General features: G+C 41.7%; 1 protein-coding gene across 1 annotated transcript; it reads right to left on the bottom strand.

Annotated features, from left to right (window-relative positions):
* Positions 1 to 13,615: 13,615 nt before the first annotated feature.
* On the bottom strand, positions 13,616 to 131,188 carry fam214b (family with sequence similarity 214 member B). Its single transcript, XM_033031155.1, is given in 10 exon segments — positions 13,616 to 15,221; positions 18,210 to 18,406; positions 34,234 to 34,302; positions 39,982 to 40,113; positions 40,115 to 40,141; positions 42,308 to 42,407; positions 44,963 to 45,021; positions 48,702 to 49,744; positions 85,827 to 85,971; positions 131,039 to 131,188. Coding segments are annotated over 9 exon segments (1,788 nt in total). The 5' UTR covers positions 85,834 to 85,971; positions 131,039 to 131,188; the 3' UTR covers positions 13,616 to 15,067.
* Between the last annotated feature and the right edge of the window lie 2,921 nt (positions 131,189 to 134,109).

Raw genomic sequence — 134,109 nt, 5'->3', positions numbered from 1 at the left:
AATGAGCATCTTGTTCCCTATTGATTTTCTATGGACATAACAAAAAAGCTGTGATCGTGAACAGTCAAAAGCCCATAACTTTCTTAAAAATTAAGAGAACTGAATGAAATTTTCAGTTATCATAGATTGAAGCATTCTGAAACAAATATAAAATAATCTTACTTGGATGACCTGAAATTAAAGCATATAATTAGTTAGTTACCTAATTGTAGCTAATTTCAGACTTCAATTACTAGATCTAAACATCTATCCATTTCTTAATAAATGATTAACATTTTTAAATAGCCTAAATGTCCAAATAATATTCACAAATAATTCACAATAAAACATGATTTTTAAATCTCATTTACATTAATTTATAGACCAAATGGAAGGAATTTAGTGTTCAATTGCTGTAAATAAATGTCCATTTAAATCAGCTTTCCAGTGGGATCCTGTGGAACGCGCTGGTTTAGAACGTTCACATTGCGGTAGATTTGTGCCCTCAAATGCCCAGAAAAATACTGCGGGATATAATGGGCCCAAAATGAGCTACTCGCAATATTAAACTTTGTATAAAGGGATCTTTAGAAGCCCTTTTTAATGTAAAAATATACAACCTACCTTCTACTATTTGCTTTATGAGACCCTGCGGTTGCTGGCGGTCGCGGGTTTAGAGATTGATTTTTAAACTACTATAACTATTATACGAGGCCTTTAAAACTAATAATAGCCTTTGCGACGGGGTCTTCCAGCGATTTTTCGTTAATAATTAACTAGGCTGAACATCTTCGATTTGAACAGCCTAGAGAAAATCGCGTTTTAAACCCGCCCCCTCTAAACGGCGCCAAAATCGCGCACACCCGCAACGGCAGATTTTCAACGACGCTTCAGGTACGCTTTGCAACATACCTACTAACAGGGCTCTCACTTCACTTTTTTTCCTTTTTGCCAGCCGGGTAACCTAGGCAGCTTTTTAGGTTGCCAAATGACAGTTTAGATGGTCATTTAAGACGGCTTGCATGACGCATGCGATAATGTGCTCAGATGAAGTGCGTAGTTACCATTCGGAATTATGCTCAATGAAGCATTCACATATTTTATTTCTGCTTCAAATAAAGTCACAAATTAAACATATTCACCAGTCTAGACATGATATATACAGTATATCAACTCTTTTTACACATTGCAATTGATGCAATCTATATTACTAAAACTAAGATCTTGACCACTTTATGTTTCATGATTTCTGAAAGAACGCCGCCACTTACGGCAGTCATTTTTGGCCACCTCGCTCAGAGTCCCCCTCCGCCGGATTGGACCAGAGGATTTTTCCCATAGATGAAAAATCAGAGAGTTATTAATGTTTAAAAAATATTCACCCTTCTCTCTGCTGCCCCCCGCTGGCGGCAGGAGGGAAGGAATATAAAGCCCGGAAGTGTCGTGCCTCACTCAGTCTCTGCGCGATGGAGGAAGCGAGAGGTCACGGCTCTCTGAGCTGCGAATAACACTGAACGCACGTCTACTCGACAGTGAGTCCCTTCGATGTGGTTGTAAAACGTTTGCCAAATAGTTTGTCTTGGCTTTTAAAAAAATGTTTTCAGAAAATATATTGGTTGTAAAGTGTTTGCCAAATTGTTTGTCTTGGCTTTTAAAATGGTTGCAACTGTTTTTGGATGGATAGAGTGTGAATAAACATTTTATTAGATCAGGACTGTGTTTAATTGTAAAATTGGCGCTCATTCCATGACTTCCGCTTAGTGGCAAGATGGCGCCGATGACGTCATGTCCGGTTAGCGGAAAGATGGCGCTGAGTGCGTTATTTCCAGTTCGTGGCAAGATGGCGCTGACTGCACAAGGCACAGTGAAGTTGTCGTTGTATAATTCAAGAGAGCTTACTGCTTTGTCTATGGTGAGTGTGTTTGTTGGACGTTATTTAAAGCACATTTTTGCTTCAACAGCAGCCTCTACAGGAGGCTTTAAACGTTTGAATCATTCGGTTTACACACTATGTTTACCACGTTCTGAAGTTACTTGGCATTTTAGCATTGGTTGTGAGTCTGTGTATGTGTGAGAGTGTGTGTCTGAGAGTGTGTGTGTATAGGGTGGTTGCACGTAAGGTCACCGGGTCAAAGGGCTTGACGCACGCAGCCGCTCAATCCATCTGGAGGACATCGCAGCTTCCGGTATATGTCGTTAATACATGAAACGCGTACATTCCTACCTGTTAAAACTGCCAAAATAGTGAATTTTTGCGCTGTAAATAATTGTTGAAGTTGGGATAACCGTGAGAGCCATCTATCCTACTTCAGAATTCCAAAAGTGAAGAGAAATGAAGGTAAAGAGAAACGAGCTGAAGGGACAACAACAGCTAAAGTGCTTGGCGAACATTGGCCGTGCAGATATCGAGATTGAAAATATTGGGAATTATCGCCTTTGCTCACTGCATTTCATCAACTGTAAGGCATTATTTGTGTTTTTTCTTGATTCCTTTCGTATCTAAAAAGTTTCAGAAGTGATAAATCTGCCTGTAAAATTTTAAAATCGCCCATGGTTTTGAAGTGGGTTTTTACATGCAAAAAGAAAACGCTTCTGAAACTAAATTTATCATTTAAAAAATCTCCAGACTTACGAATGGTGTGTGGAAAAGTAAGTTTTCTATCATTATGCTATTGAGATGTATATTTTGGCAAATAATAAAATTTCCTGACAGCTTAAATAACCACTCCCTTTCAATAGGATATTGTCAATTTGCTGAGGTTGATTATGTCCAATTAACAGCTAACAATTATGCAATTCCTTGGCTTGCATCTGAGTAAAATGTAATTCAAAACCCACGTATGGTTTGCGATTTTATTCAAAGGCTGTTTGTAGGCAGGCTGCGCCTAGTCCGTACTGCGATGCATCGCAGGTGATGGTTACTGGCAAGTTAAGATTGAAGTATGCCAGTGTCGGTGCGCTGGCTAGCTGGAGCTTTAAAGTCTCAAAGGCTCTTTGGTGTTGTGGGAACCAGGACCATGCGTTGTCCTTGTGGGTCAGTTGTCGAAGAGGGGCAGAAAGTTGACTGAGGTTTGGAATGAATTTGCCCAGATAGTTGGCTATGCCGAGAAATCGTTGCAAACTGGTAATGTCGGTTGGGACCGGCAGTTCATTGATGGCTGTGGTCTTTAACGGATCAGGTTTTAATCCATTGCTGATGAATATGTGACCGACATAGGTGACTTCTGGAACCCTGAACTTGCATTTCAAAGGGTTGAGTTTCAGATTAATTTCTCTGGCACGGTTTAGTATTTTCTTCAGGTTGGCATCATGCTCGGCCACGTCACGGCCATATACTAAGATATCGTCAACAATGATGGCACATGGATATTCTGTAAATAGTTGATCCATTGCTCGTTGAAAGGCTTCGCTGGCAGAGTTGATACCAAATCGCATCCTTAAAAACCTGTAGCGGCCGAAAGGTGTGGCAAAAGTTGTTAGAGCAGACGATGCTCGATCCAGTGGTATTTGCCAGAAAGAGCTTTCGGCATCAAGGACTGAGAACATCGTTGCACTGCCAATTTGTGCCGCTACGTCCTCAGTGGTTCTCATTGGATAGTGCTGTCATTTAATTGCTGTATTTAAATCTTTAGGATTGATGCAGATCCGTAACCCTTTCTTGTCTTTTTTGGTGGTTACGACCATAGTGGAAACCCAGTCAGAGGGTTCGCTGACCTCAGCAATTACTCCGATGGAGATCATGCGCTTAAGTTCGGTGTGTATTCTCTCCCGCATGCCATGAGGGACGCGGTGAGGTGCGCGAACTATTGGGGTGACTGCATGATCCACAGTGATCTTGTATATCGTAGGCAGTTTCCCAAGTTTGTCGTCAAACAAGCCTTTGTAGTTGGATAGCATCTGCTGTGTTGGTTCCTCTGTCAAACAGAGTTTGTGGACAGCACACCCGAAATAAGCCAGACCTAGATCGTGGCATGCATTGATAGCAAGCAGGTTTTCTGAGTTTGGTTGGACAATGTAAAAAAACAGGTTCTTAATCTGCTCATTGACAGTGCATTTTAAGTCAGCTTTACCCAACGGGCGAAGAATCTCCCCCCCCCCCCCCCCCCCCCCCCCGTAAGCATGTAGGGTGGAAGAGTCTTTTTTCATGAGTTCAGTGGTTCTTATCTTATTGAACTCTTTGAGTGAAATTAGGTTTACTCTGGCACCAGTGTCGACTTTGGCATTCAAAGCCTTTTTGTTTATTATCATGGTCACAGCAGGATCCATCAGCTTGCCCGGGGAGCGCAGGTTTAGGGGAAAGTACGATAGAGTCGGTGTCTGTGTTATCGGAATCATTCCCGTGGGAAACATCGTCTTGTTCTTGGGAATCAGAATCAGACGGCTCTTGTTGAATCAGGTGCAGATTCATCCTTGAAGCAGTGTTCCCACGTGATCGACAACATGTAGCAAAGTGGTTGAGTTTCTTGCATTTGTGACAAACTTTCCCATGGGCTACGCAGAACTGGCGCCCCCTAGAGTGGAAATAATTACAGTTTGTTCATCTCGTGGCAGACATTTTTGGATCTTTGCGGATGCATTTAAAAACTTCTGTGGAGAATAGCTAGCTATATTAACGTTATGTTGCTGGTGAGGACTGGTGGGGTCAAAATCAGCCAGTGGGGCCACGGTTTCTGCCATTCGACATGCATGAATGGCTTGCTCTAAAGTCAGTTCAGCGTTCCGAAGCAGTTCAGCTCTTAGCTTGCGGTCGCTCATTCCTCCCACAATTTTATCACGCATGAGCTCATTAGTCAACTCACCGAAGCGGCACCGTGTACTCATGTGTCGTAGATCGCTGATAAATCGCTCAACTGGCTCACCAGCCGGTTGCTGTCGGGCGAAAAATCGTGTTCTCTCGAGTATATGGTTCGAGGGCAGGTCGCACAGTTCTCTAAACTTCTTTAGCAGAACTGTCGGATTGTCGATAGTCTCAGCTGGCACCAATACCAGACCATTAGAGTCGAGGTGTGCAGGGGCGAATTCAAAGGTATCCACACGTATCATTGCTTCCAGATCGTCGGGGTCGTTTCGATGAATGATGCGGCTATAGTGAGCATAATCTCGCTCAAACATTCGCCAGTGCTCGACTATATCAGAATCAAACACAAGCGGGCTTGAGTTTCGACAGGAGTTAGCCATGTCGTCAAAATCACTCACAATTAAAAACTGATAAACAAAATTAAAATTGCGTTAAACAGACGAAGGTTAGACCCGATTTTCTGACACCATGTGAATACCTTAGTCCCACACAGGTTGAAGCACAAGCATCTTTATTGTCTAGTTCATCATCATATAAGCAGTACATCACACATTCAGTCTCCTGCAGCTACTGGCAGACAGCAGGCGAGTTCTTACACTATAATCATACATTTAGGCGGAGTTATAATTACTAAGCATTCTGATTGGCTAACATGCAATAGCCAATCTACAAAGCTCTTAAAGATAGTGGAGTCAGGGGATATGGGGAGAAGGCAGGAACTACTGATTGTGAATGATCAGCCATGATCACAATGAATGGCAGTGCTGGCTCGAAGGGCTGAATGGCCTGCTCCTGCACCTATTGTCAAAGCAATCTTGAAGGGTATCATTTGCTTCCTTGAATCAACACGACATGACCTTCTCCATCAGTTCCTCCCACTTCAGATTTAGCAAAGTGAGGCTGCATGATGAGTGGAATGCATTTTTGATGGTTGCATAGCGGTGGTCGAGGGTTTTTGGGCCTTTAGTTGGACAGATGTACCAATAGTATTCTGGTAGTACGTTGACCTGATTGCCGTCCCAGCCTCTAAACAATCTAAACAAGGCCTAGGGCCATGACATGGTCGACATTTCATTGCGCAATATTCCAGCTCCGGGGATCAGGAAGTCGCCAGAACTGCCACATCTGAACGCCACGCCGAGTTAATTAGAGACTCCTTAATCCTTAACCTTGGCTGATCCATCCGGTTTAGTGAGAAACCCTCGGGTTGAATGGCACAATCAGTAAATTTGATGTAAATCAAATGACCTAATGGGCGATCCGTATATGTACAGGTTGGAATGTAAATCAGATCTGTACTGACTAGTGCTGGGGCTCCACAATGAGGGATCGTTGACTAGAGTGTCGAATGATAATCACCAAAGGTCAATAGGAAAACATAGTTAGGTGCTATCTGAGCAATGATTCCGAAGACCAGAAAAACTGACGGGTCAAGAAATGCGGGAAAAAAAGAGAGAAGGCAGGAACTATATTATTATATTAGTATTACAGCTCCTGATGGGGCACGGTTTTTGGCTGTCAGGAACAGCTGCTAGTGTGTGCGCACTTGCATTTGTGTCATACAGGTGGGATAAGTGATAGAAATGTTTCATGTCAGGTTGCCAGGTTCAGTGGAGAGTGATATACAGTTTATGTGAAATTACACCTGAAGGTTTTTTATTCCTTGCACGAGAGTCTATGTTTTGAAAGTGTCCGCAATGTCAATCACTCTTATGATGGGGGCTGGGAGCTGTCAGTTCTTTGTAATCCTGCAAAATATCAGAATTGTTCATTTATGCATGTGTATATTTATCTTTGAGATCATTGTTTTGTTCTAGTTTTGATTGTATTAAAATGTACGATGTTCCTTAAAGTTGGCAAACCTTTGAACTTTTAATGTTATGGATTTGTATTTTTAAATGGTACTAGACCAAGTGCAGATTCGTTGGGTCTGTTTCCCCAACGGCGTTTGCGGGGGGCTGCAGCATCACACTCACATTAACCACCCCCCAAACACACAGGTGGGGGTGAGAAGAGGGGAGGGAGGGGAGGGAGGGGAGAGGAGGAGGAAACGGGACAGATTTGGGAGGGAAAGGAGAGCGGGGTAGGGGGTGAGAGAGGGGGATGGGGAGAGAGATGTGGGGGAGGGGGGGATGGGGGGGGAGGGGGGGATGGGGAGGGAGGGGAGGAGGGAGGGAGGGGGAGAGGGGTGGGGGGAGAGAGGGGAAAGAGTGGGGAGGGAGAGTGGAGGGGGAAGGGAGGAGAGAAGTGGAAGAGTGGGGAGGGAGGGGTAGGGGGTGGTGGAAGAGGGACAGAGGGGTAGGGGGCGGGGGGAGAGAGGGAAGGGGGTGGGGTAGAGAGGGAATGGGGGTGGGGGAGAGAGGGATGGGTGGGAGAGGGAGAGGGGTGAGGAGAGGGAAACAGAAACATAGAAATTAAGTGCAGGAGTAGGCCTTCGAGCCTGCACCACCATTCAATATGATCATGGCTGATCATCCAACTCAGTATCCTGTACCTGCCTTCTATCCATACCCCCTGATCCCTTTAGCCACAAGGGCCACATCTAGCTCCCTCTTAAATATAGCCAATGAACAGGCCTCAACTACCTTCTGTGGCAGTGAATTCCAGAGATTCACCACTCTCTGTGTGAAAAATGTTTTTCTCATCTAGGTCCTAAAGGATTTCCCCCTTATCCTTAAACTGTGACCCCTTGTTCTGGACTTCCCAAACATCCGGAACAATCTTCCTGCATCTAGCCTGTCCAACCCCTTAAGAATTTTGTAAGTTTCTATAAGATCCCCCCTCAATCTTCTAAAATCTAGCGAGTACAAGCCGAGTCTATCCAGTCTTTATTCATATGAAAGTCCTGACATCCCAGGAATCATCCTGGTGAACCTTCTCTGTACTCCCTCTATGGCAACAATGTCTTTGAGCATTGGGCATTGTGACATCACACGATGGAACGTTCACCAGGTGCTGGGGCTCCTGCAAAGGCATATGTAAATGAATCCATTTCGATTGAACATATGTGAACATTGGGCATTGTGACATCACACAATGGAACGTTCACCAGGGGCTGGGGCCGGGGCTGGTTCTATGGGTGAGAAGCCAGTTTTTTTTTTTTATATTGGGGGGGGGGGGGGGGGGGGGGGGGGGGGAGAGAGAAGGATTTGATTAAAAATGTGTACATAAACACGACAAAATGTAATCAGGAGTGGATACTTAGAAAGAAAAGTGAAATCTCTACCGAAATGGAAAAGATCTCGGCGATTCTGCGTCTGGTTTCAGCGTAGCAAGGAATCAAAGGAAGAAAGGCAGCCGGACGGACGGACGCCGGCAGGCACACAGTTTTATATAATAACTAGACCAAGTGCAGACCCGTTGGGTCTGTTTCCCCAACGGCGTTTGCGGGGGGGGGGGGGGCTGCGGCATCACACTCACATTAACCACCCCCCAAACACACAGGTGGGGGGAGGGGGGGGGTGAGAAGAGGGGAGGGAGGGGAGAGGAGGAGGAGGAAACGGGACAGATTTGGGAGGGAAAGGAGTAGGGGGTGAGAGAGGGGGATGGGGTGAGAGAGGGGGATGGGGAGAGAGATGTGGGGGAGGGGGGATGGGGAGGGAGGGGGAGAGGGGTGGGCGGAGAGAGGGGAAAGAGTGGGGAGGGAGAGTGGAGGGGGAAGGGGGGAGAGGTGGAAGAGTGGGGAGGGAGGAGGAGAGGGGTAGGGGGAGTGATGGAAGAGGGACAGAGGGGTAGGAGGAAGGGGGCGGGTGGAGAGAGGGAAGGGGGTGGGGTAGAGAGGGAAGGGGTGTGGGGGAGAGGGATGGGTGGGAGATGTAGAACCCCTGAAAGACATGATTTGGAAAGATATTTGAAATCCCAAGCAATATTGCCCCATGTATGAAAGAAGAAAATGGTAAGACATGGGTGATTGAGACTTGTGCTCCAAGTGGAAGGACTGTACAAGAGCACAAGAGGACACAATAAATTAGCAGCCCTTTACCTGTCCATGATCATTGCTGATCTACCCTGGTGCCAGATTCCTTAATTCCCCAACCTTCTATATGATTATCTACCTCCACTTGGAATACTTTTGATGATCTAATCTCCACAGCTCTCTGGAGCAAAGAATTTCAGAGAATCGCCAGTCACTGTACAAAGCAATTCTGCCTGTCAGTTTTAAATGATCAGCCTGTTATCTTGAAACAGTGTCCTCTCATTCAGGTCTGTCTTTCGAGTGAAAACATCTTGACATCTACTCAATCACTCAATCTATATCTATATCCCATTGTCAAATCATCACATCTCCAGTGCAAAAAGTCTTTCCATCAGATATCTCACTAGAGATAAGAGGCCAGTGAAACAAATAATAAAGGATAAGTGATATGGAAATATTGGTCATAGATCCAATCTACTAATGTACATTGAGGGGGACCAAAGGGCTCCCATAATACTTAATAATCATGAGAAGATTTTTGGAAAGGAGCTTTGAATTCTTCCTGACAGCAACTTGGAGGATTGCCAAGACTGCATTTACTACTTCAGGAAAGGAACTGGCTGATTCAATGTGAAGGGATAACCTGGCAGGTGACATTTACAAGGTTGTAAATTTGAACAATTCATCAGGATTTGATCCACAATAATGCTTTGACTACTGTAATACACATGTAACAACCTTTGGAGGAGTTATGAGAGGGGTGATAATGTATAAATATTGAATAATTAATAATGACTGGACTCTCCCGAGATAAATGACCCAGTGGGAAGACAAAATGAGACAAATATTCCTGAGACAAATAGTCTCTGCAGATGTTGAACACAGGTGGTTGCCAGAGAAATGTAGTTTTGAAATAACTGCTTTGTCACAAGTGGCCTCTGGTGGGATGTAAACAGAATGAAAGCTGAGCTACTCAATAGTGACCAGAGGCAGGGGTCTTCACAACATAAGATAATTAAGCAGGGAGTGGGAGAAATAGCTGACCATCCACCAAAAGGCTTTGGGAATGGCTTTGCCAAAGTATAAGAAAGCCAATCAGAGAATATGTAGATTATGCCTTTGAGATGAATGGACCATCTCTCCTCTAAGGTAAAATAAATTATTCTCTGTTCTGTGTGACTTTTATTCTGCAACAGTCTTTACCAAACATGATAATACTCCATCAGGTTACACCATAATCCATTTTTGATGTTTCCAAACAAATCACAAAACATTTCCTCGCCCGACATACATGGCCATGTTGTCTAAGTGGTATGGTGGAGAGTGGAGCACCGGCATGATTGCTTTCATGACAATCTCTTGTGCAGATTGAAGCAGATCCATATGAAGGCATAAGTTGATGTGCATCATAACAAACCTCTTAAAGCACTTCATCACAATGGACCCAAGTGCCACTGGTCAATACTCATTGTGTGCCTTGCTCTTCTTGGGCACTTATATTATTCATGTCCATTTAAAGCAGGTGGGGACTTTGGACATGGTTGAAAATGTCCATGAAAACATGGGTCTTAGATTTTAAGAAAGCAGCTGAGTATACCATTTGGGCCAGGTGCTTTCAGAAGGTTCACCCTCACAAAGGATCTTCTGAAATCAGCCTCAGAGACCAAGACCACAGTGCTATCGAGGATCTGGGGGGTCATACATCATTGTTCTCCCTTTCACAGTGAGTAGTCAGCATGGAGCACAAACAGCAGTAAAACCACAGTAATGGATGTTTCTGCAGGGTTATACTACCTCAGGACCACAGATAGGACAATCCCACGGAAAATTGAAAACATTGACTTCATTTTCAAATGAACTGACATCTGATTTGTATTTGAACATAACTTTAGCTTGCCTACTGAATAATGAGCCCTATGAGCCAGATGATGGGTGGGATCCAGTGCCCTGTGTGCTCAGACTGATAGAAGGATGTGGTGGCACTTGTAATATCCACATATCTTCTCTCATATCAATGGAAAAGTTGTAACTCTTGCCAAGACTGCGCTAATTAAAAGGATAAAATAGTAACCTAAATTGCAACAGCAGATTGAACTGAAGGAAGTAACATATCCCAATTAGCACACTACTTCAAATCCATAGATGGGATAACTGAAATTTTTAGAAACTAAAATAATTGAACCCAACTTAAACCAATGGAAAAGAAAGAACGAGTAGTGGAAAAACATTGAGGGAATGGACAAGTAACGTTGCAGGTTGGGACCCTTCATCAGAAGCGTTGTCACTTTTGGCAAAATATTATATATCCACTAGTGCACTGTGGTGTCATATGTACAGTGCATTCAGAAAGTATTCAGACCTTCATTTTTTCCACATTTTGTTACGTTACAGCCTTATTTTTAAATCGATTAAATTCTTTTTTTTATCATCGATCTACACACAATACCCCAGAATGAAGAAGCGAATACAGGTGTTTAGAAATTTTTGCAAAGTAATTAGAAAGAAATAACTGAAATATCACATTTACATGAGTATTCAGACCCTTTGCTATGACACTCAAAATTGAGCTTGGGTTCACCCTGTTTCCATTGATTATCCTTGAGATGTTTCTGCAACTTGATTGGAGTCCACCAGTGGTAAATTAAATTGATTGGACATGATTTGCAAAGGCATACACCTGTCTATATAAAGGTCCCACAGTGGACGGTGCATGTCAGAGCAAAAACCAAGCTATGAAGACAAAGGAATTGTCCCTGGACCTCAGAGACAGGATTGTGTCGAGATCTGGGGAAAAGTATAAAACTATTTCTGCAGGTCCCAAAGAGCATGGTGGCATTCTTAATGGGAGAACTTTGGAACCACCAGGACGCTTCATAGAGCTGGCCACCCGGCCAAACTGATCAATCGGGGGGAGAAGGGCCTTTGTCAGGGAGGTGACCAAGAACCCTATGGTCACTCTGACAGAGCTCCAGAGTTCCTCTCTGGAGATGGGAGAACCTTCCAGAAGGACAACTATATCTGCAGCACTCCACCAATCAGGCCTTTATGGTAGAGTGGCCAGATGGAAGCCACTCCTCAGTAAAAGGAACATGACAGCCCGCTTGGAGTTTGCCAAAAGGCATGAGAAACAAGATTCTGTGGTCTAGGGAAACCAAGATTGAACTTTTTGGCCTGAATGGAGGAAACCAGGCACCGCTCATCACCTGGCCAATACCACCATACCTACGGTGAAGCATGGTGGTGGCAGCATCATGTTGTGGGGATATTATTCAGCGGCAGGAACTGGGAGACTAGTCAGGGTCGAGGGAAAGATGAACAGAGCAAAGTACAGAGAGATCCTTGATGAAAACCTGCTCCAGAGCGTTCTGGACCTCAGACTGGGGCAGACATTCACCTTCCAACAGGACGACGACCCTAAGCACACAGCCAAGACAACGTAGGAGTGGCTTTGTGACAAGTCTGTGAATGTCCTCGAGTAGCCCAGCCACTGCTCGGACTTGAACCCGATCGAACATCTCTGGAGGGACCTAAAAATAGGTGTCCATCGACACGCCCCATCCAACCTGACAGAGCTTGAGAGGATCTGCAGAGAAGAATGGGAGAAATTACCCAAATACAGGTGTGCCAAGCTTGTAGCATCATACACAAGAAGACAAGAGGCTGTAATCGCTGCCAAAGGTGCCTCAACAAAGTACTGAGTAAAGGGTCTGAATACTTACATAAATGTGATATTTCAGTTATTTCTTTTTAATTACTTCGCAAAACTTCCTAAACACCTATTTTTGCTTTTTTATTATGGGTCATTGTGGAGATTGATGATAAAAAAAATGAATGTAATCTATTTTATAATAAGGTTGTGACGCAACAAAATGTGGACAAAATGAAGGGGCCTGAATATTTTCTGAATGTGCTGTATCCTGCTCTGAACTAAATCGCATTTTTCCTAGTTTGATGTCTGGGTTGCAGGCAGGTAAATGCAGTTTGATCCTTGTGTGTTAAGGATAGAGGATTAGCCGGTTAGACAGTTAGAAATGTAAATCTTCATGCAGTATTTACATGCCTCAATTCGACAAACATAACGCATTAACCTTTGCTGTAGGAGGAACTCACCTCACCTACCTAAATCCACCAACTGCACTAATTAAAATAAATCTGTAATAACTTGTTAATTTGCTAATTAGAAATTTAGTTGGGTCAAGAGATCTATGCTTTGCAGAAAGTAAAGCACGTCTAAAATAGAGATGCAGGGAGGCCCTTTCTGTGGAAGGATTGGAAGCAATACTGGCAATTTTGCTAGGCTTTTCAGATGTCACATGAAGAGGCCGTATTACAGAAAAGGCAAAAGGATGGAAGAAAATTGAACCAGAGGATTTATCCACCATGAATATTCAGAGAATGTGAGGATTTTTAAGCATTAACTATTTTAAATGGATAATGTGTCTGATCACATTATTGTAAATAAATGAAGGCATGTCTAATTCTAACCAATTTTTCTCCCATCATCCTACAATAATATTAGCTCCTTAATGGGTCTTGGTTCCATTGATCTATTAAACTAATGGCACCAGACATGCCTTTAGTTTAAATACATTGGCTGCTTTTCAGTCCATTGCACTGAATTGAACCAAAATATTGAGGGGGGCATTGTGAGCTTTTGATACCAGCAATAAGTGTTAGAGCATGTAGTAAAACAAATTAGTATCCTTCATTTCACCACCAATACAATTTGTAGCCAGATCACAACTTACCTTCAAATAGCATCAAATTAACACACATTTCCATTTGGAATCCTTGGATTTTAACAATCTATAGAAACCCAGTTGTTGACATCATTTAACAGGCTGGAGACCGAATCTCTTGCTGTCTAGCACAATAGCATTACAATTAGCTTGCGGGGAAAATGTCATAGAATCGATAGAGACTCATAGCAACATTTTATTTGGCATGCATTTTAAAAGAACATTCAAAACCAATATTTTTACAGCAGTTTATTCCATCAAAAATACAATCTACTTCACTTAGCTTTTTGTTTCTACAACTGTTTCAACAATATGATTAGTAGGTTTAGGAGTTTGGACAACAATGATAATATTAAGAACAAAAACAAATGTATTTTTCTGAAGCGTACCTCCGAATATACCACACAGTGCATAATGCAAAATAAAACTAACATTAGGAAATATTTTAATTAACTCTTTAATCTACAGTTTGCCCATACAAAATGTTTCATTTACTCGAGAATGAAGGGTCATCTGGACATCTACTAGTCCAAGGAATTCCCCCTTCTCAAACACTTTGGCAAAAATAGTTTATTCATATTAACCGTTACCAAAATATCACAGTGCATTTGTACACAAATTGTGTGTACCAATATTTGGGTATGGATTTATGGTTGAAGCATCAAGGGGAAAGCAGCGGCTAGATTTTTCTCAGTTGATTAGGTTATTAATAAAAAAAAGTCAAGCAAATTAATATTCACTCCATTGTCTCAAGGATTTGCTAGTTGTTGGTGGAAAATTAATAGTTGCAGACGTAATGGAAGATAATTTCCACCTCTTCTCCCAACCAGACCATACATCTTTTGCTAATGCCAAATGCAAGACTTGGACATAATTAGAAAATGAAAGAGTTACAGTGCTAGAAAGAAAAATGGTTGAGACTTGCAATTCAACTATGTTTTCTCACCTTGTTACTATAATTTCAAAATGTGGGGCAAGACAAGAACTCATTAAAATCAGTTTTTGCAGCAAACTGAATTTTTGGGCAAGATATTTAAATCTATTAAAAATAAAATTAAGTTATTGGAGAAAGGAATAGGTTTTCCCCACGAACAAATCTGGAAGCAGCAGCAGCAGCAGCAGCAGCAGCAGCAATATTCACATTTCTATAAATTAGATATTGCAAAGATTTTTGCATAAGCTCTATAAATTAAAGAGTTAAATCAACCATTTACTATTTATTTATTCTCAAACTGAAAATGTCTCTTTTGTGGTCCTGATTAGTTTAAAAATCAAGAAACCCACAATTACAATAATTATTAATACAGGCAATCAAAGATATTTAAGATAAATAGATCAATGTTTCAAAGTAAAATGGAATTTTGATACTTGGGTTAAGGAATTAAATTTCCATGTACTTAGAGCAAAAATGTATATTAAATATTTCAGGCCTACATTAAAGCAAGTTTCCTGTGCTCTTTTAAATCAAAATGTACAGAATGTCACAATTGGAAACTGCACTTTAAACAAATCCTTAATATTTATGACAAAGCATGCATCTTAAACACTGAACTGAAAGGTTTTCTCCATAGTTAGAACCAGTCGCTAGATAAATAATCACTGAACTTCAATACAGATAGTTTTCAAATTAATGTGCTAAACTCGTGGTGAATATTTTGGATTTCTTGGCATTTCTGTAAATGACTTTAACTCATAAGGAATTCCAGCATCCACTTCACTTGATTTTCGGGAAAACAGCAGCCTAATATCACTGTGCAAGTAGATTTTTCCAGACTTTGAACTTTGAAACCTACGCATTCAGATAAAATATAGAATTAGGTGAATATCTGCATATTTTTTTCAAATATCATTTCTTTTTAAATAATGCAGTCATGTCAGAGTAAATTTCAAATGCAGTCTATTCTAATATCAAGTCAATCAATTTGTAATTGAATACGATTCATCACATCAGCCAAATGATCAAATTTACCTCCCCTTCCACTCCATTTGCTACGACAAAATTCCATTGATATTTTCCGCACATAATACAAATGAACATTTATAATATTTAACCCAAGACAACGAATATCAGAATCATTTCTCATCAGGCAGCCATCATAGTTGGCTCCAATCTTCACATATAATACATTTATATATTCTGTTAGAAGAAAAGAACATTATAGGCAATAGATATGGTAGAGAGTCAGATTTTTTTTCCTGAGGTGGAAATGTTAAAGACTGGAGGGTATAGCTTTAAGGTGAGAGGGACAAAGTTTAAAGGAGACGTGTCGGTGCCTGTAATGCGTTGCCAGGAGCTGTGGCCTAGAATAATTTTGGATAGGCATATGGATATGCAAGAAGTGGAGGTATATGGATCACGTGCAGGAGATTAGTTTAACATGGCATCACATTCAACACGGACATTGTGGGCTGAATGGTCTATTCCTGTGCTGTACCGTTCTATTCAAAATAATTATTAGAAGTCGGACAATAATATTTCTTCCCTCCCATGGGGATGCTCAAAACCAACTATTTGCTCTGACGATGAGACTAGCTAAATCAGTCAAGCATTTGAATTTAGGACCCTGTTGAAATTAAATTATCAAAACGTACCAATAAAAAAAGATTGAGAAGGAAACAGCCTCGCTGCACCACTAAAAAGCTATGTCAAATAATAGGATGTTTTCTGAGGGATAAGATATACATCCATTTGGAAAAGCAGGGTTGGTTGGGGATAGTCAGTATAGTTTTATGATTGGAAATTGTGTTTCACAAATCTTTGTGTTTTTTGAAGAAGCAGGAAGTTTGATGAGGCAGGGCCATACACGTAGTCTACATGGAAATCAGCAAGGCCTTTGATGAGGTTCTGCATGGTATGCTGCTCTGGGAGGTTAAATTGCATCGAATCCGGAGAGCTAGCTAACTGGATACATAATTGGATTCACAGTAAGCAGAGGGCGATTGTGGAAGGTTGTTTTTGGACAAGAGCCCTGTGACTAGCGCTGTACCTCCAGGATCGGTGCTGTGTCCAATGCTGTTGGTCATCTATATATAAACAATTTGGTTCAGAATGTACAGGGCATGATTAGTAGGTTTGCAGATGACATTAACATAAGTGGTGTCGTAGATAGTGAAGATGGTTATCAAGAATTACAGTGGGATGAAAGAAAGGAGGAGCTTCAACTGGAGCATAAGTACCAACGGTCTACTGTGATTTTTTGTGCTCCGTATTCTTTGTATTCTACGTACTCCTATGAAATTGTTCTTTCACCCTCTAATATTATTTTTTAATTTTTTTAAATTAATATATATATAGATATAGAAAAAGATGAGAGAAGCTATAATCTAATAGAGAGAAAAAGGCGAAAAAAGGAATGGACAATAACAAGATTGTGGAGATAGATCCAGGAGATGTTGAGTATAACTATTCATCCAATCCCAAACTCAGGTTTCAACCCTGATTTTGTGTTAAACCAATTCACTTTTTCAAGAATTTAATAAATGGAGACCATATTTGTGGGGGGTGCCTCAATGGGCCTGACTATGGGTGAACTGGGGTTGTGGACTGGACTTTGTGCCTTCCCTCATGGTGGGAGCCATTGTGGGGGAATGTTCTATGTGTTTAAGACTCTCATTGGTGTTATGTCTGTATTCTTTTTTTGTGTGCTGCAAAATGGCAAAAAGCATTTCACTTCAGTACACCTGGGTGTATGTGAATGTGACTAATAAAATACCTTTGACCTTTATCATTACATTTATAAGCAAAACTAACGCTAACCAAAATTAAACAGAATTTTAATGAAAAGCATATGGAGTCATGGAATCATAGAGTGGAACTAGGCCCTTCGGCCCAACTTGCCCACACTAGCCAACATATCCCAGCTGCACTAGTCCTACCTGCCTGCGTTTGGTCCATATCCCTCCAAACCAGTCCTATCCATGTACCTGCCTAAGCTTGTTCCATACACCCACCACCCTTTGTGTGAAAAGGTTACACCTCAGATTCCTATTAAATATTTTCCCCTTCACCTTAAATCGATCTGCCCTGCTCCTCGATTCACCTACTCTGGGGCAAGAGGCTGTGCAATCATCTGATCTATTCCTCTCATTATTGTATATACCCCTATAAGATAACCTCTCATCCTCCTGTGCTTCAAGGAATAGTCCCAGCCTTCTAAACACCTCTCCCTGTAGCTCAGACCCTCACAGTCCTGGCAACATCCAAAATCTTCTCTGTACTCTTTCCAGTTTGACATCTTTCCTATAATATGGTGCCCAGAACTGAATACAATACTCTATATGCGGCTTCAGCAATGTCTTATATAACTGTAACATGACCTCCAAACTTCTATACTCAATACTCTGACTGATGAAGGCCAATGTGCCAAAAGCCTTTTTGACCACCTTATCTACCTGCGACGACTCCTTCAAGGAACCATGTAACTGCACTCCAAGATCCCTTTGCTCTACAACATTCCCCATATCCCTACCATTCACTGTGTAGGTCCTCCCCATGTTAGACTTCCCAAAATGCAACCCCTCACATTTCCCAGTTTAAATTCCATCAACCATTTCTCAGCCCACTTGGCCAATCGATCCAGATCCTGCTGCAATTTTTCACAACCATCTTCGCTATCTGCAAAACCACCCACTTTTTTTAATCATCAGCAAACTTGCATAATCTTCCCATATCCATCAATCATTAGACATTTTATAACTGGTGCACTTTGATAGTCTTTTGCAATCCTTATTACATTTGCCCAAAAAGCATATGTCATTATTTTCAGATTATACATACCGTAAATGAATCAGATAACATAGTACTTTTCTTTTTACGTCTGAATTTTCCATATTTTCGCATGTTCCTGCATTTTCTTCCACTGGCACAAGAAAAATCCTGTGGCGCAGAAGCGTAATGTGGTTTGGTGGCATGTCGCTGAAGTCATATGTCACAAGAAACATTTTCACCACAGTTTTGTTTGGGTTGAATAAGGTCTGTAAGCACACAATTGTCATGGAATTAATTTAAATGTAACAACTCAAACAAAACATTTGTATGTGTTAGAATAGGCTGTGGGCCGAGGAGCTTTATTCTACAGTTTCGTGACCCAAGTCACCAAACTACATGAAATTTTCACATATTGTGTAAAAAAAAATCATATAAATCACCCCTGAAACTCGTCATGAACAAGACTTGCACATTTTTTTATTAAATTAGAGAAAAAACGGAAAATTTCAGGTAATGTTTAGTCCAATCAAAGCACGTTTAACATTGAGTTGTCTGCCAGTTGGCCAATCACGCGCTTTGCTTCAGGCTAGCAAACAAAATAGCTAAGGGTGCCTCTACAGATGCCTGTTTTACTGGAGATTCCGATTTGTTGTTCTGTGGAATATATGTCGTGGAAACTTGCAGCAGGGTAATTGAATTTAGTGAGAAAAGCATTAAAAAGGCTGAAGAATGTGCTGCTAAGTGGAAGAAAGCCTTGAAAGCAAAGTCGCTGCTGAGGTGCTGGAACACAAAGAAGACAGCCAGGAATCAACTCTAACTGAAAGGTAAGATCTAGTCTGAATTTATGAAAATCTATCTGTATGGACTTTAATTAATTTAATTGCACCCTTTTATAATGTGAATAAATTCATTCATTCATTCACTCATTCATGAAGTTGAGGGCATAAACTATATGTATCCATTACACAGTCAATTAAACATTGTCACTAATATAACCATATAACCATATAACAATTACAGCACAGAAACAGGCCATCTCGACCCTTCTAGTCCGTGCCGAACACATAATCTCCCCTAGTCCCATATAGCTGCGCTCAGACCATAACCCTCCATTCCTTTCCCATCCATATAACTATCCAATTTATTTTTAAATTATAAAAACGAACCTGCCTCCACCACCTTCACTGGAAGCTCATTCCACACAGCTACCACTCTCTGAGTAAAGAAGTTCCCCCTCATGTTACCCCTAAACTTCAGTCCCTTAATTCTCAAGTCATGTCCCCTTGTTTGAATCTTCCCTACTCTCAGTGGGAAAAGCTTTTCCACGTCAACTCTGTCTATCCCTCTCATCATTTTAAAAACCTCTATCAAGTCCCCCCTTAACCTTCTGCGCTCCAAAGAATAAAGCCCTAACTTGTTCAACCTTTCTCTGTAACTTAGTTGCTGAAACCCAGGCAACATTCTAGTAAATCTCCTCTGTACTCTCTCTATTTTGTTGACATCCTTCCTATAATTAGGCGACCAAAATTGTACACCATACTCCAGAATTGGCCTCACCAATGCCTTGTACAATTTTAACATTACATCCCAACTTCTATACTCAATGCTCTGATTTATAAAGGCCAGCACACCAAAAGCTTTCTTTACCACCCTATCTACATGAGATTCCACTTTCAGGGAACTGTGCACAGTTATTCCCAGATCCCTCTGTTCACCTACATTCTTCAATTCCCTACCATTTACCATGTACGTCCTATTTTGATTTGTCCTGCCAAGATGTAGCACCTCACACTTATCAGCATTAAACTCCATCTGCCATCTTTCAGTCCACTCTTCCAACTGGTATAAATCTCTCTGTAGACTTTGAAACTCTACTTCATTACCCGCAACCCCACCTATCTTAGTATCATCTGCATACTTAGCTAACGTCAGCTTGTTGTAGAGTAATAAGTCTTTAACAGCTTATCTCGGAGCTGCCTGCGATAAATTACCGGGAATAAGTGCTCCGACCGCGCAGCCTAGGTACCTGCGGTATAGTGAAGCCGCGGTCTCTATTAATAAGCGGCCGATTCGCGAACGCGGACCATCTCCGCGGGCGGGGTGTGGGGAGGCTGTACTTAGTGCCGTCTGTAGCGGCCGTTTCCAGGCCACGACCACGGGAGAAAAACGGAGGGTTATTGATCGCACTTTACAGGCTTCCATTGCAGTGAGAAATGGTCAGAAATGGTTGATGTTTCTGTATAAATTAATTGGTGATATGTGAACTTGAACCAGTTTTTCTATGGTAGTAACCTATTGTTATTCTCATTAACATTCTTCTTGGTTTCTTGGTCCTCCAAAATATTCCAAATGGAATTTAAACTGGAGGTGGAATTTTATTAAGATTAATTAACATTATTTATTAACAATTATCAATTAATTAATTAATTATTATTAATTAACAAAATTTATTAACATTAAGAAGTTGAAATGTTATGAATTGAAGTCCATGCAGACTTAATGACTATGAGATTTTTTTTTCTGTAGCCTCTACTTAAACTTGAAATAACTTATCAATTGTAGTAAATTACAGTGCGTCTCATTGACATTAAATAGAGGTTGACACTTTATGAATCGAAGTCCATGCAGACCTAGGTACTATGAGATGTTTCTTTCTCTAGCTATTCTGCACCCTCTGCTCCTGCACTTGAACTTGAAGTCCTATCTATGGCAGTAAATTACAGTGTAAGTCTCATTGACATTAAGAAGAGATTGACATCTTATGAATTGAAGTCCATGCAGACCTAAGTAATATGAGAGGTTTTTTTTCTGCAGCTTCTGCCCCCACTCTTCAGAGCCTGTCCACACAAAAGTGTTTTGTGTGGACATGCACTGCTTTAATGAACACTCATTTGATAATTTGCAGACTTGCCATCCCATCTACCTGGACATGCATACATGTTTAATTTCCTCATTGATATGTCGATATTGTCTTACATAATATAAAACATGAAAAGATGTAAAATATACCCTGACACATATTATCTTCTAATATTAGGAGGCAGCTGTGTATCCCGGGTTATCATGCAGAGTGCTATAGTCACTTCTGCAACACAACAACAATAAATCGAGCGACAGCGAAGTCTAGAAGGAAGAAAGGTAATGATAGGACTCAAACAACAAATCTTTTTACTTATGGTCATATGATGTTACAGGTGCACAACCTTTTATCCGAAGATCCAAATAACGAAAACCTCCGAATAACGGACATTTTTTCGGTCCTTGCAGAAAGGTCCTTGAAAACGTTCACCGAGGGCGGCCCGCAGAGGTGACAGCGGAACCTCCGGTCGGTCCTCGAAGAAAAGGGAACTAAATCCCCATTCATAAAAGAGAAGGTGAGGGTATATTGCGCGGGAGGGATAATAATTGACAATATGCTGCTGCCTGCCCGCTGAGTTAAAAAGTTCCCACGGTAGACTCACGATATCGTGAGTCTTGCGTGGGAACGTTTTAACTCAGCGGGCAGGCAGCAGCAGATTGTCGCTCCCTTCAGTTTCACCCCACCTACACCCCTCTGCTTCCCGGCCATGTGTGTGACCCCTTCACACCTCCAGCTCATTGCACCGGCGCGGGCGGTTTGCACTGTCTTCATGTCGGCGATGCCAGCAGGTCAGTGCCAGTCACCGGAGACGTCAGGACCAACGGGACACCGACCCCCAGCCCACTGCAAGCACGGAGATCCTAGAGACCCACAGCCAGCAGCAGCCCAGCCCCGTTCCAACTCCAGAGGAAAACTGCAAACTGGCCGGAGACGTCAGGACCACCAGAAGCCGTTCCCCGATGGGCCGCTACGGCGACAAGTGGCAGTTCGCCCACAGCCCGAGCTGTGCCCCCTCATCGGGACACCGACCCCCAGGCCCAATGCAAGCACGGAGATCCCAGATCAGCAACTCCAGCCCAGCCCCGCTCCAGGTACGTCTTGTTCTTGGGGTCGCGCAGCTCGGGCTGTGGGCGAACTGCCACTTGTCGCCGTAGCGGCCCATCGGGGAGCGGATTCCTCTGGAGTTGGAGGGGGAGGGGGGTATTGTGCTGTTTGATCGTCCCCTACAATCCCAGGGATCAGGGAGACAGGACGTTCACCGAGGGCGGCCCGCAGAGGTGACAGCGGAACCTCCGGTCGGTCCTCGAAGAAAGGGGAACTAAATCCCCATTCATAAAAGAGAAGGTGAGGGTACATTGCGCGGGAGAGTAGGAATCCCAAGACAAAGTTGAGTGAGCGTTCACCGAGGGTGGCCCGCAGAGGTGACAGCGGAACCTCCGGTCGGTCCTGGAAGAAAGGGGAACTAAATCCCCTTCATAAAAGAGAAGTGGAGGGTTTATTGACCGGGAGGGTATATCGCCTACCTGGAAGAAACTGGACATTTTTTCCAGGATGTCGTCTGCACACCAAAGCTCACCAAAGCTCACGTCTGGCGCTAAACATGGCACGCCAAAGCTCACGTTTGGCGCCAAACGCACATCGCCTCTGCTGCACACGGATATAAGAGAGTGAAAATGTCGCCTTAGGCCGCCTAAGGGCATGTAGCCCCGCTAGGGTGACATGAGTGCGAGAGGTGATTAAATGCTGCGGTCACATTTACAAATTCAGGAATTCATTCAACACACTGCATTTCATACAGACATTTATTCTACAAGAAAAAACTACATTAAAGACTCAAACTCGCGACCGAGGAACTGCCGGGATCAAGGCGCAAACTCGCGACCTTGCGGATATGAGCCGAGCACTCTACCACTGAGCCAGCCATTAAAATCTACGCTAAAAAATTTCCATTCCGAAGGCCGACAAATTCCGAATTACGAAAAGTGTCTGGTCCCAAGGCTTTCGGATAAAAGGTTGTGCACCTGTACTTTGAAAAATGAAAAGATATATTTGAGGATGTTGATTTATTTTACTTTTCATTCCTTTTCTGTTTTCTTTTTCCTCTTTCAATTGAGTTCAAGACGCTGAAAACCCTGAAGCAGGTGAATCACTTCAAGAAGCAGTTCCTGATGGTGAAGCAGATGAGCCGGCCCCAAAGAGACTGCTTCGATCCATGACAAGTCATAGTCAACAAACAGCAACTGTCGAGCACACTGGCCGTAGGCATGTCCTACCAGCGCATTGCATCATTTGTAAAGGTTCAAAGTACACAAAATAAATAAATTGTGGAAAAAAATGATTATATAAAGTTTTATTTTAATGAGGATCGTTTCACTGTTTATTTGGTCAAATTATTTAAACAATGAGTGAATTACTTATGATAATGGCGTGCCGGTGAATGACTGCGACAATCCACCCACCGATCCACACATACATACGCACATCCACACACACACATCCATCCATACGCACACTTCCATGCATGCAAACACACACATACATGCACACATAAATCTGCGTACACACACACATTCACACGCTGACATACATGTACACATCCAAACATACATGCACACATCCATCCACACGTACATACATACTTACATCCACAGATACACGTTTGAAAGGCATACACAGACACACACACAAACTAGAGATAAACAATGCAACACTTTTAGGGTTCTTTTAGGTCAAAGTTAATAGCCCTCATTTGCAAAGGCACCATCGGGGGGGGTCTATAACATAAATATAAGCTCATTGTAGCTTAAAATGAATATTCATTGAGTAAACATCAGAGCATTCGATTCTTGGTCAGGATGTGACATTTACATCAGAAATAAGACAGGTCTCTTACAGGTCTGGCACTGCCCCAGTCCCACTATGGCCATTACCCCCACTCTCCCCACTTTGGCAGTCAGCGGGGTTCAGTAAATGGGGAAACCTAGAGGATCTGTCCCGACCCTTTATTTAGATAGGTTCATGAGCCCTTAAAACCTGGGACATCTGCTGCAGTCTCATTTAATTTCCTATTAAAGTGACTGGAACATGCCTGCATGGCACTGCCCCGGTCCCACTATGGCCGTCACCCCCACTCTGCACACTGGCAGTCAGTGGGGTTCAGTAAAGGGAGGAACCCACAAGAACTGCCCTAATCCATTAATTAGGCTGGTTCAGGAGCAGGACCTCTGCGACAGTGTCATTAAAAAAAACACTCACAATTATATTCATCATATTATTTTTATATAACATAATTATACTTAATTATATATGATAACATTCATATTAACAGGTTATATATATATATTGGTATAATAATATATAGTTTAAATGGACTGCAACACAGAAATAGGCTGCCCATGGTGTAATACGGGCATTAGCCAATAGATGGCACTTATTTTCCCGATCTCATTTTCTAATTAGTTTAATTAATTAATGTGCAACTTTTGGCAATGACGAGTTATGACTTCCTTCTCAATTATATTTCATCTAAATCTGTGGAAAATTTCATGTAGTTTGGTGACTTGGGTCACGAAAACCTATTTCTAGACACATTTTTGATGCTCGGCCCACAGCCTAGAATGGATGGAAAGAGAAGCAACTAAGAGCACTTCACATAACCTATTATTGAACGATTAAAAACAATTACAATAGTATTCACCAGAAGTCAGAAATTATTAATTCTCAAATGGTACAAAATCTGTTAAAAAATCTATTCTTGTAACCAATTAGTGGCAGTCATGGTAGCGCAGCGGTAGAGTTGCTGCCTTACAGCAAAATGCAGTGCCGGAGACCCAGGTTCGATCCCGACTGCGGGCGCTGTCTGCACAGAGTTTGTACGTTCTCCCCATGACCTGTGTGGGTTTTCTCCGAGATCTTCGGTTTCCTCCCACATTCCAAAGACGTACAGGGTTTGTAGGTTAATTGGCTTGATAAATGTAAGAATTGTCCAGTATAAAATTATCCATGTACCTGTCTAATTGTTTCTTAAACAATGGGATAGTACCAGCCTCAAATATCTCCTCTGCCACCTTTTCCTACTTAATTCTTTTTTCTGTTTTTATCCACTCCACTCCATCAGTTTATTATAATCTAACTGTGTCAGAAGGAACAGCAGAAGCTGGTTTAAACCAAAGATAGACACAAAAATCTGGAGTAACTCAGCGGGACAGGCAGCATCTTTGGAGAGAAGGAATGGGTGATGAATTAGGAGAAAAAGGCAAATCTTTTTTTTTTTTGCCTACTTCACTTTGTAGTAAATATATTTACGATTTGTAATTTTACTTTAATTTTTTTGAAATGTAACAAATTTTAATTATTTAAAGAAAAGTTAATAGCCAATTGTGCCTGAATATTATATACATTAATAAACTTGACAAGCTGGTTAGCCCACAACCATTTGCAGACGGTGGGGTGATGAAAGAGGCGAGGCAAACTGCAGCAGCATATTAAACACAACTTTGCAACAAAAAGTTTGGCAAGGCAATTGATGATGCACTGGGGAAATGGATCAAAAACCTTTTTAGAAAGAGGTACTAAACCTAATGAAGCTGATCACACTTTTTAAAATATTGTCACATTTAACATACATGCATAGAAGGGTGTCTAGAGTTAAAAATAGGTGGTTTTGTGCAATAAGCCAGTGTTTGCAATTTTGCAATAGCCTATGAGCATCTAGGGAAATTAATGAGACTAAAACTGGCCAGTCAAGTAAAAGTATTAAAAATTCTAGTTGCATGAAAGATTAATAAAGCCACAGGTTTTAATGCTTTTAAAACTAGGATGTTCAGGGTTTAACTTTAATCCTCCAAACTGCTCTAGATTCAGGAATTGACCTCCATCTTAAAACTGAGGAGAAATTACAGAGCAAATACAGACGCCCTGGTAGCGTCTAAGTTTCTTTTGCACGGGTTGCTGAAGCAGGTGGCCACATGGCGCCGTGCTTGCATCCCGTGTCAGACCTCCAAGGTTCAGCGACATTTACGGCCGCCCGTGCAGGATTTTGCTGTGCCTGATGGCAGGTTCCTACATATTCATGTAGACGTTGTCGGACCCTTACCATGTTCGCGCGGTGCCACGCACCAGCTTACTATAGTAGACAGGTTCACTAGGTGGCCGGAGGTAATCCCGTTGTCGGATACCTCCGTGCTATCGTGTCCAACTGGATAGCTCATTTCGGGGTCCTCTCCGACATCACCACAGACCGTGGGGCTCAATTTACCTCGTCTCTGTGGTCCGGCTTAGCGCAGCAATATGGCGCCCTCCTACACCAGACGACCGCTTATCACCCGGAGGTGAATGGGTTAGTCGAGCAGTTCCATAGACACCTTAAGTCGGCGTTGAAGGCCTGGCTCACCGGCCCCGATTGGGTTGACCAGTTGCCCTGGGTCCTTCTGGGCATCAGAACTACGCCGAAGAAGGACCTCGACGCCTCCTTGGTTGTGCTAGTACCTTACGGGTACTGGGGGATTTCCTGCCTGCCACCCGTGGTCAGGAGGTTTCGGCTTCGGCGGTGCTAGCCGACCTTCACGAGCGGGTGCGCGCGTTAGTCCCTGTCCCAACCTCCACGGGTTGGCCTCTGTGCATGTGCCGGTGTCATTACAGAATTGTGAGTATGTTTTCCTTCGTAGGGATGCTCACCGCTGCAGCGGGTTTATGAGGGGCCGTAGACTGGAGTCGCCACGTTCACGTTGGACGTGGGTGGCCGGGAGGAGTTGGTCTCCGTCGGCTCCCTCAAGCCCGTGCACGTGGACGAGGACAGCCCTGTGGTTGTGGCCACACCACGGCATAGAGGTCGTCCGCCGGCCGTTCGGTTGTCTCGTGCCCCTGTGGTTTCCGGCCCTGTTTCGCTGGTCCCCGTTGTTACGCACGCCCCTTGTTCGCATTTCTCGCGTCCCTCCGGTTCTGTTCTGCCGGTCCCTGTTGTTACGCCCGTCCTGCGTTTGAGGACTACGCATTCAGGCCGAACTGTTCGGCTCCCGGTGCGTTTCCGTATCTAGTTTTCTGGGGGGGTGGGGGCCATGCAGCGGCACCTACTGGTGCGCATCAGCATCGAACCCTGCGGTCGGAAGCCGCGCGCACATGACTCTGGGAGGGTTTTCGCGCGGTTTCTGGGCTCTGCCTGCCAGTCGTTCGAGGACCACTGTTGCGGTCAGTTGTGTTGTATGAGTCGTAGTATCGGAGAATTGTGATTGTGAATAAATCCTTTTCGAAACCACCGATTGTCGTTTTGCATCCGCTAAATGTAATCGGAGCTTGAGGTTAGATGAGGTGAGATTCAAACGAGGCTTGTTTTCCTTGAAATATTTTTTTTTCCCCCAGTGGTAGGAAGGCCTGAAAGGGGAACATAGTCTTAAAATCAGAGCCACGCCATTCAGGAGGGAAACAGAGAAACAGTTCTTCTTTGAGTGGTAGAAATAAAGATACAAACAATCTTAAATGAGATGAATAGATGCTAGCCACAGGCAGTAAGGAATCTGAAGCTAAAAGAGTTAATGGACAAACGATTCACATCGGCCTTGATCTCTACCAGTGATGGGACTGTATCATTGTTCTGAGTTTATTAATCAAACCAGAACCATTTATAATAATAATAATAATCTTTATTGTCATTGTACAAGACAACAAAATTTTGTTGGAGCAGTCCTCCAGCTGCACAGGAATATGAGTATAAAAATACGTTTAAAAAAGAACTATTAAAAAATTAGACTATAAACATATAGGAGTATGGGCGGGTGTGTGAGAGAGAGGGGGGGGAATCAGTGTGGGAGGGGGATAGAGTTCAGTAGTGTCCAGCTCTATGGTAGAAGCTGTTTTTTAGTCTTGTCGTGCGGGCGCTCAGTGTCCTGTATCGTCTTCCTGAGGGCAGGGGGGTGAAGAGGCAGTGTCCAGGGTGTGTGCTGTCTCTAATGATGCCCTTGACCCTCCGGATGCAGCGGGTCCGGTAGATGTCCTCCAGAGCTGGGTGCCAGTGATCCTCTCAGCAGTCTTAATGACGCGTTGGAGAGCTTTCCTGTTCTCTGCGGTGCAGCCAGAGTACCATACTGTGATGCAGTATATGAGAACTGACTCGATAGCTGACCTGTAGAAGCTCACCAGCAGCTGTTGTGGGAGACGTGCCCTCTTCAAGCACCTCAGGAAGTGAAGCCTTTGAAGTCCTTTCTTGACCGTCGCCGTGATGTTGACGGTCCAGGTCAGGTTGTGGCTGATGTTGACCCCGAGGTACCTGATGCTCTGCACAGCCTCCACTGTCTCGCCGTTAATGGTGATGGGCTGATGGACGAAGGTCTTCGGTCTCCTCCTGAAGTCCAGGATCATCTCCTTTGTTTTTGCTGCGTTGAGGATCAGGTTGTTCTCACGGCTCCAGCTCACCAGGTTCTCTACCTCTGTCCTGTAGGCGGCCTCGTTGTTACTCGTGATCCTGCCTACCACGATGGTGTCATCTGCAAACTTTAATATGGTGTTGGCCTCGTGGGTGGGTTTGCAGTCGAGAGTGTAGAGGGAGAAGAGGAAGGGGCTCAACACACAGCCCTGTGGTGCACCGATGTTCAGGGTGATGTTGGAGGAGACCTGCCTCCCCATGCGCACAGTCTGTGGTCGGCCGGTGAGAAAGTCCAGGACCCAGCTGCTCAGGTGTGTGTTGAGGCCCAGGTGGTCCAGCTTGGTGACTAGTTTATGGGGGGGGGGGATGATGTTAAAGGCAGAGCTATAATCTATGAATAGCATCCGCACATAACTGTCCGCTGGTCAAGGTGTGTCAGGGTGGAGTGGAGGGCCAGTGACACTGCGTCCTCCGTCGACCTGTTTGCCCTATAGGCAAATTGGTGGTGGTCTAAGGAGGGGGGGGATGCTGTTCTTCAAGTGTCCCAGTACCAGGCGTTAGAAGCACTTCATCACCACCGGTGTCAGCGCCACTGGCCGATAGTCGTTGAGGGACCTGATGGCTGATTGTTTTGGCACAGGGATGATTGTGGCTGTCTTGAGGCATGTGGGGACGGAGGCCTGCAGCAGGGAGGTGTTAAACAGGTCCGTGAGCACCGCAGTCAGCTCCCCTGCGCAGTGCTTCAGAACCCGCCCTGGTACTCCGTCAGGTCCGGTGGCCTTGTTGGGGTTGATGTGCTGCAGGGTCCGTCTCACGTCGTGGGGGCTCAGAGTCAGCACCGGTGGTGAGGGTCCCTGCTGTGCCCGTATGTTGTCATTGCTGTCGGCGCAATCAAACCTGGCAAAAAAGCAGTTCAGGTCATCAGGGAGGGATGAGCTTGTGCGTGTGTGGAGCTGTTGTAGCCGGTGATGGTTCTGATGCCCTGCCACACGCGTCGAGAGTCTAAGCTGTTAAAATGCTCCTCGATACGCTTCGTGTAGCGGTGCTTTGCTTCCCCGATGCCCTTCCTCAGACTGGACCATGCTGTTCTGTAGGCCTCTGCATCACCTGAGTGGAAAGCTGCATCCCGGGCCTTCAGCAGACCAGTTACAGCGCCATTCATCCATGGCTTATGGTTGGGGAGTGTCAGTATTGTCCTCTGTGTGGTGACACTGTTCATACAGAAGGTGATGTAATCCAATACTGATGAGGTGTAGGTGTTGAGGTCTGTGTGGTTGTTGTGAGTGGCAGCCTGTTTAAAGATGTCCCAATCAGTGTACTCAAAGCAGTTCTGTAGCCTGTCCATGGCTCCTTCTGCCCAGACCACGATGGTGCGAAACTGTTGGCTTGTCCTTGCAATGAGGGGTCTGTATGCAGGTGTTAAGTACACACTGATGTGATCGGGTCGGCCAAGATGGGGGCAGGGGGATGCTTTGTAGCCCTTGGCAATGTTGCAGTAGACCTGGTCCAAGATATTGTTTCCTCTGGTCGGAAAATCAATAAACTGGTGAAATGTTGGCATTACAGTCTTCAGCTTAGCGTGATTGAAGTCTCCTGCTATTAAAAACACGCCATCTGGGTGGTTGTTTTTCAGCTGGTGGATAGCATCATGCAGACTAGCCAGTGCTAGCTTAGCGTTAGCTTGCGGTGGTATGTAAACAGCAGTGAGGAACACCACTGTAAACTCCCTTGGCAGATAAAACGGTCTGCATTTCTCTGTAATAAACTCCAAGTCCGGGGAGCAAAAAGCCTCAACAATGTCAGTGGTGGTGCACCATGAGTTACAGACATATATGCACACACCACCGCCTTTATCCTTACTGGAGTCAGCTGTTCGGTCTGCTCGATAAACAGTCCGGCTTGCTAGCTCAATAGCAGCGTCAGGAATATTCGGATTCAGCCAGGTTTCGGTGAAGAAGAAAGCACAGCTACTTATCCTGTTTGAGTGAAGCCTCAGTCTGAGTTCGTCGATCTTGTTGACAATGGACTGGGCGTTCGCTATAAACAGGCTGGGCAAGCTGGTCGGTCCGGTGAGCTCCTCAGCCTAGCGTGGATGCCGGCCCGCTTGCCCCGCTTTTTTCTTCCTCTCCCGTCTCCGTCTCCGTCTGCCCCGCTTGCTGCTTCGGCTCGTTATCCAGGCAGGCACCGCTGTGCGGAGCAGCTCCTCCGATATAGCAGATGGAGGGGGTGGAATGTAGTTTGTACTCAGAATATTCAAGATGTGCAGTCGGTTATAAGTTATGTTCGTTCCCATTTGAAAGGAAAGACTCACAGTGCAGAAAGTAAACATTAAAAAAAACACGAAAAACACTAAAAACCGGCAACTAGAGGGAGAGCTCCGAGCCGCTGCGACTGTGCGCGCCGCCATTTCACACAAAATAGTAGATGTCGTGTAATTACGCCAATATTATAAACATCTCAGTAATTCATATACAGCTATGACAATTTTGCCATTAATTAAAACAAAGTAGAGACGCAATGAACTGCAGAGGCTGTCATCTTGAGCAGACTCAAGGCAGCCAGGCAGCCAGCATCTGGGCAGCGAATGGATAGGCAATGTTTCTCATTGGGACCCTTCTTCAGACTAATTGTAGAAACCCAGAATGGGACGGGTTAGTCAGATACATGTGACAAGGGCTTGATTGGCAGATGGGTGGACAAAGGCCAGAGATGAAAACGAGACAAAAGGGCGTCAGATAAAGTGAGGAGTGAAATGTAGTCTGATGGAGGGATATAGGTGTAAGGGGATTGTGAAGGTAGGAAATATGGGGAAAGAGGGGAGAGAAAGTGAGAAAAATGGATGCACACCAAGATGGGGTTGACAGGAAAGAGAGAGTGAGAGGGAGTGATATGTTACATGTAATTGGAGAATTCAATGTTCAAACCGTTGGGTTGTAAGCTACCCAGGTGGAATACGAGGTGCAGTTCCATCAGTTTGTGTATGGTTTCACTCTGGCAATGGAGGAGGCCCAGGACAGGCCAGGCCAGTATGGCAATGGGAAGGAGTGTTAAAATGATTAGCAGCTGGGAGATCCAGCAGGCCTTAAAGTGATGTGATAGGAGCACAATTAGGCCATTTAGCCCATCAAGTCTACTCCGCCAATCAATCATGGCTGATCTCTCTCTCCTTCCTAACCCCATTCTCCTGCCTTCTCATTATCCCCGACACCTGTAACAGATCGAGCACAAGTGTTCGTCGAAAAAACATAACCAAGGAGCAACATGTACAGATGTTGGCCAGTTTTCAAGAAACTGTCCGCCCAATAAAACAAAACGTGCCAGCGCTTAATTTTGTACATACTTGCTTATATGTTTTTTGACGGGAGACTTTGGCAGTTTGGAGAAGTTTCAGAAGGTTGTTTCCTGGGACAATAGAGATTCTCAGAAGAAAAGATGGAGGAGATTGGACTTTAGTGTAATGAGAGATGCTATTGATACATAATTCTCAGGGGAATTGATAGATAGATGTTGAAAGGGCATTTCCCGTTGCAGGAATTCTCGTACAAATGGCTTTGAAAGTTAGTTGCCCATTTAAGATGAGGATTTTTTTCTTGCAGAAGTTTTAATAATCTATTGAACTCTCTAACTAAAGAGCTGTGGAAGCTGAGATATTAAGTGTAGTCAAAGCTGAGACATTTTTGAACAAAAAGGCAGCCAAGGATACCAGGGAACACGCAAGAAGGACAACTATGATGTCTTTGAATGGAGGAACACATTTGAGGGATTGAATGGTTTATTCCAGGTCTGAGTTCCTCTGTATTGTTAAGGGGAATCTTCTAAACCCATGCTTCCCATCGTGGACTCCTTTCCAAAAGTAAAAATGTGAAATTCAAATGCATGGAGTCAACCATTTTCCAAAGCTTAAATTGCTATCAGCCTTCCTACCTAGTTTCAGAAGTACTTTATTGACATGTGAATTTTTCATTTAAATGGAGTAGTGAACTGAACAGCGACCCCTAGGCTGCAGCATGTTGCGAGTTCAACTTAATTGCCATGCAAGCAAGATCTTTAAGTTTATTTCCCAATGCTACAACTATAAGTGCAAAGAATGTAACAATTTCACTTGCAGCATTTTAAGAACAAAAACCTAATCCAGAGTTGAAGTTGAGTCAACATAATAAACAATTCTTAAATTGCTAAAAGATTATTTCCAGTGCTTGATTAACACAAGGCAAAACTTCACGGCTACTTTATTCCATGCAAAAGAAAAAAAATACACTTGAGGCTAAATAATTCCTGTCATGACACCCTGCGGCACTTTACATTCAGTGAAGCAGTTCTTAAGTGTCATCTCTTTCTTAATGAAAGAAACAGGGCCAAAAGATTATGCAGAGTCAACACCTACATACAACACTTAGATAATTATTTTTGCTCCTTTTTGGTTGAGGGATGAACAATTGGCCACATCAGCTGAGGCAAACTATCCTGGATGAGTACTGCTCTAGGCCAGAACAGCAGGGCACAAATGGATCTAAACTTGAATGTTTCAAAGAACATACACTCAACCAGAACCCAACAGATGGTCAGGCCCAAACAGACTTGGTTGGGCTGCAAGACTGTGCAGAATACCATTAGCAAAGTAGAAACAAGGAACTACAGATGCTGGTTTACAAAAAAAGGCACACAGTGCTAGAGTAACTCAGCAGTCCGGCAGCATTCCTGGAAAACATGGATATTTAATCCAGCATTTTGTGTCTTGTTCCCCCCTCATTAGCACTGCACTGGAATACCAACTAAAATATTTGTACGGGAGATTTTGGAATGGGGCTTGAAAATGTCACCGGAAGCGAGACTGCAGCCAATGTGTCCAACTGCATGCAGACTTTAACATGCTGGACATTATTACCCAAGATAAAATGTAAGTTCATGTGTTGTCAACCAATTAAATTATAACAAAAATATTGATAGTACTGTAAAATGACAAATAGAAGCTTGAACATTTGCTTAAAATTATTTTGAATACTTAATACAAGAACAAGAGTGATCATTCTTGGCGAGGACCATTGATTTGTTTTTTTCAGACAATGTTCACATGGAAAATCAAGCTGGATTTGTTTATCTAGAACATGCACACTATCACAGCAGAGACCCGCACTCCTATCCAATTGCAGAGAGCAGATGACACTAATGACTGGCCAAGCTTGAAACACGATTTTAAAGGCAATAACTGGTTATTACTTTGACCCGACAATAACACAGAAAACGTAGAATTGTAAGGGATTGTAAGATAATGGAGAAAACAAAGAACTCTGGACTAACAGGGAGAGAACAGCTGGATGTGGCAGAAAAGCGCACTAGGTGGAATTGTGCAAGGAGAAACATGAATTGAAATAAAGCATTTCAAAATAAGGTGAAAGCGTGGTTATGAACCTGCAGCAAAAAATACAAATAAGCGATAGCTCAAAGTTCAAAATGTTGTGTTAAACTGAAACATAGCCTCAGTTTCATCGATTCTCCCTGAAAGCATAAATACAGCAGCGATATTTTTTAAACAAATATGGGACGTCTTCCCATCCCCTGTGTAAGCTGCTACACTTTTGTGTAGGAGTCTAAACAGTATCTGTTAATAACTGGTTTAATACTGGGAGTTTAAAAACAAATTTCACAATTGAATATCCATAACTCATCAGAAATTATTTGAAAGTAAATGCAATTAGAAATCCCAGATCCTTACTTACATCCTGGTAAACAATTGTAAAACCCCCCAAATGCATCGGTGACTCAATTTTCTAATGATTTGCAAGGATAAAAAACTGAAAGAAACTGACATAGAAAATGAAAGGTGATTTTAATTGGTGTCATATCCTTTAAAAAAAATAAAGTGCTGACAAACTTACCACTTGGATGGTTCCTGCCTTGGGGACATTGTAACCCTTCTTTCCCAAAGATTCCAGATTTATCACACCCTAAAGGATAGGAAAACAATTGTGAAAATATTATAGAAAACACCATTCCCTTTGCACCAATAAAGAATCCCCTTCGAATTTATTTTTCATCGTAAAATGTTACAACAAATCAAGCAGTTAATCAAAAACTATTTTTAGACAAGAACGAGTTACGCGGGCAGTAATCTATGCACTGGTCAATACGTTATCAATTTTTCCATGTTCTTTCGAAACATTGGAATAGAAATTGAGTAGGCCATTTGGCCCTTCGAGCCAGCACCGCCATTCAATAGACAATAGGTGCTGGAGCAGGCCATTCGGTCCTTCGAGCCAGCAGTGCCATCAATGTGATCATGGCTGATCATCCCCAATCAGTACCCCATTCCTGCCTTCTTCCCTGACTCTGCTATCTTTAAGAGCCCCATCTAGCTCTCTTGAAAGTATCCAGAGACACTTTCAGAGGCAGAGAATATCATCTCCGTTCTAAATGGCTCACCCCTTACTCTTGAACAGTGGCCCCTGGTTCTGGACTCCCCCAACATCGGGAACATGTTTCCTGCCTCTGACGTATCCAAACCCTTAATAATCTTCTATGTTTCAATAAGGACACCTCTCATCCTTCTAAACTCCAGAGTATACAAGCCCAGCCACTCCATTCTCTCAGCATATGACAGTCTCGCCAGCCCAGGAATTAACCTTGTAAACCTACACTACCTCAATAGCAAGAATGTCCTTCCTCAAATTAGGGGACCAAAACTGCACACAATACTCCAGGTGTGGTCTCACTAGGGCCCTAGACAACTGCTGAAGGACTTCTTTGCTCCTATACTCAACTCCTCTTGTTATAAAGGCCAACATGCCATTCACTTTGGTACACAAAAATGCTGGAGAAACTCAGTGGGTGCAGCAGCATCTATGGAGCGAAGGAAATAGGCAACGTTTCGGGCCGAAACCCTTCTTCAGACTGCCATTCACTTTCTTCACTGCCTGCTGTACCTGCATGCTTACTTTCATTGACTGATGAACAAGGACCCCCGGATCCCGTTGTACTTCCCCTTTTCCAACTTGACACCATTTAGATAGTAATCTGCCTTCCTGCTTTTGCTACCAAAATGGATAACCTCACATTTATCCACATTAAACTGCACCTGCCATGCATCTGCCCCCTCACCCAACCTGTCCAAGTCACCCTGCATTCTCATAGCATCCTCCCCACAGTTCACACTGTCACCCAGCTTTGTCTCATCTGCAAATTTACTAATGTTACTTTGAATCCCTTCATCTAAATCATTGATGTATATTGTAAATAGCTGCGGTCCCAGCACAGAGTTTTGCGCTAGTCACTGCCTTCCATTCTGAAAGGGACCCGTTAATCCCTACTCTGTTTCCTGTCTGCCAACCAATTTTCTATCCATGTCAACACTCTACCCCCAATATCATGTGCACTAATTTTGCCCACTAATCTCCTATGTGGGACCTTATCAAATGCTTTCTGAAAGTCCAGGTACACTACATCCACTGGCTCTCCCTTGTCCATTTTCCTAGTTACATCCTCAAAAAATTCCAGAAGATTAGTCAAGCATGATTTCCCCTTCGTAAATCCATGCTGACTCGGACCGATCCTGTTACTGCTATCCAAATGTGCCGCTATTTCATCTTTTATGATTGACTCCAGCATCTTCCCCACCACCGATATCAGGCTAACTGGTCTATAATTCTCTGTCTTCTCTTTCCCGCCTTTCTTAAAAAGTGGGATAACATTAGCTATCCTCGAATCCACAGGAACTGATCCTGAGTCTATAGAACATTGGAAAATTATCATCAATGCGTCCACAATTTCTAGAGCCACTTCCTTAAGTACCCTGGGATGCAGACCATCAGGCACTGGGGATTTATCAGCTTTCAGTCCCATCAGTCTATCCAACACCATTTCCTGCCTAATGTGGATTTCCTTCAGTTCCTCCGTCACCCCAGATCAGTACCCCATTTCTGCTTTCTCCCCATATCCCTAGATTCCGTTAGCCCTCAGAGTTGTATCTAACTCTCTTGAAAAACATCCAGTGAATTGGACTCCGCTGCTCTGTGGCAGAAAATTCCACAGATTCACAACTCTCTGTGTGAAAAGGGTTTTCCGCATCTCTGTCCCCAATAGCCTACTCCTTATTCTTAAACTGTGACATTTTTCCCGCATCTAGCCTGTCCAATTTTATATAGAAACATAGAGAATATGTGCAGGAAGAGGCCATTCGGCCCTTCGAGCCAACACCGCCATTATTGTGATCATGGCTGACCGTCCCAAATCAATAATCCGTGCCTGCCTTCTCCCCATATCCCTCGATTCCACTAGCCCCTAGAGCTCTAACTCTCTCTTAAATCCATCCAGTGATTTGGCCTCCACTGCCCTCTGTGGCAGGGGATTCCACAAATTCACAACTCTCTGGGTGAAAAAGTTTCTCACCTCAGTCTTAAGTGGCCTCCACTTTATTCTAAGACTGTGCCCCCTGGTTTTGGACTCTCCCAACATTGGGAATATTTTTCCTGCATCTAGCTTGTCCAGTCCTTTTATAATTGGATATGGTTCTATATGATTCCCCCTCATCCTTCTAAACTCCAGTGAATACAGCCTAGTCTTTTCAATCTTTCCTCATATGACAGTCCCACCATCCCAGGGATCAATCTCGTGAACCTACGCTGCACTGTCTCAATCACAAGGATGTCCTTCCTCAAATTAGGAGACCAAAACTGTACACAATACTCCAGATGTGGTCTCACCAGAGCCCTATACAACTACAGAAGAACCTCTTTACTCCTATACTGAAATCTTAACATTCCATAGGCTTTCTTTACTGCCTGCTGTACCTGCACGCCAACTTTCAGTGACCGGTGTACAAGGAGACCCAGGTCTCGCTGCACCTCCCGCTTACCTAACCCCATTGAGATAATAATTTGCCCCCTTGTTTTTGCCACCAAAGTGGATAACATCACATTTATCTATATGTTTCTATGATAGGTGGATAGGGATGACGGTGGAACACCAATGGCAGGTGTTTCTGGGAATAATTCAGAAGATGCAGGATAATTTCATTCCAAAGAGGAAGAAAGATTCTTAGGGGAGTAAAAGGCGAACGTGGCTGACAAGTGAAGTCTAGGACAGAATAAAGATTAAAGAGAAGATGTAATAACATAGCAAAGATGAGCAGGAAGCCAGAGGATTGGGAAACTTTTAAAGATTAACAAAAGGTAACTAAAAAGGTAATACAGGGAGAAAAGATGAAGTACAAAGGTAAGGTAGCCAAGAATATAAAGGAGTATAGGAAAAACTTCATTAGGTATGTGAAGAGGAAAGAAATAGTTAAGACAAATGTGGGTCCCTTGAAGACAGAAACAGGTGAATTTATTCTGGGGAACAAGGAAATGGCAGACGGGTTGAACAGGTACTTTGGTTCTGTCTTCATTAAGGAAGACACAAACAATCTCCCAGATGTACAAGGACACAGAGGACCTAGGGTGACCGAAGAACAGAAGGAAATTCACGTTAGGAAATTTTGTTGGGCAGACTCATGGGACTGAAGACAGATAAATCCCCAGGGCCTGATGGTCTGCGGTCCCAGAGTTCTCAAGGAGGTAGCTCTAGAAATCGTGGATGCATTGGTGATCATTTTTCAAAGTTCTACAGACTCTGGATCAGTTCCTGTGGACTGGAGGGTAGCTAATGTAACCCCACTTTTTAAGAAAGGAGGAAGAGAGTAAACAGGGAATTATAGACCAGTTAGCCTGACATCAGTGGTGTGGAAGATGCTGGAGTCAATTATCAAAGATGTAATAGCAGCGCATTTGGATAGCATAGATTTACGAAAGGGAAATCATGCTTGACAAATCTTCTGGAATTTTTTGACGATGTAACAAGTAAAATGGACAAGCGAGAGCCAGTGGATGTAGCATACCTGGACTTTCAGAAAGCCTTTGAAAAGGTCCCACACAGGAGATTAGTGGGCAAAATTAGAGCACATGTTATTGGGGGTCGGGTAATGCTGTTAGATAATGCTCTTAAGGCTAGCGGAATCAAGGGGTATGGGAAGATGTCAGGAACGGGGTGCTGATTGTGGATGATCAGCCATGATCACATGGAATGGCGGTGCTGGCTCGAAGGGCCGAATGGCCTACTCCGGCACCAATTGTCTATGTATTTATGTATAATATCCCCTCGGCTCTCATCCTTCTAAATTCCAGTGAAAAGCCCAGTTGATCCATTCTTTCCGAGTCGATCTGTTCTTATCGACTTATCATATTGGTAACTGGTTCAGAAATTGATATTGTGTATTTTTAAAATACATATTAAAAAATATACAAAGTTCAAAGAGTCAGACGGAGAACAGGTAATCGGGGAAAACACACAGGATTTGAGGTCTTCCTGTCCGCACTTCAGGTAAATGTTTTGACAAGCTTACTGCAGTTGTCCCTCAAAGAATTGTTTGTTGTGCCATTTATATAGTTTGATTTTCCTGAATGATGCTAGATTTGACTGCCTTAAGGCAACTGAACATAGAATTTTGCATCTCAAACGCCAAAATCAAATATGATTCCAGCTCCAGACATTTCTTCTGCTCATACAAATATAGAATGCTCACCATTTCAAGCTAATTTTAAACATGTACTTCTGCCTGCCTTATTGGACACTAATTACTTAAAGAGCTGGCATAGCATCATATCTCAGGTCAGTATATTTCTTGCAGAAACATAACACTGTGATTTGTAACCAGCCAATACAAAATTATTATGTTGGATAATTGTAATAAGGCCTCATAATTAATGAGCATTTTCCAATTAGCAAAAGGTAAAATAAGAAATTCAGGAGATTCAGGGAGCACTGATTGTTTGTTTTAAAGTGATATTAAAATACGTCTGCCAGGGAAGAGAGTCCATGCTCTTTAATAAGAAACACATGTTGTCCTTTGCATTTGAGATTTAACAAATAAACTATCAATTCATATCAAATAGCATGAAAATAATTTTAAATGTTCAATTCTGGATCATTAACTGACAGCAGAAAGACTAATATATAGAGTAATTCCCAATCTCAATTTTATGACTGAATTCCCTCAAATGTTTTAAAGACAGAAAATGCTGGAAACACAAACCCAGTCCGGCAGGAAGCTGCCATACCTGCTGAATGTTTTCAGCATATTCTGTTTTCATTTCGTTTCCAACTACATTTTTTTATTTTCAATTAATTTAAATGTAGTCGCTACCATAATTTGCAAAACATCATTGCAAAAAAATGTTTCTCAACCTACAAGCTAACAGTCTCTCAAGCAACAAGCTAATCAACAGCCATGATCACATTGAATGGCAGTGCTGGCTCGAAGGGCCGACTCCTGCACCTATTGTCTATTGATGATTTTAAAATCAGATTTAGTGATACTAATTGGGATAATGTTGCCCACTTTAACCGAAGGAGGACCCCAGCGTGCAAATTATAAGATTCTTTACGCTCCCTTTGAATGTCTGAGAAGGCCTTGATTTAACATTGCACCTAAAAAACGCTCTTTTGACATAAATGTTTTGCACTGGAATATCAGCCGAGAGCTTTTTGCTCATCTCTAGAATGGGATTACACAATATTGGAATGGAGAGCAACCAAGTCAAAGTCAACACTCAACAATAATCTTGAAAAACAATGTTCACAAGCTATTTCCTTACCAGGAATGGTGATGGGGCACTATGTTCAGAAATATTGTAGTAAGATACATCCACAGGTAGTGTTACATGCTGTGGGCAATATGATCCACTTGCCCCAAGTTCAGCTGTAAAACCTTCAATTCTTCCTGATGGTGGCAAATCTGCCATTTAACAAGGATTCCTGAAATGAAATTAAAAGGCAAACCAGCTTAACTTACGGACTCTTCTGTGTATGTTGTTGGAAACTAGAGAGGTAATTACAGGAGCCCTGGTTGAAATTTATGAGTTTAGTTTAGTTTTAGTTTAGAGATACAGCACCGAAACAGGCTCTTCGACACATCGAGTTTGCGCCAACCAGCGATCCCTGCATTTTAACACTATCCCACACACAATAGGGGCAATTTTTTTCACATTTACCAAGCCAACTAATCTATATACCTGTATGTCTTTGAGTGTGGGAGGGAAACCAAAGATCTCGGAGAAAACCCACACGGTCAAGGGGAGAACGTCCAAACTCTGTACATTACAGTACCCGTAGTCGGGATCGAATCCGGGTCTCCGGCACTGCAAGAGCTGTAAGGCAGCAACTCTACCACTGCGTCACCCTTGTCCTTAAATACAGGAAAGTATTCAACAAAGTTCCACATGGCAGGCTGCTCTGGAAGGCTAGATCGCATCGGATCCAAGGAGAGATAGCTGAATGGATAGAAAATTGGCTTCATGGAAGGAGGCAGTGGGTGATGGTGGAAGGTTGCTTCTCGGACTGGAGGCCTGTGACTAGTGGTGTGCCTCAGGGTTCGGTGCTGAGCCCGTTACTGCTTGTTACCTATATCAATGATTTGGATGAGAACGTGTATGGCAAGTTCAGCAAGTTTGCAGATGATACAAAAGTGGGTGGTATTGCAGATAGTTGTGAAAAATTGTAGCACGATCTTGATCAGTTGACTAGATGAGCTGAGGAATTGTTGATGAGATTTAATAGTGAAATGTGAGGTGTAGCATTTTGGGAAGTCTAACATGGGCAGGATCTACACAGTAAACGGTGGGGCTCGGGGGGGGGGGCTCGGGGGGGGGGGGGGAGTTTGTACGTTCTCCCCATGACCTCTAGGAGTACAGGTAATTAGTTCCTTGAAAGTGGAGTCGCAGATAGATAGGGTAGTCAAAATAGCTTTTGGCACATTGGCCATTATCAGTCAGAGTATTGAGTATAGAAGTTGGGAGGTCATGTTGCAGTTATACAAGACGTTGGTGAGGCTGCATTTAGAGTATTGTGTTCAGTTCTGGGCACCATGTTATAGGAAAGATGTTGTCAAGCTGGAAAGGGTACACAGAAGATTTACAAGGATGTTGCTAAGATTTGAGGGTCTGAGCTATAGGGAGAGGACTGGAGGGTGGGACTTTATTCCTTGGAGCACAGGAGGATGAGGGGTGATCTTTTCGAGTTGTATAAAATAATGAGAGGACGCGACCGGATAGATGCACAGTCTCTTGCCCAGAGTAGGGGAATCGAGGGCCAAAGGACATAGTCTTATGGTGAAGTGGGAAAGATATAATAGGAATCCGAGAGGTATCTTTTTCACACAAAGGGTCGTGGGTTTATGAAATGAACTGTCAAGGAGGTAGTCGAGGCAGGAACTATCGCAACATTTAAGAAATAGTTAGACATATACATGGATAGGACAGGTTTGGAGGGCTAAATGCAGGCAGGTGGTACTAGTGTAGCTACGACATGTTGTGAGCAATTTTGGCCAAAGGGCCTGTTTCCACGCTGTTTGACTATGTCTATGACTCTGTCCCTTAAATATTCTAGTTAGCATCTAAAGTTTTAGTACTGAAATAAAACAGTTTATCTGATTACCAGCACCTAACTTAAAGTCTTCCCATATTAGCTTTCAGAACACCCATTTATTTCTCAAAAAATGAAACATTACAGATGCTGCAAATCAGAAATAAACAGAAAATGCTGCTAACTCCCAGTGAGTCAGGCAGCAGCTGCGGATAGAGAAACAGTTCAGATCAGTGATCTTGCGTCAAAATGAGGAAAGGGTAAAAACAACATATTTTAAGTGGCAAAGAGAGAGAGTGGGGCTGAGATACAGAGAACAACGAGAAAGACTTGAATAAGGAACAAAGGAATTGACAGTGTGAAGTGCAAGATGGTGCGAATTTGTAGGTTGAGAGAGCATGTAGAGCCTACAGTTCCCTGAAAATGGAAACCAGAGAAAATGTAAAGAGGAGGAGATGAATGAAGTCTCAAAAACCACAAGGGAGGAAGGGAAAATATAGTGGTAATCAAAATAGGTTGCTGAATATATCCCTTTAAATTTGTAATCTTCTCTCATTGTACCTCAAAATTTCCTAGCAAGGAACGACTAATAGAAGGACTTGTGCTGCTTCTTGATGAAAACTTGTTGGATTCTCCTGCAAATGCACTCCGTAGACGTCTCCTGAAGGGCAAATATAAAAGAATATGTTGGCATTCTATGATTAATTTCAGTCAGATAATAGTCTTGTTTAAAATGTTTATATGTTCAATGTCTTAAATTCATATTCATTTACATTCATGTAAAATGGAATTAACATGATAAAACATTTATTTTCATTTCCTCACTATTGAAGTTTCTGGTTACAATCACTCTGGGTTGTCTCACTGGGTCCAGCAGACTTTAAACTGTGAATATGATAAATTGGTTTCCAAATGCTTTTGGAAACAAAGCTGAAGGGGAGCCCTTTCAGAAGATTGAAAATTCAGAAGGCTACTTGTGAATTTAACTGTGTGACCTGCTAATAAGTGAAGAAAAAAATCATTACCTTTCTGTTTGCAAGCAAAAAAGTTGCACTGAATGATAAAAGCAAATGCCTCTGTTGCCTACTTTGCATGTTCCTTTTGGTCATTCATATGAAGTGCCCAGCTGATTACTTTCTGGCCATCTCTCAGGGAGTTTTTTTGTTGTTGTCACATTTGAAGTAAGATTACAGTTGTGAAGTCAGATACAAGGACAGAATTAAAGGACAGAGAAAGACTATCATTTCCTATTATGAGGATCCCAGATCAAATAAAAACTTGAAGATTAGAGACAAATGTTTCCGACATGGGTAATTATGGAACTATTTCAGAAGTTTGAAGCTTTCTTCTGTGCACCAATTAATGGTGATTAATGTTAATATTAAATATGATATTAATTGATTTAACTTTACCACAAGGTTAATAAGGCAGAGGGGAAAAGACAGCTACATTTTTTTAAATGGAGTGACAGGCAAGAGAATTTAAAAAGACTTGCTCATGTTCCAATTCTGTCAGTGATCAGCAAAACCATAAACCAATAATTTAATTTACATATTAAACTTATATATTATGTTTTGTTTTAATTCATAGATTATAAGAAACTAAATAGTTAATGAAAGTTCTGATTTGTAATTAATAGTAATGAATGATGCACTTCAGAAGTTATTCTTTTGAAGAAAATATCAAAAACACATAGCTGCACAGCATAGATCTGGTCCCACAGCATAGTATGGTCCCTCAGCCTGTCTTGTCTATGCTAGCTAAATTGGTGTACTAGGCCCGTCCCACATGCCAGCATATGACCCATATCCATCTAAACCCTTCCTATCCATACATCTGTCCAAAAGTCTTTTAAAAGTTATAATTGTATCTTATTTTACAGCTTCCTCTGGCAGCTCATTCCAGATATGAAATCTGAGTGAAAATATTGCCCCGGAGGTACCTCTTAAATCTCTCCCCTTTAAGCCTGCACCCCATAAAATAATCTATTCTGGGGGAAATTACTATGAGCATTCACTTCATAATTTCTCCTCATGAACTTGTACACCTCAAAAGGGTCACCTCCTCAGTCTCCTACACCCCAAAGAAGAAAGCTCCAGCCTCGCCAACCTCTTCCTCCAACTCAAGCCCAGGTAACATCCTGGCAAATCTTTTCTGTATCCTCTCCAACTTAGGGACATCCTTCCTATAGCTGGGTGACCAGAACTGCAAACAATACTCCAAGTGTGGTTTTATCCACAACTTGTACAGCTGCATCATGATGTTCCAACTTCTATACTCAATGCCCTTCCCAAAGAAAGCAAGCATGCCAAACGCCTTCTTGATCATCTTATCCATCTGACGCACCACATTCAGGGAACCATTCACCTGTCATTCCAGAACCCTCTGTTCTATAACACTCTCCAAGGCTCTACCATTTACTATGCAGGTCCTGCCCTGATTTGACAGACTAAAGTGCAATACCTCACACTTGTCAGAATTAAATTCCATTTGCTGCTCCTTGGTCCACCTTCCCAACTGATCTGGCTCCTGTTGTAAACTTACATAGTAGTTTACAACAGTAGTTTATAACACCTCACTGTCTACTATACCGCCAATATTGGTGCCATTTGCAAATTTAATGACAACGTTAGCAACATGGTCATCCAAATCGTTAAGGTTACAACAAATAGCAGTGGGCCCAACACCGCCCACTGTGACACTCACTCCACTGGTCACAGGCCTCCAAACAAAAAAAAACAAAAAAAACCTCCACAACCCTTTTGACTCATTGTTCAAAAATCTGACCCTTGAGAATATGTTATCTAATCTTCCAGATTTGTTGGACTTTTAAGGCTTTGCTAAAATTCACATAGACAACATCCACTGCTCTTCCCTCATCAATCCTCTTGGTTTCCTCTTCCAAAAAAAACCCAATCAAATTGGTCAACAAAATGACGAGACAAGTAACAGGGAACTAAATTATAGATGATTAATTAATTAATTCAAATTAAACAATCAAACAAAAGCAACCACCTAATGCTAACATGACACAAAGATCACTTCAGTTTCTGGGGGAAAACGGTGAAGTTTAGTAACTAAATAATGTTAATAGGATATTTTGTCAACCTACTTTTCATGGAACTGGATACAGAAACAGGAAGGCTCTGACTTACAGAACAATCTTCATTCTTATAACTATGCAGAATTTAAACGACAGAAATGTTGGCTACTCACGATTTTAAGCGCAATCCATTCTTTAATCTTCTGGTACCACTGAAGCAATCAGAGGAATTCTAGTGAAAAGGCAAATGCAACTATTATATCTTAAACACTTTTTGCCCTCGATGACAGTTTGCCAACAAATGTTACAGAAGGATAATGAAGGCATCGTTTCAGTCAAAGAGCATGGTCATCAGCAACAGAAATACGCAAGAGGTGTGCTAAAGTAGCTGGTGAAGGCATTTGCCATATCAATTAATGTTAAAGGTAAATGGGAATTTAATTCAAAATTTGTGCTGGAGAGTGGCATATTAATTGCAATTGATTTGGTGTTGTCTCTTAGAATCATGCATTTTATTTTCCTTATGTTTAAAACTTCAGCAATTAGGTCTCTCAGGAATTTCAACTTGGACATTTTTGCAAAGAATGGTGTGCTAGATATTAAAGTTAATAAGAAATAGAACTGGCTGATTATAAATGGTTTGGTTAACACATTAAATTAATGACACATATGCAGTGACTTAGAAGTTTTAAAACAAATTATACTTGTCTACCAAACATCAAAAGTAACTCCCTAGTAGCAATGATGCATTCAGAATATTTTCAAGGATGTAAACATGAAGCCATAGTACTGATATTCTTTTTTTTTTTTAATTGTCATCAAGAAGTCAGCACATGGGATATTCATTCCTTCACTCAAAAGATAGTATATAATTTAAAACTTTTATTCAGAGCCAAGCTGTTGCCAACAAATTGAATTGGTAGTATGGATGTTCCATTGACAATGCTACTGTTAATATTTGTAATCTTAGATGACCAGCTTTTATTCTGGAAAATATCCTATTTAATATAATGCCGCCTTCAGAACATTAAATATATGTTTTACAAATAGTATAGAAATACCAAGAAAACCTAAATGGCCAACAATAAAAAAACATGCTCTGTTGGACATAAGTGGGAGACCACGTTGTCACAGATTTGTTTCACTCAATCCTTTGGTTGAAATATCACCATTAATTCTCCAGTTGATTGAATGGGGGGGGGGGGAAACCGGACTGTTAGTATTGTTTCATACTTTGAAATTTGTTTGAAAAAAAGCCAAGCTTAATCAGGAGTTCGTCAGTATTCAAAAAATAATGCTCGATTTGTTTTTGGTATTTATTAAATAAAATCTACATGTGAAGTCCTGCTGGAACCATATTAGCCAGAGCTCATTAGTTAGTGCTAGTAAACTAGATGGATTTTTACAACAATCTAATTTCAAGATCGCTGTTAACGAGACAGGCCCTTTTAAAATAAAATACATTTATTTAATTACTTGAGTCTGAAGTCCTGAGCCGCGAAACGACTTAAATTCATGTCAAACTAAATATCCAAAACTCTGGCTTCCAGTGTAGTACCTCCTTGCTGCCTTTGTTCCACTGACTAAACTTTGTTGCCTTCCACCACAGTGAAGAATGCTGTGGTGGATGGTTGTGTTAAATTCTATTGTGTATTGTGTGTTCTTTTTTTCAACTGTATCGCTGCATGGCAAATTCATTTCACTGTACCTTAGTTTGGTGCATGTGACGAATAAATTTGACTTTGACTTTTCTGTATCAGTCAACTGAAGACTGGATTAGCAGAATGACAACACCAAGATACTTGAGGTGAGGAAAATGACGACATAATAGAATCGAGCCTCATCATTCATTTAAAAATCCACCTTGTGCCTAAGGTTACTTCTACCGAAGGACAACATGCATCAAAGGTTTAAATTAGAACTGAGGACAAGCAGGCAGCCAAGGGACAAAACCCTAGCATATGCTAAAGGTGATAATACCACTACAATCAACCATGCTACTTCATTACCAAAAATTGTAATGCAAAGTGGCAATGCATTGCTTCACAGGTGCCTTACAGAGAAAAATATTGATCAAGCAGGGCACTGGTTGTCAGTTTTGGCTTGCACTGTCTTCTCTTTCAAAGAGATGAATAATTTAATACTCTGCTCAATTTTTTGTAATAACCCTGATCTTCTATGTTTTATTTTGAAATTTACTTCAGATTCTGGTTCATCAGGTTTCAAATAGAGTCTTTAACAGCACTCTGCAAGAATTGCTTTTCATTCCCCTCTAGTTATTTTGCAATTATTTAAAATGAGCAGCCAATGGACAGACTTCCAGATGAACTAAAAATACTGAATTAGGCTAGCAATGAGGATTTTAAACTAAAAAAATGTGGGATTTGGAATGGTGGAGTGCAGACAAGGGGAATTATGCATTCAAAGAGAAAAATGTCAAGACCATGAAGCAAAGTGGCAACTTGGACAACAAGCAGAATGTTAAGGGAACAGTGAATTTAATGGTGCACAGTGAAAATGAGGTAAAATGTAAAACTAACAGTAACAAGCTAAAATTAAAATAACTTTATCTGAATGCAGACCAAAAGAGGGAGGACATGAACATGCCAGCTGACATGAAGACAGTGGTGACGTTGATCTTGACACAACCAACCAGGATGGACAGATAAGATATAGTAAATGATGGAAAATAAATGTTGTGGTAGTAGATTATCAGCCCCTAGGTAATAGCCATAAAATAAATAAGCATGGATACTGAAATTTGTCCAGCTTTTAAGAGGCATTTCCACACATTCTTTAAAGTTTTAGGGTGAACATGCGCAGATTTTCTTTTTAGAAGATTACTGGGTCAAAAGCCTTTGTTTTTCCCCTCGTTATGCATGCCCTTGGAAATAAAAGGAATTTATAACAAAAGATTACAGAATAACTATGTGCAGCATGGATGAGGGATTCAAGCTTCATACAAATTGAAAAAAATCCAATTAGCACACATAGTTCAAGATCTTATTGAATGCATTCACAGCATGTATTCCGAGCAAGCTGTCAAGGAACAACATTAAATATTATCTCGATAGGATTAATTAACAATATCACTATGATCACTTTTATCTAGCAGATCCTCTAATGCAACCAGCTCTTGGTTTGTGACTATTTACAATCGATATGAACAACCTGGAGAGGAACAGAAAGTAATGTTTGCAAAATTTCAGACAGTATTAAGCTGGGTAGGAATGCATGCTTTCTAGAACGCAAAAGCAACAGAGGAAGGCTGACAGATTAAATCTGGGCAAATGACTGGAGCATAAATGTAAATTTACAAGTAGAACATTATTCATTTTGCCAGAGTACATTAAAAAAAAGACACTTGGAATATAAACTTTGCTGCAGTCATACTTGTTTAGTTATTTTCATCAGATAAGATATCCTTCATCAATTATCTGGAATTAATTCCAGTTTTCCTATAATAAGAGTCTGCAGCAATGACAAATTAAATTTTCTATCAAGGACTAACTAGGTGGATTTCATTTTTATACTTCTACGTCACTACGCACTATAATTTACTGATGGTGTATCCCCTGTGTAAATTAGTTATCAATTAGTGTCAATTAGTGTTTTGCAAATCCAGACAACCGATACCCAAATCAAGTAAAGGTATTAACCAGAGAGAATCAAATGTCAAGTCCTCACTTGCAAATCATAATATAGCCAAAATAGAATAATTCCTAACCAGATGCAAGATTGGGGGTGGGGGGCATGAGAGGGGAGCTGAAGAACCATTTGGATATTATTTTGTGGCCAATATTTAATAATATCTTATAGGCAATTGCTGAGCATTAATGAGTGCATTTGAACAAAAAGCTCATTTAGAAAATGTAATATCCTTGCTCAATAAAAATATCAGTAATTACAAACCTTCAATGCATCCCTTGAAGATGGAAGTAAGTGATTCCAGAAAGGTGCTGCTTTGGCATCAGTACTTCTGCATGAAACTGGGATGGAATTAGTTAACTGAATCCTACATTTCTTCGCAACAGAAGGGATTTCATCCCCTGAGCACATATCTTTCCCTATTGCATTTGTTGGTGATAGCAGCTTCCGTTTTGCTGTACATCTGACAGAGATTGTACTTGAGTGTCCTAAAGAAGAAGGCGTTTTCTCAGATGATGGCAGTCCAGCGCTGTTAATAGGTTGAACGTCTTTCTCAGAGGATGGTGTTGTTGGCACCACTTTATTTCTATGTGAGCCAGTCTCACCATCTTCTGCCAGATTGCTGTCCTGGGAGTCTTTATGTTCAATAACATGCAAACCACTGTGGGAAAAGTGTTGTGCGGAACCATGCACAATTGGTTCTTCATTATGGAAACTAACACCTTGTTGGTCTGGATAGTCACTTGGCTTTTCTATGCTTTTTTCAGAAAAATTACCATTATCAGTTCCACAATGAGATGCATTTCGACTTTCAGTCAACGTGGCAGAATTCCTGCAGTGCACGTGGATTCTTTCCTCATTGAGTTCAAGTTCAAGATCTGGATGAAGTTCAGTTACACTTCTTTTAAAACCCCGTTTGCCATTTCTCTGTTCCAAACTACTTGAAGAATTAGAAAGGTGAGAAAATATTGAAAGTTGATACACTTTTTGAATTCTAACCTCATTCTCGCTATACCCTGCCAAAATTCCTCTTTCGGGGATGACTTCACTTGACTCCAAGCGATAGTCACTCATTGGTGCATCTTGAAAACTCCCATCTGCCTGGCTTGTAGCCTGCTGAGACAAGTTGTTAGACTGCTCTTTCTGAGAAGTCTCCAGATGCATGTGCCTCATGGACTGTTGTATCTTACACCACAGAAATTTTGAAATCCAAGGGCAAAAAAAAATTTGTATTTTGCAACGATGCGAGTTATTCCTCATGAAGATGAACCAATCATGCCTTTCTCGATCCCCCTCTGACATAGCATCTGAAAAAGATGAAGAATAAATGTATAGCAATTTATTAGCAGGTGTGCTCATAATTATCACATTATATAGTTAGCATTATCACAAGCAAAGGTAAACAAAGTTCCCAGATTTCTAAATCTGGGTGGCACAGTGGCATCGCGGTAGAGCTGCCTTACAGTGCCAGAGACCCGGGTTCAATCCTGACTACTGGTGCTGTCAATATTGAGTTTGTACGTTCTCCCCATGACTTGTGTGGGCTTTCTCCGAGATCTTCGGTTTCCTCCCACACACCAAAGATGTACAGGTTAATTGGCTTGGTATAAATGCAAAGGGCCGAATGGCCAACTCTTGCACCTATTGTCTATTGTCCCTAGTGTGTGTAGGATAGTGTTAGTGTGCAGGGATCATTGGTCGGTGCGGACTCAGTGGGCCAAAGGCCTGTTTACACGAAACTAAAAAAATGTATTTAAGGTGGTTTATGCTCTCTGATCCTGCACGTTAGAACAGGGGAGGTTGAAGAAAATGCAAGAGGTTAAAAACAAAGAGTCAGTGTACATGGAGTACATAATATAAAAACAGGGACATAATGCTGAGGTTCTATAAGGCGCTGGTCAGGCTGCATTTGGAGTATTGTAACTAATTTTGGGCACCATCTCGGAGGTGCTCAGATCCAGAGGAGAGGGTCCAGAGGTGGTTTACAAAAATGATCCCAAGGATGAGTGGGTTAACATATGATGAGTGTTTGACGGCCCTGGGCCTCTACTCGCTGGAATTTAGAAATATGAGGGGGGACCTTATTGGAACTTACCGAATAGTGAAAGGCTTGGATAGAGTGGATGTGGAGAGGATGTTTCCACCAGTGGGAGAGTCTAGGACCAGAGGTCATAGCCTCATAATTAAAGGATGTTCCTTTAGAAAAGAGATGGAGACATTTCTTTCGTCAGCGGGTGGAGAATCGGTGATGAAACTGAATCTGTGGAATTCTTTGCCACAGAAGGCTGTGGAGGTCGTCAATGGATATTTTCTAAGGCAGAGATAAATAGATTCTTGATTAGTATGGGTGTCAGGGTTTATGGGGAGAAGACAGGAGTATGGGTTGAGGAGGGAGAGGTAGATAAGCCATAGATAAGTCTGAAGAAGGGTCTCGACCCAAAACGTCACCCATGAATGAATGGCAGTGTAGGTAATGGGCCAAATGGCCTAATTCTGATTCTATCACCATCTCAGCCTTGTGGCAATGACAAAATCCTTTTAACAATAAGAGATAACTGCCAGTAACAACCAATTCATGCCGAACGACTATTTTGTTGACTGTTCTCAGGAAATAAGCAAATGAGGGAAAGATATATTAACATTCAATAGACAATAGGTGCAGGAGTAGGCCATTCAGCCCTTCGAGCCAGCACCACCATTCAATGTGATCATGGCGGATCATCCCCAATCAGTTCCCGGTTTAGCCTTCTCCCCATAATCCCCCGACTGCCGCTATTTTTAAGAGCCCTATCTAGCTCTCTCTTGAAAGCATCCAGAGAACCTGCCTCCACCGCACTCTGAGGCAGAGAATTCCACAGACTCACCACTCTCTGTGAGAAAAAGTGTTTCCTCGTCTCCGTTCTAAATGGCTTACTCCTTATTCTTAAACTGTGGCCCCTGGTTCTGGACTCCCCCAACATTGGGAACATGTTTCCTGCCTCTAGCGTGTCCAAACTCTTAATAATCTTATATGTTTCAATGAGATTCCCTCTCATCCTTCTAAACTCCAGAGTGTACAAGCCCAGCTGCTCCATTCTCTCAGCATATGACAGTCCCACGATCCCGGGAATTAACCTTGTAAACCTACGCGGCACTTCCTCAAATTATGGGACCAAAACATGCACACAATACTCCAGGTGTGGTCTCACTAGGGCTCTGAACAACTGCAGAAGGACCTCTTTGCTCCTATATTTGATTCCTCTTGTTATAAAGGCCAACATGCCATTTGCTTTCTTCACTGCCTGCTGTACCTGCATGCTTACTTTCATAGACTGATGTACAAGGATCCCCAGATCCTGTTGTACTTCCCCTTTTCCCAACTGGACGCCATTTAGATAGCAATCTGCCTTCCTGTTTTTGCTACCAAAGTGGATAACCTCACATTTATCCGCATTAAACATCATCTGCCATGCATCTGCCCACTCACACAACCTGTCCATTCTCATAGCATCCTCCTCACAGTTCACACTGCCACCCAGCTTTGTGTCATCTGCAAATTTGCTAATGTTACTTTGAATCCCTTCATCCAAATCATTGATGTATATTGTAAACAGCTGCGGTCCCAGCAACAAGCCTTGCGGTACCCCACTAGTCACTGCCTTCCATTCTGAAAGGGACCCGTTAATCCCTACTCTTTGTTTCCTGTCTGCCAACCACTTCTCAATCCATGTCAGCACTCTACCCCCAATACCATGTGCCCTAACTTTGCCCACTAATCACCAATGTGGGACCTTATCAAATGCTTTCTGAAAGTCTAGGTACACTCCATCCACTGGCTCTCCCTTGTCCATTTTCCTAGTTATATCTTCAAAAAAATCCAGAAGATTAGTCAAGCATGATTTCCCCTTCGTAAATCCATGCCGACGCGGACCGATCCTGTTACTGCTATCCAAATGTTCGGCTATCTCATCTTTTATAATTGACTCCAGCATCTTCCCCATCACCGATGTCAGGCTAACTGGTCTATAATTCCGTTTTCTCTCTCCCGCCTTTCTTAAAAAGTGGGATAACATTAGCTACCCTCCAATCCACAGGAACTGATCCTGAGTCTATAGAACATTGGAAAATTATCACCAATGCATCCATGATTTCTAGAGCTACTTCCTTAAGTACCCTGGGATGCAGACTATCAGGTCCTGGGGATTTATCAGCCTTCAGTCCCATCAGTCTATCCAACACCATTTCCTGCCTAATGTGGATTTCCTTCAGTTCCTCCGTCACCCCAAGTCCTCTGGCCACTACTATATCAGGAAGATTGTTTGTGTCCTCCTCAGTGAAGACAGATCCAAAGTACCTGTTCAACTCATCTGCCATTTCCTTGTTCCCCATAATAAATTCACGTTTTTTTCGGTCTTCAAGGGTGTTAACTAATGTTTTCCTCTTCACTTAGCTAAAGAAGCTTTTACTATCCTGCTTTATATTCTTCGTACCTCATCTTTTCATCTCGTATTGTCTTTTTGGTTACCTTCCTCTTGCTTCCTGTTCATCTTTGCTACATTGTACTTCTTTGCTTTAATTTTTATACTGTCCCTGACGTCCCTTGTCAGCCATGGTCGTCCCTTTCTCCCCTTGGATTCTTTCTTCCTCCTAGGAATGAACTGATCCTGCACCTTCTGTATTATTCCTAGAAATACCTGCCATTTCTATTCCACTGTCATCCCTGCTAGTGTATCTTTCCAGTCAACTTTTGCCAGCTCCTCCCTCATGGCCCCATAGCCCCCTTTATTCAACTGCAACACTGACACCTCCGATCGACCCTTCTCCCTCTCCAATTGTAGATTAAATCTGACCATGTTATGGTCACTGCCTCCTAATGGCTCATTAACCTCGAGGTCCTTTATCAAATCCGGTTCATTACATAATACTAAATCAAGAATTGCCTTCTCCCTGGTAGGCTCCAATACAAGCTATTCTAAAAATCCATCACAAAGGCACTCAACAAAGTCCCTTTCTTGGGATCCAGTACCAACCTGATTTTCCCAGTCTAACTGCATGTTGAAATCTCCCATAACAACCACAGCATTACTTTTGCTACATGCCAATTTTAACTCCTGATTGAACTTGCACCTTATGTCCAGGCTACTGTTTGGGGGCCTATACATTAGTCCCATTAGTGTCTTTTTACCCTTACAATTCCTTAGTTCTATCCATGCTGACTCCACATCTCCTGTTTCAATGTCACCCCTTGCAAGGGACTGAATTTCATTCCTCACCAACAGGGCAACCCCACCCCCTCTGCCCACCTGTCTGTCTTTTCGATAGGAGGTATACCCTTGAATATTCAGTTCCCAGCCCTGGCCCTCTTGCAGCCATGTCTCAGTAATTACCACAACATCATACTTGCCAATTTCTAACTGAGCTTCAAGCTCGTCCACTTCTTTATACTTCGCGCATTCATATATAGCACTTTGACCTTCGTATTCACTTCCCCCCTCGCACCGCTCGCAATTGGCCCTGACTTTACTCTGTTGTCCATTCTCAAGCTTGGAGTCATTCAAGTAAGAAACCTTTCAAAAATAGTCCCCAATATTCCAGGATACAGAAAAACTTAGATCACTAATTTCCCTACTAATCAATTTATTAGATGAATTAAGATTTTTTTTTTAGGAATAATACATTGGTGCATCATAAATATCCATTTAATTTGTTCTGAAATTTATGTTACCAAATGTAAGACATTTATTTAGCTTATGTTGGAAGCAATTTACAAGACAATAAAAATGGTTGAACAAACAGAAATAACTTAAAATTACAGAAAAGTAAAATAACCACACTCTGACTTGAGCATTATAACATGTAAAGAGAGATGAGAGATTAGAGAGGCCCAAAATAGCAACATAATGTCAAAAATGCTTCGCATCATACAACCCGAATTTAGGAAGAGCACCAGTTTGGACATTAGTCATTCAGCAACGCTGCTAGACTCTGCTGTGATACTGTCGAGTCCCCTTTCCAAAATAGTTATTAACTGGAAACAGAACATAAAAACAGTAATTTTGATCTGTACCCAAAAGTACAGGAAATCTCACTTGCTCAAAAGTGGGGAAAATGCCCTTGTATGTATTAGTAATTTTTAAAGCATTAAATTGTTCAGAATTTTGTGATGGTCTTCTACATAAATGAAATAATAGAATAAACAGAATCCCTTGATTACAAAATTATTCAGTCAACAAAAAGATAAGCATCTCCAAAAACCAATAACAGAATATTGACAGTATATTCTCCTTTTATGAGCAGCCCTACCCAGCAACTTGTAATTTGAGAACAAGGCAAGTGGAAAACAAGTTTAGTTTTTGGCCTCTCACCAATTCTGTGAATGCTTGGCCTGCTTTCATTTTCTTCATGTGGAACTGATAATACAAAAGGGTTCAGGATTAAAAGATAATGGCAGGATTTTACACAATTTGACAGTGTCCAGTTCATCAACGATGCCACATTTAGATTTAATTTAGAAATGGAATTTGTTTCCAGCTGACTAAAAAAATCTATTTGTGGAGCTTCATGGCAAAGGCTATGATTAAGTGCCTTTTAAGGGTCGTTGTCTACATTGGAGACAAGAGACAGGCAAAGGAAGTTAAATAAAATATTAAAGTCTCACCACCAAAAAAAAATACACCACATCTTAATCAATGACCTGACATCCTTGAAACTTTTAAGGTAAATTAGTTTACAATAACATTCAGATAAAGTTTCCTACCATCCCCTACTCTACTAAAAGTTCTAAAAATACAGTTCAACAGCTTGCACTCATATCACACTTTCAATTTTGCAAATATCACAAGGTATTTCACTTCAGGAGAAAAACTAAGTTTTGAACATACCGAACATTTGGTAAAGAATTTGGAAAGACGAAATGCCAAAAAGATGAATTTCCAAAAAGTGTAGAGTTTAATACTTTGCCACAAGTGTAAATTATATTGGTGGTGGTGGTGATAATGGGGGAGGAGAGGGGGATTGTATGCAGGACCGAGGCTGGAAATCAGTATGGAGAGTGATGGAAAAAAAAAGTTCAATGGCCAGAATAGGCAGGAGCATGGCAGGGAGCAAGGAAGGACTGTTGGTTTGAATAGCACTTATTTTAATGCAAGAGGCCCGACAGGCAAGGCAGATTAACTCTGGGAGTGGATAGGTACGTGCGACTGGAACATTGAATCCATTACAAAAACCTGGTTAAGAGAGCGACAAGACTAATATTCCAGGTCACAGATGCGACAGGAGAGATAGGGTGCGGGTTACAGAGGAGGGGGTGTTGCTTTATTGATTAAGGAGAATGTTACTGCAGTAGTCCGAGATGACATTATTGATGGTTTGTTCCGTGAAACTATATGGGTGCAGCTGAAAATTAAAAAAGGATGATCACCTTGTCGTAAGTGCACTACTGCCCCCCAAATAGTCAACGGAAATTAGAAGAGCAAATATGGCAGGAGATTGCAAGCGGCTACAGGACTAATAAGGTTGTCATAATAGGGGATTCACTTTTCCGATATAGATTGGGACTGTCTTACAGCAAAAGGTTCATATGGGGCAGAATTTGTCAAATTTGTTCAGGTAAGTTTCCTCAGGCAACAGGTAAAGGGCCCAACAGCGGAGAGGGCAATGCTTGATCTAGTCTTCGGAAAATGGGAGTGGCAAGTGAATGGATGAGGCTTTTAGACCAGCATCCACTGTTCTATTGGTTTTAACATAGTTATGGATAAAGACAGAGTGGGCTCACGTTCTAAATTGGGGTACGGCCAACTTTGATGGTACGAGACAGAAAGTCGCGCAAGTTGATGGCAGAGGAATGTCAGGAAAGAGGGATGTTTTTAAAAAGTGTAATGGATGGAGTTAAAGGCATGCATTTTTCTGTTATTGTGAAGACCAGGCAGGTGGGTTTAGGAAGCTTGGATGATGACAAGATAAATTGAGGCTCAGGTCAAGAAAAAGGAGGCATGGGACAGATGTAGGCAGCTGGGCTCACTGGAGTTTTGGCAACTGAACACGCTAAAGGAGGAAATCAGGAGGACAAAAACAGGGCAGGTGATAGTTCTGGCAGATAATATTAAGGATAATCCAAAGAGATTTTATATACATTAAGCATAGCCAGAGAGAGAATGGGATCCCTCAGGAATCAAAGTGGTTATCTCTGTGTAGAGCAACAGGAGATGGGCAAGGCCTTCAATGAGTATTTCTCCTCTATTTTAACCGTGCATAAAGACCAAGGAACCTAGGACCAAGGCAGTCAATGGAAGTGCCATGAGGGCAGTCAGTATTAGGAGGTGCTGAATGCCCTACGTGTAGACAAATCTGCTAGGCCTGACCAACTATATCCGAGGACACTGTGGGTAGCTGTAGAGAAGATTGCAGGTTCCCTGGTTGAGAGTAATGAGTCATCATTAAATACAGGTGAGGTGCTGGAAGACTGGAGGGTAGCAAATGTTGTCTCTCAATAAGGGCTACAAAGAGAAACCTGGGATCTATAAGCCAGTGACTAACATCTGTGGTTGCAATGTTACTAGAGAGTATTCTGAGGAATTAGATATATGCATTTAGATGGACAAGGGCTGATTAGAGATAGCCAGTATGGTTTTGTTTGTGGAATCATGTCTCATGAATCTGATTGAGTTTTTTGTAGAAGTGACCAACATGGTTGATGAGGGCAGAGCTGCAGACATTGTATATATGGATTTCAGCAAGGCATTTGACAAGGTTCCACATGGTAGGCTGCTCTGGAAGGTTAGATCGGATGAGATTCCGGGAGCGCTAGCATTCGGATAGAAAACTGGCTTGATGGAAGGAATCAGAGGGTGATGATGGAAGGTTGTTTTTCAGACTGGAAGCCTGTGATTCGTGATGTATCTTAAGGATTAATCCTGGTCTCATTGTTGTTTGTTGTTTATATCAACGATTTGGATGAGAAAGTGGGTGGTATTTTAAATAGCGAAGGTGGTTACAAAGGTTACAGCAGGATCTTGATCAGTTGGGCAAGTGGGTAGAGGAATATGCAATGGAGTTTAATGCAGATAAATGCAAGGTGGTTTCCAAAATGCATTTTGGAAAGTCTAAAGGGCAGGACCTTCATAGTAAATGGCAGGGCTCTGTGGAGTATTCGTGAGCTGAAGGATCTAGGAGTGCAGGTACAGAATTCCTTGAAAGCTTTGTCACATGTAGATAAGGTGGTCAAGAAGGCTTTCAGCATCTTGGCCTTCATCAATCAGGATATGGAGTCATGTTACAGCTGTACAAGGCGCTGGTGAGGCCACAGATGGAGTATTGTGCTCTGTTTTTGGTCACCCTGCTATAAGAAAGATGTTAGGTGGAAAGAGCACAGAGAACATTTACGAGGATGTTACCAGGACTTGAGAGGCTGTGCTGCAGGGAGTGGTTGGGCAGACTAGGATTGCATTCCTTGGAGCATAGGAAGATGAGAGGTGATCTAAAAAAGATGTGTAAGATCATGAAGGGAATATATAGGGTAGATGCCCAGTCTTTTACCAAAAGTAGGGGAAACAAGAACCAGGACAGGTTTAAGGGGAGAGGGGAAAGATTAATGGGAATCCGAGGGACAACTTTATCACAGAGTGGTGGGCATATAGAATGAGCTGCCAGAGGAGGTAGTTGAGGCAGAAATAATAACAACATTTAAAACAAATTTGGACAGGTACATGGATAGGAAATGTTTAGAGTGATATGGGTCAAACACGGCCAGGTAGGATGAGTGTAGATGGGGCACCTTGGACGGCATGCACAGTTGGGCCAAAGGGCTGTTTCAGTGCTGAATGACTCCATGACTCCAAGTACCAAAGCTAGGGTAAAACCAGAGTAATGGGTAAGAAATGAATGGGTTGATTATTGGGCAAGAGTAGGTTACAGAAATTTTTTTTTTTGAATTGTACAAAACTGATAGGTAATAGATGTTTGGTCCATTTGGTCCATTGAGCACATCATATGGTTGACGAGGTAACACAACTCGCAAACGAGCACTTTCTATCCCACCATGGGAAGGTTTTAAGTTTGGGGGAATTAACAAGAACTCGGGTTTAGTGCTATGTAAGATAGAAAGCTACAATGGTTAGAAGAAATAATGGGCATCTATCTTGGATCATAAAATGCTGTGTGTGTGGTCCATCAGCTGGCAAAGTGAGCAGTGGGAAATAATAGTATGTGGACTATAAAGGCATAATAGGATTGTGGAGTAGTGAAAGTCGTTTCTCTGGAAAACAACATATAAAATTTGAACCTCAGCCCAGAAGCCACAATTTTATATAACAACAAAAGCTAAATATTCTGCAAATATATAAATATAAATAATATACAAAAAACAATATATTATGCAAATTGACAATTCAATCAATCTCACATCAATCATTCTCATAAGCAGATTAATTCCTACCAAAATAAACTTGTTTCAAAGCTAAAAAGCATGTTTTAATTAGATACTTTCATGCTCCACAGAATTTATGGCATACAAGGCAGCCTATCATCCATTCGAGTTTTTAAGATGGAATTATTTAATGGTCCCCAATTGCACAGCTGTTTGAATGGGAACAGGGTGGTCAAGAGATTAAGGTACTGAAATCTGTGCAAAAGGTGTCATTTTCAATATCATAAAACAGAAACTGGTGACATTGACTTGGAACCTCTAATGCATATAAATCTGCATCCAGCAAGAGGCATTGAGAGAATTTAGGGCCAATGTATTCATGCAAGGGTGAAAGTTTTGGAAGGCAAGTCAAAGGAACATTTCGTAAACAATGCAAAAAGAAGCATATGAAAGCATAAAATACAGAACACAGGGAGCCCTTCAGCAGTGTAGGATGCCTGTGGGGTAAATTAGAAGGGCAAAGAAGGGCCATAAAATATCACTGGCAGATAAGTGCAAAAAACATTCCAAGGCATTTTCTAACTATTTTATGAGGAAGAAGGCAACCTGCATAAGTGCCAGACCTACTCGGGACCAAAGGGGCAATTCATAAGTAAACCCCGCTGATTTGGGTGACAAACCCATTGCTCCTTAAAGATGGCAGCATAGTTAGATAAAGTTCAATTAGATAACTTGATCTGCATGGACGAGTTGTACCAAATGGCCTGCTTCTGTGCTTTATAATTCGATGACTTGACGACTCCAAGTGACGAAGGTGGCATACAATAGACAATAGGTGCAGGAGTAGGCAATTCGGCCTTCGAGCCAGCACCACCATTCAATGTGATCATGGCTGATCATCCCCAATCAGTACCCTGTTCCTGCCTTCTCCCCATATCCCCTGACTCCATTATTTTTAAGATCCCTATCTAGCTCTCTCTTGAAAGCATCCAGAGAACCCGCCTCCACTACCCTCTGAGGCAGAGAATTCCACAGACTCACCACTCTCTGTGAGAAAAAGTGTTTCCTCGTCTCTGTTCTAAATGGCTTACTCCTTATTCTTAAACTGTGGCCCCTGGTTCTGGACTCCCCCAACATCGGGAACATGTTTCCTGCATCTTGCGTGTCCAAACCCTTAATAATCTTATATGTTTCAATGAGATACCCTCTCATCCTTCTAAATTCCAGAGTATACACGCCCAGCCGCTCCATTCTCTCAGAATATGACAGTCCCGCCATCCACTCCCTCAATAGCAAGAATGTCCTTCCTCAAATTAGGGGTTCAAAACTGCACACAATACGCCAGGTACAACTGCAGAAGGACCTCTTTTTTGCTCCTATACTCGACTCCTCTTGTTATAAAGGCTAGGATGTTAGCTTTCATTAGTCAGACCATATTTGGTATATTATGTGCATTTCTGGTTGTTACACTATTAGATGAGATTTACCAGGGTATTGCTTGGGATGGAAAGTTTTGGTTATGGAGGAGAGACTTGATCGGCTGGGTTTGTTTTCCTTGCAGCAGAGGAGGCTGAAGGGTCCCAGCAATGGATAACAAAGTTATGAGAAGCATATGTAGGGTGCATAATGCGAAACTTCTGCATATCACAGATGTCCAAATCCAGAGCGCACCGAATTCAGGTGATGAATAAGGTGATTAGAGGGGATCCTCTAAAAAAAAAAAAAATCTCCCAGAGGGAACATGTAATCTGGAATGCACTGCCTGAGGTGGTGGTGGAGGTTGGTTTTCTGACAAAATTTAAAAGGTATCAGTACGAGAACTTGATTTGCAAAGGCAAAGAAAGTTGCAGACCAAGTGCTGGGAAATGAGATTAGTATAGATGGGTACTTGGTGGTCAGCATGAATATGGTGGTCAAAGGGACCTGTTTCAGTGTTATATTCTATGACATGATAGAGATTAAAATAAAGTGAACATTGCAGTTCAATGATGGTTCCTCAGAAATGGGAAAAGCGAGAGTCAAAACGGTTTAAGATTCGGAAAAAGGCACAGGTAGCAAGTAACAAAAGCTTTTCACTCACTGTACCCCAGTACACGTGACAATAAACTGAACTGAAACAGTAGATGTGTGGGTGGTGGGACGAGGAAGAGTAATATAGAAATCTTGGGGGGGATATCCACTACATTAATGGGTAGAAGAGAGGTGGAAGAGAAGTAAATAAAAAATAAAACAGTGCAGATGTTGGATATCTGAAATAAAACAGAAATGTTTTAACTATTTAGCATCCTTGCAGAGTTAACGATTAGGTTAATATTCTAAGTGTTAATGTTTTAGGTTAATGACCTTTCACCAAAAATGGAAAGATAACCACCCTGCATTTGTTCTTTCTGATATCTACCCTTTCTCTGAACCTAAAAAATCCTTTCATCAGTTCTGATGAAAATTCACCGAGCTAACACATTAATTATTCCTTTCTCTACTGATGCTGCCCGAGCGCTAGAGGAGCTCAGCGGGTCGGGCAGTATCCGTGGAAGGAATGGACACTATGCTTTGGGTCAGGATCTTTCTACAAACTATTTACTGTTGCTTAATCTTGGTATTTTCAGCTTTATTAGTATCTCATTTAATAATTTCAAGCCAACATTGTCCATCTAGCAGACTTGGTGCAAACATTGCGGTAATTCAAACAAATTGCGCTCTCTCTTTGCACCACCTGAACATCAAACTTACCTTTCCACTATTCTGATGATTGCCTTGTTTGGGGATAAACTGTGTCACACAACTTTCTCGGTACAATAAATTCCAAATAGTTTTCCTGTTGGTGTCAGCTATTTTGGCAAATCCATCTTCACTACCGCAGATACCAACTGGTTGCAGAGTAACTTCCACCATCACTGGAGCATGCAATTTGATATTTACGTGTTACTTGATCCCCACTCAAGTCTTAGGACCCTGGAATACTAAAGAAATAAATTAATTATATTTCAGTTTTATTATTTCAGTTTTGTATGCAAGGTTTATGGAATTAAAGAATGTGAGACTTTAGGTAGCTCTATATAATATTTGCGTTTGAGAAAACTCATATTAAAAAAAAGTTATAAGCAACTGTGGAAAAGGGGGTTGAAGGGTTGAGCGTTTCAGACTCACAATAACATGTTATTTTTTCTTGCAGGATTTTCAAAAATAAAAAGGTATTTTTAATAGCCATAAGTTTATTTTTGTTACTGCAAGCTAAAAATAACAAAGGATATATGTTACATTGCTTAATAGGCATGATTGCATAGTGTCATTAGAAGCCACTCCTGCTCAATTTCAATGTCCACCTTGGTAAAACTGACAGATTATATCCTTAAGAGGTTATGTGGAAAGTTAGGTTTCCTCCAGACACTGTTTGTTTCCCAGGACAGGCTTGTTCATTTTCAAACTGCTATCTAGGTCCTGATCAAAATTGTGTTATAACCAAATCGGCCCGTACATCACGAATAGTTCTCTTACTCATCAGTCAGCTTATGGAATTAGCATTATGGAAATATGTAATATAGCAGAATTACCTGTATTTATCTCAGAAGAAGTTAAAATAATTATAGGTGTCCCAGACATTTTGAAACACTGCAATTAAACCATCTATGCTCAATTTCAAAGCCTCAAATTACAATACAAGGTACAGGTTTCTGCAGGAAACCAATAATTTGTGGCGAATTCAAACAATACTGGAACATTTTCAATCAACTTGAGAATACAACGTTACACCAATATTTCGAGTCATTATTTTTCCTAAAAGATCGACTTCACAACGTGAATTAATTAAAACATGATTTCACCCCTGTTCAGCATCATGCCATTCAAACGAGATGTAAAGCATCTCACCATGGCAGAAACAACGAACTGCAAATGTTCAATAATATTCCAAAGGACACAGTGTTGGAGTAATTCAGCAGGTCAGGCAACACTCCAAGAGAACGTGGATAGATGTTTTTGTGATCAAGACCCTTCTTCAGACTGATTACCTCTCCAATTTTCCAGTTTCTTCATGCTCCCCACGTCCACAATCAATCTGAAGAAGGGTCTCGGCCAGAAACATCACTTATCCATGTTCTCCAGAGATGCTGCCTGACCTGAGAAGTTATTCCATTACTTTGTGTCATCACGGCATGTGGTTTAGTTGAGTGATATAGCCTGGAAACAGGTCCTTCGGCCTAATGAGGTAACGCTGAACACCTCATGTGTTCTCCCCATAACCCTTCAGTCTGAAGAAGGGTTTCGGCCCGAAACGTCGCCTATTTCCTTCGCTCCATAGATGCTGCTGCACCCGCTGAGTTTCCCCAGCAATTTTGTGTACCAACGCTGAACACCTGTTTGCATTAGTTCCGTATTATACCACTTTCCCATCAATTTCCTACAATCTCGGGGTAATTTACGGAGGCCACGTAACCATATAACCATATAACAATTACAGCACGGAAACAGGCCATCTCGACCCTTCTAGTCCGTGCCGAACACATATTCTGCCCTAGTCCCATATACCTGCGCTCAGACCATAACCCTCCATTCCTTTCCCGTCCATATAACTATCCAATTTATTTTTAAATGATAAAAACGAACCTGCCTCCACCACCTTCACTGGAAGCTCATTCCACACAGCCACCACTCTGAGTAAAGAAGTTCCCCCTCATGTTACCCCTAAACTTCTGTCCCTTAATTCTCAAGTCATGTCCCCTTGTTTGAATCTTCCCTACTCTCAGTGGGAAAAGCTTATCCACGTCAACTCTGTCTATCCCTCTCATCATTTTAAAGACCTCTATCAAGTCCCCCCTTAACCTTCTGCGTTCCAAAGAATAAAGCCCTAACGTAACCTACAAACCGCACGTCTTTGGGTTATGGGAGGAAACCAGAGCACCTGGAAGAAACTTGCTTGGTCACAGACCCTGCAAACATCACACAGACAGCACCAGAGGTCAGGTTTGAACCTGGGACTCTGGCACTGCGAGGCAGCAGTTCTGACAGTTGCGCCAGTCCATCAGAATTTGATGGGGTGATCTCATGTGGCTTATAACTTGTATATGTACTCAGCAATGCACAGGATCAAGTATAATTTGATACTACATGGTCAGTCACCCTTTTGATCACCCAGGAATGAGTGGGTTAGCATTTGACAACACTGGCCCTGTACTTGCTGGCGTTTAGAAGGTTTAAGGGGGCCTCTGAAACTTAAGAGAATAATGAAAGGCATAGAACGGATGTGAAAAGGATGTTTCCACTGGTGGGAACGTCTAGGACCAGAGGTCATAGCCTCGGAATTAACGGGCGCTCTTTTAGAAAGGAGGCGAGGAGGAATCTCTTTAGTCAGAGGGTAGTTAATCTGTGGAACTCACTGCCACAGAGGTCTGTGGTGGGTAAGTCAGTGGATATTTTAAAGGCAGATATATACAAATTCTTGATTAGAAAGGGTGTCAAGGGTTATGGGGAGAAGGCAGGAAAATGAGATTGGGAGTCAGAGATCAGCCATGATTGAATGGCAGAGTAGACTCGATGTGCCTAATGGTCTAATTCTACTGTAACTTGTGAACTTGGGTGCCGGAAGAATGATCTGCAATTTAAAAATGGTAAATTTATAATGACTGAAATCTTGCTTTGAATGCTATTCACATTATGTAAATTTATCATAAATATTTGATCACTTTACAGTTTGTTAACAATACAGAGCACATCATTTTATTAATGGAATAAACATTACAAATATCTGCAACAAAAGAATGTGTTTTAGTTGGGTAGAGAGAATTCTGAGTTGATCATAATGAGTGAAGCATCTTGACTATTCACCAAAACAAAGAGGAGTTCTGGTGGATTATCCAAAGTATAGTATGTTATAATACAGCAGTTGCCTGCAGCAGTGCAGAGAGCTCACCTGGCTTATACATTCATTAAAAATACATTTCATTTTGGAATGCTTATTACTGTCCCCAATGTAATAAGTTGAAAAACTGAGAAAATGCAAAAGTGATAAAATTTAATTTTTGTCCAAATCTCACACATTTAAAGGAGTCATTTTTCTTGGCTGCATTATTATATTAATATATCTTTGAATAACAATCAAAAGAACTACAGACTTAATGCTAAATTTATCAGGTTAGGTTTCCTCCACTACACTCCTCACCTCTAAACACAACTGCCTCCTCCCTCCACCGTTATTCACGTCTCAAATACAACCAAAATACTTTGGGATTTGATCAGTACCCGATATGTTAAATCATTTTATTCTGTGAAACTTGGTGTTTTTCCATTATTTTCTGTTTAATCTAATTTCCAGTACAGCTGTTTTTATTTTTGGTGTTATTGGAATTTTATTTCTTGCATTCTCTTCCTGTAGCCAAGTTTAATTTGATACATTCTGGTTTCATTTAATACACTTCGGTTTACCAAGTGTACAATAACAAACACAATTAAGGCAAATTTAATTTCATATGTACTTTAAAATGTAATTCCTGCATTTATTTTTAAGCTGGCTCTTAGAACTACATTTTAGATTTGCATTGCTTTATTTTGGCCCTCACAATACACTTGCTAAAGTGATCCAGAAGAGGTACAGAATAATGACGAGCCTGACAAATCAACTTTAAAATCTTCAAGGCCTTGCTCATGAATCTTATAGACAGTAATACAGCATGGAAACAGGCCCTTCAGCCCAACCTGACCAATTCATGAACCAACCTGCACAATCCTAATCCAACCACATCAATGAAGCTCTGTGGACCATCTCTTCCACTACTATGGACTTGTTATCACACAATCACAATACTTTATTAGCCAACTATGTTTTGCGACATACGAGGAATTTTATTTGCCAAGTCAGTCGTACAAATAAAAAGAAACGGAGCACATAAAATACATTTTGACATACACATCCACCACAGTGACTCCTCCACATTCCTCACTGTGATGGAAGACAAAAAAAGGAAATTCACAGAATTATGTAATTCTGACAAAGGACCTTCAGCCTGAAATATTATAACTCTGTTTCTCTTTCCACAAATGCTGCCTCACCTGCTGAGCGCTTCTGATCTAAATGTCTTTTAAACGTGTAATTGAGCCAGCTTCTACCACTTATGGCAGTTCATTTCAACAACACCTTCAACCTCTCATTTCTTTTGTCCAAGGTTCCCACTTGCTTCTAAAGTATATTTATCAAAACAATCTCCAAGAGGAATGTCTGTCTCAATGACTGCCAACCGGTAGCACTTAGATCCACTGTAATGAAGTGCTTTGTGAAGTTGGCTATGGCGCAAATCAACTCCTGTTTCAGAAATTACCGAGATCAGCTCTGATTTGCCCATCATCAAAATAAATGCTATCTCACTGGCACTTCATTGTACTCTGGGCTATTTGGATAATAGGGACACCTACGTCAGGGTGCTGTACATCCACCAAGGTTTGGTGTTCGACATTCTCATCCCATCCAAACTCATCACAAAGGAATGGGCCTCTACCGCCCTTTGCAGCTGGACCTTCAAATTCTTCATCGACAACCTCAATTAGAGCGGTTTGGCAAAAACATCTCAAGGCTGCGTGCTTAATCCCCCAGCCCTACTCTCTTTACACCAATGAATGCGTGGCTCCAACTCATCATGAAGTGTTTCGAGAGGCTGGTCTAGCAGCACATCAAAGCCAGCCTCCCGCCCACCTTCGATCCACACCAGTTTGCCTACAGAGCAAATAGGTCCACTGAGGATGCCATCACCACTGCTCTTCACACTGCACTGACCCACCTCGAACACCAGGGGAGCTATGTGAGGATGCTTTTCATTGACTTTAGCTCCGCCTTCAATACCATCATCCCCAGCAGACTGGTCACCAAACTCATGGATTTAGGACTCTCCCAACCCATCTGCCTCTGGATCAAGGACTTTCTGTCTAACCGCCCCCAGACCGTCAGACTGGGCCATCACCTCTCCACCCCCATCACACTCAGCACCGGCTCCCCACAGGGCTGTGTGTTGAGCCCCCTCCTCTACGCCCTCTACACCCACGATTGTGCCCCCGCCCACTCCACCAACACCATCGTCAAGTTTGTGGACGAGACGGCTGTGGTTGGACGTATCTCAGGAGGAGATGAGACAGCCTACAGGGAGGAAGTCCAAAGACTGGCAGCGTGGTGTTCAGACAACAACCTCATCCTAAACACCACAAAAACAATGGAAATTATCATAGACTTCCATAAGAACAGTGCAGCCCCCAAACCCCTATTCATCAATGGGGACTGTGTGGAAAGGGTCTCAGACTTCAGATTCCTGGGCACACAAATTACGGAGGATCTCTCCTGGACTACAAACACCACCACAGCAGTCAAGAAGGCTCAGCAGCGACTCTACTTTCTGAGGATCCTCAGGAAAAACAATCTGGAGGAGAAGCTGCTGGTGTCCTTCTACCACTGCTCCATCGAGAGTGTGCTGGCGTACTGTATAACCACATGGTATGCCAGTTGCTCTGCAGCGGACAGGAGAGCCCTTCAAAGGGTTATCAACACCGCACAAAAAATCACTGGCTGCCCACTGCCCTCCCTGAAGGACATCTTCAGCTCTCGCTACCTTGGCAAGGCAGCCAACATCCTGAAGGACCCTTCCCACCCTGGACACAACCTGTTCCACCCGCTGCCCTCTGGCAGACGGTACAGGTCTTTCAAAACTCGCACAAACAGACTCAGAGACAGCTTCTACCCCATAGCCATACGTGAACTTAACAATGCAAAATAAGAAATAACACTCACATTCAACTGAATGGTTCTACCTCAGATGCTATTGTTATTTATCTGTAATTTTTTTTAATATGTATATATATTTACCTTTTCTTATATATTTAAAATTGCTCTTGTGAATCGCACCGTGGGATTGACTTTTAAATTTTGTTGTACCATGTGCAATGACAATAAAGAGATTTATTCATTCATTCATTCCGTCGATATATTAGACGACAACACCACTGTGGTTGACTAAATTGTGGAGGCGATAAGTTATCATGCAGGAGAGAAATAGAAATGTCCCAGCATTGTTAGTCTCAGCGCAATAGAGGCCAACCTACCAGACTAAAGCAGCTAAAGGGAAAAGAAGGGAATAGGCAGAGACAATGGGCTGTGGAAAAACTGGGAAGGGGGGGGGGGGGGGGGGAAGGAGGAAGCAAGGACTACCTGAAATTGGAGAAGTCAATGTTCTTACTGCTGGGGTGTAAACTACCCAAGCGAAATATGAGGTGCTGCTCTTCCAATTTGCGGTGTGACTCACTCTGGCCATGGAGGAGGCCCATGACAGAAAGGTCGGATTCGGAATGGGAGGGAGAGTTCAAGTGTTGAGCCACCAGGAGATCAGGTTGGTTATTGCGAACTGAGTTGAGATGTTTGGCGAAGCGATCGCCAAGCCTACGCTTGGTCTCACTGATGTAGAGCAGTTGACACCTGGAACAGCGGATGCAATAGATGAAGTTGGAGGAGGTGCAGGTAAACCTCTGCCTCACCTGGAAAGACTGCTTGGGTCCTTGGATGGAGTCGAGGACGGAGGTAAAGCGACAAAATAAATGTGTTTGTTTTTATGTTTGCCATTATTCTGAAATCTTACAGCAATTACTATGAATTGGTGGGATTGCATCTGGAATGTCCATATACAGTTTAAAACATATATATATTTTGCATAATGGGGTTGCAACAATTGATTCCTAGAATGCCAAGTTTGCCAAAGTGGACAAAGTCTGTATTTTCAGCAGTTCCCAAGAAAGAGAGGCAATCTCCCTGAAATTTGCAAAATTCATACAGGACATTCTTGAACAGACACAGGAAGGATATTACCCTTGAATAAGAAAGTAGGACAAGGAGTCAAAGTTTCAGAATAAGGGACAAGTCAGGACTGATAAGAATGTTCTTCATGCAATTATGTTCGAATAATAGAGTGGATGTGGAGAGAATGTTTCACTCGTGGGAGAGTCTAGGACTAGAGGTCATAGCCTCAGAATTAAAGGACGTTCTTTTAGGAAGGAGATGAGGAGAAATTTCTTTAGTCAGAGGCTGGTGAATCTGTGGAATTCTTTGCCACGGAAGGCTGTGGAGACCGTCAGTGGATATTTTTAAGGCAGAGATAGACAGATTCTTGATTAGTACAGGTGTCAGAGGTTATGGGGAGAAGGCAGGAGAATGGGGTTAGGAGGGAGATAGATCAGCCATGATTGAATGGCAGAGTAGACTTGATGGGCCGAATGGCCTAATTCTACTATTATTCATAGAAACATAGAAAATAGGCGTAGGAGTAGGCCATTCGGCCCATCGAGCCTGCACCGCCATTCAATATGATCATGGCTGATCATCCAACTCAGTATCTCATACCTGCCTTCTCTCCATACCCCCTGATCCCCTTAGCCACAAGGGCCACATCTAACTCCCTTTTAAATATAGCCAATGAACTGGCCTCAACTACCTTCTGTGGTAGAGAATTCCAGAGATTCTCATTATGATGTGTGTTTTTGAAATTATTTTTCCTGGAGGGATGTGAAGGCTTCGATAAAATCAATGATCAAAGGATTTCTGGATATTAATGGAATTAAGAAATATTGGGATAGTTCAGTATCATTGCAGACCTGTACTATCGCAGATCATTGCACAGTCTATTTGTGCGACTCGTTGACTTATTTCAATTTTGTCATATCTATTTCCCTGCTCCAATTCTAGCTGGAAGTATTGTTTTATGTTGCAATGCTTTTCCTTTCAGACAGACACAGTTGACGATATACATTTGACTACATTTTATTTGCTGTCTTTACTCTCCAACTTCCCAAATTTCCTCTTATCAGAACCTGTCCCCTCTCACCATCCCCCATAATTTAATTCAAAGCTTTATCTACGGCCCTGGTTATTCCATTTACCGAGTCACTGATTTCAGCCTGATTCTAGTGAAGTCCCAATACGACTCGAGGCACATTTCCCCTGCACATTCTTTCGGATCTTTTGACAGTATACTAATTTACATATGGCTCAAGTAGTAATCTAGAGATAACCGTAACAGTGCTTTTGCATTTTAAATTTAGCCCCTAGCTGCTCATTTCCCTTGCTGAAATCCAACTTGTTTGTCACATCTCTGAAAGTGGTTCTCACACGTTCTGCAAAAACTGGATCTTTCCTTTCAAACCCCAAGCTCCTCTCCAGGCTTCGGGGAAATAGTCTTAATCCTTGCTTTAACTGGGTAACGGCCTTCTCAACTCTGACTGGTGGCTGTAGCGAGTAACAACACACTACTACGCAGTCATAATTGCCAAAAAAGCCATGACTTGTAGTTGTAATCTTGGTGCAATAGATATCTGACTGGACAGTAGTTTGAGGAACATTTATGGTGAAACTGCATCTGAAATCGGTGGTTCGTAATCAGCCGAAAGCCAAAACATGTGGTCAGGTGTTTACTCTTTTCAACTATATTTCCTCCATCATAACTGAGCGTGAAACCAGAATCTATCACAACATAATTGATCACCTACCCAAATATACGCTTTACTGATTGCCAAATTCTGTCTGATTGTGGCTCAGGATGCTTTGCTCAAAGTAGGTGCTACGTAAATGCAAGTTGTTTTTCAGATGACATTTTGTGGATAAAGCATCTTCAGAAGACTTTGCATTTGCACATGAAAAATCTAAGTGTTGCAGTACGAAAGACACCAGATCAAATCTTATTAGTCCACTTCCAAAACCTGCATGTGAAAAGGGTCCATCTCACTGGCATTTTAAATTCCACAATTTAAATTGTTTTTAATGTGTTTGAATTCAGAAACATTTGAAAACTTAAAACAATTAAATAATTGAAATTTGAAAAATCATTAATAATTAGAAACATTAAAAAGAAACAAACTGATGATACTTCACAAAAAGATGCTTTCATTTTATCTCCTAACTAATCCTTTGTCCTATTCCACGGTTGGGTCACAGATCTTGAGCCAGCTCCAATTTGGTCTACTGAACTCATTGGAGTCTCAGACCTCCCTGTTTGACAGTTCATAAGTTTGGAACATTACAGTTTCAAAGGTTGAATGCAGGCATTTCTCACCAGCACTGGAACAAAAATTGAAACAGCAAAATCTGACTCAATTGCGTCACCGGAGAGAAATGGCAGAGACAGAGAAAAGTATGACATGTGGATTAAATATTAGAGATAATTTCAACACATTCTGCTAGAATTTTGTATTTTATTTCTAAAAGTAATGGGAACTTTGTAAGAATAGTTGCCAAATGCTTACACATCAAAATAGAACTCATGATAGACCAAGAGAAGGATTTCCCATTGGACAATTACATCCATAAATGCTTTCACTACCCTACCAGATCATATTGTAAACATTTTTCATCGCACATCTCTTGGTCATCACTTTGAAGATCCGGCAGGTCTTGTCAGATCGAGTGCAGGTTTACGGCAAAATGATCACCTTGTCTACATTTTGTCTTGCCGACATAAAGGCAGGCACATCAAGAGAACCAAATTCATTAGATAAGGTCCGAGGAGGTGGTAGGGACCCTTTCCCTCTCTCGGAAGGACTGCTGGTGAACCTGGATGGATGCAAGGGAGATATTGGGACAAATGTTGCAACTGGCCTGCTGGATCTCCCGGCAACCATTTTAACTCCCCTTCCTATATTGAAATTTCTGTCCTGGCTACTGCCAAAGTGAAGTCACGTACAAACTGGAGGGGCAGCACCTCATATTGCACTTGGGTAGTTTACAATCCAATGGTAGAACAATTAATTTAATTTTACGTAACTCACCTACAACAATCTTTTCCCCTTCACCATTCCCCTTCCACTGTATCCACCTATCACTTCAAGCTTTATCCCACCCCCACCTCTCCTTCAGCTTTCCTCCCTGATTAGAGTTAGTCGGAAGAAGGATCACAACCTGGAATGTCGTTTGTCTCTGCAGCCAAAAGGGGAGGTTGGATTGTTTGTCTGGTGCATCAGAGGGCAAAGGAACCCACATGCATGCATATCTTGTTAACAAGGGAGGTAGTGGAAGCAGATATGATAGGAATGTCTAAGACACATTTAAACAATCTTATGAAAACAGGGAATGGAGTAACACAGACCATGTGTAGGCAGATTTTATTTTGTAGGTGGATTTCTTTGCTTCTGTGTACTGTTTTTAGAGTTTTAAATTATGTTGAATAGACTTTGGCAACATTTCAAACATCTTTTTGAGTTTTCACTTACTCATCAATTGCAATACCCTAATTGTCCTATTTCATTACTAAGAAAAGAAATCAAGATTATTCGAGATTATCATTTCTAAAATTGTCACTACTGTTATTTGACTAATTGGAGTAATTACGGAGGTTTCCCGGTCTCATTTTAAAACTAAACGATGTACGTGCAAGGCCAATGAATCTTAAAGCAAGTAAAAGAGAAGGCATGGCTTAAAAAACCCACAGCAGGAATACTGCAGACAATTCTGGGTATTTCCATTAGAGGAAGAATGTTACAGCAACTCGAAGGGTTAAAAAAATCTGCATTGCAAGATTATACTTAAAGGTTCATGGCACTTCATCATTATCATCAAAAATATTCAAGATGGAGAAATTATTCCAGGGAATTAGAGATTAAAGAGTAATCGATTGGTGGCACTTAGAACTGAAATAATTAACAAGATACATGAGGAAGGACTTGTCATTTGTTAATTGGAACAATGTTCAACAATTGTAAAATTCTATATTGGAAAATAACATTAAGGATTATGAGAAAACAAAATATGACTGAAGATTAAAACACTTACTAAAATATTTATAAGGATTGTGAAATAATGTGGAAAATAAAGTTGAAGCAAAAGTGATCAGAATATAAAAGCGTAAACGGCTCCAAGCAAAAAAAAAAGAAAGAAAAAAAAGTGGAGGAAACTGGTGGAACTCAGCTGTCAAACAGACTTCATGGAAGGAAGTGGACAGATGATGCTGTAGGTTACAGAACATTTAGTGCAAACTGGAATTCTGATTGCAAATAGTGAAACAAAACTTCAGATGCATCTCAGCATATATAAAACATCATTGCAAGAGAATTACTTGTTGTAATAAATAATTTAAATAACAACTAGCAAATTCATTACTTTACCTCAAATGTCTTTTCCACACTATTATATTCAAGCATTTACAAGTTAATCTTAGTTTCTCAACCTGGCGGTGTCCTTTACTTCCACAAAATTATTTTAAAAAGTCAAGAATTTTGAATGTACAAGTACACTCCAGCTTCATCACTTCAGAATATTTTGTTTATACATCTGCTCAACACTAAAAATAGATTGGCTCCTGCAGTCAAGCATAGTTTTAGATATTAGATGACATCATAATGAGGCTATGAAATCACATAGGACATAGATAGCATGGAGTTAGGAGACTTGTTAACGGGACACCTCGTAGAGAGGATTTTTATTATATTACATTCCTTTCTGGCCTATATCCTAAAGGATATAAGTGAATGGGCTAATAGATTGTATGCCAGAGGATGCCATGCAAACTACGTTCCTAACCAGAGACAGAGCAAATCCTTGGGAAGGCTGGTGCGAAGCAGGGCTGCATCATTATTCCAATACTTACCTCAAAGCTTTCTCGCGGCAGTGTTGCATCTAACCTATAATAAACTATCAACGGGATACCAGGCAAATTAGGAACCCATCAAACTTCTGACAGCTATGTTCTAGAACCAAAATCACTTAATTCAAGTTGTCAAATGGCAGAATTCACATAATGCTTGGATTTGTGCAAGCTCAGACAGTGAGCTTCAAGCCAGCATCGACTCAGGCCAATATCAATTCATTCACAGAATGAGTGAAGGAATAACTTTCGTATTCAACATTCTCAAGACAAAATGTCCTCCAGCTCTCTGCTCCTGCTGTACAACACTGCCCTTCAATGTAAAAATCATAAAAAGGCATCAAAGGAAAGATAGACCACGTCTCAAATCCCACGAGCCACCTTTCAAGGAAGGAAGACATCCGTACTGAACCCCACCAATATATTCAATGCACCAGCACAACCTTTGGTCCACGAGGAAAAGGGCATGTAAGGATCAAATCCTCAAATTGATACTAAAATCACAACCCGGGAAGCAGCAAAAGGGCCCACCCTTCCGAAATGCTTTTAAGATCTTGCACGATCTGCAGGAGACAGCTCATGGGCGGCTGTAGAAAGATTCCACAAATGCAATCTCTGCAAATTCCTCCAAATTCATTGGAATAAGTCAACCCTCGACACCAAAATCATGAGCATCGAGACCCCAATTACATATCATCAGCTCCGTTAGTCAGGCAATGTTGTTTGTATGCCAAATGTTAGACGCTCAAAACTCTGACATGGGAAGAGATAACCAGATGGAGGAAGTGCTCGAAGTTTCTTTGAACAAATGCAATGTCCACAATGACTTCCGAGATCCCCAGCTGATGCTTGGTCAAAATAGAGAACAAGCCTTCAGTTTGGCACAGACCACTTCAAGTCTACGTCAAGCCTAATATAGCAGCAGTAGTGCATCGCCATATTAACTTCCAACTTGCCTGAATGATCAAATAGCTCCCACCCCATGTATGGAAGAGTTTGTGGGTGCCACACTGGCCTCACCAGTCAGAGTCAGCATGAAAACAGGCCCTTTGGCCCAACTTGTCCACACCAACCACATGCCCCAACTACATTCGATCCAAATGGGCTGCATTTCACCAATATCCCTCTAAACCCATCCTATCCATGTACTCGTTCCAATTTTAATTTTGAACGCTGTGATAGTACGTGCCTCAACTACCTCCTCTGGCAGATCATTCCATACACACATCACCTTTTGAGTAAAAAAAGTTACTCATCATGTTCCCATGATATCTCCACCGCCCCCCCCCCCCTCCCCCCCTCACCTTAAACCAATGCCCTCTGTTTTTTTATTTCCCCTACTCTGGGGAAAAGACACCATGCATTTACCTTATATATTTCTCACATGTTCTTATACACCTCTCAGATCACCACTCATCTTGCATGGGTTCTGCAGGAGGTTGCCCCGATGCAGTCATCAATATAGCGTAGATACATATGCATACTAATGTCTATCCTGCATTCAAATTCACTTGGATCATAGATAGACACAAAAAGCTGGAGTAACTCAGCGGGACAGGCAGCATCTCTGGAGAGAAGGAATGGATGATGTTTCGGGTCGAGACCCTTCTTCAGACTGGTTAGGGATAAGGGAAACGAGAGATACAGACAGTGATATGGAGAAATAAAGAACAATGAATAAAAGATATGCAAACAAGTAACAATGATAAAGGAAACAGGCCATTGTTATCTGTTTGTAGGGTGAAAACGAGAAGCTAGTGTAACGAGGGGGGAGGGGGAGGGGGAGGGGGAGGGGGAGGGGGAGGGGAGGGGAGGGGGAGGGGGAGGGGGAGGGGGAGAGAGAGAGAGAAGTCTCTGTGGGAGGCGGTAAAGGGTGGAGATGGGAAAATGTGGCTAGTGGTGGAATCCCATTGGAGGTGGCGGACATTTCAGAGGATTATGTATAGTATGCGACGGCAAGGACTACGGGGACTCTCTGTTGCGACTAGGGGAGGAGGAGCAAGAGTGGAGCTGTGGATTACCTAGGAGACACGAGTGAGGGCCTCACCTATGACCACTTGGACCATCTCTGATATCTTCCTACCGTTTCTTGATCTCACCGTATCCATCACAGGAGATAGACTACCTACTGACATCTATTATAAACCTACTGACTCCCACAGCTTATTAGTCTATACTTCTGCCCACCCTGCCTCCTGTGAAGACTCTATCCCTTATTCCGAATTCCTACATCTCCACCGCATCTGCCCCCAAGATGAGGTGTTCCAGACCAAGACATCCAAGTCCTCATTCTTTTGGGAACGGGGGGGGACCCCCTCTTCCATCATAGATGAGGTCCTCACCAGGGTCTCCTCAATATCCAGCTACCCCACTCTTGCCCCCCCTCCCCCTGTAGTCCCCCTAGTGCTCACATTTCGTCCCATCAGCCGTCACATATAGCACATAATCCTCTGACATTTTCTCAATACTCTAATGAAGACTAATGTGCCGAAAGCCTTCTCGCCTACCCCACCAAGCTGTGACGCCCTTTCAAGGAACAATGTACCTGGACTCCTAGAGCCCCCTGCTCTACAACACTTGCTAACGGAATAAAGGGACATGGGGAGAAATCAGGAACGCGGTACTGATTTTAGATGATCTACCATGATCATATTGAATGGCGGTGCTGGCTCAAAAGGCCGAATGGCCTACTCCTGCACCTAATTTCTATGTTTCTACTCACCAGAGCCCTTCCATTCACTGTGTAGGTCCTGCCCTGGTTTAACTTCCCAAAATGCAACTCCTTACACTTCTCTGCAATAAACTCCACCAACCATTTTTCAGACCACCTGCCCAACCAATCAAGATAGAAACATAGAAAATAGGTGCAGGAGGTAGCCATTCGGCCCTTCGAGCCAGCACCGCCATTCATTGTGATCATGGCTGATCGTCCCCAATCAATAACCCGTGCCTGCCTTCTCCCCATATCCCTTGATTCCACTAGCCCCTAGAGCTCTATCCAACTCTCCCTTACATCCATCCAGTGATTTGGCCTCCACTGCCCTCTGTGGCAGGGAATTCCACAAATTCACAACTCTCTGGGTGAAAACGTTTTTTCTCACCTCAGTCTTAAATGTAGGTATGTTGCAAAGCCTACCTGAAACGTCGCTGAAAATCTGCCGCTGAGGGTGTGCGCGATTTTGGCGCCGTTTAGAGGGGGCGGGTTTAAAACGCGATTTTCTCTAGGCTGTTCAAATCGAGGATGTTCAGCCTAGTTAATTATTAACGAAAAATCGCTGAAAGACCCCGTCGCAAAAGCTATTATTAGTTTTAAAGGCCTCGTAAAATAGTTATAGTAGTTTAAAAATCAATCTCTAAACCCGCGACCACCGGCAGCTGTCAGGGTCTCATAAAGCAGTCAACTGAAGGTATGCTGCATATTTTTACATTAAAAAGGGCTTCTAAAGATCCCTTTATACAAAGTTTAATATTGCGAGTAGCTCATTTTGGGCCCACTATATCCCGCAGTATTTTTCTGGGCATTTGGGGGCACAAATCTACCGCAATGTGAACGTTCTAAACCAGCGCGTTCACAGGATCCCACTAGAAAGCTGATTTAAATGGGCATTTATTTACAGCAATTAAACACTAAATTCCTTCCATTTGGTCTATAAATTAATGTAAATGAGATTTTAAAATCATGTTTTATTGTGAATTATTTGTGAATATTATTTGGACATTTAGGCTATTTAAAAATGTTAATCATTTATTAAGAAATGGATAGATGTTTAGATCTAGTAATTGAAGTCTGAAATTAGCTACAATTGGGTAACTAACTAATTATATGCTTTAATTTCAGGTCATCCAAGTAAGATTATTTTATATTTGTTTCAGAATGCTTCAATCTATGATAACTGAAAATTTCATTCAGTTCTCTTAATTTTTAAGAAAGTTATGGGCTTTTGACTGTTCACGATCACAGCTTTTTTGTTATGTCCATAGAAAATCAATAGGGAACAAGATGCTCATTTCCCAGTATGAAAATGGCCATAACTTTTTAAATACTTGAGATATGAAAGTGAATTAGGTGTCAAATTAAACTTATGTTTATGCTTTATCTGATGGGATAAATTGCAGACTTGATTTTTAAAATCTCAAAATTTTGTAACATTGCTATTAAATGGCCTCTTCTTTATTCTAAGACTGTGGCCCCTGGTTCTGGACTCGCCCAACATTGGGAAAAATTTTCCTGCATCTAGCGTGTCCAGTCCTTTTATAAGTTTCTATAAGAACCCCCTCATCCTTCTAAACTCCAGTGAATACAAGCCTAGTCTTTTCAATCTTTCCTCATATGACAGTCCCGCTATCCCAGGGATCAATCTCGTGAACCTACACTGCACTGCCTCAATCACAAGGATGAGGCAATCACTAATCATTTTCCTGCTATCCTGCTGAAATTTTTGACAACCATCCTCGCTATCTACAATACCACCCACTTCAGTGTCATCTGCAAACTTATTACTCATGTCTTGTACGTTCTCATCTAATCATTGATACAGATGACAAACAGCGATGGGTCCAGCACCGAACCCCGAACCACACCATTAGTCACAGGCATCCATTCCGAAAAACAACACTCTACCTCACACTCAGCTTCCTTTCGGGGTGGGAGATTGCAACCTTCACGTGGTCCGCCCTGTTTCGACGAATGCAATCAACCTGGCGTGCACAATCAAATAAGATCAAATAGAACAAGTTGTCCTACAACTTTAGGCTGTGCACGCCATACGCAAGAAGAAGCTTCCTTTAATTTAAACCAATTTTCTTTCCAGTTGGAATCTCTCCTTAATCCCTCGCAATCTAACCTTTCAGAGCAGCCTAACATGCAGAACTTTGTCAAATCCATATATACTGTATGTCTACGGCTCTGCCTCTAAGAACCTTTTTGATTACATCTTCAAAACAGATGTAGATTCGTGAGACATGATCTGAGACATGATTTGCCATGTACAAAATCGTGCTGACTATCACTAATCCCTAAAAAGGGCACAAAACAGTTGCACAAGCCTCTTGATGGGTTTTTTTTGATGCACAAAGGTAGTTAAATCTGTCAATGGAACATCTATTGTCCATTCCTGGCTGTCAATAAAAATTATCAACTTACTGCCAAATTGAATCACATACACAGAGGAAGAGTTTAGAATGAGTCTTTCTTTATTACTTCTAAGAATTTCCCCCCTACCCAAGGTGATTTTGCAAGCAATCAGATTTTACCTAGCCCCATTCACCTCATTTCAAGCAAGATGACCTAATCTAGATTAGCATTTTGGTATTTTTGATCTGAATGATTCAGTGCCACAATGTTAATCAATGATTAGAAGCAAATACAAATTAAGTGCAGTTTCAAAGTTAAATGGACTACTAAACAATATGAAAAAAGTTTCAAATTGAACTTTGATGGCATAATAAATTCTAAGCTACTTTGCTGAAACTAAAAGTCCATTCTTTACCTTTTCAAAGTAATCTTGTTGCTGGATTATCAGACTTGGTTTCCATTACCACTCTCTTTAGGACAGCTCAGCTTTATGTTGTGTCCCAAGAACAGATGATATTTTACAACATTTATGATCCTTGACCAAGGATATTATGGGCGGCCAGTTGGTAGAAATGTGCTGTTTTAAAGGCACAGTTCTCAAAGGTGTAAGCATACTGTAATGAGCTCAGGCAGCTTGATTGAAGGACAAAAACACAGCCTGCTCATCCATTATTTGCTAATGCAGTCAGTCCATCGCCAGGTTGTAGTCACTGTGACATCAGAAGTCAGAAATTGTCACTCAGTGGGACTCCTATCCTTTTAATGAAACTGCTGTTTTTCCAATGACTCTGCAGGCAACAGTGAAAGCTGTTTTAATGTCATCTCCAACATTTTGCTCAAAACATGTTCCTAATTAATAGAACAATTACATATTCCAAATTAACTTTTCAGAAAGCATTGATAATGTTGAAAAGGAATATCAGTCATAAATTTACAATTGGACAATTTTGCATGTTTACTAATCAGATAGGAGTTGAGTCTTAATCAAGCGTACTCCAAGCAACATAATTGTCTGCCAGATTACTTGGAACACGAGATTCGATTTTATCATCCAAGATCTGCATAAACTAACATTGCAAATCTAATTAAACTATTTGTAACCCATTTAAAATTATAATGCATCATTTACATCAAACTTACATTCAACTCCCCCTCCCATTCCACATCTGAATTTTGTCTTGTGCTTTCTCCATTGCCAGAGTAAGGCCCAGCGCAAATTGGAGGAACAGCGCCTCATATTTTGCTTAGGTAGTTTACACCCTAGCGGTATGAACATGGACTTCTCTAATATCAGATAGTCCTTGCTTTCTCCCTCCTTCCCCTCCCCTTCCCAGCTCTCCCACAAGCCTACTGTCTGCCTCTTCCTTTCTTTTCCCGCCCCCCCCGACATCAGTCTGAAGTGTCTCGACCCAAAACGTTGCCTATTCCTTCTCTCCATAGATACTGCCTCACCTGCTGAGTTCCTCCAGCATTTTTGTCTACCTACATGAAACTGTAAGATAGGTTTACAAATCATTTAAAAATGCATCTTAGAAACAGTTTTAAATTTTCACTCTTTAATTTTTAAGACATTGACGCTAGTTTTGAAAAATACAAACCAGTAAAGCTGGTGAGAAGTAGGGTTATAGTAGAGAAAGCAAAATGCTAAAATGTCTGGGTTGACCTCAAATATGAGATTAAGCAATGATTTTACACAAATCTCTGCCTCATTTAGTTTAGTTTAGAGATACAGCATCGAAACAGACCCTTCAGTCCACTGAGTCCATGATGACCAACACACATGTTATCTTGGTTTTGCATCCTAAACACTGGGGGCAATTTACAGAAGCCAATTAGCCTACACATCTTTGGAATATGGGTGGTAACCGGAGCACTCAGAGAAAACCTATGTGATCACAGGGAGAGCATACAAACTCTGAACGGACATCAGGATCAAACCCGGGTCCCTGTCGGTGAAAGGCAGCAACTCTACTGCTGCGGCGCTGGAAAGATAACTTTTGTACTTGCCAAAGTACAAGCATTATCAAAGATGAAAACAGAACAAAAAAAATCCAGCAAGTTAGGTAGCATCTATGGATTGAAAAACAGCATTAATGTTTCAGGTCAAAAGACCCTTTGACAGATCTAGGAAATAGAAAACAAACAAAATTTGTTTTAAGCTGGTGGTTCGGGGGGAGGGAAATGGGAGAGTAGTGATGGATAGGACAAAAGAATATCTGTTACTGATCGAAGTGAGGGATAACATGGGGATACATTTTAAATGTCATCCAGTCAAAATTAGGAGCAGTTAGGTGATGATATTACGGACACAAGTATAAAGTGTTGTAAACAGCAGAGCTGCAGGACGTGCCTAGTAGTCAGGATGGTACTAATGGAAAAAAAAGAGGCAATATCACACACTGATGATTTACAGAAGTTACCAAATTTGACATCCGTTAGAGAACATCAATTACTGGAAGTTGGGCAATTCAACATAATCCACAAAAGCTCCATTATGCTCAGATGCAAGATGAGGTACTGTTCCTCAAACTTACGTCCAACTCATTATAAAAGCGAACATTGCAATGGAGAATAAAAGTGGCAAGCAACAAAAAGTTCAGGGTCACTCCTGTGAACAGGACACAGATGCTCTGCAAAGTGTTCACCCAATGTGTGATCTATGTAGTTCCCATTGTGAACACAAAATGCGCAACCATGAATCACAAGTTTAAATGTGTCTGGAAAGATGGCAAAATGGTTTGTGTTCCTGGATTGGGGGGGGCACACAGGGAGGTGCAGAAGATGCAATACCTGTCTACCCTTACCCCTACAACTTGAAAACATATTTTTCCCCCCTTTACCCACAGATCTGAAATGTTAACTTTCTTTCCACAGACACTGCCTGACCTGCTGAATATCTGTTTTTTTTAATTTTTATATGAAGTAGATTACTCAATATCCCCAAAATGAGAAATGTCACAGAATAAATAGGTGACATCCTCCTCCATTAGTTCATCTGAAATTACTCAATATATACAGTTTAGACTCACCTTTAAGTTAATCCAGCAAGATATCCTTAATATTATGATAACATTTCAATCAGCGCAATTAGTAAATAACTATATTAGAATTGGAAGAATTGTACAGAGAAGCAGCAAAAATATTTTCATCCAAGTGGTGGCAGGTTTATGAAATGGTGTTGGAAGCTGAAGCCTTGATCACATTTAAAGAACATTTGGAGATGTACTGAAAGAACTGACTTAGTTAGTTAGTCAAGCTTATGCCTGGTGCCAGGGGGTGGAATTGAAGTTATTTTTTGACCAGAAAAAAGATGAGTGGTTTGAATATGTTGGAAACTTTCCACGAGTCACAAGGCTGATCCACATGGTTGCCTTACAGATAGAGCTAAAGAAGAATACTTAACCAGAAGTGGGCACAACTTAACATTTGAATGAAAATAATGTACACATCTCGGCTCTCCTGTTTTTTTGTAATAAAATTAAATCAAGACAAAATGAACATTGTCCAGAATTTTGAGATTTCACTTTGCCTCCGGTCTCATTTTCACAATTGTCTAGTCAGAGGGCGGTGACTAATTCTTTAGTCAGAGGGTGGTGAATTTGTGCATTTATTGGCAACAGAAGACTGTGGAGGCCGTCAATGGACATTTTTATTGCAAAGATAGATAGATTCTTGATTAGCACAGGTGTCAAGGGTTCTGGGGAGAAGGCAGGAGAGTGGGGTTTGGAGGGAGAGATAGATCAGCAATGATTGAATGGCGGAGTAGACTTGATGGACTGAATGGCCTAATACTGCTCCTATGATCTATTTTTGATCCCCTCTTCTGCACCTCCATCACAATAAATTCTTGAGGCAATTTAAAGTTGAAGTAGGAAGTGAAATAAGCACTTGTTAAACATTGCTCCAAGGCAGTTCTGACTTAAAAAATTAACAACATGTGCAAAGGTCCATTTTCAAAATTTTCTCGCACCAATTCCTTCTTTAGCCATTTGGTTAAAATGTCCCCCAGTATTTTCAGAAATACGTTTAGTTTTGAATCTGCATCCGATCTGTTTTCCAGAAAACTTCAATGTACTGGAGAACTTCACGTAATGGTGCCGAGTGCTCAATATATTATTTCCTTGTGCCGAGAAAATTCATTTTAAAGAAAACTGACTAAATTATTTTTTCTTTTCCTCCTTCCAGTACCGAGAAGGAAGACATCATATACAAAAGTAATGATGATAATATATTTTGTTTAAGAAGGAACTGCAGATGCTGGAAAATCAAAGATAGACAAAAATGCTGGAGATACTGGTGAGGCAGCATCTGTGGAGTGAAGGAAAAAGGCAACGTTTCGGGACGAAGCCCTTCTTCAGATAATATATTTCATCAGGCCGTGGTTGAAGACAAACTCCAATCATCAAGGACATTGAGTATGCGCGATGGGTGTGTTTGAATACGATATCCTGTGAATGTCGTCTTTCCTAGAATAACTCTAATCGCTTATTCTAGGAAAGACGACATTCACAGGATATCGTATTCAAACACACCCATCCCGCATACTCAATGTCCTTGATGATTGGAGTTTGTCTTCAACCACTGGCTCTATCTTTATACAATTGAATGCCATTCTAGGCTACTTTGGAGAACAGTTAAGAGGTAATTATGGTAGGCCATAATGGTAATAATAAGTTTCCTTGCCAAAAGACCATCAGGGTTTTTCTTGAGATCAAAATATTACGTTTGCCTTTTAAGTTCTTTTTGGAATTTAGTCAGCCGAATTCAAATTCTTAGACTGACACAGTAGAATTTCTCAAATTCTGTGTATTTTTAGTTCTAGCTTGATTACGAATACTGCACTACCACATCTACTAGCAAAGCTCTTAATTCTAACATTCTAACTCGATTTTCAGCTGTACTCACAAATCATGAAATGGCAACAGCACAGAAGAGGAGCATCAAGTCAGAACAATGCAGCAAGGTCCACTTCACACTTTCTTGTAGTCTTGCAATATTATTTTTCAGCCACCTTTGAAAATCACAATCTAATCTGTCATCCAATATACTGAGACATTAATCATTCACTTCTTAGAAAGTTTTTGCCTTGCAGCACTTTTCCTAATTACCTTAAATCGAGCCCCGCTCCCCCCAGGTTCTCCATTGCTCCACCAATGGGAACATCAATCAACCCCTAATAGCTTTCTGTTTAAGAAGAAACTGCAGATGCTGGAAAATCGAAGGTAGAAAAAAATGCTGGAGAAACTCAGCGGGTGAGGCAGCATCTACAGAGCGAAGGAAATAGGCGACGTTTCGGGTCAAGAGCTTTCTTATTATTTTGTGCTTCTTTACGACAACTTAACTCCAACATGAACAATTCAAATCTCTTCAGCCTTCCTTTCTATGCAAATCATTAATTCCAGAAACCATTCAGCAAGTTTAACTTGCACCTGCCCCAAGGCCTTTACCTAGTTCCTGTAGCTTATATTTCAGGCTTCTTTACAATCTCTTTTCAAAGTCAATTAAAAATCTGTAGGATTCAATCATATGTATTACTCACAACAAAACATTTTAATAAACCAAAGCATCGACAAATACCGTAAAGTATTTTGCTATGGAAAAGGAAGAAAAATATAAAAACTAACCGGAACAGGAGAGTGAAAAAGGAAGGAAAGCATGTCAAAGAGTATAAAACAATATTGATCAATGTTGAACAAACTGTGGATCAAAACTGGAAGTATTCAGTTCATTCAGAAAGTATTCAGACCCCTTCACTTTTTCCACATTTTGTTACGTTACAGCCTTATTCTAAAATTGATTAAATTCTTTTTTTTAAATCATCAATCTACACACAATACCCCAGAATGAAGAAGCGAAAACAGGTGTTGAGAAATTTTTTGCTAAGTAATTAAAAATAAATAACTGAAATATCACATTTACATAAGTATTCAGACCTTTTGCTATGACACTCAAAAATGAGCTTGGGTTCATCCTGTTTCCATTGATTATCCTTGAGATGTTTCTACAACTTGATTGGTGTCCACCAGTGGTAAATTAAATTGATTTGGAAAGGCGCACACCTGTCTATATAAGGTCCCACAGTTGACAGTGTATGTCAGAGCAAAAACCAAGCCATGAAGACGAAGGAATTGGCAGTAGACCTCAGAGACAGGATTGTGTTGAGACACAGATCTGGGGAAGGGTATAAAACAATTTCTGCAGCATTGCAGGTTCTGAAGAGCATAGTGGCCTCCATCATTCTTAAATGGAAGAAGTTTGGAACCACCAGGACTCTTCATAGAGCTGGCCGCCCAGTCAATCTGAGCAATCGGGGGAGAAGGGCCTTGGTCAGGGAGGCGACCAAGAACCTGATGGTCACTCTGACAGAGCTCCAGAGTTCCTCTGTGGAGATGGGAGAACCTTCCAGAAGGACAACTATATCCGTAGCACTCCACCAATCAGGCCCTTATGGTAGAGTGGCCAGACGGAAGCCACTCCTCAGTAAAATGCACATGACAGCCCGCTTGGAGTTTGTCAAATGGCATGAGAAACAAGATTCTCTGGTCTAGGGAAACCAAGATTGAACTCTTTGGCCTGAATGGAGGAAACCAGGCACCGCTCATCACCTGGCCAATACCATACCTACAGTGAAGCATGATGGTGGCAGCATCATGCTGTGGAGATGTTTTTCAACGGCAAGACCTTGGAGACTAGTCAGGATCGAGGGAAACATGAACGGAGTAAAACACAGAAAGATCCTTGATGAATACCAGCTCCAGAGCTTTCTGGACCTCAGTCTGGGACGGAGGTTCACCTTCCAATAGGACAACCCTAAGCACACAGCCAAGACAACGCAGGAGTGGCTTCATGACAAGTCTGTGAATGTCCTCGAGTGGCCCAGCCAGAGCCCGGACTTGAACCCAATCAGACGTCTCTGGGGGGACCTGAAAATAGCTGCGCATCGACGCTCCCCATCCAACCTGACAGAGCTTGAGAGAATCTGCAAAGAAGAAGAGGAGAAATTACCCAAATACAGGTGTTCCAAGCTTGTAGCGTCATACCCAAGAAGACTTGAGGCTGTAATGGCTGCCAGTGCCACAAAGTACTGAGTAAAGGGTCTGAATACTTATGTAATGTGATATTTCAGTCATTTCCTTTTAATTACATTGCAAACATTTCTAAACACCTGTTTTAACTTTTTTTATTATGGGGTATTGTGTGTAGATTGATGATTAAAAAAATGAATTTAATCCATTTTAGAATAAGGCTGTAACGTAACAAAATGTGGAAAAAGTGAAGGGGTCTGAATATTTTCTGAATGCACAGTAACAAAAGAATGGGTTGCATTATTTCAAATCATAAACATTACTTTTAGGGAGGTTTATAAAAAAAGTCATTGAACTAACCTGGCATTGGAAATCATTTGTTTATCATTTTCAAGTTACCAAATGTTAGACAAATTCCATTAATCTGTACAACTTCCAAGCTTACGCAATAGTTCACCAGATCAGAGATTTTGAAAGAAAATTGTCTTCCTGATATTACCAGAACCTGTTGACAAAGAAAGCCATTCCTAATCAAATACTGGTGTTGCTGGTTTTAGCACATGAACAAGGCAAGAATATAAACATTTCTCTTTGCAAATGGCATCAACCCATATAGGATTAAGACATTCAATTTTGCAGCATTCTTAATATTACAGCTTTTTCAGATGAGGAGCAAGAGTAAATATACCAATAACTGTGGAATTTTGGATCTTGCATTTTTAACTCCCAAAGGCACTGCCCAAGAAAATTAATAAGGGTGTAACCGTTGCTGCTCAAAGACACATTGGCCCCAATAGGCCCAAACTCATGCCCTATTGGGGCCAATGTGTCTAAACTACAATGTGAGCAGCAACATTTTCATCTGTGGCCAAATATATGTTATTAACCCTGCCTCAGATGAGAGTTATGCGCTCATGTTCTTTCCAGAATTTGAGCAATTCACGGGAATTCAATGTAGGATGAATGGAATATCACATTCTAGATGTATTTATTCTAGTTAATTCTAGAATACAAACTAGTTTATTCTAGTCTAATTGTAATTGAAAAGAGATAGCAAAAATGCTTGAAATTGGGCTTAAGGAACTAGGTGAATGTATTCTACAACTGCTTTAAAAAGATGGACAGTGGACCAACTACTTTGATGTGACAGCCAATAAGGCACATCACCACATCTATTTCTGGAGAGACCAAGGAAATTCAACATATCTCCAAAAGCTTGCATAAACCTCTACAGAAGCACCACAGAAACTATATGGTAGGGTTGCATCACATTTTGGTTTAGGAACAGCTCTGCCCAAGAAATTGCAGAGAGTTGTCAATGTAGCCCAGTCCATCACAAACCAGTCTTAGCACCATTGACTCTATCTGCACTTTACACTGCCTCGGAAAAGCAACCAACATAATCAAAGACTCGTCCCACCCCAGTCATTCCTTATTTTCTCCCCTCCTCCCCTCCTCCCAACCTTCCCCACACCGTCTAACAGAAGGTACAGAAGCATGCACCACCAGGCTCGGGAGGAGCTTCTTCCTCTGTTATCAAGCTTCCGAATAGTCCTTCCATAAGTTTGGATACTCTGATTCACTTCTACCCATTGTGGATATTGGACTTTATCCATATGAATATTGGATTTGCGTAGGAAGGAACTTCAGGTCATGGTTTACACTGAAGATAGACATAAAATGTTGGAGTAACTCAATGAACGGATATTTCTGGCCAAACCCTTTCTTCAGACAGAGAGAAACTAGAGGAATGAAAAGGTTAAGCACAAAATTAGACCCAGCATCGATGACCTCAGAAAGTTGGAGCCCACAATGTTTCATTGTTGTTCTACCCATCCTCACATTGTAAAAACATCTGGATCTATTTGATAAGAGATAAGAGAATAGATAAGAGTTTAACAAAATATGCAGGGATACTCAGCATATCAGGGAGGATGCAGGAAAAGAAACAGCTTTAAAACCTATAGATCAATAACCAATAGTCTAACCAGAAATTAATCGATCTAAAACATGACTGTTTCACTCTCCGTTTGGAGAGTTACACAGCACTTTCTGCTGATAGAATTTCTTTTTCATGGGATATGGATTTTGTTGGCCATTTCCGAGGACAGATTGGTCATTTCAGAGGATAACTGACCGTGAGACATAATGCCGGGTCTGGAGTCGCTAAAGAGCACAGAAGTGATGATTCATATTTATGAGACAGAACTACTGTAGTGCAAGTTTTAAGGGCTAATGCAAACTAATTTCTAATTAGACCATGTTAACTGCACATAGGTTTCTCCAAGTTAACTGGCAAATCAGATTTTTTTATTGTAGTTCCATCAATTTTATAATACTCTTGTCAACTCATTGCTTTGCAGAATTAGGCCATTTGGCCCATCAAGTCGCTCCACCATTTGATCATTGCCGATCTATTTTTCCCTCTCAACCCCATTGTCTTGCCTCCTTCCTTTAAACTGTGACACCCTGACCAATCAAGAACCTATCAAACTCTATTTCAGAAATACCCAATGTCTCCACAGCCGACTGTCTCAATGAATGCCATACATTTACCACCCTCTGGCTAAATAAATTCCTCTCGAATTCCATTCTAAAGGAACAGGTCCTTTTATTCTGAGGCTGTGCCCTCTGGACCTAGACTCCCCCACGAGTGGCAACATCCTCTCTTTATCCAATCCATCTACACCTTTCATTATTTGGTGGGTTTAAATGAGATTCCCCCCCACCCCTCCCCCTCCCATCCTCCTAAACTCCAGCAAGTACAGGCCCAGAACCATCAAATGCTCTTCACATTAACCCAATAACACCATGATCATTAACATAAACTTCCTCTGAATCCTCTCCAACACCAGCACATCCTTCCTCAGAGAAGGGGCACAAAACAGCTCACAGGCGTCAGAGGTTATGCGGGGGGGAAAAGGCAGGAGAGTGGGGTTAGGAGGGGGAGAGATAAATCAGCCATGATTGAATAGCAGAGTTTACTTGATGGGCCGAATGGCCTAATTCTACTCCCATCACTTATGACCCTTATGACATGAGAATATTGAATACGTGGCCAAACCAGCATCTTATAAAGCCCCAGCATTACACCAGTGTTTCTTAATTCCAGCGTTCTTGAAATGAATGTTAACATTGCATTTGCCTTCCTTACTACCGGCTCAACCTGCAAATTAATCTTTTGGGAATCATGCCCAAGTCCCCTCTGATTTCTGAATCATCTCCACATTTAGGAAATAGTACACAAATGTATTCTTCTCCCAAAGAATTTCAATAAATATTATTTTTTACATCATCCATTTGGAAATGGACACGAGAATAATTACAAAATTACAAAAGAACTGTTGTTCACACAACATACGAAGAGTTATTAACATTGTCAACAACATTTTCAACAGAAGATCCAATTTTCCTCCCGATTTTCTGGACAAAACCGCAGTCATTCTTCTAGAATAATTCATATTCATCACCAAACATTTTAAGAAAAAAAAGCAGCCAAAAAAAAAAGAAAATAAAATTCTATGGGCATAAGGCTTCATAAATTTGTTCTGGTGATACTGGGTTCATGACTGTTTTAACAGGAAAAGATAAACCAAAGAAAGGATACAAGCATTTTGGGAGAAAATAAGCATAATTTGAAACAGTAATCTGGAAGTACAACAGATTCTGGAAGTACAATTTCTTGGGGGGCAAGGGGGGCAGTGGGAAAATCAGTGCACGTGATAGTGGAAATCCCATCATTTGAGGTCACCGAGTTGGTGATGGCCTGGCTCTTGAGCCATTGCAGCTTGTGTGGTCCTTCCATTATGTTTCTACGTGGAGTTCCAGAAGTCAGACTCAGTGATAAGGGGTGGGAGATTGCAAGCTTCACGTGATCCGCCCCGTTTCAACGAATGTAATCAACCTGGCGTGCACAATCAAATAAGATCAAATAGGACAAGTTGTCCTACAACTTTAGGCTGTGCATGCCATACGCAAGAAGAAGAAGAAGAAGACTGAGTTATAAGGGAACAGTCATACACATTCTAGTCAGGGTCAGTTATAAGGGAACAGTTATACGCATTCTAGTCAGGGTCATATACTTGTGAAGGGATATGCAAAGTGTGAAGGGATCTAATCTTCTGAGCAGCTGTGTACTTCTTAGTCATAAGGTCATAAGCGATGAGCAGAATTAGCCCACTCGGCCCATCAAGTCTACTCCGCCATTCAATCATGGCTGATCTATCTCTCCCTCCTAACCCCTCATTCTCCTGCCTTCTCCCCATAACCCCTGACACCTGTACTAATCAAGAATCTATCTCTGCCTTAGTCATGGACCTGCTCTTCCAAAAATAATAATCATAAATTTGTCATTCGAACATATAAGTATACATTTGAATGAAATGTTGTTCCTCACGGGGCTGAGGTGCAAGGTGCATAGTGGTTGATATTGATGTAAGGTGCCAGTGCAGCGCATGTGTGTTTTAGTTGGGTGTATGTGTGTGTTGGGGGGCATCAGGGTGTTTGTCATTCAAACAGCCAAGGGGAAGAAACTGTTGCACATCATGGTATTGCTGGCCTTGATGCTCCAGTACCTCGTACCGGACAGCAGAGGGGCAAATAGCCCATGGGAGGGGCAGGAGGAGTCCTTTATAATGTTGGAGGCTTTTCGGAGACATGTTTTGTTGAAAATGTCCAGAATGGATCGGAGAGGCTCCCCGATAAAGTTTTCCGCTGTCTTAACTAATTGCTGCAGGGTCTTCCTGCCTGACGCTGTGCAGTTCCCGTACCAGACGGTGATGCAGCATGTCATGACGCCCTCTATGGAACCTCTGTTGAACATAGAGAGGATGGGTGGGGGAAGCCTCCGTCAATTCAGCCTCCTGAGGAAGTACAGCCTCCGTTGAGCCCTCCCGGCCAGGTGCGTGGTGTTGAGACACCAGGTGAGGTCATCAGCAAGGTGTACCCCTAGGAATTTGATGTTGCTCACTCTCTCCACGATGGAGTCGTTGATGTGCAGGGGGGGGGGGGGGGGGGGGGGGGGGGAGGGGAGAAAGAGTGGACAGCCTGCGTTCTCCTGAAGTCTATGATCAGCGCTTTGGTCTTGGTGATATTCAGAGACAGATTGTTGTCATCACACCAGTTCACAAGCTGCGCCACTTCCTCTCTGTAGGCAGTCTCATTGGTGTCGCTGATGAGGCCCATCAGTGTCATCTGCGTATTTGATTATTTGCTTGGTGCTGTGTTTGGCGGCACAGTCGTGGGTAAGTAGTGTGAATAGTAGTGGACTAAGCACACAGCCTTGGGGGGGCTCCAGTATTCAGGATGATGGTTATAATCCTGATGCTGGGTTTCATCCCAAAAAATTGACAATTCCAAGAAGCAGATGGTGCTCAACCCACTGAATTCCTCCAGTAGATTGTTTGTTGCTCCAGATGCCAGCATCTGCAGTCTCCTGTCTCCGCTGGGCATTATTAGATTGGTGTTTAATTTTACATCATAAGAGGTTTATTTGAATTTCAGCAGCAGATAATAATAATCCATCATTGAGCCAAGTTTTCTTCATTTTGATTATAATGTTTCCAGTGAAATTGTAAAGAAGAGGTCGCATTTAGAGTATTGTGTTCAGATCTAGGCACCACGTTATGGGAAAGATGTTCTCAAGCTGGAAAGGGTACAGAAATAAATTACGAAGATGCTGCCAGGACGAGAAGGTCTGAGCTATAGGGAGAGGTTGAGTAGGCTGGGACTCTATTCCTTGAAGCGCAGGAGGATGAAGGGTGATCTTACTGTCACTGTATGTCATGTTGTCATTTGCGGGCGGAGCACCAAGGCAAATTCCCTGTGTGTGAATACTTGGCCAAAAAACATTCATTCATCTTATAGAGGTGTATAAAATCACCCTATCCCTTAGGTGGCCTATCCCTTATTCTTACATTGTGACTACTGGTACTAGACTCCAACATCGGGAACATTTTTCCTGCATCTAGCCTGTCCAATTCCTTAAGAATTTTATGTTTCTAAAAGATTCCCTCTCATCCTTCTAAATTCCAGTGAATATAAGCTCAATGGATCCATTCTTTCATCATATGTCCGTCCTGCCATCCCGGGAATTAACCTGGTGAACCTACGCTGCACTCCCTCAATAGCAAGAATGTCCTTCCTCAAATTAGGAGACCAAAACTGCACACAATACTCCAGGTACGGTCTCACCAGGGCCCTGTACAACAGTAGGACCTCCTTGCTCTATACTCAAATCCTCTCGCAATGAAGGGCATAATGCCATTTGTTTTCTTCACTGCCTGCTGTACCTGCATGCTTACTTTCAGTGACTGATGTACAAGGACACCCAAGTCTCGTTGCACCTTTCCTTTTCCTAATCGGACACCATTCCGATAACAATCTGCCTTCTTGTTCTTGCCACCAAAGTGGATAACCTCACAATTATCCACATTATACAGCATCTGCCCACTCACCCAACCTATCCAAGTCACCCTGCAGCCTTAGAGCATCCTCCTCGCAGCTCACCCTGCCACCCAGCTTTGTGTCATTCGCAAACTTGGAGATGTTACATTTAATTCCCTTGTCTAAATTGTTAATATATATTGTAAATAACTGGGGTCCCAGCACCGAGCCTTGCGGCACCCCACTAGTCATTGCCTGCCATTCTGAAAAGGACCCGTTAATTCCAAGCCTTTGCTGCCTGTCTGCCAACCAGCTCTCTATACATTTCAATACCATGTGCTCCAATTTTGCACACTAATCTCTTGTGTGGGACCTTGTCAAAGGCTTTTTGAAAGTCCAGATACACCACATCCACTGACTCTCCCTTATCCATTCTAATTGTTACATCCTCAAAAAATTCCAGAAGATTAGTAAAGCATGATTTCCCCTTCATAAATCCATGCTGACTTTGACCGATCCCATTACTGCTTTCCAAATGCGCTGCTATTACACCTTTTCTAATTGACTCGAGCATTTTCCCCACTGCTGATGTCAGGCTAACTGGTCTATAATTCCCTGTTTTCTCTCTCTCCCTCCTTTCTTAAAAAGTGGGGTTACATTAGCTACCCTCCAGTCCACAGGAACTGATCCTGAATCTATAGAACATTGGAAAATGATCACCAATGCGTCCACAATTTCTAGGGCTACCTCCTTGAGTACTCGGGGATGCAGACCATCAGGCCCTGGGGATTTATCTACCTTCAGTCCCAACAGTTTACCCAACACCATTTCCTGACAAACGCGGATTTCCTTCAGTTCCTCCCTCCCAGTAGATGCTCGGTCCCCTAGTATTTCTGGGTGATTGTTTGTGTCTTCCTTAGTGAAGACAGAATCAAAGTACTTGTTTAAGTGGTCTGCCATTTCCTGGTTTCCCCATTATAAATTCATCTGTTTCTGATTGCAAGGGACCTACATTAGTTTTCACTAATCTTTCCCTCTTCACATATCTTCACAAACACAAGTTGAATTCCTATACTCACACAGTACCTCAGGATCATTAACAATTTGCTTCTCGTTCAGTTTTGAGGGTTCTGAGATGGCTGCTGAGGCTTCCATAGTTGATTTGATGGTTGTTAGCTGGGCACATAGTTTTAGATGGTATTGAGCATCTTGGTGCAGAGCCTCAATACTATCTGGAACGCCTCTTGTCCATTTTTACGGTCATGGGCCAGAAACCAGCGAGGTTGAGCAATTCAAGGAGGTTTGGACTTTTTCTTCTCTTCAGTCACTTGGTAACTTATTTCCATAAGAGTGCTCAGAATATAGTCTGATATCAGGCAAACAAACAATGTGGCCTTCTCGACAAAGCTGACAGAATAATTAGAGGCTTGATGCTGGGGAAATAGCTCTGTGAGGGGACAGACAGTGGTGTGCTCATCTTTCAAGTAAATCTGGGGAATTTTAGAGATAGTGTTGGAAATATTGCTTCTGGGCCTAGACACACCTGCTTTATGTAGTCCAGGCCTCAAATAGCATGGGCAGGATAATTTCTGTGCTAGGTCAGCACTCTTCATTTTCAACAATCACCTTCTCCTCATATAAAATCAAAGGCCGCACATGAAGAAGGTGGTGAATTTCAATGTTTGCTTTCACTGAAATGTGACTTTTGAGATTTGTTGGTGATCCAAGTTTTCCAGGACCTCACCATAAATCTTTATTGTCGGAGAATGGTGATGTTTTGGAACTCTGCCTTGGAGTGTGGATGAACTCAAGCACGGTTCATAATGCAGCTTGCCGATTAATTTCTGAAGTATGGTTGTTGCGGTGTTAAGTGTTGTACATTTAGTTCTGAAGATTAACTCCACTCTCATTGGAAGTATGTTAGATACAAGCTGCAACATGGTGGCAAGAAGGATTGAGAAAAATTGTTGAGGCAATGACAGCCTTGTTTGACACCAGTCCTTACGGAGACTGATTTTGTTGGAAGCACACTAATTAGTATTGTGTTATAGAGTGAACACGGTGCGCCCCTAGATAGACAGAGTCCATGGTGTGATTTAGGGAGCAGCTGTTTCTGTCACTGGGAGGAGCACTGGAGAAGGACCCAGTTGATGATTTGTGCTGCGGCAGACAGCAGGTGGTCATACATGTTAGCCAAAAAAGGATCATTAATTTATATTATATTATCAGTTCTAAAACTGCTGGTTTTGTGGTACCTGTACCTTAATTGCTTAAATAGTAATTAAAATTTACCTGACAATTTTCTGGACTTACTGTCATAATTTTGCACTGTTACAAATAACTTCAGAATATTCACATGGATTTTTTTTAAATGACAGCTAGAAACTCAAGTTACTGAAATGAAACATTATTTTTGAAATAGTCACAGTAGGGCACTAAAGGACACAATTTCAACCTGTCCGTGAACAGCTCTCGTGCTGAGGAAGCACAATGATCATTTCCAGACTGAAATACATCAGAATGAAAAGTGAAACAGATTAGAAACTTTGCTTATTTTTCCAGGAGAACCCACAAGAAGCTGGAATATATAAAAGTATACAAATGACATTATTGCTTTGACCAAAAACATTAAAACTTGCAAGGGATATTTATTTAGCTTTCATAACTTAGTGACTTTCCTAACTAGGTTCCACCATCTAAAAGCAGATTTCAAAAGGCATGTGCTTTTGGATGTTTTGTAGTCAATTCATTGTGGTCTAGCAGTTACGTGCTTCGGAAACTGACCAGCAGTTGACACAAAAAACCTGACAATTAAACCTTTGTTAAAGCAGGTCTTTTATGATTCAATCTGTTTGTATGAGATTATGCTGGAATATTACCTTGTATAAATGCTGGTGCTAATTCAGGTGAAAAAAAGAAAGAGGGGTTGTTAAAAGGCACCTTTCACTGGTAGAAGCATGTACAAATCAAATAGTATACACATAGGATATTATGACTGTTCTCCACTCACTGGCTGTAGCCAAGCTAAAAATGGCAACTTTGCAAAGCAAATTTATAGAAAACTCCTGTGAAAATAATATTCCAATCCCAAATGAAGATGATTCTTTGATGCATTGGGTACGCCCACACATCATTCTTTGGTGCTTTGGCTAAGCCCAAGGTGAATATGAGATGCTATTCCTTCAATTTGCATATGGCTTCACTCTGACAGTGGAGGAGTCCTAACATAACCTAAAATGAACAGTGCAAGGGTTATTGGTGAATAAGTGTTGTTTATTAGCCCTTTCAACATCAGTTGTCACCATGGGAACAGTTGAGAGTAGAATGGCAGACCAGTTACTGACTCCATTAAACATGCCCAGCTCTTTGATAATGGGGTACATGGTGATATTATTCAACTTTGTTGAGTGAATGCCCTCATTGTAGTTTGGCTGGAGCAGAGGTAAATGCTGGTACAAAAATCTTTCACACAACAACCAGAATGTGGCGATTGTTGAAGACCAATATCTCAGCTCCAGACAACACAACATGAGTTCGGAGAACAGTGAATCAAACCAGCTTCCTCATCACAGCTTAAGGTGGGGATGTTCTCTGATGATTTAACTGCTTTTGTTCAATTTCCATCTCCTTTGATAAAGGCAATCCTGCCAATACGTGGTGAGATTCAGAGACATTCAGGCTTGGGTTGTAAGAACAAGTAAAATTGCATCGCACAAGTGCTAGAAAATAGCAGTCTACATCAAGAACGTCTAATTAACTCTTCCTGTTCAATGACATAATCAAGCTTCCTCACAGGCCTGAAACATGATAGGACCTACCACAAATTAAACACAAAATGCTGCAAGTGCTTAACAGATGAGGCAGCATCTGCGGAAAGAAAAACAGAGTTACTGTTTCAGGCCAATGACCTTCCAGAAAAACATCATGGTGATAACAGTTCAACAGCAATAGATTTTGCAGGAACTGACTCTTCTCTGGACTCCCACAAACCTTACTGCTGTCTCAGTACAAGTCTGGGGTACTGAAGGAGAGTCTCCAGAGCCTCACTAAGCACCTCCAAACCACTCAAGCAGTTCAACACATGCCATGAAAAAATAGCCAGTTTCATAGGCACTCTAAACATTCACCATTATCACACTGATACACAATACCCGCCTGCTAAAGATATACAGCAATTGTTTGCCAAGCCCTCTTTGACAGCATCGCCCAAACCTGCAAGCTGTAGCAACCACAAAGGAAAGCAGATAAGAACCCCATGGCTTCCAGGTCAGACATTTTCATTCAAAACACAGGAGCAGGAGTAAGGCATTTGGCCTCTAAAGCCTGATTCATCAATCAATCCTCTATCTAATACCATATTCATGCTCTCCCCACTTCTACATTTATTGCCGTTTGTTCACTGTTGGTCCATCTAAATACTAGAATACCTTTGTGACAAGAATGTCACAACAGCAACTTAATAACTGCTTAAAAGCAGTGAACAATTTAACAGAGAAGAAGAAAAAAAAAATCTTACCCATCACTATATACTGTGACGAAATCATCCTTCATGGATCACACAGGTAAGCATTTTTAAAAATACAATCAAATACATCTACTATTGTGTTAAGTGTGGATACAAGGAACTGCAGATGCTTGTTTACAAAATAGACAAAGTGCTGGAGTAACTGAGCGGGTCAGGCAGCATCTCCAGGAAAACATGGATAGGTGACGTTTCAGGTTGGGATCCTTCTTCTGGCTATTGTGTTAATCTGGTTCTAATTTATATGATCAATAATTATTTTGAAAAAAGCATCAAAATAATTGGTTTAAAAAAAACCAAACACAAGTATGGATTTTTCCCCCCAGAAATATTCACAGTAAACTGTTAATAAAGAGGCAGGGATTGTAAATTTGGGTAAAAACATTAGTACTAGGTCACTAAAACATACACACTGCCATTCCAAAACATATTCTTGCAGAATTTCCTCTCAAGATTCATGAACAATTGTGCAATTACAAAGCATTTCCTCTAATCTTTGAAGGAAAAGCTAAAGCATCATTGTTTCTGTTAGTCACCATGATTAATCAAAATGAGAGCACAAAAAGCTTTTAACACAGGCACACAGTTTGTGACAAGGGTCAATCTACCCAGTATCACGGGTCTCTGCTGAATAGGTTACTTGGTCCTGAATAAATGCTTTATTTTTAATATGTGATTTGCGTTCAAACCTAGATCAGCCACAGTGACAAGTGCTAAGTAGAATTCTTAAAATATTACCAAGTCCCATTTAATAATAAAGGCAGCAATGTCAACCCCATGCACAACACAATAAAAGAGCTCTAATTTTGGATAAAGATAACAATTGAGCCAAGGTTAGCACGCAAACCATATAAAAGCAAGATATTGTAAATAAAGCAGCAGTACAATGTATCAGTAACTACTTTAAAGTCAACATTAAAATTCTTCTCATCAAGTACAGGGCAAAGTACCCTGGGCTACACCGACAAAGAACATTTTCTGGTTATCTTAACCCAACAGCAATTACCCAGTTAACTTTTCTACAGAATTTTCTACTCCAGTGCTAATAGAACTACACAGCGCCTGCCAGAAAAAAACTCAAAGCTTTATATTATTACTTAGAAATATGGCAGTTTGTAACAGACCTTGAGTTGTATGATCTGCTTTTGTGACCCTTTTGATTGTACCCTTGCCGAGGCACAATGAAAAAATGCTCACATTCACAGCCTTGTTCTTGCCGGCTCCAGCCTTCACTTCATTTCCTATCAGCTGACTAAACAAGCTCATTCCGTCAGCTTGGTCTTTTCAGCATAGCGCACTGCTGATTGGAAGATTCCTGCCTGTTACGATTGGCAATTAACTTAGAAGAACTCCTCCTTGTTGCCTAGCACGATGACGGTAGGTTATTCTGACTGAACAGAAAGCTGAATACCAGTCTGGTTGAAAAGGGGAGGATAATACATCAAATGCAATTTTAAACATTTGCAAAGGTGGACTGGAAATAACTGGGGGAGGGAAAGGGAACTGCAGTTCGCTTGGGAACGCACTGTATTGGGAAACCGTTTGAATTAAGTAGCATTTTTAGTTTGCCTTTGCTCACCTCCCACAAACAAGATTGCTTAACCAAATATGGCCATTTGAAATGTTTGCAGAATATTCAAGTAAATATTTCAATTTTGTAGAGAATAAGGTTTGCATTAGAATGCAGTCAGTTAAGCACTATTTATAGCTCCAATTAAGTTTCTAAACTTTTGTATTCCTTTCCAGTTTTGTATGTCTGCATGCTTTACCAGTTTTCCCCCAAAATTGTATTCTTAAATCCAATTATTTAAAATGGTTAGGCCAGTATTAAAAAGGCTCTCGTTCATTCTGCATGAAAATAGTGCTATTGTCATATCATTACCTTTTCAAAGCCCTGACAGATGGGTTTAACTAAGCACTGACAAATCTAATTTATTGTTCCCCACTACACATACCTTGTGCATTGCCATCCCTTAGTTCATCATCAAACAACAATAAATAGGAGGGGGTTTTAAAGCTGCTGGCAGGTGATAAGTAGGGACACAAAAGGTACAAGTGCTGGAATCTGATAAGCAAGGAAGATGACAAATGAGGGAGAGATGAAGGATAGAAAGACACACCTGCAGGAGGGGAAATTGTGGAAGACATGTGGGGTAGTAGGTAAATTAATCCAGGAAGGGTGAGGGGCACTAAAATAGGTGATGGGGAACTGAAAGTGGTGTAAGGGGGTTGGGAACAAAATAAAGAAATGGAAGGAGACACAAGGGAAGCACACGAAGTAAGAGTTACCAAAAATTAGAAAATTCATATGTTCTTATAATTCGGTTGTAGACGACTCGGTTGCAATATGAGATATGTCCTTCTAGTTTGAGTTTGGCCACACTTTGGCAGTGAAAAAGACCAAAGGCAGACAGGCCGGTCGGTGTGAGAATGGAAAGGGGAATTGAAATGAGATGCAAACAAAAGCCCAGGAGAGCCATTGCAGACTGAGTGCAGGTGGTCTCTAAACCTGTCACCTAGTCTGCACTTGATCTCACCAGAGTAGCAAACATTGGAATACACTTAATTTCTGCAAGAAATAAGAGTTAGCTCCAAGTCGAAAGAATGGTTCCGACCCAAAATTTTACCTACTCCCTTTCTCCAGAGATGCAGCCTGACCCGCTGACTTACTCCAGCATTTTGTGTCTATCTTAGGAGGAGTTAGACTTGCAACTTCATGGTATATTTTATTGCTGGGCTGAAGAAGGGTTATGACCCGAAACGTCACCCATTCCCTCTATCCAGAGATGCTGCTTGTCCTGCTGAGTTACTCCAGCATTTTCTGTCTATCTTTGGTTTAAACCAGCATCTGCAGTTCCTTCCTGCAGCATTCTGGTAAACCTCCTCTGCACCCTCTCCAAATCTTCCTCATCTTTCCTGTAATGGAGCAACCAGATCTGCACACAGTACTCCACATGCAGACTAACCAAAGTCCTACAGTGCTGCATCAAGATTTCCTATCTCTTATATTCAATGCTCCTAGCAATGAAGGCAAGCATTCCATAAGCCTTCTTTACCACCCTGTCTACTTGAGATACACTTAATGATTCAGCATCCAAACACTCTGGAATAGAGAATTACCAATTCACGATTCTCAGAAAATAATCCAAGATATCTATCTTAGATGATTGTATCAGGATGAGGGAGGATCATGTTGACAAGGATCCGCATGGTAGATTGCTCTGGAAAATTAGATCGCATGGGATCCAAGGAAAGATAGCTGAATGGATAGCAAATTGGCTTCATGGAAGGAAGCAGAGGGTGATGGTGGAAGGTTGCTTCTCGGACTGGAGCCCTGTGACTAGTGGTGTGCCACAGGGTTCGATACTGTGCCTGTTACTGTTTGTCATCTACATCAATGATTAGATGAGAACATACAGGGCAAGATTAGTAAATTTGCAGATGATACAAAAGTGGGTGGTTTTGCAGATAGTGAAGATTGGTGTGAAAAATTGGCTGATTGGCCAGGTGGGGTGATGGAGGTGTTGCATTTTGGGAAGTCTTACATGGGCAGGACTGACTCAGTGAATGGTAGGGCTCTGTGGAGTGTTGTGGAGCAGAGGGATCTAGGAGTGCAGGTGCATGGTTCCTTGAAGGTGGAGTCGCAGGTATATAGAGTGGTCAAAAAGGCGTTTGGCACATTGGCCTTCATCAGGCAGAGTATTAAGTATAGAAGTTGGGATGTCATCTTGCAATTGTATGGTGCAATTGGTGAGGCTGCATTTAGAATATTGTGTTCAGTTCTGGGCACCATGTTACAGGGAAGATGTTGACAAGCTGGAACGGCTACAGAGAAGATTTACGGGAATGTTGCCAGCGCTAGAGAGTCTGAGCTATAGGAAGAGGTTGAGTGGGCTGGGACTCTATTCCTTGCAGTGCAGGAGGATGACCTTATTGAGATGTATAAAATCATGAGAGGAATAGATCAGGTAGATGCATAGAGTCTCTTGCCAGGGGTAGGTGAATCGAGGATCTGAGGACATAGGTTTGTGAAGGGGAAAAGATTTAATAGGAATCTGAGGGGTAACAAAGGTGTGTGGAACAAGCTGCCAGAGGAGGTAGTTGAGGCAAGGACTATCCCACCATTTAAGAAACAGATAGACATGTACATAGTTAGGACAGGTTTGGAGGGATATGGACCAAAGGCAGGCAGGTGGGACATGTTGGCCAGCGTCGGCAGGTTGGGCCGAAGGGCCTGTTTCCACACTGTATCACTCATTATGCTAAGATCCAGTGAATTTGGGGCAAATTCACTCCGCTTATCCTCATAAAACAAGCGGTTCATATAAGCCTCCTTCGAACTGCTTTCAAGGTAAGTACATCCTATCTTAAAAAAGGAAACTAAAACTACACAGTACAATGAAGGGAAGCTTATTGTACAATAGCAACAAGACTTCACTACTGTATTATCTTGGCAACATCCCATTTGTTTACTAATTACTAGCCACATCTGTATTCTAACACTGTTATTTATGCAATGAATCACAGATTTCTCTGGATACGATATGTTAATCTCATATCATTTAAGTGCTTTCATCTCTTGCTAATGAAGTGGGTAATCTCACAATGTCATCCATATGGCATCTCTTTACACCACTGATTTAACCTAACCCTTGCAATCTTTCTGCATCTTCCCAAGTTATTTTCTAACAATCTTTGAGTCATAGATTCAAAGACACATACAACATGGAAACAGGTCTTTTGGTCCACCTTGTTCATGCCGGCCAAGTTGGCACATGGGGTAGTTCCATTTGCTTGCATTTGGTCCATAGGCTTCCAAACCATTCCTTTCCATATATCTGTCCAAATGTCCTTTAAAAATCTTCTTTAGCTTTGCCTGGCGGCTAATTCTAGATACAGCCTACCCTCCGAGCGAAGAAGTTGCCCTCAATGCAAAATCTCTCCCCTCTCACCCATGAGCATTCACTTTATCCGTGCTCCTCATGACCTTGTACACCTGTGCTCCAAAGGAAAAATTCCCCTGTTAAAAAAGTCCCTGTAACAGAACCTCTCCCTGTAACTGGTCTTGTGCAAATTAAAACTATCGGGGAAAAAAGGCTGCAAACACCAAATTGTCTCGTATTTGCTTAAAGAATGTTGTTTGATAAATACCTATGGTCTTGATTTCCATTGAAAATGACCATTATACAATTTCTTCAGTACATTATCCAAGTCTTACAAACCCACAAAAATACATACTAACAGTGGGATCACCATAAAAATGAAATTCCATAGTATTTTATTGTTAAGTGTATCATATTTCCCCTCCCCCCCAAAAAAATGACATTGAATTGAAATATGAGAAAGTGCTGGTGGATGCGGTAAAAGTCATGGTATGATTTAAAAGCAGAAGAAAAAGCAAGTGGCAGAGTACAGCTTCAAGAAATAACTAAATTACAAAAGACTCTGTGTTGCCAGTTACTGTAAATATCATCAGGAAACGATACAGAAAATAAATCATACAACAAACCATTTTGTTAGCCAGCAAAGTAATCACAATCATGAATGATGAAAATCCAGATCACCATTGCCTGGATAAAATGGAAGCAAGAAAGCTGAATGGAAACTTAGCCTATACCTGGCGTAATGTATGATAGGAATGTGCTGTTCAAAGTTGGACAATCTTTTCTCTATGCAGCTTGTAACTTAATTTGAAAGAGGCACCATCATAAATCATCATGCCAACAACCAACGTTTGATCAAAAGTGTACGATAGATCACTTTTCTGCTTCCTACAACCAAGATTGAAAAGGTGATATTTTAAGAGTGAAATGTTTTGAAATGAAATAACTGGTAGCTCCACTTCTGGAATTCCAAAACAGGCCTTTTTTTTTTCCTAATCATGGAATGTTCATATCCACTGATCTTAGTAACTTGAATGAGAGAGAAATGAGTACAAAGACTATTATCATCACTGCTCAATTTTTCGGCAATAGTTTCTGTAAAAGATTATTCACTTGCACTGCTCAACAAGACCAACTGAAGACTGCCAGCATTTTCTGTGTTTAGCTTGCAATGTCTCAATTTTTCACCAATCTGCTGATTTTATTTTAATATCCTAATGAATACGTACTGATAACAACAGAAATATCTCCATATGGGAGCAACATTGTCCTAGCAGCTTCGAATCACTAGCAGATGAGGAAAAACTTTTTCAACCAGAGAGTTGTGAATCTGTGAAATTCTCTGCCACAGAAGGCAGTGGAGGCTAATTCATTGGATGTTTTCAATTGAGAGTTAGATTTAGCTCTTGGGGCTAAAGGAATCAAGGGATATGGGGTAAAAGCAGGACAGGGGTACTGCTTTTAGATGATCAGCCATGATCATATTGAATGGTGGTGCTGGCTCAAAGGTCCGAATGGTCTACTCCTGCACTTATTTTCTATGTTTCTACGTTTAAATACTCAAAAAAGATCAGAACAGCTCCCAGAGAGTAAAATAAAGTGAAAAAAATAGAAAGCAAGCATTGTGGCAAAAGGCTGGCAAAGGAAAAGGCAAGCTCAGTGATAGTAGGGATGGAAGATAGGAGGAATCAAATCACAAAATATTTGGGGTGCACATGTTAATGCAATTTTGCCTTGCACCTTCTTCCCACAACTCATTTGTCAAGATGGGAAGACATACACCGAACACCCTCACCCTGAACAAAGGACTCCCCCAGGGTTGCGTCCTCAGACCCCTACTGTACTCCCTGTACACACATGACTGTGTGGCCAGGTTCAGCTCTAACTCCATAATCAGGTTTGCTGATGACACTGTGGTGGTGGGCCTGATCTCCGATAACAATGAGAAGGCCTACCGGGAGGAGGTGGCTGATCTGGCACTCTGGTGTCAGGACAACAGCCTCTTTAATGTCATAAAAACTAAGGAGCTGATCGTGGACTTTAGAATGGGCACAACATCCGAGGATGTATGCGCCACTGGAGATAAATGGGGCTACTGTGGATAGGATGAGCTGCTTTAAATACCTGGGAGTCCACACCACAGAGAATCTGACATGGACAACACACACTGCCGCACTGGTGAGTAAGGCAAGGTAGCGCCTTTACCGCCTCAGGCAGCTGAGGAAATTCAGAGTCTCTCCGAGGATCCTTCAGTGCTTCTACTCTGGGGCTGTAGAAAGCATCTTGTCCGGCAGCATCACAATCTGGTTTGGGAACGGCTTTGCCCAGGACAGGAAGGCTCTGCAGAGAGTAGTGCGTTCTGCCGAACGCACTATGGGAACTACACTCGCCCCCCTGCAGGACCTTTACATCAGAAGGTGCAGATCCAGAGCCAGCAACATGATGGGGGCCCCTACCACCCCAGCAACGGACTGTTCCAGCTGCTACAGTCAGGCAAACGCCTCCGCTGTCATGCTGTGAAAACAGAGAGGATGAGACAGAGTTTCTTCCCACAGGCCATCAGGACTGTAAACTCTTATCTCACCAGGGACTAATTTACTATACTAATTTACCGTTGTGTTGTGTCTTTTTAAAATTGCTGTTTTATTTCTAATATGTAAATACTGATTCTGTTCTATTGTTTTTTGCACAATCCACAGGCATTGCCACTTATATTTCACTACACATCTTGCATGTGTATGTGACAAATAAAGTTAACTTGACTTGACTTTAATCTCTCAATTCAATAAACATCTTCTTTATTCTTCTTTCTGCACTTCCTCTGGATTTTAAAAATTATTTCATTGCTAACTTTCACAATTTTCATGAATGATCATTGCCCTGAAATGCTATCTCTACTTCTGTATCAATAGATGCTGCCTGACCTGCTGACAATTTCCAGCAATTGACCTGCTGCGATTATTTCCAGCAATTTTCTTCAGATTTCCAATATTCACAATATTTTTATTTTGCTTATTTATTTCAGTTGAGTTTCCAATATAGTATGTAGGTTAGTTGTGGTTATGAATACTAACAATATAAAAGATGGAACACAGAATTTTTAAAGTTGAATTTATGCTATCAATTGTTATTATAATAATCTTTATTGTTTTGGTTATCTTTTGTGGTTTCACAGCAAATTTAGAAAAAAACTATGCCGTGTGACAAAAGATTTAACACTAGCCACAGTTTAAAATCATGGGTTTAAGTAGATTGTAAACTCAAATGCCAATTAATTATTTGAAACGAGTCTCTAATTGCAGAACGCAGCAATCTTAATTCTGCTCCATAACAAATCTCGACTGCTAACCCTAAAGACAAAAAAGACCAATTAAATCAGACTGGCAAGAGAAACATAATTTTATGCTTCAACCCCTACCACCCATGCACAAATAAAGCCGGCAATTCAGTGGAGCATCATTATCAGAAATCACACATTTTAAAGTCACATATGTTCCTGAGATTATTAATGTAGACAACAATGTTTGTCCTAAAATTCATGCTGATTTTTTAACGATTTTTTTTTCCATATCTCCCAAATCTTATCTTTTCCACTTTTGATCAATGCCTCCTGAAAGCAAATTTGACCATTTCATGTAGTTTTAGGTTCTATTGATTAACGTGGACAACATATACTTATTTTTCTGCCAAAAGATCTGGCTAGCTGTATTCTATATATTATTATATTACATTGAATTTAAAACACATGCTGGTGCTGGTAAATGTCAGTAAAGGATGCATCACAAACCCATCGCAATAGAAACTGCCAAAGATTTAATGTGTAGCCATTAAAAAGTCATCTGGAATGAGATAGCAGACAAACTGGATTGTAAATGACTGCATTGAAATAGGTCTTGGGGAAAAAAAAAAAGCACAAATCAATGAATAAAGTTTGAGGCCAAAGGGAAATGTTATCACGTTCAATTCATACCAAATGGGTGGGATTGTAATGTTTAACCAATTCGATAATCAGATCAGAGAGCTCTGAATTGACTTAGAAGACCATAATCTGAGAGTTGTTAAATGCACATTCAAGCAAATCTAGACAATGGGAGCGGAAAAACTATTTAGGAATGACAATCACAAGGCCAGTAAATATAGCAGCCAGAAAAATTAAATTCTGCATGTCAGAAAATTCACTGATACAGTATTTATCAAAACCTGTTGGTTAGTACAACATTTTCTTTCTAAATGAGAGAGATCAATTTCTTCACAGTTTTCCATTAGTATTCAGGTCATTTGCGACATGAATCGAAAGCCTAGATTATTAAAATGTCACATCATGCGCTGCAAATGCAATTAAACTGGGTTCAAGAGTAGAATAATTTTCCTAAACACATCATCTAATGTACTTGGGGAAATAATAGTACAGCATACACTTTTTAAAAACATTAACCCTTGAAAGAAGTTCAAATGTTCCAGAAATAATAGCCATATATTTGTCAGACGTACAAATATATTCTATTGTATAAAGAAATTCAAGTCATCTTCATATATTTTCTCAGAAAAAAAGTGACACTGTTTCTTTCTTTTTAAACGTAGGAAAGGTATTTCTGCCACTTCAATTAATGCTGGAACCACAATCGTTTCCAACATCTAGTACAGATTTGCACTTTTGATGGGATCAGACAATCTTGCACAATTACACCAGTTACGCCTTAACTGGAGGGGACCTACGTTCTGGCAGGCAGGTTTGCTAGGGCTACACATGTGAGCTTAAACTAAATAGTGGGAGGGAGGGATTGACAAATTGGGAGTATAAAGATGGAGTTAAAGGGGAAGTGAGTACAGGAAACGTTACAAAAGACTCCTGAATTAATGGGAAGGAAAGTTCGAGAAGGGATAAGAGAGTAAGGTCAGGGCCAATTGTGAGTGTTGTGAGAGGGGAGGTGAATATCGAAGTCAAAGTGTTGTACATGAATGCGCAAAGTATAAGAAATAAAGTGAACAGCATGTTGGCCTTCATAACAAGAGGAGTTGAGTATAGGAGCAAAGAGGTCCTTCTGCAGTTGTATAGGGCCCTAGTGAGACCACACATGGAGTATTGTGTGCAGTTTTGGTCCCCTAATTTGAGGAAGGACATTCTTGCTATTGAGGGAGTGCAGCGTAGGTTCACAAGGTTAATTCCCGGGATGGCGAGACTCCTATGCTGAGAGAATGGAGTGGCTGGGCTTGTATACTCTCGAATTTAGGAGGATGAGAGGGAATCTTATTGAAACATAAGATTATTAAGGGTTTGGACATGCTAGAGGCATGAAACATGTTCCCAATGATGGGGGAGTCCAGAACCAGAGGCCACAGTTTAAGAATGAAGGGCAAGGCATTTAGAACAGAGATGAGGAAACACTTTTTCACACAGCAAGTTGTGAGTCTGTGGAATTCTCTGCCGCAGAGGGCGGTGGAGGCCGGTTCTCTGGATACTTTCAAGAGAGAGCCTGATAGGGCTCTTAAAGATAGCGGAGTCAGGGGATATGGGGAGAGGGCAGGAACGGGGTACTGATTGTGGATGATCAGCCATGATCACATTGAATGGCGGTGCTGGCTCGAAGGGCCGAATGGCATACTCCTGCACCTATTGTCTATAATTAGTACACGATATTCACAAAAGATGCATTCCTAAGTATAATCATCTTAATCATAATTTCCTTCACACAAAATACCTTAACCTTTTTCCCAGTATATTATTTTGCATAATAACAAAACATGTTGAAAATATCCATGATAGACACAAAATGCTGGAGTAATCGAGTGGCTCAGGTAGCATTTCTGAAGAAAATGGACAGGTAACGTATTGGGTTGGGACCCTTATCTTTGGTATAAACCAGCATCTGCAGTTCATTTTTATTACATGCTGGAAATACCTAGCAGTTTCTATGGAGAGAGAGAAAACAGTTAATGTTTCAGGTCACTGACCAATGTTTCTCTCTCTACGCATGGTTCCTGACCTGCTGAGTATTTCCAAGATTTTCCATTTTAATTCAGATTTCCAACATTAGCAGTCTTTAGATTTTAGAGATACAACGTGGAAACAGACCCTCCGGCCCACCGTGTCCATGCCGACCAGCGATCACCCCATACACTAACACTATCCTACACACGAGGGACAATTTTATAACAAACCGAAGCCAATTAACCTACAAACTTATACATCATTGTAGTGTGGGAGGAAACCGGAGCACCCGAACAAAACCCATGCAGTCACAGGGAGAACACATAAACTCCGTGCAGCCAACAGCATTAGTCAGGATCAAACCCAGGTCTCTGGTGCTGGAACTCTACCGCTGCACCACTGTGCCACCCCTCAACAGTCTTTTACCTCAAGTATGTTTAGAACATACAATTATGGCTGGGTTATATAACATTTTATTTTTGGAAAAAAGAAATGGCAAGTGGGCTAGAAATTGAGGAATGAAACAGACCATGGTACCATTAGGCCATAAGTGATAGGAGTAAAATTAGGCCATTCGGCCCATCAAGTCTACTCAGTCATTCAATCATGGCCGATCCTTCTCTCCCTCCTAACCCCATTCTCCTGCCTTCTCCCTATAACCTCTGACACCTGTACTAATCAAAAATCTATCTTGGCCTTAAAAATATCTACTGATGGCCTCTACAGCCTTCTGTGGCAAAGAATTCCATAGATTCACCACCCTCTGACTAATTACATTTCTCCTCATCTCCTTCCTAAAAGAACGTCCTTTAATTCTGAGGCGATGACCTCTAATCCTGGACTCTTCCACCAGTGGAAATATCCTCTCTACACCCACTCCACCCAAGTCTTTCACTATTCTGTATGTTTCAATGAGGTCCCCCCTCATTCTTCTAACCTCTAACGAATACAGGCCCAGTGCCGACAAACACTCATCAAAGGTTAACCTACTCATTCCTGGGATCGTTCTTGTAAACCTCCAGAATCAAAATTGCTCACAATATTCCAAATGCGGCCTTACCTGCACCTCAGAGCCTCAGCATTTCATCCCTGTTTTTGCATACAAGCCCTCTTGAAATAAATGCTAGCATTGAGTTAGTTTTCTTTACTGCCGATTTGACTTGCAGATTAACTTTTTGGTGATAGAAACAAGTAACTGCAGGAAAGGCAGGAGGACAGATAACAAAGCAATACTAAAAGATGTTCCACTGTACAATGACCCGATCAACCAAAGGAGGAGAGAGAAGAAAACCATCAAGATAGATTACAATTTCACATTGAAGGTCATATTCAATGTGTGAACAACATGGCTGCTATGGCATCAATCAAATTACTTCAAAATTATGTGCCCACTACAGATAGCCATTTAAAAAAAAAAAAGAAAAACACAGGGTTTTCCTCAAGTACATTGATATGAAAAGCTAGCTGATCTAGGTTATACAGCAATGTCTGGAGATACCAAACCAGTGGCAATGTACTGAAGGATGTTATGTGCCCAAAAAGAAAACGTAATTGAACTTTACTGGTATCTGGTATCTTGCAAATCATATATAACAAGAAGTCTGGGGGCAAAGGGAGGAGTATTACTTAAAGTTGTAAAAGTGAAACACAAAGTACTGTTCCTCCAGTTTGCATGTGGCCTCACTCTGGCAGCGGAAGAGGCAAATGACAGAAAGGTCAGTTTGAGAAAGGGAGGTGGAATTAAAATGGTTACCAACCAGGGAGCTGGCAGGCCTTGTCAGACAGCGAGCAAGTGTTCGACGAATCGGAATCCTTACTTGCTGCAGCTTTACAGTCCCCCTCAATGCAATAACACAAAGATAATAAATAATCAAAAATATAATAATACAAGGCAACCATGGACACAGACCATAGAAGATCAAAGCTGCTGAGATTAATGTTATGTACTGTTCAAGAGCCTGATGGTTGCTGTTCTTGAACCCGGTGGTCATAGTTTTTAGGCTCCTGTACCTTCTTTCCAGTGGTAGTTGCGAAATGAGTGCATGGTCTGTGTGGGTGTATGTTGATATTGGCTGCTTTTGTGAGGCATCTCTTCCTATAGATCCCTTCAATGGCAGGGAGGTCTGTAGCTGTGATGGAGCACTCTCTATAGCCTCCTTCATTCCTGGGCCTTTGAGTTGCCAAACTAGGCATATCTCACATTCTGCTTGGGCAGCTTACAAACCCAATGGTATGAACATTGAATTCCCCAATTTTAGGTAAAGAACCAACAGCAGCCTTTCCCCCTCCCCCCCGCCACCTATACCTTCCTCTAGCTTCACTTTTTCACCTCTTCTCTCCTTATCTCACAGCCTTTTGTCTTCTTCAAATCTCTAGCCTTTGTCCACCAATCAAAACTCCCTCATGTATGTCCACCTGTCACTTGCTGGGCTTTCTCCCCACGATTACAATGACTGGCAAAGGGTCTCGACTTAAATCATCACCTATTCAAGTCCACTTGAGATGCTGCCCAAGCCACTGTGCTACTTCAGCACTTAGTCTCTTTCTTTGTAAACCAGCATTTGCAGTTCCTTATGTCTACAGGCCATGATATTTTGGATATGTAGAACAGTACTGTAGATGGGTTATGCATGCAACCTATAATGTAGTTACCTCATCACCACTAACCACGCCCCATCATATTAGTATAACTGTAGTATCCTCCCTTTGTTCCTCCCACTAGGTCCCAGTACGCCTGAAGGCTGGATGCAGTCAGTGCTGGGACGTGTGTGCCATGTGCTATAATAAACTACCAGTAAAGGTTACAGTGTGTCAGCTATCACTCCTTTACAAGTACAATGCAGAAATAAGGCCTTAATGCTTTCAAGTGATGCTTAATATGGAGAACATAGTACGTGACATTTTTGATAAGTACACAGTACAGTGCAGGAATAAGGCCAACGGCTCACCTTTGCACCATTCTCTTAGTGCTTTCAAGTGATACTTAATATGGAGAACACAGTACATGATATTTTTGATATGTAAACAGTACAGAACAGGAACAGTCTGGCACCACATTCCCACTCCTATGATGCCAATCTATCTAATCCCATCTGCCTGCACATGATCTGAATACATCTATTTCTGGCCTGATCTTATATATTGCAAATGTATCATCTGCCCTGCAGTGCATTTTAGGCACCGTCTACTCGCTGAATTAAAAAAAGCTTGTCTGGACAGGCAGCATCTCTGGAGATAAGGAATGGGTGACGTTTCGGGTCGAGACCCTTCTTCTGAGACCTCACCCAATCCTTCTCTCCAGAGATGCTCCCTGTCCCGCTGAGTTACTCCAACATTTTGTGTCGACCTTCGATTTAAACCAGAATCTGCAGTTCTTTCCTACACATCCCTCCGATAGGTCCTGCCAACACAAGCTTAAAGAGCAGCACACCATCTTCCAAATGGGTATGTTGCAACTTTCTGGACTTAATATAGATAATCTGATATTCATCTGTATCAATTGTCCATCTGGAATTCATCTTGTTTATTTTTCACCCTGTGAGCATGGAGGACACGCCCAAGCCTGAACTGCTGAGCATGCTCTGCATTTAGCAACTTCTACTTGCTTTTGTCTTTGTTCTCACTTTCTAACTCTTCTCATTCACTGGTTGTCCTGATAATTGTGTTTACAGCTTATTCCTTGGTCACCCTGATTTAACCATATCAGAGAACTCTTCCCTCATCCACCTTTACTACAGATTAAAAATGCATTTTTTTCTCTTGCCATTCCAATAAAAAGGGCCATCAACCAGAAGTAACTTCAAATTACTGCATTTATAAAGGTGCCCAGGAGAGACCAGGCATGGTCTATTGTATCTAATTGTGTTGCCTGGCCTCAAAGAGGATATAGAGAATAGAGACTGGTTCCAGAGATGGTGGAAACAAAGACCTGCAAATGTTGGTTAATACACAAAATGACACAAAGTGCTGTAGTGACTCAACAGGTCAGGCAGCATCACTGGAGAACATTTCAGACTGGAGAAAGTTCTAGACCCGAAATGTCACCTAACAATGTTCTCCAGAGATGCTGCCTGGCCTGCCGAGTTACTTCAGCACTTTGTGTCCTCCACGGATGGTGGATTTGCGAGTATGAGCAGAGGTTGAGTAGATTAGACCTGTATTCTCCAGAATGAGAGAAGGTCTCATTGAAACTTACACAATTCTGACAGTGCTCATTGGGCAGATGTGGGAAGCACACTTCCCCTGGTTGAGGAAAACAGAACTTACCACAGGATTAGGTCATTTTGAAGTGAGATGAGAAATAATTTCTGCACTGAGAGTGTGGCACATCTCTAGAATTCTTTAAACCAGAGACCCGCAGAGGTTCCGTCACTGAGTTTATTCAAAACCATTATGCAAGTGAAGTGGTAGAGCAGCCATAACCTTGATAAATGAAGTTATGATAAGGTTCACTTCTTAATAAAAAAAACAGACAACTCACAAAAACGTTAGTTAGACCAACTCAAGCTTTACTGATCATCTGCTGACGGAAGTGACGGGGATGCACCAGTCAAATAAGCAACACAGACACTTGACTTCCCCCGTGCCTCCACTTCAATGAACAATAACCAGCTTGAAGGGCCAAATGTATTTCTTACATTCTTATGTCCTGTTCATAAAGGTACAGGACATCTTCAGGGATACAAGTCATCAGCACTATCATGATAGACAAAAATGCTGGAGAAACTCAGCGGGTGAGGCAGCATCTATGGAGCGAAGGAATAGGTTACCTTTTGGGTCGAGACCCTTCTTCATGATGTTCATAAAAAAATAATTTTAAAAATGGTTACTTTTATCATTGTTTTCACTCCATGTTACTTTTATCATTGTTTTCACTCCATGGACAGAAAGCGATTCTGAAATGTTCCAATTGGCGAGCCAGAGTGAAACAATTGTGGTGGCAAGGATCAGATAGACTTTGTGATCCATGAACAGACAAGTATCATGAAAAGATGCAGAATATAATTAAAATGGTAATGAATGTTGGTATTTGTATCTAGAAGTGCACCAGAGCATAGTAATCATTTGTAGCTGTACATTCAGTCCCGAGTACCAGTCGTTTGGGTGATAAATATTCGCCTTGGATGAAATGCTTACCAGAACAATACCTGGTCTCTAAGGGTTAAATTATGACCCAGGATTACACTAACTCCAAGAAAAATGTGCAAACTAAAACAACCAAGTCGGGTTAGCTACTTTTAAAAGATAATTTTAGTGACTTTTAAGATACTCTGGGGAATTGAGAAATCACATAGATGGGGGGGGGGGGGGGGGGGGGGGGGGCAGGCTTAAAATGCAGGTTTGTATTGGTTGTTGTAGAGGGATTTCCTCGGGCTGCTAGCTGATGAAGAAAATTCGTTCGGGCTTCTGTTCCCAGGTTCAAAAAAAAAAAAATGCTGGACGATTGTGTCGTTAGATTAAAGTTAAACACGACTTCTAACGCCTTCAACATCACGGATCACAATATCTGGACAAAACAAAAGGTATGTCGTTTATTTAACATATTATCTTGCTTTTTGGTGTGGCTTCATTTTAATCTTATGATGCAAAAAATGTTATTTAGGCAATTTACGAATCGGCCATGTCTTGCCTGCCAATATGGCCTTAAAGTTTATGGCAACGGCAACATTCCAATCGATCACATTCCAGAAGCAGCCACTCTCAAGATAATCAAATTCATTATTTTTTTGCACAATCATGTCACAAGAACATCTAAATGATCTATATTTTGTGTTATTGTCTATCCATGATCAATATTTTCATACTAAATATCCACAGAACCATTTTAGTCGGATGTATTATGCAAAAAATAATGATTTTTATTATCTTGAGAGTGGATGTTTCTGGATTAATTTATGGGAATTAAACATTAAATTCCTTCTATTTGGCACATAAATTCATGACAGTGAGATTTAAAAATCATGTTATATTGTGAATTCTTGTGTGAATGGGATCAGTTTGTTATTTGTTATTTGGATACTTAGGCTATTTAAAAAATTTAGCCTTTTCTTAAGAAATAGATAGATGTTTAGATCTAGTAATTGAATTTAGATGAATTGATTAGGTGAATTTAATTGATTTGATGAAACTGATAAATATGATTTTTTTGTTGGGTATTTACTATGTTTTAACGTTTAACTTTATTATTTCTACCTTTTTTTCTAAAACTGCAAATAACTTGTTTCTGTTAATGCTGTTCAGTGTTTTTTTGTCTTTACGCTTTAAACAGATGTCTCCGAAGAAGAAATGTAAAATTGTCAATCCAAATGCCCAGCAAAAGAGACTGATTTAGACAGCATTCGCAGAGATTATCCGAATTTGGACTACTCCAAATGTGATGACCTACAGGACATTCTTAATGGGAAAGTAGCGGGCAGAAAGGCATGTCATGTGTGGTTTGTTGTAGTTGTAAACTTGTAGTTTACAATGCCAAAATTGAAAAGTTGAGGAAAAACAAGATGTACAGAGTTGCTTATTGGTTATAATCTGAGGAGTATGATGATGCTACTGATTATGATATGCCAATGTTCCAGCTAGCAACTGATCTTCTCCATAAAGACTTGGTCGTTTGCTAAAAATTGTAATTTCTTTACCTGTCTGTTACAGACTTACAGCATATAATACAATAATATTAAAGCTCTGATCTTGAGAATATCACATTTTTGAATTTTCAAGGCAGTCTCTGTGTTTATTACTATTTCCGTCACAACGGTCAATTTAGTAATTAGCTACAATTAGGTAACTCACTAATTATATGCTTTCATTTCAGGTCATACAAGTAAGATGTTTCATATTTGTTTCAGAATGCTTCAATCTATAATAACTGAAAATTTCTTTCAGTTCTCTTAATTTTTCAGAAAGTTATGGGCTTTTGATTGTCCACGATTGCAGCTTTTGTGTTAGGTCAATGGAAAAGCAATAGGGAACAAGATGCTAATTTCCGAGTATGAAAATGACCATAACTTTTTTAATACTGAAGATATGAAAGTGAGTTAGGTATCAAATTAAAGTTATTTTTATGCTTTATCTGATGGGATAAATTACACGCTTGATTTTTAAAATCTCAAAATTTTGTAACATTCCTATTAACTGTGGGGGTTTTTTTTTATCATGTCTTTCAAAAGGGAGAATGGAGCACAGATAGGTATACAAGATTAATATGCAGAAACTCATTAAAAGACAGAACAAGCTCAATGACTATTCCTACACTTGTGACACCCCATAATAGAATTTATAATAAACCCAAAGGGAATGAAAATAGCAGAAATAGGAAACCACAATTATGAGGAGATATTTAAATTAGACATTGACAGCAGGTCAGCAATTTAAATCAGCTAGAGCATATTTTTTTTTAATTCACCTTTTTGGGGTGGCTTAGCAAAAAAACAAACAGGTACCGTGGACTCAATGACATTGTATTGTTATGGGTCAAGTGAACAACTCCAATAATGGAACAAAGGAGCAAAAATATTTATCAAAATATTCAGCTCCCCTGAATTTCTTAATTTTTATTTGCCCCAACTTAACATTGCTCTCCACCAACCTCCAACCTCCCCCCACCCCTTTAAGGGAATAATTAAAATGCTGATTTAAATGTATCACTTAATCTCAGAATTTGCAGTGCATGCTGTCAGATCAGTTAAAGTGGTAATTTTCAATATTTCAACTTTACAATGTAAAGCCTCTCCCCTGGAGTTGCAAATTAAAGAACTGCCCTGCACTCGGAATAGAGTCAAGTGCAAAAATCAAACATTGAGATCAGAAAGCTCCATTGAACAACAGCTGGGAACATGTTAAACATTTAGCAAAGTCTCAAACATTCAAGTATTCTATTCCATGTATAGCAATTCTAACATGCCAGTCTGATGATCCTCACGAGGTTTCCTATTATGAGAATGACAGCATGATACTAGTTTACACTGAATTCCTGTTGACAAAGATAATTTCATAGAGGAGAGAAGCTTGCAACTTATGCACAGAGGAACTGTACTAGAGCCAGAGCTCATCCCAGCCTTAAACCCAATATAAATGAATGTATGTGAAATTTTGTAATTTGCTGCTGAGAGTACCGAATGAAATACAACTGAAAAGCATAGGAACAGGCCCTTTGGTCCACAATGTACAGGCTGAACATGATTCCAAGTTAAACTAATCACCACTGCCTGCATGTGATCTAAATCTATTCACGTGCCTATCTAAAAGCCACTTAAATGCCACTATCATATCTATGGAGAAGGAATAGGCGACGTTTCGAGTCAAGACCTTTCTTCAGACTATCCTGACCCGAAATGTCACCCATTTCTTCTCTCCAGAGATGCTGCCTGGTCCGCTGAGTTACTCCAGCATTTTGTGTCTATCTTCGGTTTAAACCAGCATCTGCAGTTCCTTCCTATACTATTGTATCTATCTCTGCCACCACATTAGCATAAAACAAGGGACTTCATCAAATGCCTTTTTTAAATCCATGCCGTCAGTATCCACTGCCATACCCTCATGGGCATTTTTTTCTTGAAAACACAGAATCAATCACACCTGGAATGCACTGCCAGGAGAAATCGTGGAAACAGATATTATAACAAGGCAGGAAATTTAGGGATGTGCAGGCAGGTGTGCAGATTAAACTGCCATAATTGTCAGCACAGATATAGTGAGTGAAGGAGACACAAGGAACTTGATGCTGGAATTTTGCGCAGAACATGATGTGCAGGAGTAACTCATCGATCAGGTAGCATTTCGGACGACATGGGTAGGTGATGTTTTGGTCAGCATCTTTCTTCAGACTGGTTGTATTAAGGGGAAGGCTGGAAAGATGTTGGTGTGGAACAAAGTCTTGCAAGTGGTAGGTGGTACAGGTGAGAGGGGGAGGGGGGGGGGGTTTCATTGGCCGATGGTTGGACAAAGTGATCCTACCACCAGTCACAGGTTCTCATCCCCATCCTTCAACACTTTGCGTTGAGTTGCACTCCCTCCGCAACTCATTGATTCACTCATCTCTTCCCACCCAAAACACTCAATCAATAGACAATCGGTGCTGGAGTAGGCCATTTGGCCCTTCAAGCCAGCACCACCATTCAATGTGATTATGGCTGATCATTCACAATCAGTACCCCATTCCTGCCTTCTCCCCATATCCCCTGACTCCGCTATCTTTAAGAGCCCTATCTAGCTCTCTCTTGAAAGTATCCAGAGAACCGGCCTCCACCCCCCTGAGGCAGACAATTCCACAGATTCACAACTCTCTGTGTGAAAAAGTGTTTCCTCATCTCCGTCCTAAATCGCTTACCCCTTATTCTTAAACTGTGGCTCCTGGTTCTGGACTCCCCCAACATCGGGAACATGTTTCCTGCCTCTAGCGTGTCCCAGCAATCCTCAGCTACTTTCCCCTGCAACCGCACAACATACAACACCTGTCATTACACCTTCCCTCTCACAACCATCCAGAGAACCCAGCAGCCTTACCAGGTGAGACATCTGTTCGCATGCACCCCTGTTGCAATCAGTGCACCCAGTGTTGCCTCCTTTACTTTGGCAAGATCAAGCATAGACCTGGCTATTGTTTCATCAAATATTTCCACTCCATGACTATAAACGCAGGCAGTTGGGACTAATGTAGCTGGGACATGTTGGCCGGTGTGGACAAGTTGGGCCGAAGGGCCCGTTTCCACATTGTATCACTTTATGACTCGGTCTGCCAAGGCTAGCTAGATCTTCCAGTTGCCAACTATGTCCCGTACAAACCTTTCTGCCCTCGGCCTCCTCCATTCCCAGAGTGAGGCCACATGCTAACTGAAAGAACAGCAGGTCATATTCCGCTTGGGTAGCTTACAACACATTCCAACAAATTCTCCAATTTTAGGTAACAGCTCTTACTTAACTTTCATCCCAGTGCCCCATCCGGCTGCACACCCATTTTCCCCCACTAACCTGCTCTTCCTTCCACCCACACCCATCCTCTCCACCTATATCTCTCCCTCTAGCTTTACATTTCACTTCTTTTCACATCGGTGAGAACAAGCGCAGGTTTGGTGATCCCATTCCCAATCTGACCTTTCTATCCTGGGCCTCCTCCATTGTCAGAGTGAGGCCCAGTGCAAATTGGAGGAACAGCATCTCATATTTTGCTTGGGTAGTTCACACCCCAGCGGTATGAACATTGACTTCTCTAACTTCAGATAGTCTTTGCTTTCTCTCTCCATCCCCTCCCCCTTCCCAGTTCTCCCACCAGTCTTACTGTCTCTGATTACATTCTATCTTTGTCCCGCCCCCTCTCCTGACATCAGTCTGAAGAAGGGTCTCGACCCGAAACTTCACCCATTCATTCTCTCCAGAGATACTGCCTGACCCGCCGAGTTGCTCCGGAATTTTGTGTCTTCCTTTACTTCCTTTCTTTCCTTGTCTTACAGTCTTGTCTCTTTTTCCATCTCTAGCCTTTGTCCACCCATTAGCCAATCAAATCCCCTTCACCTGCCTCCACCTATGACTTGGCAGGCTTTGTGCGGTCCCTACCCCTTTTCTAGCTCCCACCCCCTACTATAATCAGTTTGAAGAAGCTCCTAACTGAAAAGCACCTGTCCATGTTTGCCAGAGATGCTCCCAGACATGCTGTGGATAAATGGCATATTCAAGTGTTAAATATTCTATGTTTATTCAAAAGTGGTATATATGAACAAAGAGTGCTGCTCAAAACACAGCTGCCAACAGAAAGATTAAAATTGGGAATACTTAAGAAGTCAGATACCTTGGGGAAGATACAGCTGGGGAAGGTCAGAACTTGACACACACGGCAATATATGTATTTGAAAACAAGTTTTTTTCTCTGTCAACATGGATTTGAAAACAAGTAAGAGATTTTATTGTCAACAAAATCCTGATGTTTCTCTAGGAGCTTACGGAGCTCACCAGAGTGACACATGAATGGAAAGAGGTGATGCATCAAGTAATATTCTGGTATAGGAGTTAACAAAGACATGCATGAGGAACTCATCGGTTGAACAGAACTACATGTGGGTTCTAATAATGTTGACAATGGTAATGTTAGTGATGGTGCAAATGTGATCAGCAGCTAATCCCAGAATTACATCTGAATCACCTGGTACTTCATAAGATCTTAAAAGATAGGTGCAGAATTAGGCCATCCTGTGCTTGGCACTGAGATATGCAAATGAAGAAGTTGAAAAGTTCTTAATTATCTTGGATCAGATGTCCATTAATACTGATCACATTGAACGGAGGTGCTGGCTCAGGGCCGAATGGCCTACTCCTGCACCTATTATCTAGTGTCTAAAATTTGACAATGGAAAAATATGCTCCCCATCAATTAAACAATTAGTTTTCTTTATGACCTGTTGTGCTGTGTTATGACTTGTACATCATGGAAATTCTTGCAGCAGCCTGTCCTAAATGTCTTCTTTCATAAACCAGCATTTGCAGTTTCTCCATCCTAAATAGGTTGATGGCTTCCTTGTTAAAAAAATAATTAGTGACCTACAAACCTGAAATGTAAAGCAGTCATGTCACCAGCTGGCTGGATGAATGAACCAAGAATTAAAAATCATGACAGGCAAACATCATCAGCCTCCTCTGCGCCAAGGATTAAAGTTCTAGCCTGCCCAACCTGTTCCTACAGCTCAATCTCTCATGTTCTGGCAAAATCCTCATGAATCTTCTCTGCACTCCTTTCAGATTGTTGCACTCTGTGTCATTCAAGATTGAAATTCTATTCTGGAAATGTGCATATAAAAAGTGAGTCTTGAAACCTATATTTTTCACATTCAATAGTAATTTATTCTGCGATCATCCCCCCCCCCCCCCCCCCCCACCCCCCCCCAAAAAAAAAATCACACCTCTGCCACTTAGTGATTTTGGTGGCAGAATTCCCTTTTAGAAGAACGACGAGGTATTGATCAAAGTGTCTGTATCGGAGGCAATTCAAGCCTAACAAGGGAAGCTTCTAAAAGGATTAAGCGTACTAATGCCAGAAATAAAAAGGAGGGTGGTGAAGTTCAAAAGCCCCTGCAGCACCCAATTAAGAGGAAATGAAAGAACCATAGGAAAGTCGACAAGCAAAAGATTTTAAGCCCAAAGGTAAGATGTCATTTGCCAGGAATAAAACAGGCAAATTTAACAAGCAAGAGGACTTCTTGCACAATTTACATTTATAACTTTGCTGATTTTAATTTGAACTAGACTGTGGGACCCATTGGGTTCCTGTCACACAGGAGGCTTGGTCCCCTAATGCAATATTCCACCACTCACCCAAAGCCCCCAACTGCACAGGCATAGCTCATTTGACCTCATCCCTAGCACTCTCTCCCTTCTTTCCCCTCCCTCACCTCTCTCTCCCCCTCTCCTTTCCCCCACCCTCAGTCACCCCCTCCATAATCCTCTCCCCTCCGTACCCCCCTCCTGTCTCTCTATCCCCCACCTCCCCACTTCTCACCTCCCCTGTTCCTTCTCACCTCACCACTGCCCACCTCTCCCTTTATTCCCCACTCCCTACCTCCCCCACACCCCTCTCCTCACCCCTTCTCTACCTCTATTCCCTCTCCTCCCCCACTCTCCCTTCTCACCTCCTCCCTCTTCTTTTCCATCTCCTCCTACCCTCCCCCAATCCCTCCCTCACCTCTCCAGGTTGGAAACTTCCATCAGCCATCCTCGGCTCCAGTAAAGACGCGATGTCACAGGAAGGGGCGGAAGTCCCGGGGAGTGACAGGAGAAGCGACCAATCCGCGTGGCGCAGACTGGCAGGAGAGATCGATCTGCGCATGGGCGGTTTTTAAGATTTTTAAACCTTGCTAACTTTCACAACATACTACCGATCGGAACGAAACTTGGTGCATCCGCTGCACATGAGAAAGGTGAGTGAGCTGACGAAAAATCGTAGCGCTATCGTGTACCGTTTTGCACAAATAGAAGAAACGCGTAAACCGGAAGAGCACAAGATCAGAGGTTTAGTTATGTATAGATTTAATTTCAAAAGATGTCTGACTGTCTCAGAAACCAAAATAAAAATATTTGCATTGTAAAAATTGTATTATACATCACATTTCTGCAATTTAGGATTAATTTTCCAGGTTTTATAGGCCTAAATTTCAATTTTCCATCCCAGGACTGTATTTGTGACAGTCATACGGCACAGAAAAAGGCCCTTTGGCGTGCCCCTGCTGACCAAACAGACGACCCGCTGACCCCTCAAATTACAGCTATTGGTTATAGAATTATCTTCTCAGATATGTTCCCAGATTCAAGGTAGGATTGTTTCTGCGAGTTCTGATTTTGTTTGAGTAACCATATTATTAAAACACAATTTGAACCAAAACTGATGGAAGGCAATTGGACAGGTACCTGGATCAGAAATGAATAAGAGCGATTCAGGCCCTATGAGTTATTGCAAGGAGACACAGCAATCAGCATGGATGTGGGAAGCTAAATTAGGTTGTTCCAGTGCTGCATGAATCTATGGCTCGGTATAAAATGAAATCAGTCTGACAGCCCAGGAGCAAAATGCATATGCATTCAAAAACCCAGAATGAGTCAGGGACAAATTGATCTGGATTTTCAAATGTCTCATTCACCTCAATGTTGCTTGATCAATGTTGCTGCCAATTTGGGTTATAGCGTCATAAAGTATGGAAACAGGCACATTGGCCCAACTCATTCATGCTGACCTCAATGCCCCATCTAAGTTAGTCCCATTTGGCACTTCCCTCTAAACCTTTCCCCTCAATATACCATCCAAATGTCTTTTAGATGCTGTTATAGTTCCTGGCTCAACTGCCTCCACTGGCAACTGGTCCCATATACCCACCACCCTTGATGAAAAAATTATCCCTCAGGTTCATATCCCTCGGGTAGAGCTGCGAAACACTAAGGGGCAGAAAACGCTAGTGGGCGTTGTGTACAGGCCACCAGTAGTAGCGGAGTTGGGGATGGCATCAAACAGGAAATTAGAAATGCGTGCAACAAAGGTAAAACAGTTATAATGGGTGACTTCAATCTACATATAGATTGAGTGAATCAAATTGGCAGGGGTGCTGAGGAAGAGGATTTCTTGGGATGTATGCGGGATAGTTTTCTAAACCAACATGTAGAGGAACCAACGAGAGAGCAGGCTATTCTAGACTGGGTATTGAGTAATGAGGAAGGGTTAGTTAGCAGTCTTGTTGTGCGTGGCCCCTTGGGCAAGAGTGACCATAATATGGTTGAGTTCTTCATTAGGATGGAGAGTGACATAATTAATTCAGAAACAAGGGTTCTGAACTTAAAGAAAGGTAACTTTGAGGGTATGAGACGTGAATTGGCCAAGATAGACTGGCAATTGATTCTTAAAGGGTTGACGGTGGATAGGCAATGGAAGGCATTTAAAGACTGCATGGATGAACTACAACAATTGTTCATCCTAGTTTGGCAAAAGAATAAATCAGGGAAGGTAGTGCATCCGTGGATAACAAGGGAAATCAGGGATAGTATCAAAACAAAAGATGAAGCATACAAATTAGCCAGAAAAAGCATCCTACCAGAGGACTGGGAGAAATTCAGAGTCCCGCAGAGGAGGACAAAGGGCTTAATTAGGAAAGGGAAAATAGATTATGAAAGAAAGCTGGCAGGGAACATAAAAACGGACTGCAAATGTTTTTATAGATATGTGAAGAGAAAAAGATTAGTTAAAACAAATGTAGGTCCCTTGCAGTCAGAAACAGGTGAATTGATCAAGGGGAACAAGGACATGGCAGACCAATTGAATAACTACTTTGGTTCTGTCTTCACTAAGGAAGACATAAATAATCTGCCGGAAATAGCAGGGGACCGGGGGTCAAATGAGATGGAGGAACTGAGTGAAATCCAGGTTAGCCGGGAAGTGGTGTTAGGTAAATTGAATGGATTAAAGGCCGATAAATCCCCAGAGCCAGATAGGCTGCATCTCAGAAATAGCGGATGCATTAGTGATAATTTTTCAAAACTCTTTAGATTCTGGAGTAGTTCCTGAGGATTAGAGGGTAGCTAATGTAACCCCACTTTTTAAAAAGGGAGGGAGAGAGAAAATAGGGAATTACAGACTAGTTAGTCTAACATCGGTAGTGGAGAAACTGCTAGAGTCAGTATTTAAAGATGGGATAGCAGCACATTTGGAAAGTGGTGAAATCATTGGACAAAGTCAGCATGGATTTATGAAAGGTAAATCATGTCTGACGAATCTTATAGAATTTTTCGAGGATGTAACTAGTGGGGTGGATAAGGGAGAACCAGTGGATGTGTTATATCTGGATTTTCAGAAGGCTTTCGACAAGGTCCCACCTAAGAGATTAGTATGCAAACTTAAAGCACACGGTATTGGGGGTTCAGTATTGATGTGGATAGAGAACTGGCTGGCAGACAGGAAGCAAAGAGTAGGAGTAAACGGGTCCTTTTCACAATGGCAGGCAGTGACTAGTGGGGTACCGCAAGGCTCGGTGCTGGGACCCCAGCTATTTACAATATATATTAATGATATGGACGAGGGAATTGAATGCAACATCTCCAAGTTTGCGGATGACACAAAGCTGGGGGGCAGTGTTAGCTGTGAGGAGGATGCTAGGAGACTGCAAGGTGACTTGGATAGGTTGGGTGAGTGGGCAAATGCATGGCAGATGCAGTATAATGTGGATAAATGTGAGGTTATCCACTTTAGTGGCAACAGGAAAGTAGACTATTATCTGAATGGTGGCCGATTAGGAAAAGGGGAGATGGAACGAGACCTGGGTGTCATGGTACACCAGTTATTGAAAGTAGGCATGCAGGTGCAGCAGGCAGTGAAGAAAGCAAATGGTATGTTAGCATTCATAGCAAAAGGATTTGAGTATAGGAGCAGGGAGGTTCTACTGCAGTTGTACAGGGTCTTGGTGAGACCACACCTGGAGTATTGTGTACAGTTTTGGTCTCCTAATCTGAGGAAAGACATTCTTGCCATAGAGGGAATACAGAGAGAAAGTTCACCAGACTGATTCCTGGGATGTCAGGACTTTCATATGAAGAAAGACTGGATAGACTCGGCATGTACTCTTTAGAATTTAGAAGATTGAGGGGGGATCTTATAGAAACGTACAAAATTCTTAAGGGGTTAGACAGGCTAGATGCAGGAAGATTATTCCCGATGTTGGGGAAGTCCAGAACAAGGGGTCACAGTTTAAGGATAAGGGGGAAGTCTTTTAGGACCGAGATGAGAAAAACATTTTTCACACAGAGTGGTGAATCTCTGGAATTCTCTGCCACATAAGGTAGTTGAGGCCAGTTCATTGGCTATATTTAAGAGGGAGTTAGATGTGGCCCTTGTGGCTAAGGGGATCAGGGGGTATGGAGAGAAGGCAGGTATGGGATATTGAGTTGGATGATCAGCCATGAACATATTGAATGGCGGTGCAGGCTCGAAGGGCCGAATGGCCTACTCCTGCACCTATTTTCTAAGTTTATGTAAATCCTGTCCCTCTCATCTTAAACCTACGTCCTCTATATTTTGACCATAGATGTTAAGCACATTAGTCTATAGTTCCCAGGCTTCTCTATGCAGCCCTTCTTAAAGAGGCACAACATTAGCCATTCTCCAGTCATGCAAAACCTGTGGCTAACAATCAATATAATTAAAAGTCTCATCTTGACCACTTCCTGTTTGCACTGTTGTTTGATTTTAGAAATAAAATGCTACCATATATGGCTGTGATTTTTTGGCGATCTTACTCAGAGTCCTCCTCCGATGATCAGGCCCTGGGGATTTTTCCCATTGATGAAAAATAAAAAAGTTATTAGTGTTTAAAAAATCTTGAGGTTCTCTCTCCTGTCAATCACTGCAATGAAGGCCACTCCCCTTCTGGAGGGGGGGGGGGAGGGACTATAAAACCCAGATGTCTGGACGTGGCTCAGTCGCTGCAAGATGGTGAGGGAGAGGTCACGACTCTCAGTCCGAGCTGGGAATCTACACCACACTGAGTGTCTACTGAACTGTGAGTGCCCTTTATGTGCTTTTATGTGGTCTGGAAACCAGTCCCTTCGGTCCACAACACCCATACTAGCGCTCCAGAAAGCCCCCCCCCCCCCCCCCCCCACTGGCCAGCAATATTGGAATTGGTGGAGAGGTGGAATATTGCGTTGGGGGACCAGCACTCCCGTGTGAAGCTGGGACCCAACGGGTCCCACTTAGTCTAGTGATTCATATATCTTAGATAGGGCTCGCATAATTCCTTCTCTAGCTACCCACAGTGTCCTCGGATATATCTGATCAGGCCCAGGATATTTATCCATCTTCATATCCCCATTGAAGTCCTGTACCCCCTTGACCATAATACAAACTGTCCTCAAGACATCTCCATTAACCGTCCTAAGTTCCTTAGCCTTCAAGAGTCAAGTCAAAAGTGCTTTATTGTCATATGTCCCGAAACAGAACAATGGAATTCTTACTTGCAGCAGCACAACACATGTTAACATAGCATTCTGTAAACACCATAATAAACAATAAAAATGTACACAAACAATAATAGTGCAAAGACAAAAATAATGTCCCCAAATCTATAGAGTTCAGACTTAGTTGGAGGTTGTGGTGTTTAATAGACTGATGGTTGTTGGGAAGCTGCTCTTGAACCAGGATGTTAGAATTTTCAGGCAGAATTCTCTACGACAGAAGGCAGTGGAGGCAAATTCACTGAATGTTTTCAAGAGAGTTAGATTTAGCTCTTAGGGCTAAAGGAATCAAGGGATATGGGGGGAAAAGCAGTTAAGGGGTACTGATTTTAGATGATCAGCTATGATCATATTGAATGGCGGTGCTTGCTTGAAGGGCCGAATGGCCTACTCTTATTTTACTATGTTTCTATACCTTCTTCCTGATGGCAGGAGTGAAATGAGAGCATGGCCAGGGTGGTGTGGGTCCCTGATAATGTTGGCTGCCTTTGAGGCAGTGACTCCTGTAGATACCGTTCGATGGTGGGGAGGTCATTACTGGGCAAAATTCACCGCTTCTTGCAATCTTCTTCGTTCCTTGGTGTTAGAGTTGCCAAACCAGACTGTGATGCCACCAGTCAAAATTCTCTTGAATATGCACTTGCAGAAGTTCAAGAGGGTATTCGTTGACATGCCAACTATCCTCCATCTTCTAAAAAAGTAGAGATATTGATACTGCCCAGAAATTTGTAGTTTTTGACTCTTTCCATTACCATCCGGTCGATGAAGACACGTTTGTGGATCCTTGGGCTTCCTCTTCCAAAGTCAAAAATTAGTTCCTTGGTTTTACTGACATTGAGAGCACAGTTGTTGTTCTGGCATCATTCAGTCAATCGACCGATCTCCCCCCTATATTCCTACTCGTCATCATCTGTAATTCATCCAACAACGGTAGCGTCATTGGCGACTTTGAAGATGGAGTTGGAACTGTGTCCGCTACACAGTCATGGGTATAGAATGAGTAGAGCAGGGGGCGGACCTTACAGTCTTGAGGTGCTCCTGTGCTGATGGCTATCGAGCAGGAAGTGTTGCTGCCAATTCGTATTGATTGTGTTCTGTTGATGGTGGGGATGGAGGTGATGACGGTATTGAAGACCGAGCTGTAGTGTATGAACAACAGCCTGATGTATGTGTTTTTATTGACCAAGTGATCCGGTGCAAAGAGGAAAGCCCGCAAGATCACATCCTCCGTTGACCCGTTTGGCGGTAGGCAATTTGTAGTGGGCCTAGGTACTTGTTGAGATAGGAATTGATATGCATTTTAACCATCCACTCAGAGCAATTCATCAGGGATGCTTGCGCCACCAGTCACCCTACTCTTCTTGGGCACTGGTATCAAAAGGCACTGGCCCTTTTAAAGCATGTTTTACGCCACGGTAAAAACAAAGGAGAAATACTAATTGAAGAATTAATGTGCTGAAATAACTCAACGGGTCAGGCAGCATCTTCGGAGAACATGGATAGGTGACTTTTTGGGTCAAGACCCTTCTTCAGACAGACCCAAAATGTGACCTATTCATGTTCTCCAGAGCTGCTACCTGACCTGCTGAGTGACTCCAGCACTTTGCGTGTTCTTCAGTAAACCAGCATCTGTAGTTCCTTGTTTCTACTCAATGAGGACATTGCCCATCTCGTGCGGCTCCACACATTTTCCAATGCTCCTGCTTCCCGGGATAAATGATAATGTGTTAATGTCATTTGTATTCCCATTTACTCACTCTCTTCTTTGCCTCTGTCCTGAATGCTGTTGGGTCCCATGAACATTAAATCCATTGTCTTTCCTGCTCTCAGTGATTTATCCAATTGATGTAAACATGTATAATAAATGCAGAGTGCTGAAGTAACTTAACGGGTAAGGCGGCAGTTGTGTAAGAATTGGATCGGTGACATTTTGGTTTGGGAGCCTTCTTCTGACTGTGTAATTGGGAGGAGCAGGGGAGTGAGGAGAAAGTAAAAAAGCAAGAAAGAGGTGGGGGCAGTATGAAGAAGGGTTCTGACCTGAAATGTCACCTATCCATGTTCTCCAGAGATGCTGCCTGACCTGCTGAGTTACTCAGGTATTTTGTGTCTATCTTTGGGGGCAGAACAAACTCGCCAAGAAATAGATGAATACAGGTGAGTGGGGTTTTTGATTGGAAGATGGGTGTAAAAAAAACTAGAGTCTGAAAGGAGACAAAAGGGTGGAAGATAAGAAGTGGAATGAAATGTGAAACCAGACAAAATGATAGAGGTTGAAGGGGTTGGTGGTGGGGAGTAAGGGAAAAGGGGAGTGCCAGGACAGTGGGAGAAATGGCTGTACACCTAGGTGGGGCACAGGAAAGAAAGTGGAAAAAAGTGGGGATGGGGAGTGCGTGTGTGGGGGATGTGTGTTTACCTAAAATTGGAGAGTTCAAAATTACATTGTATAAATTGAACCAATATACATTGTGCATGTTTGAACTGAGGCCAAAGGTCAGTACATTCTGTACTCTGCCCCAGCTGTTATGAAGTCAATTGTACTTCTGGTATAAGACATGAAGAGAGATGAAGGGCAATTGGTTTACACACAAGTTTGTATGCAAAATTTTTGAAATTTAGACTAATCTGTTGCTTGGCTTTCTCCAATTTTAGCAACAATCTCCAGCGGTAGAGAGACTTTGCAACATTGACCATACAGTGTAGCTTTATTACAGTATATCCTCATTCAATTACTATGTCACAACTGCTGTTTAACTCTTGCTCTTTATTTATTCAACCGAGTCGTTTGCAGAAGTGCTTCAATGACCAGGTGAGAAACAACTATACTGAATTACGCGCTATTTTCAGGAACTTAACCCGCTTATAAAACATGAGGTGCATGTATTGATATGGAGTCGTGTTGAGCAGCCGAATAAAGACATCTGAAAATTCAGCTGTGAAACTGTTGTGTTTTAAAGACATAGTTTTGTGACTACTTAATGGTGATGGCTATTTATTTCCACTTTTTAAAAAAAGTCATATTTTGGGGATTAAACTCTAGATCTTCAATATAAATACTAGCATTCTGATTTATTGTAGAAGAAAATTACAGGAGTCTTTTCTTTTTCTTAAACCTGGTTTGATGACAGATTACTGTTGATACTGGGCAAATGTGTGTAGCCCTCACTATAAGAGAAGAAAGACCCTTACACATTCCACAATTCTTCTTTCCAGTTTACAAATATTTTGCATTGTGCATAATAATTAACATAAATACTCACTGTTCGTGAAAGAGTGCAGAAGCAGGAATCGCCTTTTGCCCAGACTATCATCTAGAATTGCCCCTTGTAGCACCATGAAAACTAGATGGGAAGAATTTGGAGTTGGGGGAAGGGGATGGTGGGTGCAATGGAAGAAAGAGAAAACAATGACATTTTCATTGAACATTTCCCAACAGGATTAGTAGGCCAATAAAATAAGTGAGCTTTCTTAAAGATCAGAAAGAATAAAGGCCTAATAGAATAATGCCGTCAATCAATTTAACTTGCGTTAGCTGCTTCAACTAAAATGGCTTGAATTTGAAATATGTGCATAAAAGGGGTACATGATTATTTTATTTTCCTTAAAAGTTCTGTTTTGATGACATATTACATCATCAATACAAAGAATTCCTTTAGTAATTTTATGATTATACTGGCATAACCATTCAACAATCTATTTTCTACAATGTTGTTGTTTCTTTGCCATTGTGTGTTATTTGCAGATTAATTAACTTTCTGACAAGCTGTAGAGCTCTTTAATGGAAGTAACTATACTCTCCCAGCCAATCAGCTGAGTATCTCACCTTGCTGACGAAACTTCTGTGGACTACCACCACTTACACTTACAATACAGCACCAGAGAACCAGGTACCAGAGAACCAGGTTTGATCCTGACTACGGGTGCTGTCTGTATGGAGTTTGTATGTTCTCCCTGTGATCCCGTGGGTTTTCTCTGGGTGCTCTGGTTTCCTCCCACACTCCAAAGACGTACAGGTTTATAGGTTAATTGGCTTTGGCAAAATTGTCAATTGTCCCTTGTGCATAGGATAGTGCTAGGGATGATACATTGTTGGCGCGGACTCGGTGCACCGAAGGGCATGTTTCTGCGCTGTATCTCTAAAGTCCAAATCTCAAAGAAGGAGGCCATTTCTGCTTATTTTATCTATGCAAATTTCCAGGGAAATCATGATTTTCACTAAGTTTCTCTGTGACTATTCTCCCCCCATTCCCATTCATTCCAACACCCACATATTCTACCATTCATCTACATGCAAGGGGCAATTGACAATGATCAATTAACGTAGCAACTTGCACATTTTTGGAATGTGTAAAGAAATCAAATTATGTGGATGAAACTTATAGTCACAGGGAACTTGCAAACTCCGCAGGCAGCATCAGAGGTCAGGTTTGAACCCAGGTCACTGGAGCTGCAAAGTAAGTGCTCCATTAAATGTGCCACTGTGTTCACTTGGCAGGAAAATGCTATCATCAGATCTTGGGCATGCTCCACATTTTCAAAAATGTACTGTGTTCCCTACCAGTTGCATTACTTTACCTTTTCCCCGTGTCACCTTGATCTCTAGAACTAAAAATAAAACTGAAACTCTGGTTGAATGGAAGATATTTTGAATTTAGAAAGTAGAAACAAGGAACTTCAGATGCTGGTTTACAAAATAAAGTCAAAAATACTGGAGTAACTCAGTACTGGAGTAACTCAGCAAGTTTGGCAGCATTTATGGAGAAAATGGATTGGTGACGTTTCGGGCCGGGAGCCTTATTCAGACTGAATCGGGGCGGGGTGGGACAGGAGAAAAGCTGAAAGAAAGGAGGGCAAAGGCCAAAGATGAAAAGTCAGAATGTACAAGACAAAAGGATTGAAGAGTTGTGAATTCTGAAGCTAGAGGAAGGAATGTAGGTGGAAGGGGAGAAATAGGTGTGAGTCAAGTTGGGGCACAGGGGGGAGAGGTGGGAAAAGGAAAGGAGGGGTGGGGGAAGGAGGTTGTCCTTACTCAAAAACCCATCCCCTTCCATCTGCAATCCTCCCTCTAGCTTCACAATTCTCAACTCTTCAATCCTTTTTTCTCACACCTTATGTCTGTTCATCTCTGGCCTTTGTCCAACCATCTGCCTACCAAACCCACCCCTCCCTCCCACCTGTATCCACCTATTACTTGCCAGGCTTTGACCTGCCCCTCCACTTCCAGGCATTTCCCCCCTCCTTTTCTCTCCACAATCAGTCCGAAGAAGGGTCCCAACCCAAAACATCACCTACCCATATTCTCCAGAGATGCTGCCTCAACTGCTGTGTTACTCCAGCACTTTTTTCAATAGCTACCAGAAATCAGATGCTACCTGGAGAAAATATTGCTACTGTAGTTTGCACAGAACTTCAATAGGGTATTTAAAAACCAGAGCAAATATCTTAAAAGGGTTGGAAAACTTACTGAAAGAAAACTAGTTTCTAAACTCCAGCATCCAGATATAAATTACCTTAATCACCGGGGGGAAATATACAGAGTTTAGTTTAGTTGAAAAAAAACTAATACCTTTCAAACACAATTTCACTGGATGATAAGGGTGGTACTTGATCCTGGAAAAGTATGCCTGGGAAAGTAGGCCCAATACACTGAAATCCAGAACACAATGGGTTAACTAGAGGATGCCAATACTTTTTTATAAACCTTTGAAGGACTTTCCTATGGTCACCATGGGGACACAATCTCGTTGCCAATTATAATGAAAAACCGCCATATACATACTCAAGAATTCGCGTAGTTGCAATTGTCAAATTAGTTTTTTGATAAAACAAGACGTCCAGAGTCCCTCCTTTTCCTTTTTATTGATGCACTGACTGGCAAACAAGTTGACAGATTAAACCAACACTGATACGAACCGCCTTCACATTCGCAGATCATTCGTGTTCTGGACAAATATTTGTATGTGAAAAGGGTTATAATTATCTTCGGACATTCCGTCTCCTTTGATTATCACCAGGAAATTATAAATATAGAAAGAGGATTTAATCGCTGATATGTAAACTATAAAACTGCAAGTTTTAAGACAGCACAAATTAGCGCAGACATAGCATAGTACATTCTTGCACACAAATCAAAAAGCAATGCCCGTCAGTCTCTTGAATATCTTCAAGATGCATTGGAGCTGACAGACAAAAAGCCCGGCGGTGCATACCTTCACAGAGCAGCAGCCCAGCTCACAGCTGATCTGTTGCGGCAAGTCGGGAGTTTAACTCCTTCCTGAAACTAACTGCTAACAGCGGCTCGAGTGACTGGAAAACAAGGCAGAGGAACGCCCGCTTCAGTCTACCCCTCCCCTCCCCTCCCCTCCTCGGCTCGATCCGGAACACAACTGACCTCGGGGCCGCCCGACTCGCTGTAACGTTCATCTGAAGCCGCCGATCTCCTTCCTTGTCCCCACTCGGGTGCTCGAGCCCCAGCTCAATGCGTCGCCTGGCCCGCACTGGCTTCCGTACACATGCATTCCTTCCGGCCTGTTGTCAGGCGACCGAGCTCCGCCAGTGCCCGCCCCCCTCGCCAGCTGCTGGCCCATTGGTCGCTCGGAGCCTCATTTGCATCGCAACGCCTATAAATACAACGCGGCACAAGCGGTCGTTAGAGAGCGAGCGCCACCCACATCCCCCCCCCCCCCCCCCCCCCACACACACACACACATCCCCCCCCCCCCCCCCCACACACACACACATCCCCCCCCCCCCCCCACACACACACACACATCCCCCCCCCACACACACACACACACACATCCCCCCCCCCACACACACATCCCCCCCCCACACACACATCCCCCCCCCCACACCCCCCCCCCCACACACATCCCCCCCACACACATCCCTCACCTCCCACATTCCCCCTCACCACCCCCCCTCTCACCACCCCCCTCCTTCCCCCCCTCACACCTCCCCTCCCCTCCCTCCCCCTCACCACCCCCACCCCCCCCCCTCATCTGATCTCCAATCTGCAAAATGCACCAAAGAAGTTAAGATCCAAGCATATAAAAGCCTTGTATGTCCACATGTTGAATATTGCTGCTTCATGTGGGATCCCTTTCACTCAAGGGAACATCAATAAGATCCAGGCAGTGCAAACAGAGCAGCAAGGTTCATATCTAACAACTACGTGGCAGAGCTCACTCCAGCATGATAAAGGACTTTAAACTTCATCCACCTACCACTCGTCGCACGTTCATCAGACTGACAACATTCCACAATATCAAGAATACCACTATTGATTTAAAGATGGAGGACCACATCCAATTAACCCAAGCACCCATAGGCATGTCAACCAGAAGCTACCAACCTGGAAATTATTTCATTCCGCACAGCACTTCATTAGCACTTTCTAACTCGTTTTTCTTCAAGACAGCAAGGGATTGGAATACCCTACCATCCAGCATCAGAGATCTCCAAAAGATCAACACATACAAAGATGCACTCCAAAAGCTCTCCATCTCGACTAGCACGTCCACCACCATCATAGCCTGAGTGATGCTCTACTTAGAGTTTTTCAGCATACTACATCCAGATCCAGATCCAGCCACCCAGCCGACGTAAGGGTATTAGATAAGAAGAGAAGAGGTATGAAATATAAAGCCAATGAAGACAGACACAAAAAGCCAGAGTAACTCAGCGAGACAGTCAGCATCTCTGGAGAGAAGGTATGGGTGGCATTTTGAGTCGAGACCCTTCTTCAGACAGAGTCATGGGAAAGGAAAACGAGAGATATAAACGAAGATGCAGAGCGATATAGAGCAAATGAATGATAGATATGCAAAAAAGTAACAGTGATAAAGGAAACGGGCCATTGTTAGCTGTGGCTAGGTGAGAATGAAAGCTGGTGTGACTTGGGTGGGAGGGGGATGAAGGGAGAGGGTATGGGTGGCATTTTGAGTCGAGACCCTTCTTCAGACAGAGTCATGGGAAAGGAAAACGAGAGATATAAACGAAGATGCAGAGCGATATAGAGCAAATGAATGATAGATATGCAAAAAAGTAACAGTGATAAAGGAAACGGGCCATTGTTAGCTGTGGCTAGGTGAGAATGAAAGCTGGTGTGACTTGGGTGGGAGGGGGATGAAGGGAGAGGGAATGCAGGGGTTACTTGAAGTGAGAGAAGTCAATGTTCCTACCCCTGGGTTGTAACCTGCCCAAGCGAAATATGAGAAGCAACCAGGAGATCAGGTATGTCCAATAGATCGTTTCATTGAACACCTTCGCTCAGTCCGCCTGGACCTACCTGATCTCCCAGTTACTAAACACTTTAATGCCCCCTCCTATTCCCATTTGATAAGGGAACTCGAGGTAGTGGAGCCATTAGGAGATAGTGATCATAATATGATGTTTTAATCTACAATTTGAGAGGGAGAAGGGTAAATCGGAGGTGTCAGTATTACAGTTGAACAAAGGGGACAATGGAGCCATGAGGGAGAAGCTGGCCAAAGTTGACTGGAAAGGTACCCGAGCAGGGATGACAGTGGAACAACAATGGCAGGTATTTCTGGGAATAAGACAGAAGGTGCAGGATCAGTTCATTCCAAAGAGGAAGAAAGATTCCAAGGGGAGTAAGGGGCGACCGTGGCTGACAAGGAAAGTCAGGGACAGTATAACAAATAATTGAGAACAAGTATAACATAGCAAAGATGAGTGGGAAGCCAAAGGATTGGGTAACTTTCAAAGAGCAACAGAAGATAATTAAAAATGCAATACAGGGAGAAAAGATGAGGTACGAAGGTAAGCTAGCCAAGAATATAAAGGAGGATAGTAAAAGCTTCTTTGGGTATGTGAAGAGGAAAAAAATTAGTTCAGACCACAATTTGACCCTTGAAGACTGAAAAGGACGAATTTATTATGGGGAACAAGGAAATGGCAGACGAGTTGAACAGGTACTTTCATGAATATTTAATTCATAAATAAACTTCACATGGCCCCTCATACATATATGTTTTGATAATGGTCTAGGGTAATATCTTCATCTATACTAGGAGAAAAATACAGTAACATAAAGGAAAACAGTACAGTAAAGATCCTGTAATGGTCGTTGTGCTTTGTGTCCATTGTCACAACGTCCGTTATTGGGGTCGGTGCTTCCGTAAGTTAAAACACGGAGGCTCCAAACCTCTAATTCATTTCCAACACCCAACGAGGTATCCTATGGTAGTTGCAATCTTTGCGTGAGTTAATTATTTTTTCTTATTTTGCAATTTAATATATCAAAAACATCGTGGTGTCAAAAACGCAATGTCCGTTTACGATATATTTCCCGACTTTTTTAAATAAAAATAAATAAAAAATCTTTTGACATAAATTGGTCACGTCGCTAACTTCATTCCTTCGTGTCAACTTTGGGAAGCTCTGCAACGACCGTTACGGAGACATTTTACTTACAAAAAATTCAGCCCAAATCAAATG

Source organism: Amblyraja radiata, chromosome 1 (genome assembly GCF_010909765.2).
Source record: "Amblyraja radiata isolate CabotCenter1 chromosome 1, sAmbRad1.1.pri, whole genome shotgun sequence".
Taxonomy (NCBI): Eukaryota; Metazoa; Chordata; class Chondrichthyes; order Rajiformes; family Rajidae; genus Amblyraja; species Amblyraja radiata.
Note: the sequence above shows the minus strand (reverse complement) of the source record. Positions and strands in the feature narration are given on the sequence as shown.